At 33.3% G+C, this 115667-nt stretch overlaps 1 long non-coding RNA gene across 1 annotated transcript; it reads left to right on the forward strand.

Annotated features, from left to right (window-relative positions):
• The first annotated feature begins 2327 nt into the window (after positions 1-2327).
• Positions 2328-98469, forward strand: LOC143258050 (uncharacterized). Its single transcript, XR_013032116.1, has 3 exons — positions 2328-2406; positions 50512-50591; positions 98172-98469. It is a non-coding gene; the product is annotated as an uncharacterized LOC143258050 (long non-coding RNA).
• The last annotated feature ends 17198 nt before the right edge of the window (positions 98470-115667 follow it).

A 115667-nucleotide genomic window follows, 5' to 3' on the forward strand; every position in this document is an offset into this window, starting at 1 on the left:
CCAATAATCAGTGACTTCTCGTCTAGCGTGACTCAATGACTGATGACTGTCAGTTTAAAGTGACCCAGTCTTGCAGCTAATTCTTCCTTCACGTTAATCATCCTCCGAAATTGGTTGTACTTGTATAACTGAAATGTACACGCCATTCTACAACTTTGGTAGCTAGATTGGATTGGTAAATACTGAATCCGCTGCTCACGTGACCTTACTTTTAATAACCATATGCGTGCTGTCAGTAAATGCAAAATAACGGTCTTTCTTTTTCCTTTTTTTATTTGGGTCTTACCTCCAAGCTGCTTGCCTGTACAGCGACCTCGTACGAAATAAAAGCACGTTAAATGTATTTTACAAGTTTAACACTTTTATCACTTAATCTTTTAAAAAACGATAGCTAATTAAATCAAAACTATGAAACAAATGTATTTGTTTCTTGTTAAACACAAAGCTACACAGTTGACTATCTGTTCTGTGTCCACTAAGGCCACGGGGTCAGGACCGACGCAAGTGCAATAGAAGCGTTATTAAATCATGCATGAGATTTTCATAAATACAAACGTAAATGCTCCCTTTCATAATCACTTAGTCCAAATCACTAAAATATGTGTTTTTATGTTTGAGTCCACCCGAATTTTTTTCTATTATAAATTAATTGCGAAAACAATATGGTTTTTAATCCTATATTTTGAGTTTTGGAAAGAGAGTGAGTAATACCCACCGCCTCAATTGAGGCTTCTTTTAACTGAATTGGAGAACTTACGGTTACTTTTATAACGCGCCTACAGCTGAAAGTGGGTAGCATGTTATGTGCCACGACATTGTCTCGAACCCAAGACTCACGGATTCTCAATCTGATATGTAAACTTTTAAAGTAAATTTGGGACCATATAATGAACGTATTATTCGATTAACTGACTTGAAAGTTTTCATAACAGACAATTGTTTTGAATTTCGCTCAAAGCTACATGAGTGCTATCTGCACTAGCCGTCTCTAATTTAGCAGTATAATACTATAAGAGAGCACGTTTTTCACCACCAACCGCCAACTCTTGGGATACCTTTTTACCAACAAATAATGAAATTAACCGTAACATTATTACGCCTCCACGGCTGAAATGGCAAGTATGTTTGGTGTAACGGGGATTCGAACCCGCGACTCTCAGCTTGCGAGTCGAGCGCCCTTACCGCCTGGCTATGGCAGGACCTAACAAACAACCTATTAAAAATTAATATCTAAAGGTTCTCTTTTATGGGGGCATGCCCCCCGGCAGAACATCATCAATTTGATGGATTTTACAAAGCAATATCCAGGTTTCGATTCCATGCGATGGACACAGCAGACAGTCCATTGTGGCGTTGCTCTAAAAAACAAAAACAGCACTGGAACTCAAAATTCAAAACAACAACAACAACAACTATGCAACAAAATATCCTAAATTATTTGTGAATTTAACAAAAACAAAGAAACAAACAACTGAATCACTTCAAGCTTACCGCTTTCATGTTCCACCTTGTTACCCCTTTTATTAACCTTATTAAATGTTTACTTGCTCAATGTTCGTTATTTTATTATAAAGTAACAATTTTTCATCTTGTTTCAACATTCTTAAAACATCCTAAGAGATTGTATAAGGCTTATTGCATGTATAAGGCTTATTGCATGTATCAAGTTCTTCCACTATTTTAGCTTCAAGAGTATTTATTCCACTTCTGCTTTGAATACACTTTTAAACAGTAACGGTCTGACATGGTCTGATGTTAGGGCGTTAGACTCGCAACCTGCAGAACGTGGGTTCGAATCCTATTACCAAACAAGTTCGATCTCTCATTCGTGGGGTAGCGTTATAATATGACGGTCAATCCCACTATTGGTTGTTAAAGAGTAACCCAAGAGGTGGCGGTGGACGGCGTTAATTATTTGCCTTACCTCCAGTCTAGTTTATAATTTAGGGACAGTTATCGGAGATAGCTCTCGAGTAGCTTCATGCGAAATTCAACAAATGAAACTAAGTAGGCTTCAGGGCTCTGACACTTCGAAATCACGTTCTTCCGTCTAAAGTAACTATAAAACACTTCTCATATAGACTAACCGAACTAAATCAATCACCGGTAAATGACGCAATACTAAATACAACCAGAAACTAATGTTGTTGTTTTTGTAGCTGTTGCTACAACTTCGTGTCTAGTTTTGTGTTATTCGTAATTCGAGATTACTTTGAGCAGCAGCTGTTGGGAGAATTTGGCAATGCGCAATAAAGAAAAACTGTACATAAATACTGAGCAGCTAACTATTCTATTGGTAGTGTGCTCACTTCCTGTGTTCACATCTGGGTAACAGAAGGGCAACAACAATCAAGCACGGCTGAAAGAATACGCATGCGCAGTTAAAACAACCAATTCCACCATATCGTAAGTTATACAGGATATTCTCTATTTTACTAGGTCTTTACCTATAGACAATAAACCGAGGAAACTATTAAAAACCACGATTAATAAATCAAAACAACCTGTACTCCTAATGTGTTTGTTTGTTTAGAGACAGGTAATTTGTAAATAGCTGGTGTCCAGATAACTGTTCTTACCTAGATCACTTTGTCTTCTCGAAACAATGAGTTCTTGACGAAGGCAAGAGGCAGCGAGGGTAGGGCGATACTCCCCACACTAGAGGGAGCGTGACGAACAGCTTCGACAGGATGTTTGTAGATGGCTCTGTTGAAATAATGCTCTCATTGCCTGTCATCCATTACTTTCGTGAAGTCAGTCGCCTCGAGTTCAAACTTTGTAACTTTAGATCTAGTTCGCAGTCGCACCACCAGGGACATTATTATTCAGATTATATGACAACGGCTTTGTCCATATTGAGTGCATCAAATTCGATGATTTAAGCCAGATGCCAATATTTATATTTCACTACACGAAGAGACCAATTCATATGCATTTCGGGGCCAACAGTGTGCTATCTATTTTATCTCAGAAATCAGTTAATATGTATTTTGGGACCAACAATGTGCTGTCTGTTTCATCCCATAAACTAATACGAATGTGTTTTGGGACGAAAAATGTACTGTCCGTTTCATCCAAGGAACTAATACAAATGTATTTTGGGACCAACAATGTGCTGTATAATTCATTCAGATATACATCCGACTTATTGACCAACCCATCCCAATCTGATGAATTTTGCTCATTGATGTAGGTTATATAAACAAACTCTAGAATGTCAAACATATATTCTTTTTACTGTTACTCTTACTGTTAAATAGAAGCTTTACGCAAATTAAAGTAAAATATTTTCCTACAACTTTCTTATCAAGTGATAATGAGATAATGTCGAATGATACTTCATCTTTAGGCATACTGTGCTGTTACACATTAAAAGTAGACAAAAAAAGGTGATGTTTTCTGACAAGAAACGTCTTTTAGTTTTTTTTATTTTAGTAAATAGTGTTAAAATATTAATTAATAAAACTATTCCGTATAAAAATAGGACTAATAAATGTGTATCATTCTTACTTCTAGAGTTTATTAATGTAGCTATTAACTTTTACTCTTCTCCAGTCAAAAAGGTAAATTTCTGTGTAATAAGAATTATGGATACGGGAAAGTACAATTTACTTTAGGACTACTACTTACTTAGCCTTTGTATAAAATCATTCATTTTTTATGTGAAATATATATTATTTTGCTTTTTGAAGTTAATGATAAAGCTACACAATGGGCTGTCTGTGCTCTGCCCACCACGTGTATCTAAACCTGATTTCTAGCGTTGTAAATCCACGTGCATATCGTTGTGCAACTAGGGGACAGTAATATATATCATATATATATATCGGAAATCATTAAAGTAATTACTAGAATTGATTGCAATATTTTAGTATTTCTGTTTACATAATTACGTGGGTAAATTACATGCTGTTAGGGGTTCTGTGTCCAGCAACGTGTTGGACGTGAAAGCCATTAAATATTTTAGAAAAGTCTTCAGAAAGTAGATCTATCTGCAGTTATAATGTTAAGCTAGTTAGCTACATGACTCATAGTTCCATTAGAAGACAGTTTGAAATAGTGTATAGGTAAAATCAAGGAAGGAAACCAGTTACAACTTTAAGTAATTAAACTATTAAATAAGTTAACAAAGTGGTCAAAGCTTGAAACACTTGTTTTAATAAGTAACCACACTATATGAATAACAGAATGTCAAAAATAAAGCAATTGCTACACCTAACGTTTTCTTATTGATTGGTCACAATTTGTAGATGAAAAAGCTCTGAGTCTTCTTAAGTTCGGTCCAAATGTTTGTATAGTGACCACGAAAGTTTGAAAACGGATTTTTAATTTTCGTCAAAAGTCCAAAATTTTGAGAAATAATAAATTTGGTTTCTTTTCTGTATATCTATTGTCTTATATTCTCACTATACGTAAAATCTAGTTCCTTTGTTCTGAATTTAAGCGCAACGCTACGCGAGGGTTATCTGAAACAGCCCTCCCTAATTTAGCAGTATAGGACTAGAGGGAAGGTAGTTAGTCATCACCACCCACCGCCAATTCTTGGGCTGTTCTTTTACCAACGAATAGTGGGATTGACCGTAACATTATAACTCCCTCACGGCTGGAAGGGCGAACATGTTTGGTGTGAGAAGGATTCAAGTCTGCGACCCTCAGATTACGAGTTAAGCGCTCTATTTATCTGGCCATGCCGGCCATATAAAAATATAGTAATCTGTAGTTTGTATAAAGAATAGGTCCTTAGGAGTTTTGTTTTGTTTTTTCTTTGGAATTTCGCACAAAGCTACTCGAGGGCTATCTGTGCTAGCCGTCCCTAATTTAGCAGTGTAAGACTAGAGGAAAGGCAGCTAGTCATCACCACCCACCGCCAACTCTTGGGCTACTCTTTTACCAACGAAAAAAAAAGTGGGATTGACCGTCACATTATAACGCCCCCACGGCTGGGAGAGCGAGCATGTTTGGCGCGACTCGGGCGTGAACTCGCGACCCTCAGATTACGAAGCGCACGCCTTAACGCGCTAGGCCATGCCAGGCCCCAGGAGTTTTGGTTTTGGCTCTAAAATGTTCTGAATGATAAAGTACTTATAAGGTTGGTACTTTCTGTGGTTCAGGTATCGCTCGACCTACCAGTAAGTTAATATGAAGATATGTGCAATGTGTTTGTCGATATTGGGTGCACGAGTTTGTGTAGTGTTCGGCCAAGTATCAGTTCTTTACACATAACTAAACTTGACTTTAACGGTTGGCACCTGCATGTAACACCGTAATATTTACACGATAAACGTAATGAGACAAAATGTGAGGATAATAAACATGTCGTAATGAGCGTCACAATACTCTACAACTGTGACATCAAATTTTCATAATACATTCAGATATGCTTAACACTGCGACATCTCATGTTTGGTGTTTTACAAGACTGACCAGCAGTCATAAAAAATTTGATATATCGGTCCATCGACACTCACGGTGGTTCTGGACGCTGTGAAAATGACGTAGTTGTGACAACACTAACGACTAAGATTATAGAGAGAATTGAACATGAACATTTTTGGTATGAACATTTCACATCCATGTTTTGTGTTTGCTATACTTGTGTCGTCTGTGGGTTATAGGAACACTACTGTGGTTTCATATGTCTTTCTTCAACAGTATCTCCGTTAATAACACTCTGACAAGGTAAAAACAAAAGGTGTCTGTGATTGGTTCACAGTATTTGTCTATATAAGTAAACAATAGGAATAAAATATGTTTGTTGCTGTTGTAAGTGAACATTAGAAAGAGAAAGTGTTTGTCTGTTATAAGTAAACAATAGGAATATGTTTGTCGCTGTTCTAAGTGAACATTAGAAAAAGAAAGTGTTTGTCTGTTATAAGTAAACAACAGGAATAAAATATGTTTGTCGCTGTTGTAAGTGAGCATTAGAAAGAGAAAGTGTTTGTCTGTTATAAGTAAACAATAAGAATAAAATATGTTTGTCGCTGTTTTAAGTGAACATTACAAAGAGAAAGTGTTTGTCTCTGTCATAAGTAAATATTAGAAAGACATTCTTCGCTCTCTGTTTATCTCCATTAGTTTTATGAAAGTGTTTGAACAACATATTGTTAAAATTAAAGTTTCCACAATAATTACTGTAAGTACACTAGAAACCAGATAAATGGTTGTCTTGTTTAAAACTGGACAGCGTATTTCAAATTCGAATACTTTATCCAATTAGCAGTTTCAAAATCCGTCATCTTTAAAACATTTGTTTAACACATACTATATAATTTCAAAAACGTGAAAAATTCTAACAACTATTACTTTTCTTCCCCTTGAATCCAATTTTAGACGGAATTTCCTCCAACGAAGATACGATTCAGTAGTTGTTTAATACACATTTTGACAATTGACATGAATCTGGTCAAATTCATTTGAATTACGTCTGGTCGTAAATAAAATTACGCGTGATGCAGTATGGGTATCCAACAAAGGCAACAAAAAAACTGCATTTAATCCATCCGCTGAGCTCTTATCTTGGGGCTTGTTTATTTCAGTTATAACAAAGCCATATTGGGCTATCTTCTATCTACACCGCAGTGAAGAGAATCCCAGGTTTTAGAGTTGCTAGTCTGTAGACGCACCAAGGACAATAACACCTAGTCGTTTCTTTCAACAGAAACATAAGTTACGTTCTTCAAGAGGGGACAGTTTTTAACTATCTTTTTCTTCCCACTGCACGTGCGCCTCGTGGAAATGATAAAGAGCCCAGCTTTGGGTGTCCAATTTCATTTCAGTTCCTTCCCTACCCTTTAAAATATCTATAGTAGTAAAACAAAGAACATAATTGGGTTCTTCTGTTGGAAACTATGAATCTAGACGTACGAACTTTAGGGGCGAAGTGATGGCTTGCAAAGACATTTACACATAGTCGGCCATTTCTTACGAATTAAAAATGAAACAAGGACATATAAATGTTTAATATATCAGTTTGGGAGTTCAGGCATCACTATGTTTAAAAATTTAACAACGTGTCAACCGATTTTTTTTTAAAAGAAACAATTTGTTTGAATGTTTGATATTGATGCATTTAGATGTTACATTATGTTATGAATGTTTATATCTCAGAATAATGTGGGAGATAACCATTATTGTTGGACTGGTTTAGGCCTCTTTTTTTGAAAACACTCAATACAATTCTTATTATTCGTAATGACATTATAAATCTGTTCAAAATAAAAAGTCATCAGTTTGTTTGTTTTGTTATCGTGTACAAAGCTCCGCACATGTCTATCTAAACTCTCCCAATCAAAACCTGTTTCTATCAATAGAAGTCCGCAGACATACCACTGGGGGGTAAGGAGGGTAATAAGTCATATTCGTTAAAAACTGAAATGCATATGATAAACTCTTGCAATTACTTATGTAATAAAACTAAATATGTCTATGTTACCGTTGGTCCTCGCATGGTCAGTTGATTAGGGCGTACGACTCGCAGACTCAGAGTTGCGGGTTCGAATCCCCGCCCCATCAAACATGCTCGCTTTTTTAGCCGTGGACACATTATTATATGACGGTCAATCTCACTATTCGCTGGTAAAAGAATAGTCCAAGAGTTGGCGGTGGGTGGTGGTGATGACTAGCTGCCTTCCCTCTAGTCTTTCACTGCTAACTTAGGGACGGCTAGCGCAGGTAGCTCTCGTGTAGCTTTGCGCGAAATTCAAAACAAACAAATGCTGTTGTTTACTAAACTTTCGTGTCCCTGGTGTGACAGTGGTAGATCCTAGGAGTTGCAACGCTAAAGTCAAGGGTTTGATTCCCCTCGGTGGACACAGCAGATAGTCCAATGTGGCTTTGTTAAAAGAAAAAAAAACACACAGTAAACTTCGTAACTGATCCTGCCATTTCTAGAATATAAGTTGTACAGTTAATTTAATTTTGATGCTGTTGTTTCAAGAATATAAGTTGTATAGTTCATTTAGTTGTGATATTCCATTTCTAGAATATAAGTTGTATAGTTCGCTTAGTTGTGATACTCCATTTCTAGAATATAAGTTGTATAGTTCGCTTAGTTGTAATGCTGCCATTTCTAGAATATAAGTTGTATAGTTCATTTAGTTGTGATACTCCATTTCTAGAATATATGCTGTATAGTTCATTTAGTTGTGATACTCCATTTCTAGAATATAAGCTGTATAGTTCATTTAGTTGTGATACTCCATTTCTAGAATATAAGCTGTATAGTTCATTTAGTTGTGATACTCCATTTCTAGAATATAAGCTGTATAGTTCATTTAGTTGTGATACTCCATTTCTAGAATATAAGTTGTATAGTTCATTTAGTTGTGATATGCCATTTCTAGAATATAAGCTGTATAGTTCATTTAGTTGTGATACTCCATTTCTAGAATATAAGCTGTATAGTTCATTTAGTTGTGATACTCCATTTCTAGAATATAAGTTGTATAGTTCATTTAGTTGTGATACTCCATTTCTAGAATATAAGTTGTATAGTTCATTTAGTTGTGATACTCCATTTCTAGAATATAAGCTGTATAGTTCATTTAGTTGTGATACTCCATTTCTAGAATATAAGCTGTATAGTTCATTTAGTTGTGATACTCCATTTCTACAATATAAGTTGTATAGTTCATTTAGTTGTGATACTCCATTTCTAGAATATAAGTTGTATAGTTCATTTAGTTGTGATACTCCATTTCTAGAATATAAGTTGTATAGTTCGCTTAGTTGTGATACTCCATTTCTAGAATATAAGTTGTATAGTTCGCTTAGTTGTGATACTCCATTTCTAGAATATAAGTTGTATAGTTCGCTTAGTTGTGATGCTAGAATATATTTCCAATTGTATAATTTGAAACTATTCACATCATAGATCATATCACAATCAATAGACAGTTGATAAATTTGGCAGTAAAAATAATGGATCACTGTCACAGAAAAGCTATTCTAAATCTAAATGTAGAACAGGGACGAGTGATAAAAAGCTAAAAAAAGTCGTAACTTGGACACCAGTCTAAAGGTCATGTCAGCAAACGCATTTGTGTCCGGTTGTTTGCGAAAACTCTGAAATTTGTAAGACGCTTAAAATATACTCCATTTTCCACTTTTAAATCTTATCGTATATATTTAACACATGTTTTAAATATATACTTATTTCCGCCTCTTTCCACATATTTAAAATGCAAAAGTTATGAAAACTTATATTCTATTTGACCATATAAAAATAATACTTAATTGTTTGCTAAGTAACATCAAATACATCTCTGGTCTGGACAAAATTTGGTTTTACAAAGAACATTAAAGCGTTACTTGTAAACTTTCAATAAAATAAATACATTATTCAGATGTCGCTCAGCTAGATGTGACAACAGTAAGCACCTGAAACAAAAGGCAACCTTCAATAAGCGCGGCTGTAATTAGCTAGATTTAAAAGACATTGTGCCGCGGTTGAAAAAAACCAACTAAAAACCGTTATCAGCCAGTCTTTGTAACGTTTTTACTTAGATCTTTTAATTCTATCGAACTCACAAACTTTAACTGGATTTGATTACGAAACTCTAATTGTATTCTATTCTTCCCCTACTTTCAAGTGTTATTAATGAACTACGTTTTAACCGCCTCATGTGTTAATTATTACTTTACCCTAAGTTTGGTAAGTGCGATATAATTGTTTTTCACGAAGTTCAAACTAATCTACGAACTGGTTTTCAATACAAATAAAATCAATTTGTAAAATTATTTTCTCTTCTTTCTGAAACGTATCTTAATTCTAGTGATAGAAGGCTAAAAAAAAATATGAGAGGTTTGATTTCTTGTGGTGGACAGAGCGCAGATGTTCATTTAAGTTAAATAGCTTTGTGTTAAAACAACAAACGTAATTAGGTATAAAAAAGAAAAAAAAAACCTGCTTAGGTATAGTTTTATAATAACATTAAAAAGTGAAATACAAAATATATATTTAAATTATGTTTTATCCAGAACTTTGGTCGACTATGTGAGAGGTAAAGTTTGTGTTAATATGAAATACAAAGAAAATCTGGGCATTGAAACGTTTCATCATTTAGATAAACAGACTTTAGTTATTCAAAGTTCGTTAACACCTGAAGTAACAGCTGAAATCTAAAATGATATTTACTTACAAAGAGTAAAAAATATAGCTTTCACAAAACAAAGTTATGCGTATTTGAGGGTTTGTTCAAAATTTATTTTATTGAAAAAATTGTAGTATACAATAGTATGTTAATACCTGAGTTCGGTTATACAACGACACTGGTACACGTGTGTGCTTTTAATATTTTTCTTTCTATAAAGTTCTTTCTACCAAAACACAATACAACAATCTAATGTTCGTTGTAAATCACCCAGGATTAAAATCAATATAAAAACGACAAGACAAAAGACATCCTGGCGATTTTTCAGTTCAGAATCTGGGATTAGGCACCGACGCAACAAGAACTAAACAAAGCCATAAATTTGGAGATGATTAAACCTTCTGGTTTCCATGCATAAGGCAGCAGGCATTACAGTGATTAGAGATAACTGTAATAAACCATAAATTCTAACTAATGTTTTTTACATCGTTTTAAAGAGCGGTATTCCAAGACTTATTAAATACAACCTACGCACGTTTACACAGAAGGAAAAATATAGGATTATCGCTATTCTCTGGTAGCTTTTATGACCATATACTACCCATGTAGTGTATCTACATCGTGAGTGAGATACGGTTAGCAAACCGCTGCAGTGTCGAGACAAAAATATAAGAATGTTTGTTATCTTGAGTCCACGAAAACCTGAAGCAGGAAACTCGGTAAAGCAAAACAAGAACGGAATAAACAGAAAGACTGAATGTTTATAGATGAACACAAAGCTACACAATGGGCTATCTGTGCTGTATCTACTATGGGTATTGAAATCAGGTTTTAGCGTTATAAGCTCACAAACTTACCATCGATGGGGATGGACAGAAAGTAGAAGAAAAAATGAACGAGAGAGAGAATATAAAGAATAAATTATATTCTCTGGTAATAATTTATTAGGGGAAGGAGTTAGAATAAGCTGTATATTACGGCTTAGAAAACATGGCTTTGATTCCTAGTGGTGGGTAGAGGCACAGATAGCCAATTATGTAGCTTTGCACTTAAACAACAATCGTAATTAGGTATAATTTAATGTTGAAATTGAAAGGTGAACCGAAAAATGTATATTTAAATTGTGTTTTTTTTTTCTTATAGCAAAGCCACATCGGGCAATCTGCTGAGCCCACCGAGGGGAAACGAACCCCTAATTTTAGCGTTGTAAATCCGTAGATTTACCGCTGTACTAGCGGGGTGAAAATTATATTTTATCCAGAATTTTGGTTGGCTATGTGACAAATAATATTTGTTTTAATGTCTAGTGAATTCTTCATAGGTCCGATTAATTTAATAGAAAACAGGTCCTACGTGCCCGAGTGATTTGAGTGCTCGACTTGCAATCTAAGAGTTCCGGGTTCGAATCCACATCCTACCGAGCATGCTCGTCCTTCTAGCCATGAGGCGTTATAATATAAAGGCCAATCCCACAATTTATTTGTAAAATAGTAGCCAAAGAGCTGTCTTCCCGCTAGTCCTTCACTGCCAAATTAGGGACGATTAGCGCAGATAACATTCGTGTAGCTTTGCACGAAATTCAGTTCAGTTAACTGTACCAAATTCTTGTTTGTTCTGTTAGAGTTAAACAGGCATAGTTGGTTTTGACGCGGGAGAAAATAGCAGCTATATTCAAAACAATATCCAGTTTCAAAAAACAATTCAAAATGCAATGTCGATTCCTTTTATCTATATGTGTGTGTGTGTGTGTGGCATGTGGACAACACCAATTAAACAAATGTATTCAGGTTTGTAAAATAAATACGGATTCACCAAGCTAGTTACTGTCCTTACAGTTCACGACATGCTATCCACAACAAATGGCCTTCGAATTGTAATTATTTTATTTCACATTTGGATAAAAATTTTAAAAGAATTGAGCATCACGACTTTCTTTCACGAAACGGAGAAATTTCGTTGAAACGAAAATTCCAAAAGAAAAGTAATATTAAGCATAGCTTAATTCAGATTCAGCTCACGCTCCTACAGATCCTGATAGAAAGGAGTGGAGGAGGAACATTTTCCAAGTTTACACGTTCCGTTTAGAATAATTCCAGACAAAATTTTCATTTAATTTACTGGGAGATTGCGTGTTTTTTTTACAATGTCATGAAAACCCTTGGGGTAAGCTGATAAGCACATAAGGTTAGGTTCGAGAGTATACACGTGGCTTAGTCTTTCTTATCCACCATCTTGATATCGTCAAGGTAAAAATTAGCTCGAGTGGAAACAGACTCTTATGCTATAGGTATTGGTGGCCGATGGCAGCGCTGTCCATCTATAATGTAAAGTAATTGGGTAGGCGTGGGAGCTTTGTATAAATGCTAGTTTTTTTTAACAGAAAAGCCATTGTAATCGTGCACCAAACCAAGGCACCAATCAGCCTGCGTGTTAATCGCTATTAAGGTCGCAGATCTGACTCGAGATCAGCAGATTTCCAACAATTCGTGCTGTGCAATTTTGTGTTAATCAAAAAAACTCCCTGGAGAAGGCCTGGACATTAAGGGTTATAATATCATATCTCTTTATCATCACGAGTAGTCGCACTGAAGTTTGAAACGTAAAGTGGAACTCGAAGCAATAAGTCACACATTACAAGTGTTATCGTAAGGTAGAATAAAACCTGGGAGGAGAGGAGGGGAGACATTTATGGAAGAGTTTCGAGAGAGAAAGAAAGAAAAATCATGATATGTTCTTTATTAACATTATTGTTTTCAGCTATGAGAATGTCTCCCCAGTAGTTAATAATGAAAACTAACATTTATTTATTCTATGATATACATCTAGTAGCTACGTCACGGCCCTGCATGGCCAGGTGGTTAAGGCATTCGACTCGTAATCCGAAGGGTGCGAGTTCGAATCCCCGTCACACCAAACAAGCTCGCCCTTTCAGCCGTGGTGACGTTATAATGTGAATTCAATCCTACTATTCGTTGGTAAAAAAGTAGCCCAAGAGTTGGCGGTGGGTGGTGATGACTAGCTGCCTTCCCTCTAGTCTTACACTGCTAAATTAGGGACGGCTAGCGCAGATAGCCCTCGAGTAGCTTTGTGCAAAATTAAAAAAAAACAAAAACACAAAAACTTGACCTTGTATTTCAACTACTGTCTCAGTGCGTATTGTTTAGGTCCTTTGGCACGTCACAAAGTGCCACACCAAGGAGTTTTCTGCTGAAACATTATTCAGACAATAAAACCTATGGATTTAGCATTGTTTTAGATAGTGAAGGAATTCCCAGTTCTACTTCTTTACTTTTTAAATAGTAGTTTCTGTTGTTTCCTATGAATAATACTATAAAAATAATAATATTCATAACGACATTATTTTATAGTTGAAGTGAACAAACACAAAAACTGATTATTTTTAGTCGCATTCTTTGTATATGTTATTGATCCGGTATTTCCAGGTGGTTAGGACAATTAACCGTAAGCCGAGGGTTGCGGGTTCGAATCCTCGTCATACCAAATATGTTTGCCCTTTCAACCAGGGGGCATTATAATGTGACGGTCAATTGTTGATAAAAGAGTAGCCCATTAGTGTGACGGAGATTCGAACCTGCGCCCCTCAGACTGAGCGCCTTAACCAACTGCCTGGTCTGACCCTGAAAGCGTACTTATATGAACCTGTAGTCAATTTGTCAAATGAATAACACCCCGATGATCAAAATAACACCAAAAGTAAGTTGGTGATCTAATGGAACAGCTTCATCCAAAAAACAAAAGTAGCTTGACTTCAATAAACCGGAAATAACATGAAACATAGTTTGGTTATCTGAAAAAATAGATACACCAGAAAATAACATGAAAAGAACCAGAGTGATGTGAAAAGATAACCCTAAAATTATTTCGTAATTAACGATAGACCTTCATGAATTTTAACATGTTAATAATACGTTTATAATACATGAAAAGGTGATTAATTTGGTGTTAATTACCAATAAACTTTAGGCTTATATTTTGTCTTTAAACATTGTTAATAAGGTGATACACAATCATAAGACGTAAGCAGTTGGACTCAGATATTAGTTTAACATTAACACAGAAAAAAAGCGAATAAACTATACATCTATTTGCTTTAAACAGAATAGCACATCTTGCTTTGATGCTACCATAAGTTTATTGTTGTAGGGTTATGAAATATTGTACCAAATGTCTTCTGTAACTCCCAAAAATTCTACCTCGTTGTTTGGCTGCCGTTTGATCCTCTCAGATTTCATATAACTCGTAATAATAATCGTATCTGGTAAAACTATGGTTGCAGGTGTTTCATTGTTTACTTTCACTTCAGGTATCGATACTGCACATTTGTTGTATGGTTGAGATCATTAACTTGCTAATAGATGTGAATCTCTGTCCAAGAGCCTGCACCTTTCAACAGTCGGGGTACCATCCTTTTTGTGTTGATCTTCAACAGAGGTTAATATGTAGCCCATACGTGTACTAATCCCCCAACTGCATATTTTTATGTGTTGAATGTCCAACCATTCTTCCCTCTGCAACCGAACAAACTATAGTTGTTTAAAATTTTAAACAACTATAATTAATTTTAATTATTTTAATTTAATTTAAATTTATCTATAAATAATTCCACTCTTTCTCAGCTTTTTGTTTTAACTCGTTCATTTAATTCTGAGGCTCATTTCAGTTTTCTATTTGAAATTTCTACTGAGTATATATTAAAGCTTTTACAACAGCCACTCGTTTCATGACGCACTTTTGCACAAATTATTTTAACGAAACATGTATTGACAGTAAACTTCAAATTTTTATATCTACTCATCCCTGATTGACAGCCAACATTAAATATTTGTATCCACTAATAAAATTTTGACAGTCCACATTAAAAATATACATCCACTACTCCCAGTTTGACAGTCGATATTAAAAATTTGTATACACTAATTTATGTTTGATAGCCAACATTAAATATTTGTATCTGTTAGTTCCATTTTGACAGTCGCCATAAAAAATGTGTACCCATTAATCACAGTCAGACAGTTGACATAAATAAATTGTACCCATTAATCACAGTTTCAGAGTTGATATTAAAAATGTGTATCCACTAATCCCAGTTTGACAGTGAAAATTAAAACAATTGTGTTCACTAATCCTAGTTTGACAGTCGATGTTAAAAATATGTGTCCATTAATCACATTTTGACAGTTGATATTAAAATTTTTTATCCATTAATTACAGTTTTACAGTTGATATCAGAAACTTGTATCCTTTAATCACAGCTCGACAGTCGATATTAAAAATCTCTATCAACTAATTACAGTTTGACAGTCAAAATTAAAAATTTGTAACCACTAATGCTAGTTTGACAGTCAATATTGAAAATTTGTATCCATTAATCCTAGTTTGACAGTCGATATTAATATTTTGTATCCACTCATTACAGTTAGACAGTCAAATTAGGACTATTGATAATAAAAAATTGTATCCACTAATTACAGTTTGACAGTCAAAATTAAACAAATTGTGTTTATTAATCACAGTTTGAGAGCCGATATTAAACTTTTGTATTCATTAATCACAGCTTTACAATCGAAATTAAAAATTTCTATCCATTAATCAAAGCTTTACAGTCGATATTAAAATTTTGTGTCCATTAATCACAACTTGACATTCGATATTAGAAACTTGTATCTACTAATCCTAGTTTGACAGTCGATATTAAAAAATTGTATCCACTAATCCCAGTTTGACAGTTGATATTGAAAATTTGTATCTACTAATTTCAGTTTGACAGTCAAAATTAAAAATTTTTATCCACTAATCACAGTTTGACAGTCGATAATAAAATTTTGTATTCATTAATCACAACTTGACAGTCGATTTTAGAAACTTGTATCCACTAACCCTACTTTTACAGTCGATTTTAAAAATTTGTATCCATTAATCCCATTTTGACAATTGATATTAAAAATTTGTATCTAGTAATTACAGGTTGAGAGTCAAAATTAAAAACATTGTGTCCATTAATCACAGTTTGACAGTCGATATTAAAATTTCGTGTTCATTAATCACAGCTTGACAATCGATATTAATAATTTGTATCCATTAATTACTGCTTGACAGTCGATATTAAAAATTTGTATCCATTAATCACTGCTTGACAGTCGATATTAAAAATTTGTATTCATTAATCACAGTTTGACAGTGAAAATTAAAAATTTGTATTTACTAATCCTAGTTTGACAGTCGATATTAAATATTTGTATCCATTAATCACAGTTTGCAAATTATATTAGAAACTTGTATCCACTAATTACAGTTTGACAATCAAAATTTAAAAAAATGTGTCAATTAATCACAGTTTGAGAGTCAAAATTAAAAACATTGTGTCCATTAATCACAGTTTGACAGTCGATATTAAAATTTCGTGTTCATTAATCACAGCTTGACAATCGATATTAATAATTTGTATCCATTAATCACTGCTTGACAGTCGATATTAAAAATTTGTATCCATTAATCACTGCTTGACAGTCGATATTAAAAATTTGTATTCATTAATCACAGTTTGACAGTGAAAATTAAAAATTTGTATTCACTAATCCTAGTTTGACAGTCGATATTAAATATTTGTATCCATTAATCACAGTTTGCAAATAATATTAGAAACTTGTATTCACTAATTACAGTTTGACAATCAAAATAAAAAAAATGTGTCAATTAATCACAGTTTGACAGTCGACATAAAAAATGTCTATACATTAATCATAGCTTGATAGTAGATATTAAGAATCTGTACCCACTAATCCTAGTTTGAGAGTCGATATTAACATTTTGTACCTATTAATAACAGTTTGACAGTCAAAATTAAAAACATTGTGTTCATTAATCACAGTTTGAAAGTCGATACTATGAATTTGTACCCATTAATCATAACTTGAGAGTCGATATTAGAAACTTGTATCCACTAATACTAGTTTGACAGTCGATATTAAAAATTTGTATCCATTAATCCTAGTTTGACAGTCGATATTAATATTTTGTATCCATTAATTACAGTTTGACAGTCAAAATAGAAAAAACATTATGTCCATTAATCACAGTTTGACAGTCGATATTAAAAATTTGTATCCACTAATCACAGTTTGAAAGTTGATATTAGAAACTTGTATCCACTTATCCTAGTCTGAAAGTCGATATTAAAATTTGTATCCAGTAATCTTAGTCTTCCCTGATAATGTGGTCAGAATATCAACGATTTTTATTTAATGACTTAAAGACATTTGGGAGAGGCTATGATTTTACAAATAATTTTGTCTAGAAATAAGGTACCATACTCGATTTTCTCTAATATAGTAGATATAATAAAATGTGTTTTCATGAGGGATATTCAGAAAACCAGATGATAATTTTATAAGTAAATAACATTTACTACAAAAACTTTCAAGGAAAATGCCACAAAATATATTGTTTGATAAAAACACATGATATTAAACCATCAATTTATTGAGCATAAGAGTTGGAATTTTTTTGTAAAAACTGATATGACAAGTGTGAAAATATTACTTCAGGCTTAATGGATGAAAGTTGAACTGAAAGTTGTTTCATAACTGTTACGTTAAAATCAGTGATGTCGAGAAAACCCACTTGTAGAGAAATTTATACGCAAAAACGGCTCGTTTGGGTTGAGAAAATATTTTACATAGAAGAGTGAACAACGTTTCGACCTTCTTCGGTCATCGTCAGGTTCACAAAGAAAGAGGTAACTGACCGGAAGCTGGCCACATGTTTGAAAGGGGTTGTGTAACTGAGTGTCGGAATGTAGAGGGCGGTGTTAGATGTTTGAATATATAATTTTATTTATTTTATTATATTGATATAGGTATAAAGGCGTTCCTTTATATTGGTTTATTTTGGGTTTAAGTTGTTGTATAAGTAAGGCTTCTTTAATTTTGCGTTTGTTTATGTTTGTTTCTTTATTTAGTATTTGAGTGTTTTCTATGGTTATGTTGTGTTTATTTGACTTACAGTGTTCGAAAACGTGTGAAGGTGACTTTTATGTTCTTTGAATCTGGTTTCCATTTTTCTACTTGTTTCTCCAATATAGAAGTCGTGGCAGTTATCACATTGTATTTTATAAATAATGTTGATGTGGTGTTTGTCAGTGTAGTTTTTACATAGTATAGACCTCAGTTTTGTGCCTGGTTTTTGAATAAATTTGGTATTAACTGGAATGTCATATTTTGTTCTAGTTTTTGCCAAATGTTGGTTATTTTTCTGCTGATATCGGGAATATATGGTATGTAGCAGTATATGGTTTCGTGATTTTTTGATTCGTGAGATATATTTACTTTTGTTGGTTGATTTCGCTTTCTGTCTAGGTGTGTGCGTATAATGTTTTCTACGGTTTGTGGAGGAAACTTATTGATGTTGATGAAGTATTGTTTTATTTTGTCTAATTCATCGTTAATTTTATCTGGCGAACATAGTTTTATGGCTGTGTTTATTTAGTTTCTTAGTATGTTGCGTTTTTGTTTTGTTTCATGTGCTGAGCCCAAGGAATGTATAGTCCAGTATGGGTGATCTTTCGGTGGATTTCTGTTTTGAATTGTGTGTCGGTTCTTGTAATTTTGAGGATAAGAAATGATATTTGATTGTTTTCTTCCTGTTCACATGTGAAGTTAATGCTGGGATGCATAGAGTTAATGTGATTGAAAAAATTAAGTATGTGTTCTGTAGATTTAAATCCCGCAACCGTGTCATCTACACATCTGTACCAGTATAGTGGTGGATGTAATGCTGTGTTAATTGCTTGTGTTTCAACTTGTGTCATAAAAATATTGGCTGGAACTGGTGATACTGGGTTGCCCATGCTTAGGCCATTTGTTTGTAAATAGTTTTGGTTGTTGAACATGAAGTTTGTCTTTATCGTGGTGAATTCTATGAGGGTTGCTAATTGGTTACTGGGAATGTCTATAGTTGAGTTAGGGTCTCGGATATAGAGTTCTAAGGCTATCTTGCAGGCTTCAGTGGTTGGAACTTCTGTAAAGAGGGATATAACATCGAAACTGTCCATTAAGGCTTTATGATTAAGTTGATTTAGATTAGACTTGAAATTAAAAGAGTCTTTGATGAATGAGCTGGCTAATGTTACATATTTGGAGAATGCCCATGCTATGTATTTACTCTGAGTTAACTTACTCTGAGTTCAGTTTTCTTACTTCCAGTTGTTTAAGTTGTTTTGGAATTTCGCACAAAGCTACTCGAGGGCTATCTGTGCTAGCCGTCCCTAATTTTGCAGTGTAAGACTAGAGGGAAGGCAGCTAGTCATCACCACTCACCGCCAACTCTTGGGCTACTCTTTACCAACGAATAGTGGGATTGACCGTCACATTATACACCCCCACGGCTGGGAGGGCGAGCATGTTTAGCGCGACGCGGGCGCGAACCCGCGACGCTCGGATTACGAGTCGCACGCCGTACGCGCTTGGCCATGCCAGGCCCTTACTTCCAGAAAGAAGAGAATTTACCCAGCGCTCACAATCTTATTCATACAATTCTCAAATATTTCCAAAATAGTCTTAATTAATTATTTATTTATTATTTGAAACCAGATGCTTTAAACTTTTTCACCATATGAAGTGACTGTTCTCAGTAGAACCTCACAGTTAAAAACCTACACAAAAATATCGCAAAAACTCTTCGTGTTTCTTTATTTTGAAAATACAACATATCGTAGGTACTCATACGTCACCTAGCACTCTTTTACAAAGTAAACTTCGTTTATTTGTTGGAAACGTCTAGCTTTATCTGGGTTGTACTAGCCAGGCTTTCTGTCGTCACAATCTTTTGGTGAACGACTTGATTTCGACCTGTTAATAGTGTTAGTACTTGGTAGTCATAAAACATTTTGTTTGGTCTCCTTTGTCAATATCCTGATGGCTCAGCCGAGAGCTTGAAGAGTTGTAACCTTATATTTTGGGGTTCGATCCATACAGTAGACTCAGTACAGGTAGGTTAAACAACCATTAGTGAAGTTCAAGTGCGTATTTTGAGTGGGGAACTTTAAAGTACACATTAACAACATCAGATATACTCCAAGAAGTAACATGTTCCTATACAAACTGTGTATTAAGTACACCACTGTCTCTGTACTACAAGCAACATGTTTCTATACAAACTGTACATCAAGTACAACACTGTCTCTGTACTACAAGCAACATGTTTCTATACAAACTGTGTATTAAGTACACCACTGTCTCTGTACTACAAGCAACATGTTTCTATACAAACTGTGTATTAAGTACACCACTGTCTCTGTACTACAAGCAACATGTTTCTATACAAACTGTGTATTAAGTACACCACTGTCTCTGTACTACAAGCAACATGTTTCTATACAAACTGTGTATTAAGTACACCACTGTCTCTGTACTACAAGCAACATGTTTCTATACAAACTGTGTATTAAGTACACCACTGTCTCTGTACTACAAGCAACATGTTTCTATACAAACTGTGTATTAAGTACACCACTGTCTCTGTACTACAAGTAGCATGTTTCTATACAAACTGTGTATTAAGTACACCACTGTCTCTGTACTACAAGCAACATGTTCCTATACAAACTGTACATCAAGTACACCACTGTTTCTGTACTACAAGTAGCATGTTTCTATACAAACTGTGTATTAAGTACACCACTGTCTCTGTACTACAAGCAACATGTTCCGATACAAACTGTGTATTAAGTACACCACTGTCTCTGTACTACAAGTAGCATGTTCCTATACAAACTGTACATCAAGTACACCACTGTCTCTGTACTACAAGCAACATGTTTCTATACAAACTGTACATCAAGTACACCACTGTTTCTGTACTACAAGCAACATGTTCCTATACAAACTGTACATCAAGTACACCACTGTTTCTGTACTACAAGCAACATGTTCCTATACAAACTGTACATCAAGTACGCCACTGTCTCTGTACTACAAGTAACATGTTCCTATACAAACTGTACATCAAGTACACCACTGTCTCTGTACTACAAGTAACATGTTCCTATACAAACTGTACATCAAGTACACCACTGTCTCTGTACTACAAGTAACATGTTCCTATACAAACTGTACATCAAGTACACCACTGTTTCTGTACTACAAGCAACATGTTCCTATACAAACTGTACATCAAGTACACCACTGTTTCTGTACTACAAGCAACATGTTCCTATACAAACTGTACATCAAGTACGCCACTGTCTCTGTACTACAAGCAACATGTTCCTATACAAACTGTACATCAAGTACACCACTGTCTCTGTACTACAAGTAGCATGTTCCTATACAAACTGTACATCAAGTACAACACTGTCTCTGTACTACAAGTAGCATGTTCCTATACAAAGTGTACATCAAGTACAACACTGTCTCTGTACTACAAGTAGCATGTTCCTATACAAACTGTACATCAAGTAGACCACTGTCTCTATAACACAAGTAACAAGTGACTATACAAACTGTACATCAAGTACAACACTGTCTCTGTACTACAAGTAGCATGTTCCTATACAAACTGTACATCAAGTACAACACTGTCTCTATAACACAAGTAATAAGTGACTATACAAACTGTACATCAAGTACAACACTGTCTCTGTACTACAAGTAGCATGTTCCTATACAAACTGTGTATTAAGTACACCACTGTCTCTGTACTACAAGTAGCATGTTCCTATACAAACTGTGTATTAAGTACACCACTGTCTCTGTACTACAAGTAGCATGTTGCTATACAAAGTGTACATCAAGTACACCACTGTTTCTGTACTACAAGCAACATGTTTCTATACAAACTGTACATCAAGTACACCACTGTTTCTGTACTACAAGCAACATGTTTCTATACAAACTGTGTATTAAGTACACCACTGTCTCTGTACTACAAGTAGCATGTTGCTATACAAAGTGTACATCAAGTACACCACTGTTTCTGTACTACAAGCAACATGTTTCTATACAAACTGTACATCAAGTACACCACTGTCTCTGTACTACAAGTAGCATGTTGCTATACAAAGTGTACATCAAGTACACCACTGTTTCTGTACTACAAGCAACATGTTTCTATACAAACTGTACATCAAGTACACCACTGTTTCTGTACTACAAGCAACATGTTCCGATACAAACTGTGTATTAAGTACACCACTGTCTCTGTACTACAAGCAACATGTTCCTATACAAACTGTACATCAAGTACACCACTGTCTCTGTACTACAAGCAACATGTTCCTATACAAACTGTGTATTAAGTACACCACTGTTTCTGTACTACAAGCAACATGTTTCTATACAAACTGTGTATTAAGTACACCACTGTCTCTGTACTACAAGCAACATGTTTCTATACAAACTGTGTATTAAGTACACCACTGTCTCTGTACTACAAGTAGCATGTTCCTATACAAACTGTGTATTAAGTACACCACTGTCTCTGTACTACAAGTAGCATGTTGCTATACAAAGTGTACATCAAGTACACCACTGTTTCTGTACTACAAGCAACATGTTTCTATACAAACTGTGTATTAAGTACACCACTGTCTCTGTACTACAAGTAGCATGTTGCTATACAAAGTGTACATCAAGTACACCACTGTTTCTGTACTACAAGCAACATGTTTCTATACAAACTGTACATCAAGTACACCACTGTTTCTGTACTACAAGCAACATGTTTCTATACAAACTGTGTATTAAGTACACCACTGTCTCTGTACTACAAGTAGCATGTTGCTATACAAAGTGTACATCAAGTACACCACTGTTTCTGTACTACAAGCAACATGTTTCTATACAAACTGTACATCAAGTACACCACTGTCTCTGTACTACAAGTAGCATGTTGCTATACAAAGTGTACATCAAGTACACCACTGTTTCTGTACTACAAGCAACATGTTTCTATACAAACTGTACATCAAGTACACCACTGTTTCTGTACTACAAGCAACATGTTCCGATACAAACTGTGTATTAAGTACACCACTGTCTCTGTACTACAAGCAACATGTTCCTATACAAACTGTACATCAAGTACACCACTGTCTCTGTACTACAAGCAACATGTTTCTATACAAACTGTGTATTAAGTACACCACTGTTTCTGTACTACAAGCAACATGTTTCTATACAAACTGTACATCAAGTACACCACTGTCTCTGTACTACAAGCAACATGTTTCTATACAAACTGTGTATTAAGTACACCACTGTCTCTGTACTACAAGCAACATGTTTCTATACAAACTGTGTATTAAGTACACCACTGTCTCTGTACTACAAGCAACATGTTCCTATACAAACTGTACATCAAGTACACCACTGTCTCTGTACTACAAGCAACATGTTCCTATACAAACTGTGTATTAAGTACACCACTGTCTCTGTACTACAAGCAACATGTTCCTATACAAACTGTGTATTAAGTACACCACTGTCTCTGTACTACAAGCAACATGTTTCTATACAAACTGTGTATTAAGTACACCACTGTCTCTGTACTACAAGCAACATGTTTCTATACAAACTGTGTATTAAGTACACCACTGTCTCTGTACTACAAGCAACATGTTTCTATACAAACTGTGTATTAAGTACACCACTGTCTCTGTACTACAAGTAGCATGTTCCTATACAAACTGTGTATTAAATACACCACTGTCTCTGTACTACAAGTAGCATGTTCCTATACAAACTGTGTATTAAGTACACCACTGTCTCTGTACTACAAGCAACATGTTCCTATACAAACTGTGTATTAAGCACACCACTGTCTCTGTACTACAAGTAGCATGTTCCTATACAAACTGTGTATTAAGTACACCACTGTCTCTGTACTACAAGCAACATGTTCCTATACAAACTGTGTATTAAGTACACCACTGTCTCTGTACTACAAGTAGCATGTTGCTATACAAAGTGTACATCAAGTACACCACTGTCTCTGTACTACAAGCAACATGTTTCTATACAAACTGTGTATTAAGTACACCACTGTCTCTGTACTACAAGTAGCATGTTGCTATACAAAGTGTACATCAAGTACACCACTGTTTCTGTACTACAAGCAACATGTTTCTATACAAACTGTACATCAAGTACACCACTGTCTCTGTACTACAAGTAGCATGTTGCTATACAAAGTGTACATCAAGTACACCACTGTTTCTGTACTACAAGCAACATGTTTCTATACAAACTGTACATCAAGTACACCACTGTTTCTGTACTACAAGCAACATGTTCCGATACAAACTGTGTATTAAGTACACCACTGTCTCTGTACTACAAGCAACATGTTCTATATACAAACTGTACATCAAGTACACCACTGTCTCTGTACTACAAGCAACATGTTTCTATACAAACTGTGTATTATACACCACTGTTTCTGTACTACAAGCAACATGTTTCTATACAAACTGTACATCAAGTACACCACTGTCTCTGTACTACAAGCAACATGTTTCTATACAAACTGTGTATTAAGCACACCACTGTCTCTGTACTACAAGCAACATGTTTCTATACAAACTGTGTATTAAGTACACCACTGTCTCTGTACTACAAGCAACATGTTCCTATACAAACTGTACATCAAGTACACCACTGTCTCTGTACTACAAGCAACATGTTCCTATACAAACTGTGTATTAAGTACACCACTGTCTCTGTACTACAAGCAACATGTTCCTATACAAACTGTGTATTAAGTACACCACTGTCTCTGTACTACAAGCAACATGTTTCTATACAAACTGTATTAAGTACACCACTGTCTCTGTACTACAAGCAACATGTTTCTATACAAACTGTGTATTAAGTACACCACTGTCTCTGTACTACAAGCAACATGTTTCTATACAAACTGTGTATTAAGTACACCACTGTCTCTGTACTACAAGCAACATGTTCCTATACAAACTGTACATCAAGTACACCACTGTTTCTGTACTACAAGCAACATGTTCCTATACAAACTGTGTATTAAGTACACCACTGTCTCTGTACTACAAGCAACATGTTCCTATACAAACTGTGTATTAAGTACACCACTGTCTCTGTACTACAAGTAGCATGTTCCTATACAAACTGTGTATTAAGTACACCACTGTCTCTGTACTACAAGCAACATGTTCCTATACAAACTGTGTATTAAGTACACCACTGTCTCTGTACTACAAGTAGCATGTTCCGATACAAACTGTGTATTAAGTACACCACTGTCTCTGTACTACAAGCAACATGTTCCTATACAAACTGTGTATTAAGTACACCACTGTCTCTGTACTACAAGTAGCATGTTCCTATACAAACTGTGTATTAAGTACACCACTGTCTCTGTACTACAAGCAACATGTTCCTATACAAACTGTGTATTAAGTACACCACTGTCTCTGTACTACAAGTAGCATGTTCCTATACAAACTGTGTATTAAGTACACCACTGTCTCTGTACTACAAGTAGCATGTTCCTATACAAACTGTGTATTAAGTACACCACTGTCTCTGTACTACAAGTAGCATGTTCCTATACAAACTGTGTATTAAGTACACCACTGTCTCTGTACTACAAGTAGCATGTTCCTATACAAACTGTGTATTAAGTACACCACTGTTTCTGTACTACAAGTAGCATGTTCCTATACAAACTGTGTATTAATACACCACTGTTTCTGTACTACAAGCAACATGTTCCTATACAAACTGTGTATTATACACCACTGTCTCTGTACTACAAGTAGCATTTTCCTATACAAACTGTGTATTAAGTAACCACTGTTTCTGTAATTACAAGCAACATGTTCCTATACAAACTGTGTATTAAGTACACCACTGTCTCTGTACTACAAGTAGCATGTTCCTATACAAACTGTGTATTAAGTACACCACTGTTTCTGTACTACAAGTAGCATGTTCCTATACAAACTGTGTATTGGTACACCACTGTTTCTGTACTACAAGCAACATGTTCCTATACAAACTGTGTATTAAGTACACCACTGTCTCTGTACTACAAGCAACATGTTCCTATACAAACTGTACATCAAGTACACCACTGTCTCTGTACTACAAGCAACATGTTCCTATACAAACTGTACATCAAGTACAACACTGTCTCTGTACTACAAGTAGCATGTTCCTATACAAAGTGTACATCAAGTACAACACTGTCTCTGTACTACAAGTAGCATGTTCCTATACAAACTGTACATCAAGTAGACCACTGTCTCTATAACACAAGTAACAAGTGACTATACAAACTGTACATCAAGTACAACACTGTCTCTGTACTACAAGTAGCATGTTCCTATACAAACTGTACATCAAGTACAACACTGTCTCTATAACACAAGTAATAAGTGACTATACAAACTGTACATCAAGTACAACACTGTCTCTGTACTACAAGTAGCATGTTCCTATACAAACTGTGTATTAAGTACACCACTGTCTCTGTACTACAAGTAGCATGTTCCTATACAAACTGTGTATTAAGTACACCACTGTCTCTGTACTACAAGTAGCATGTTGTTATACAAAGTGTACATCAAGTACACCACTGTTTCTGTACTACAAGCAACATGTTTTATACAAACTGTACATCAAGTAATAACCACTGTTTCTGTACTACAAGCAACATGTTTCTATACAAACTGTGTATTAAGTACACCACTGTCTCTGTACTACAAGTAGCATGTTGTTATACAAAGTGTACATCAAGTACACCACTGTTTCTGTACTACAAGCAACATGTTTCTATACAAACTGTACATCAAGTACACCACTGTCTCTGTACTACAAGTAGCATGTTGTTATACAAAGTGTAACATCAAGTACACCACTGTTTCTGTACTACAAGCAACATGTTTCTATACAAACTGTACATCAAGTACACCACTGTTTCTGTACTACAAGCAACATGTTCCGATACAAACTGTGTATTAAGTACACCACTGTCTCTGTACTACAAGCAACATGTTCCTATACAAACTGTACATCAAGTACACCACTGTCTCTGTACTACAAGCAACATGTTCCTATACAAACTGTGTATTAAGTACACCACTGTTTCTGTACTACAAGCAACATGTTTCTATACAAACTGTGTATTAAGTACACCACTGTCTCTGTACTACAAGCAACATGTTTCTATACAAACTGTGTATTAAGTACACCACTGTCTCTGTACTACAAGTAGCATGTTCCTATACAAACTGTGTATTAAGTACACCACTGTCTCTGTACTACAAGTAGCATGTTATTATACAAAGTGTACATCAAGTACACCACTGTTTCTGTACTACAAGCAACATGTTTCTATACAAACTGTGTATTAAGTACACCACTGTCTCTGTACTACAAGTAGCATGTTGTTATACAAAGTGTACATCAAGTACATACCACTGTTTCTGTACTACAAGCAACATGTTTCTATACAAACTGTACATCAAGTAATAACCACTGTTTCTGTACTTACAAGCAACATGTTTCTATACAAACTGTGTATTAAGTACACCACTGTCTCTGTACTACAAGTAGCATGTTGCTATACAAAGTGTACATCAAGTACACCACTGTTTCTGTACTACAAGCAACATGTTTCTATACAAACTGTACATCAAGTACACCACTGTCTCTGTACTACAAGTAGCATGTTGCTATACAAAGTGTACATCAAGTACACCACTGTTTCTGTACTACAAGCAACATGTTTCTATACAAACTGTACATCAAGTACACCACTGTTTCTGTAATTACAAGCAACATGTTCCGATACAAACTGTGTATTAAGTACACCACTGTCTCTGTACTACAAGCAACATGTTCCTATACAAACTGTACATCAAGTACACCACTGTCTCTGTACTACAAGCAACATGTTTCTATACAAACTGTGTATTAAGTACACCACTGTTTCTGTACTACAAGCAACATGTTTCTATACAAACTGTACATCAAGTACACCACTGTCTCTGTACTACAAGCAACATGTTTCTATACAAACTGTGTATTAAGTACACCACTGTCTCTGTACTACAAGCAACATGTTTCTATACAAACTGTGTATTAAGTACACCACTGTCTCTGTACTACAAGCAACATGTTCCTATACAAACTGTACATCAAGTACACCACTGTCTCTGTACTACAAGCAACATGTTCCTATACAAACTGTGTATTAAGTACACCACTGTCTCTGTACTACAAGCAACATGTTCCTATACAAACTGTGTATTAAGTACACCACTGTCTCTGTACTACAAGCAACATGTTTCTATACAAACTGTGTATTAAGTACACCACTGTCTCTGTACTACAAGCAACATGTTTCTATACAAACTGTGTATTAAGTACACCACTGTCTCTGTACTCACAAGCAACATGTTTCTATACAAACTGTGTATTAAGTACACCACTGTCTCTGTACTACAAGTAGCATGTTCCTATACAAACTGTGTATTAAATACACCACTGTCTCTGTACTCACAAGTAGCATGTTCCTATACAAACTGTGTATTAAGTACACCACTGTCTCTGTACTACAAGCAACATGTTCCTATACAAACTGTGTATTAAGCTATCACCACTGTCTCTGTACTACAAGTAGCATGTTCCTATACAAACTGTGTATTAAGTACACCACTGTCTCTGTACTACAAGCAACATGTTCCTATACAAACTGTGTATTAAGTACACCACTGTCTCTGTACTACACAAGTAGCATGTTGTTATATACAAAGTGTACATCAAGTACACCACTGTCTCTGTACTACAAGCAACATGTTTCTATACAAACTGTGTATTAAGTACACCACTGTCTCTGTACTACAAGTAGCATGTTGCTATACAAAGTGTACATCAAGTACACCACTGTTTCTGTACTACAAGCAACATGTTTCTATACAAACTGTACATCAAGTACACCACTGTCTCTGTACTACAAGTAGCATGTTGCTATACAAAGTGTACATCAAGTAATAACCACTGTTTCTGTACTACAAGCAACATGTTTCTATACAAACTGTACATCAAGTACACCACTGTTTCTGTAATTACAAGCAACATGTTCCGATACAAACTGTGTATTAAGTACACCACTGTCTCTGTACTACAAGCAACATGTTCCTATACAAACTGTACATCAAGTACACCACTGTCTCTGTACTACAAGCAACATGTTTCTATACAAACTGTGTATTAAGTACACCACTGTTTCTGTACTACAAGCAACATGTTTCTATACAAACTGTACATCAAGTACACCACTGTCTCTGTACTACAAGCAACATGTTTCTATACAAACTGTGTATTAAGTACACCACTGTCTCTGTACTACAAGCAACATGTTTCTATACAAACTGTGTATTAAGTACACCACTGTCTCTGTACTACAAGCAACATGTTCCTATACAAACTGTACATCAAGTACACCACTGTCTCTGTACTACAAGCAACATGTTCCTATACAAACTGTGTATTAAGTAATACCACTGTCTCTGTACTACAAGCAACATGTTCCTATACAAACTGTGTATTATACACCACTGTCTCTGTACTACAAGCAACATGTTTCTATACAAACTGTGTATTATACACCACTGTCTCTGTACTACAAGCAACATGTTTCTATACAAACTGTGTATTAAGTATAACCACTGTCTCTGTACTACAAGCAACATGTTTCTATACAAACTGTGTATTAAGTACACCACTGTCTCTGTACTACAAGCAACATGTTCCTATACAAACTGTACATCAAGTACACCACTGTTTCTGTACTACAAGCAACATGTTCCTATACAAACTGTGTATTAAGTACACCACTGTCTCTGTACTACAAGCAACATGTTCCTATACAAACTGTGTATTAAGTACAACCACTGTCTCTGTACTACAAGTAGCATGTTCCTATACAAACTGTGTATTAAGTAACACCACTGTCTCTGTACTACAAGCAACATGTTCCTATACAAACTGTGTATTAAGTACACCACTGTCTCTGTACTACAAGTAGCATGTTCCGATACAAACTGTGTATTAAGTACACCACTGTCTCTGTACTACAAGCAACATGTTCCTATACAAACTGTGTATTAAGTACACCACTGTCTCTGTACTACAAGTAGCATGTTCCTATACAAACTGTGTATTAAGTACACCACTGTCTCTGTACTACAAGCAACATGTTCCTATACAAACTGTGTATTAAGTACACCACTGTCTCTGTACTACAAGTAGCATGTTCCTATACAAACTGTGTATTAAGTACACCACTGTCTCTGTACTACAAGTAGCATGTTCCTATACAAACTGTGTATTAAGTACACCACTGTCTCTGTACTACAAGTAGCATGTTCCTATACAAACTGTGTATTAAGTACACCACTGTCTCTGTACTACAAGTAGCATGTTCCTATACAAACTGTGTATTAAGTACACCACTGTTTCTGTACTACAAGTAGCATGTTCCTATACAAACTGTGTATTAAGTACACCACTGTTTCTGTACTACAAGCAACATGTTCCTATACAAACTGTGTATTAAGTACACCACTGTCTCTGTACTACAAGTAGCATTTTCCTATACAAACTGTGTATTAAGTACACCACTGTTTCTGTACTACAAGCAACATGTTCCTATACAAACTGTGTATTAAGTACACCACTGTCTCTGTACTACAAGTAGCATGTTCCTATACAAACTGTGTATTAAGTACACCACTGTTTCTGTACTACAAGTAGCATGTTCCTATACAAACTGTGTATTAAGTACACCACTGTTTCTGTACTACAAGCAACATGTTCCTATACAAACTGTGTATTAAGTACACCACTGTCTCTGTACTACAAGCAACATGTTCCTATACAAACTGTACATCAAGTACAACCACTGTCTCTGTACTACAAGCAACATGTTCCTATACAAACTGTACATCAAGTACAACACTGTCTCTGTACTACAAGTAGCATGTTCCTATACAAAGTGTACATCAAGTACAACACTGTCTCTGTACTACAAGTAGCATGTTCCTATACAAACTGTACATCAAGTAGACCACTGTCTCTATAACACAAGTAACAAGTGACTATACAAACTGTACATCAAGTACAACACTGTCTCTGTACTACAAGTAGCATGTTCCTATACAAACTGTACATCAAGTACAACACTGTCTCTATAACACAAGTAATAAGTGACTATACAAACTGTACATCAAGTAATAACACTGTCTCTGTACTACAAGTAGCATGTTCCTATACAAACTGTGTATTAAGTACACCACTGTCTCTGTACTACAAGTAGCATGTTCCTATACAAACTGTGTATTAAGTACACCACTGTCTCTGTACTACAAGTAGCATGTTGTTATACAAAGTGTACATCAAGTACACCACTGTTTCTGTACTACAAGCAACATGTTTCTATACAAACTGTACATCAAGTACACCACTGTTTCTGTACTACAAGCAACATGTTTCTATACAAACTGTGTATTAAGTACACCACTGTCTCTGTACTACAAGTAGCATGTTGTTATACAAAGTGTACATCAAGTACACCACTGTTTCTGTACTACAAGCAACATGTTTCTATACAAACTGTACATCAAGTACACCACTGTCTCTGTAATTACAAGTAGCATGTTTGTTATACAAAGTGTACATCAAGTACACCACTGTTTCTGTACTACAAGCAACATGTTTCTATACAAACTGTACATCAAGTACACCACTGTTTCTGTACTACAAGCAACATGTTCCGATACAAACTGTGTATTAAGTACACCACTGTCTCTGTACTACAAGCAACATGTTCCTATACAAACTGTACATCAAGTACACCACTGTCTCTGTACTACAAGCAACATGTTCCTATACAAACTGTGTATTAAGTACACCACTGTTTCTGTACTACAAGCAACATGTTTCTATACAAACTGTGTATTAAGTACACCACTGTCTCTGTACTACAAGCAACATGTTTCTATACAAACTGTGTATTAAGTACACCACTGTCTCTGTACTACAAGTAGCATGTTCCTATACAAACTGTGTATTAAGTACACCACTGTCTCTGTACTACAAGTAGCATGTTGCTATACAAAGTGTACATCAAGTACACCACTGTTTCTGTACTACAAGCAACATGTTTCTATACAAACTGTGTATTAAGTACACCACTGTCTCTGTACTACAAGTAGCATGTTGCTATACAAAGTGTACATCAAGTAACACCACTGTTTCTGTACTACAAGCAACATGTTTCTATACAAACTGTACATCAAGTACACCACTGTTTCTGTACTACAAGCAACATGTTTCTATACAAACTGTGTATTAAGTACACCACTGTCTCTGTACTCACAAGTAGCATGTTGTTATACAAAGTGTACATCAAGTACACCACTGTTTCTGTACTACAAGCAACATGTTTCTATACAAACTGTACATCAAGTACACCACTGTCTCTGTACTACAAGTAGCATGTTGTTATACAAAGTGTACATCAAGTACACCACTGTTTCTGTACTACAAGCAACATGTTTCTATACAAACTGTACATCAAGTACACCACTGTTTCTGTACTACAAGCAACATGTTCCGATACAAACTGTGTATTAAGTACACCACTGTCTCTGTACTACAAGCAACATGTTCCTATACAAACTGTACATCAAGTACACCACTGTCTCTGTACTACAAGCAACATGTTTCTATACAAACTGTGTATTAAGTACACCACTGTTTCTGTACTACAAGCAACATGTTTCTATACAAACTGTACATCAAGTACACCACTGTCTCTGTACTACAAGCAACATGTTTCTATACAAACTGTGTATTAAGTACACCACTGTCTCTGTACTACAAGCAACATGTTTCTATACAAACTGTGTATTAAGTACACCACTGTCTCTGTACTACAAGCAACATGTTCCTATACAAACTGTACATCAAGTACACCACTGTCTCTGTACTACAAGCAACATGTTCCTATACAAACTGTGTATTAAGTACACCACTGTCTCTGTACTACAAGCAACATGTTCCTATACAAACTGTGTATTAAGTACACCACTGTCTCTGTACTACAAGCAACATGTTTCTATACAAACTGTGTATTAAGTACACCACTGTCTCTGTACTACAAGCAACATGTTTCTATACAAACTGTGTATTAAGTACACCACTGTCTCTGTACTACAAGCAACATGTTTCTATACAAACTGTGTATTAAGTACACCACTGTCTCTGTACTACAAGTAGCATGTTCCTATACAAACTGTGTATTAAATACACCACTGTCTCTGTACTACAAGTAGCATGTTCCTATACAAACTGTGTATTAAGTACACCACTGTCTCTGTACTACAAGCAACATGTTCCTATACAAACTGTGTATTAAGCACACCACTGTCTCTGTACTACAAGTAGCATGTTCCTATACAAACTGTGTATTAAGTACACCACTGTCTCTGTACTACAAGCAACATGTTCCTATACAAACTGTGTATTAAGTACACCACTGTCTCTGTACTACAAGTAGCATGTTGCTATACAAAGTGTACATCAAGTACACCACTGTCTCTGTACTACAAGCAACATGTTTCTATACAAACTGTGTATTAAGTACACCACTGTCTCTGTACTTACAAGTAGCATGTTGTTATACAAAGTGTACATCAAGTACACCACTGTTTCTGTACTACAAGCAACATGTTTCTATACAAACTGTACATCAAGTACACCACTGTCTCTGTACTACAAGTAGCATGTTGCTATACAAAGTGTACATCAAGTACACCACTGTTTCTGTACTACAAGCAACATGTTTCTATACAAACTGTACATCAAGTACACCACTGTTTCTGTACTACAAGCAACATGTTCCGATACAAACTGTGTATTAAGTACACCACTGTCTCTGTACTACAAGCAACATGTTCCTATACAAACTGTACATCAAGTACACCACTGTCTCTGTACTACAAGCAACATGTTTCTATACAAACTGTGTATTAAGTACACCACTGTTTCTGTACTACAAGCAACATGTTTCTATACAAACTGTACATCAAGTACACCACTGTCTCTGTACTACAAGCAACATGTTTCTATACAAACTGTGTATTAAGTACACCACTGTCTCTGTACTACAAGCAACATGTTTCTATACAAACTGTGTATTAAGTACACCACTGTCTCTGTACTACAAGCAACATGTTCCTATACAAACTGTACATCAAGTACACCACTGTCTCTGTACTACAAGCAACATGTTCCTATACAAACTGTGTATTAAGTACACCACTGTCTCTGTACTACAAGCAACATGTTCCTATACAAACTGTGTATTAAGTACACCACTGTCTCTGTACTACAAGCAACATGTTTCTATACAAACTGTGTATTAAGTACACCACTGTCTCTGTACTACAAGCAACATGTTTCTATACAAACTGTGTATTAAGTACACCACTGTCTCTGTACTACAAGCAACATGTTTCTATACAAACTGTGTATTAAGTACACCACTGTCTCTGTACTACAAGCAACATGTTCCTATACAAACTGTACATCAAGTACACCACTGTTTCTGTACTACAAGCAACATGTTCCTATACAAACTGTGTATTAAGTACACCACTGTCTCTGTACTACAAGCAACATGTTCCTATACAAACTGTGTATTAAGTACACCACTGTCTCTGTACTACAAGTAGCATGTTCCTATACAAACTGTGTATTAAGTACACCACTGTCTCTGTACTACAAGCAACATGTTCCTATACAAACTGTGTATTAAGTACACCACTGTCTCTGTACTACAAGTAGCATGTTCCGATACAAACTGTGTATTATGTACACCACTGTCTCTGTACTACAAGCAACATGTTCCTATACAAACTGTGTATTAAGTACACCACTGTCTCTGTACTACAAGTAGCATGTTCCTATACAAACTGTGTATTAAGTACACCACTGTCTCTGTACTACAAGCAACATGTTCCTATACAAACTGTGTATTAAGTACACCACTGTCTCTGTACTACAAGTAGCATGTTCCTATACAAACTGTGTATTAAGTACACCACTGTCTCTGTACTACAAGTAGCATGTTCCTATACAAACTGTGTATTAAGTACACCACTGTCTCTGTACTACAAGTAGCATGTTCCTATACAAACTGTGTATTAAGTACACCACTGTCTCTGTACTACAAGTAGCATGTTCCTATACAAACTGTGTATTAAGTACACCACTGTTTCTGTACTACAAGTAGCATGTTCCTATACAAACTGTGTATTAAGTACACCACTGTTTCTGTAATTACAAGCAACATGTTCCTATACAAACTGTGTATTAAGTACACCACTGTCTCTGTACTACAAGTAGCATTTTCCTATACAAACTGTGTATTAAGTACACCACTGTTTCTGTACTACAAGCAACATGTTCCTATACAAACTGTGTATTAAGTACACCACTGTCTCTGTACTACAAGTAGCATGTTCCTATACAAACTGTGTATTAAGTACACCACTGTTTCTGTACTACAAGTAGCATGTTCCTATACAAACTGTGTATTAAGTACACCACTGTTTCTGTACTACAAGCAACATGTTCCTATACAAACTGTGTATTAAGTACACCACTGTCTCTGTACTACAAGCAACATGTTCCTATACAAACTGTACATCAAGTACACCACTGTCTCTGTACTACAAGCAACATGTTCCTATACAAACTGTACATCAAGTACAACACTGTCTCTGTACTACAAGTAGCATGTTCCTATACAAAGTGTACATCAAGTACAACACTGTCTCTGTACTACAAGTAGCATGTTCCTATACAAACTGTACATCAAGTAGACCACTGTCTCTATAACACAAGTAACAAGTGACTATACAAACTGTACATCAAGTACAACACTGTCTCTGTACTACAAGTAGCATGTTCCTATACAAACTGTACATCAAGTACAACACTGTCTCTATAACACAAGTAATAAGTGACTATACAAACTGTACATCAAGTACAACACTGTCTCTGTACTACAAGTAGCATGTTCCTATACAAACTGTGTATTAAGTACACCACTGTCTCTGTACTACAAGTAGCATGTTCCTATACAAACTGTGTATTAAGTACACCACTGTTTCTGTACTTACAAGTAGCATGTTCCTATACAAACTGTGTATTAAGTACACCACTGTTTCTGTACTACAAGCAACATGTTCCTATACAAACTGTGTATTAAGTACACCACTGTCTCTGTACTACAAGTAGCATTTTCCTATACAAACTGTGTATTAAGTACACCACTGTTTCTGTACTACAAGCAACATGTTCCTATACAAACTGTGTATTAAGTACACCACTGTCTCTGTACTACAAGTAGCATGTTCCTATACAAACTGTGTATTAAGTACACCACTGTTTCTGTACTACAAGTAGCATGTTCCTATACAAACTGTGTATTAAGTACACCACTGTTTCTGTACTACAAGCAACATGTTCCTATACAAACTGTGTATTAAGTACACCACTGTCTCTGTACTACAAGCAACATGTTCCTATACAAACTGTACATCAAGTACACCACTGTCTCTGTACTACAAGCAACATGTTCCTATACAAACTGTACATCAAGTACAACACTGTCTCTGTACTACAAGTAGCATGTTCCTATACAAAGTGTACATCAAGTACAACACTGTCTCTGTACTACAAGTAGCATGTTCCTATACAAACTGTACATCAAGTAGACCACTGTCTCTATAACACAAGTAACAAGTGACTATACAAACTGTACATCAAGTACAACACTGTCTCTGTACTACAAGTAGCATGTTCCTATACAAACTGTACATCAAGTACAACACTGTCTCTATAACACAAGTAATAAGTGACTATACAAACTGTACATCAAGTACAACACTGTCTCTGTACTACAAGTAGCATGTTCCTATACAAACTGTGTATTAAGTACACCACTGTCTCTGTACTACAAGTAGCATGTTGCTATACAAACTGTACATCAAGTACACCACTGTCTCTGTACTACAAGCAACATGTTCCTATACAAACTGTACATCAAGTACAACACTGTCTCTGTACTACAAGTAGCATGTTCCTATACAAAGTGTACATCAAGTACAACACTGTCTCTGTACTACAAGTAGCATGTTCCTATACAAACTGTACATCAAGTAGACCACTGTCTCTATAACACAAGTAACAAGTGACTATACAAACTGTACATCAAGTACAACACTGTCTCTGTACTACAAGTAGCATGTTCCTATACAAACTGTACATCAAGTACAACACTGTCTCTATAACACAAGTAATAAGTGACTATACAAACTGTACATCAAGTACAACACTGTCTCTGTACTACAAGTAGCATGTTCCTATACAAACTGTGTATTAAGTACACCACTGTCTCTGTACTACAAGCAACATGTTCCTATACAAACTGTGTATTAAGTACACCACTGTCTCTGTACTACAAGTAGCATGTTCCTATACAAACTGTGTATTAAGTACACCACTGTCTCTGTACTACAAGTAGCATGTTCCTATACAAACTGTGTATTAAGTACACCACTGTCTCTGTACTACAAGTAGCATGTTCCTATACAAACTGTGTATTAAGTACACCACTGTCTCTGTACTACAAGTAGCATGTTCCTATACAAACTGTGTATTAAGTACACCACTGTTTCTGTACTACAAGTAGCATGTTCCTATACAAACTGTGTATTAAGTACACCACTGTTTCTGTACTACAAGCAACATGTTCCTATACAAACTGTGTATTAAGTACACCACTGTCTCTGTACTACAAGTAGCATTTTCCTATACAAACTGTGTATTAAGTACACCACTGTTTCTGTACTACAAGCAACATGTTCCTATACAAACTGTGTATTAAGTACACCACTGTCTCTGTACTACAAGTAGCATGTTCCTATACAAACTGTGTATTAAGTACACCACTGTTTCTGTACTACAAGTAGCATGTTCCTATACAAACTGTGTATTAAGTACACCACTGTTTCTGTACTACAAGCAACATGTTCCTATACAAACTGTGTATTAAGTACACCACTGTCTCTGTACTACAAGCAACATGTTCCTATACAAACTGTACATCAAGTACACCACTGTCTCTGTACTACAAGCAACATGTTCCTATACAAACTGTACATCAAGTACAACACTGTCTCTGTACTACAAGTAGCATGTTCCTATACAAAGTGTACATCAAGTACAACACTGTCTCTGTACTACAAGTAGCATGTTCCTATACAAACTGTACATCAAGTAGACCACTGTCTCTATAACACAAGTAACAAGTGACTATACAAACTGTACATCAAGTACAACACTGTCTCTGTACTACAAGTAGCATGTTCCTATACAAACTGTACATCAAGTACAACACTGTCTCTATAACACAAGTAATAAGTGACTATACAAACTGTACATCAAGTACAACACTGTCTCTGTACTACAAGTAGCATGTTCCTATACAAACTGTGTATTAAGTACACCACTGTCTCTGTACTACAAGTAGCATGTTCCTATACAAACTGTGTATTAAGTACACCACTGTTTCTGTACTACAAGTAGCATGTTCCTATACAAACTGTGTATTAAGTACACCACTGTTTCTGTACTACAAGCAACATGTTCCTATACAAACTGTGTATTAAGTACACCACTGTCTCTGTACTACAAGTAGCATTTTCCTATACAAACTGTGTATTAAGTACACCACTGTTTCTGTACTACAAGCAACATGTTCCTATACAAACTGTGTATTAAGTACACCACTGTCTCTGTACTACAAGTAGCATGTTCCTATACAAACTGTGTATTAAGTACACCACTGTTTCTGTACTACAAGTAGCATGTTCCTATACAAACTGTGTATTAAGTACACCACTGTTTCTGTACTACAAGCAACATGTTCCTATACAAACTGTGTATTAAGTACACCACTGTCTCTGTACTACAAGCAACATGTTCCTATACAAACTGTACATCAAGTACACCACTGTCTCTGTACTACAAGCAACATGTTCCTATACAAACTGTACATCAAGTACAACACTGTCTCTGTACTACAAGTAGCATGTTCCTATACAAAGTGTACATCAAGTACAACACTGTCTCTGTACTACAAGTAGCATGTTCCTATACAAACTGTACATCAAGTAGACCACTGTCTCTATAACACAAGTAACAAGTGACTATACAAACTGTACATCAAGTACAACACTGTCTCTGTACTACAAGTAGCATGTTCCTATACAAACTGTACATCAAGTACAACACTGTCTCTATAACACAAGTAATAAGTGACTATACAAACTGTACATCAAGTACAACACTGTCTCTGTACTACAAGTAGCATGTTCCTATACAAACTGTGTATTAAGTACACCACTGTTTCTGTACTACAAGCAACATGTTCCTATACAAACTGTGTATTAAGTACACCACTGTCTCTGTACTACAAGTAGCATTTTCCTATACAAACTGTGTATTAAGTACACCACTGTTTCTGTACTACAAGCAACATGTTCCTATACAAACTGTGTATTAAGTACACCACTGTCTCTGTACTACAAGTAGCATGTTCCTATACAAACTGTGTATTAAGTACACCACTGTTTCTGTACTACAAGTAGCATGTTCCTATACAAACTGTGTATTAAGTACACCACTGTTTCTGTACTACAAGCAACATGTTCCTATACAAACTGTGTATTAAGTACACCACTGTCTCTGTACTACAAGCAACATGTTCCTATACAAACTGTACATCAAGTACACCACTGTCTCTGTACTACAAGCAACATGTTCCTATACAAACTGTACATCAAGTACACCACTGTCTCTGTACTACAAGCAACATGTTCCTATACAAACTGTACATCAAGTACACCACTGTCTCTGTACTACAAGCAACATGTTCCTATACAAACTGTGTATTAAGTACACCACTGTCTCTGTACTACAAGTAGCATGTTTCTATACAAACTGTGTATTAAGTACACCACTGTCTCTGTACTACAAGTAGCATGTTCCTATACAAACTGTGTATTAAGTACACCACTGTCTCTGTACTACAAGTAGCATGTTCCTATACAAACTGTGTATTAAGTACACCACTGTTTCTGTACTACAAGTAGCATGTTTCTATACAAACTGTGTATTAAGTACACCACTGTTTCTGTACTACAAGTAGCATGTTCATGTTAAAGTTGACTCAGTAGCATGCACATCTTTCAAATGGTAAATGATTAAAGAACTCACGTATTTTTCTCGTATTTTTAAATCGGGAACACTGCATTGTCATCACTTTAGTGCAACTCGTAAAATTATCTTCATTCTCAAGGGGCCGTACAAGTGGTCACAATTCATCAGTGGTGCTGGTATCGTGTGTAGGTAGATATATATATATATATCACCTTATAATGTACATTCCACCGCTGTAGATATTCTACAGACAGGGTTTGGTTTATAACCCATGTCGTTGATCGCCACCGAAACATACGGCGGTTACAGCTCGCAGTAATTCATATGATAGTTTCATATGACCGTTTTGATCGGCATGAAGCCAAAAATGTGAAACTCTATACAGAAGTCTGAAGTGCACTATTATTTTATTGCGTGTCGATAGTATGCAGGCCTCACACGCGATTCTTCCCATAGGAATAAAGTCTTGTCTGACTTGTAGATATCGACGTTCGTGTTTTTAGAAGAGTGTCTGGCAAAGTAAACGAATAAACTGTTTTACTTTGCTTAATTAAAATTCATGTTGCTATTAAAGAGAGTCTCCCTAAACTTAAGTTGTGGATGTAAATGTATTTTATTTTTATCGCATAGAAATAGAAATACTTTAACTTTAGTTTTGTTTTACGCTTAAAATTTATGTCATATGACAAACTGTACTCATACATATTGATAAAATAAGTTTATGTATATCGAACACGTGACAAGTACCTTTACTGACGTCATGGTGAGTTATGTTTAACTCTACTTACACTAAGTTGTTTTGTAAATTAAATCAGAAACTATACTATTTCACAACACAAACTGCTTTCCATAAACAGAAACTTCTATGAACTATTCAACACAAGTGATTGTTCTAACAACATAATTAGACAAATTTTTTCTGTACTTTAACAACACATGAATTGCAATTTTCAGTCCAAAATTCTGTTTACTTAAGTTTATTGTTCTGTTGTAAGATCACATTTTTATATAGAGTTCTGGTTGGAGCAGCCAAAACATGATGGAAACGTTCTTTATCTGATGACATTCTTTAAAATATTGTTTTAAGGCAACATTCGGCTTGAATCCATTTTACGAAATGCCTTTATTAATACTGTTATTACATGTATAGCAACTGTATACATTTCGGTCAACATGCACATAATATTAGAAAATTAAATCACCTTTGTTCTTTTTAACATGAACTTCAATTGCAGCCAAACATTTATAGACCAGATTCACGTCTTACAGAATGATATTGTATTATTGTATTGCATTATTTTTATTGTTGCTGATTTTTCTCTTTTCCTCTAACAAGAAGATTCTCTAACTGTTCATGTCCCACTCTCTACGATAAAAACCATCCACTCCTTTCCATGATTATTTCACTCGAACAAGAACATTATCTAACTGTTCATGTTCTACTCCCTACGATAAAAACCATCCACTCCTTCTCATGATTATTTCACTCGAACAAGAAGATTATCTAACTGTTCATGTCCCACTCCCTACGATAAAAACCATCCACTCCTTCCCATGAATATTTTACTCTAACGAGAAAATTATCTAACTGTTCATGTCCCACTCTCTATGATAAGAACCATCCACTTCTCCTTATGATGATTTTTACTCTAACAATAACAAATGAAAATACTTCATGGTTTTTATTTTCATGAAAGTTGGGGGAGAGGTTCTGTCGTTTTTCATTTTGTTTTTTATTATGTAACAAAATCAGTTACTTCTTCTTATGACTTGTTTGTGGTATGTTTACCGATTCGTTTGTTACTAGGCCCGGCATTGCCAAGTGGGTTAAGGCGTTCGACTCGTAATCCGAGGGTTGCGAGAATCACGGTCGCACCAAACATGCTGGCCCTTTTAGCCGTGGGGGCGTTATAATGTGACGGTCAATCACACTATTCGTGGCGGTGGGCGATGACGACCAGCTGTCTTCCCTCTAGTCTTACACTGCTAAATTAGGGACGTATAGCTTTACGCGAAATTCAAAACAAATAAACAATCGTTTGTTACTTTCTCGTACTTTGCTTTCTATACTAAAAATAATATTTTTTCTCCAAACTTGATATTTTATCGAGTGAGAGATATTTGTTGCTAGAAAAGGATTATTGGTTTTATTCTGATACGGAAAACCTTCTTCTACTTGAGCATCGTTTCTTAAGCCTTTTTATTTTTTCAATAAGAATGATAAGTAAATCCTTACATATCTTTTCTAGCTATAATGAGAATGGCTATGATTCCTTATGGCTACTTTTGTACTTTTGTTTTAAACAGAAAAAAACTATTTTTTGTGCTTCTTTTACAAGCTAGTGCTTCTTGTTTGCTCGAGCAAGAATTATGTAATCATTATTCCTTATGATTCTTCTTTACTTTAGTAAGAATTAACTAATTATTATTCCTTATGATTCTTCTTTACTCTAGTAAGAATTATGTATTCATTGTTCCTTATGATTCTTCTTTACTTTAGTAAGAATTAATTAATTATTATTCCTTATGATTCTTCTTTACTTTAGTAAGAATTAATTAATTATTATTCCTTATGATTCTTCTTTACTCTTGTAAGAATTAATTATTATTATTCCTTATGATTTTTCTTTACTTTAGTAAGCATTAATTATTATTATTCCTTATGATTCTTCTTTACTCTAGTAAGAATTAATTATTATTATTCCTTATGATTCTTTTTTGCTTTAGTAAGAATTAATTAATTATTATTCCTTATGATTCTTCTTTACTCTTGTAAGAATTAATTATTATTATTCCCTATGATCCTTCTTTACTCTAGTAAGAATTAATTATTATTCCTTATGATTCTTCTTTACTCTTGCAAGAATTAATTATTATTATTCCTTATGATTCTTCTTTACTTTAGTAAGAATTAATTCTTCTTCTTCTTTACTCTAGTAAGAATTAATAATAATTATTCCTTATGATTCTTCTTTACTTTAGTAAGAATTAATTAATCATTATTTCTTATGATTCTTCTTTACTTTAGTAAGAATTAATTAATTATTATTCCTTATGATTATTCTTTACTTCAGTAAGAATTAATTAATTATTATTCCTTATGATTCTTCTTTACTCTTGTAAGAATTAATTATTATTCCTTGTGATTCTTCTTTACTTTAGTAAGAATTAATTAATTATTATTCCTTATGATTCTTCTTTACTCTTGCAAGAATTAATTATTATTATTCCTTATGATTCTTCTTTACTTTAGTAAGAATTAATTATTATTCTTCTTTACTCTAGAAAGAATTAATTGTTATTATTCCTTATGATTCTTCTTTACTTTAGTAAGAATTAATTAATTATTATTCCTTATGATTATTCTTTACTTTAGTAAGAATTATATAATTATTATTCCTTATGATTCTTCTTTACTCTTGTAAGAATTAATTATTATTCCTTATGATTCTTCTTTACTTTAGTAAGAATTAATTAATTATTATTCCTTATGATTCTTCTTTACTTTAGTGAGAATTAATTAATTATTATTCCTTATGATTATTCTTTACTTTAGTAAGAATTAATTATTTATTATTCCTTATGATTCTTCTTTACTCTAACGAGAACAGCTCACTACTTCTTACGTTTATTTCTATTTTTGTGAGAAGTAGCTATCACTTGTACTTCTTATTCAATAAAAACGTTATTCTGATTCAGATTGGAGAAAAAAGGAATTGAGAGAGAACATACTGACCCGAAATCGAATTCTCTGATTAATGCATTAATACGTAATTTATCATTCGTGCATATATTGTGTAAATATAAAGCAACGTTTGGATTATATTTCAAGAAGAAATGGTGTATTTGTACGAACGGTTATCTAAAAATAACTTTTAAACGCTAACACTTATAGATGAAACGTGGTTTTCAACGTATTGTTTGTGATACTGCTTCCAGAAAGACATAAAAACAGTAGAAAAAAACTATTTTATTTACATTTCTAGTGAATGTATATGAAATTGGATATATCCCTTATAGAGATGCAGTCTACGTGGCTTGTAAATCTAGCCTTAAACGTTTTAAAACACTAAATTTTCAGATAAAAAAGCGAGAAAGGTGAGCTTTAACTTCGAGATTTCTTATCTTTCTCTTAGTCATATTTTTATCACCGCACTTAGAAAAAATATATCAGGCATCCTACATCTTAGATAACCCTAAATGCTAGCCATTACTGTACAAACTATTAATTTTATCTGTCTAGACAACAGACAAAATAGAATGGAAAAAAGTAAAGCACAAACCCGATCAATCCACGCGCTCAGGTCACCAATAAAGGGACTACTTAATCGGATCATATACTTTTCAAGTAATTCGACTGAACGTGCGAGTTGATTAGCTTTTAAAAAACAAAATTTTACATTGTAATTCGCACTGAAAAATGTAAGAAAATTAATACAGTTTTTGTAAAGTATGTCACAAGATCGTCACTGTTCTGGTGGTCCTAACAGATTATATATATGAGAAAGTTTGTTTTGAATTTCGCGCAAAGCTACACGAGGGCTCTCTGCGCTAGCTGTCCCTAATTTAGCAGTTTAAGACTAGAGGGAAGGCCACTAGCATATCATCACCCACCGTCAACTTTTGGACTACTCTTATACCGACGATTAGTGGGAATGACCGTCACATTATAACGCCCAACGGCTGAAAGGGCGAGCATGTTTCGTGTGAAGCAGATTAGAACCCACAATCATCGGATTATGAGTCAAGTGCTTTATTCACCTGGCCATGCCAGCCCTTTAATTGTAGGGTTGAGTATTTTCCTTATAGCAAAGCCACATCAGGCTATTTGCTGAGTCCAGCGAGAGGAATCGAACCCCTGATTTTAGGGTTATATGGGTACCCGCACGTATTAATGATTTCTAAATTGGCACGCTTCTATACGATTTTAATGCAAAATTCTACTTCTATTAAGGCTAAATGAATATTATAAGAAATTACAGATTACATTGTGAAAATAAACAACTTTTGTATTAGAAACAGTTTATATCAATATTTTAGTTGAAACAGTTTATATCAAAGTTTTCAGTACATACAGTTTATATCAGTAGTTTAGTAGATACAGTTTACATCAATGTTTCACTATCTACAGTTTATATCAATAGTTTAGTAGATACAGTTTACATCAGTGTTTCACTATCTACAGTTTTTATCAATAGTTTAGTAGATACAGTTGATATCAATGTTTCACTATCTACAGTTTTTATTAGTAGTTTAGCAGGTACAGTTTACATCAATGTTTCACTATCTACAGTATATATCAGTAGTTTAGTAGATACAGTTTACATCAATGTTTCACTATCTACAGTTTATATCAATAGTTTAGTAGATACAGTTTACATCAGTGTTTCACTATCTACATTTTTTATCAATAGTTTAGTAGATACAGTTGATATCAATGTTTCACTATCTACAGTTTTTATAAATATTTTAATATATACATTTTATATGAATGTTTGCTTTATATACAGTTTATATGAACGTTTTAGTATACACACTTTGGATCAAGGTTTTAGTAGATACGGCTTATATCAATGTTTTAGTAGATAGAGTTTATATTAATCTTTTACTAGCTATAATTTATATCGATATTTTGGAAAATACAGTTTATATTAATGTTTGCAGTACATAGAGATTATATGAACGTTTTAGTAAACACAGTTTATATCAGAGTTTTAGTAACTACAGGTTATATCAGTGTTTTAATATATAGAATTTAAATTAATGATTCCAGGATATACAGTTTATATGAACGTTTTACCTGCTACAGTTTATATCATTCTTTTAGTAGTTACAGTTTATGTCAACGTTTCCGTAAATACAATTTATATCAATGTTCTAGTAGCTTCAACTTATATCAATATTTTAATCTATACACTTTATATGAACGTATTCGTAGATATAGTATATATCAATACTTTAGTCGGTACGGTTTATATCAATGTCTTAATAGATACACCTTATATCAGTGTTTGTTTGTTTTTTGAATTTTGCACAAAGCTACTCGAGGGCTATCTGTGCTAGCCGTCCCTAATTTAGCAGTGTAAGCCTAGAGGGAAGGCAGCTAGTCATCACTACCCACCGCCAACGAATAGTGGGATTGACCGTCACTTTATAACGCCCCCACGGCTGAAAGGGCGAGCATGTTTGGCGCGACGGGGATGCGAACCCGCGACCCTCAGTTTACGAGTCGCACGCCTTAACACGCTTGGCCATGTCGGGCTTTATATCAGTGTTTCATTACATCAGTAGATAATGTTTATATCAATGATTCAGTGGCGCACAGTTTATATAAATATTTTAGTGGCTACAGATTATGTCAGTATTTTAGTAGATAGAGTTTATATCAATGTTTTCGTAGATACAATTTACATCAATATTTTACTAGATACACTTGATATAAATGTTTTGGTAGACAGAGTTTATATCAATATTTTAATATACACAGTTTATATCAAAGTTTTAGTAGCTACAGATTATATCAGTATTTTAGGACATACAGTTTTTATCAATATTTTAATTTATACAGTTAAAGTCAATGTTTCCAGTATATACAGTGTGTATGAACGTTTTAGTAGGTACAGCTTATATCAATACTTCAGTACAAACAGTTTATGTGAATGTCTCAGTAGATACAGTTTATATCATTGTTTCTGTTGCTACATTTTATATCAGTGTTTTAGCAGATAGAGTTCTTATCAATGTTTTAGTAAATACAGTTTATATCAATGTTTTAGTAGATACTTTTTATATCATTATTTTAGTAGATACATTTTATATCAGTGTTTCAGTAGGTATAGTTATTATTATTATTTCAATAGATGAAGTTCATATACAGATTATATTAATATTTCCAGTATATACAGTGTTGAATCAACGTTTTGGTAGATACACTTTATATCAGTGTTTTAGTAGATATGGTTTATATCAGTTTTTGCATTATACACAGTTTATATCAATTCCTTAGTGGATACAGGATACATAAATATTTCTGTAGGTAAAGTGTATATCAATGTTTTAGAAGATACAGTTTAAAACAAGGTTTCAGTAGATACAACTTATTTCAATGTTTCACTAGCTACAATTTTTATCAATATTTCAATATTTACAGTTTATATTAATGATTCCAGTACATATAGTTTATATGAGCACTTTGGAAGATTCTATTTGTCTCAATGGTTTAGTAGATACAGTTTATACCAACCTTTTAGGACATACAGTTGTTATCAATGTCTTAGAAGATAAAGCTTATATCAATGTTTGAGTGTATACAGTTTATATCAATATTTCAATATATACAGTTTATATTGATACTTTAGTAGCTGAGGTTTATATCAGTTATAGTAGATAAGTTTATATCAATGTTTAGTACATACAATTTTTGCAATATTTTAATAGCTAATATTTATATGAATATTTTACTACGTACGGTTTATATGAACGTTTTAGTAAATACAGCTTCTATCAATATTTTAGTATCTACACTTTATATAGATGTTTCAGAAGCCATAGCTTATATCAATATTTTAGTAGATACACTTTATATCAGTATTTTAATATATACAATTTAAAATATTGCTTTCACTATATACAGTTTATATGAAAGCTTTAGCAGCTACAGTTTATAACAGTGTCTAAGCACCTACAGTTTATATAAATGTTTTAGTAGACGCAGTTTATACCAATGTTTAAGTAGCTACATCTAATGTAAATATTTTAATATATACATTTTATATTAATGCTTCCAGTATATACAGGTTATATGAACGTTTTAGTAGGTACACTTTATATCAATGTTTCAGAAGGTACACGTTATACCCATATTTCTGTACATAGAGTTTATATCAGTGTTTTAGAATGTCCGTAGGTAAAGTTTATATCAATATTTTAGCAGACACAGCTTATATCAATATTTTAGTAGATAAAGTTTATATAAATATTTAAGATATGAAGTTTATATTACAGATTGCAGTATATACAGTTTATATCAATGTTTTTCTAGATACAGTTTATATCAAAGTTTTAAAAGATAAAGTTTATATTAGTGTTTTGGTAGCTACAGTTTATATCAAAATATTAGAAGCTACATTTTATATGAATGTTTCAGTAGAAACAGCTCATATCAATATTTTAGTAGATGGAGTTTATATCAATGTTTTAGTAGACACACTTTATTTCAATGTTTCATTAGCTACAATTTATATCAATATTTTAATATATAAAGCTTATAAGAACGTTTTAGTAGATACAGCTTATATCAACGTTTTAGCAGCTACACTTTACATTAGTGTTTTAGTAGCTACACTTTACATTAGTGTTTTAGTAGGTACAGTTTATATCAATCTCCTCGTAGCTACAGTTTATATCAATGTTTTAATAAATGCATCTTAAATTAATGGTTTAGGAGCTACAGTTTATATCAATATTTTACTAGTTACAATTTTTGTCAGTATTTTAATATCAACAGTTTATATTAATGATTCCCGTACATATAGATTTTTATGAGCGTGTTAGTAGATTCAGTTTATGTCAATGTTTTAGTAGATTCGGTTTATATCAATGTTTGAGTAGATAGAGTTTATATCAATATATTAATATATACACTTTAAATTAATGCTTTCACTATATAAAGTTTATTTGAATGTTTTAGTACCTATAGTTTATATAAATGTTTCAGCAAACACAGTTTATATCAATAGTTTACTATATACAGATTATATCAATGTTTGAAAGCGTACAGTTTATAACATTGTTTTGGTAAATACAGTTTATATCAGTGTTTTAGTAGCTACAATTTATATCAATATTTTCATATATAAAATTTATATGAACCTTTTAGTAGATACAGTTTATATCAATATTTTATTAGCTACAATTTATATCAAGTCTTTAGTAGATCCAATTTATATCAAAGTTTCTGTAGATACAGTTTATATTAGTGTTTCAGGATACACAGTTTATATCAATGTTTCAGTTGCTACAGTTTTTATATATATTTTAATATATAGAGTTTAAAGTAATGCTTGTAGCATATATAATTTATATGATTGTTTCTGCAGCTACAGTTTATATCAGTGTTTCTGTAGATACAGATTTTATCAATATTTTAGAAGATACAGTTTATATAAATATTTGCAGAAGATACAGTTTATATGAATGTTTTATTAGATACAGATTATATCAGTGTTTTAGTAGCTACAGTTTATATCAATGTTCTAGAAGATAGAGTTTATGTATGTGTTGTAGTAGATACAGTTTATGTCAAAATTTTAATAGCTACAGTTTATATATAAATATTTTAGTAGGTGCAGTTTATATTCATGTTTTAGTAGATACAGGTTATATCAATGGTTTAGTAGCTACAGTTTCTATCAGTGATTTAGTATCTACAGTTTACATTACTGTTTTAGTAGCTAGAGTTTATATTAATGTTTTAATATCTACAGTTTCTATCAATGTGTTAGTAGATACAGTTTATATCAGTGTTTTAGTAGCAATAGTTTATGTCAATGTTTCAGTACATACAGTTTATATCATTGTCTGGTAGACAGAGTTTGAATCAATGTTCTAGTAGCTACAGTTTATATTATTATTTTAATATATGAAATTTATATTAATGTTCTAGTAGATACTATTTATATCAATGTTTGGCTTTACATAGTTTATATCAATGCTTTAGAACACACAGTTTTTGTGAATATTTTAGTAGATACAGTTTATGTGAATATTTTGTAGTAACAGTTTATATCATTTATTCAGTAGGAAAGAGTTCATGTAATTGTTTTAGGAGATACAGTTTACATCAATGTATTAATAGCTACAGTTTATATAAATGCTTTAGTGGCTGCAGTTTGTATAAATGTTTTAGTATATATAGCTTATATCAATTTGTTAGTTGCTACAGTTTATATCCATGTTTTAGTAGATATACTTCATGTAAATGTTTTAGTAGTTCTAGTTTAAATCAATGTTTTAATAGATAAACTTTATGTCTGCATTTTAATGTATACAATTGAAATTATTGCTTTCAGTATCTACTATTGATATGAGATGAGAGTTTTAGCACATAAAGTTTGTATCAAAATTCAGTGGCTACAGATTAAATCAACGTGTAAGTAGATACAGTTTATATCAATGTTTTAGTTGATACACTTTATGTAGATATTTTGGAATATGCAGATTATATCAATGCTTTAGTAGATACAGTTTATATAAATATTTTATAGATACATTTTATATCAATGTTTTAGTTGATACACTTTATGTAGATATTTTCGAAGATGCAGATTATATCAATGCTTTAGTAGATACAGTTTATATAAATATTTTATAGATACAGTTTATATAAATATTTTGATAAACGCAGGTTAAATAAATATTTTAGAAGATACAGTTTATATTAATATTTTAGTAGATACAGGTTATATCAATGTTTTAGAAAATACACGTTATATCAATGCTTTAGTAGATACATGTTATATAAATATTTTAGTAGATACAGTTTATATCAATGTTCTAAAAGATAGGATTTATATATGTGTTATAGTAAATACAGATTATATGAAAATTTTAATAACTACACTTTATATAAATATTTTAATAGGTACAATTTATATCAAAATTTTAGTATATACAGATTATGCCAATGTTTTAGTAGATACAGTTTATGCCAATGTTTTAGTAGATACAGTTTATGCCAATGTTTTAGTAGATATAGTTTATATCAATATTTTAGTTGATACAGTTTATATAAATGTTTTAGTAGATACAGTTTAAATCAATGTTTTCATAGATGCAATTTACATTAATGTTTAGTAGATAAAATTTATATTAATGTTCTAGAAGATATAGTTCATATATATTTAGTAGTAGATACAGTTTGTATGAAAACATTAATCGCTACACTTTATAGAAATATTTTGGTAGATGCAGTTTTTTCAATGTTTTATTCTATACATGTTATATAAATTTCTTATTAGATGCAGTATAAATCAGTGTTTTAGTAGATACATGCTATACCAATGTTTTAGTAGATACATGTTATATCAATGTTTCAGTAGATACAGTTTATATAAATATTTTATTATATGCAATTTTATCAATGTTTTAATACATACAGTTTATAGGATGTTTTAATAAATACAGTTCATATCAATGTTTTAGTAGATACAGTTTATTGAAATATTTTAGTAGATGCAGTTTATATACATATTTTTGGTATATGCAGTATAGATCAATGTTTTAGAATTATATAGGTTATATAAATATTTTAGTAGATAGAGTTTATGTCAAAGTTTTAGTAGATACAGTTCATATAAATATTTTAGTATTTGCGGTTTATATCAATGTTTTAGCAGATACAAATTATATAAATATTTTGTTAGATACAGTTGATATCAATGTTTTAATAGGTACAGTTTATACAAATTGTTTAGTAGACGCAGTTTATGTTAGTGTTTTAGTAGATGCAGTTTATGTTAGTGTTTTAGTAGATGCAGTTTATATCAATGTTTTAGTAATAGGTACAAATTATATTAATGTTCTAGAATATATAGTTTATATATATTTTGTAGTAGATATTTTTCATATGAAAATTTTAATCGCTACAGTTTATATAAATATTTCAGGAGATGCAGTTTATATCAATGTTTTAGTAATAGGTACAAATTATATTAATGTTCTAAAATATATAGTTTATATATATTTTGTAGTAGATATTTTTCATATGAAAATTTTAATCGCTACAGTTTATATAAATATTTCAGGAGATGCAGTTTATATCAATGTTTTAGCAGATATAGTTTATGCAAATGTTTTAGTAGATACAGTTTGTATAAATATTTTAGTATATGCAGTTTATATCAATGTTTTAGCAGATATAGTTTATGCAAATGTTTTAGTAGATACACTTTATATCAATGTTTTAGTAGATACAATTTATGTCAATGTTTTAATAGATACAGTTTATATAAATATTTTAGTATATGCAGTTTATATCAATTGTTTAGTAGATCCAGGTAATATAAATATTTTAGTAGATGCAGTATATATCAATGTTTTATTAGATACAGTTTATATAAATATTTTAGTGTTTGCAGTTTATATCAATGTTTTAGTAGATATAGGTAATATAAATATTTTTGTAGATAAGTTTATATCAATGTTTTAGTAGATGAAGTTTATGCCAATGTTTAAGTAGATACAGTTTATATCAATGTTTTAGTAGATACAGTTTATGCTTGAAAAAAGCTGCAGTAAGATGTTAATATTATTAGGGAAGTATGCATATATAATATTAATAATATTATTAATATATAATATTAATAATAGTATTACATAAATATAAATGTTAATGTTAGTTTTGTATATATGTATGTATAAATGTTAATGCTACTAAGATACATATATACACATGTTTGTATTAGTATTACATATATATAAATGTTAATGTTAGTATAATATATATACATAAATGTATAAATGTTAATAATATATATATATATATATAAATGTTAATCGTAGTATTAGAGAAGTGCATCAGAATTATGAGTGGACGATAAGCACTTTGCAATCATAATTATACCACTTATATGTATATGGGACTGACCCAACCAGCACATCAACCTAAAAAGAGGAAACTTAAAATAATGCGACTTTGGTTATCAAAAGATGGAAACAAAAGTAGAGGTAATTGTTAGGTCATTTCTCTCTTGCATTTCAATAAATCATCAAGAAACTAACCTGTACCGATGCTATTATGTACAGATATGGAAGAACTGACAACTAGTTACTACTCAATTTGTATATTTAAGCCACAGAAGCAACCTGTGTGAATTTTGTCTGTGCATATATCATGTGGTTCCTTAAGTAATGTCCAATTTTAGGTTCAGAAAAAGAGAAAGGATTTCAAACACTTTTAATATTACTTAATCAATAATATATGTACCATTATTATTAATTACTTCCTGCCGACGATTCACAAACTTCTGAATGTCACTTCTATAAAATTCTTGGGGTTTGGAGGAAAATAATGTAGAGAAGGTAGTTTTGACATCTTCATGTGTTCCAAGCTCTTTTCCATCAAAATAGTTCTTCAAACTTTGGAATAGATGATAATCAGATGGGAAAAGGTCTGGAGAATAAAAAGGAAGTGGAAGTTTTTCCCAGTCCAGTTCTTCAATGTTCGCAGATGTGATCCATGCTGTATGAGGCTGTGAATTATCCTGGTGAAATAGAACACCTTTACGACTGATTAAAGCAGGCCTCTTTTCTTTCAGTGCAACATTCAAACGCTGTAACTGTTGACAATAGAAGTCTGATGTAATAGTTACGTTGAGGGTCAGCAACTCAAAGTTCATCACACCAACAATATCCCACCGAAAGCTTAACAAGACTTTCCTGTGGTGGTGGTCCATTTTGGACTGTGTTTTAGCCAGTTTACCTGCACTGAGCCATTGTCTGTGGCGCTTAAAATTTTTAAAAAATGTCCATTTTTCATCTACAGTCACTAACCTGTCCAGAAAAGGTGAATTACGTTCACGAGAGTGCAAAGAAGTACAAATGTCCACTCTTGCTCTAAGGTTGGCTTCTGTCAAATCATGGGGGACCCATTTTCTAAATTTTGACACCTTTCCAAGCTGTTACATATGTTACACTGTTGAATAAGTTGAATTAAGCTTCTGTGCTGTTACAGCACAATCTTCATTAAGTGCCGCCAGCAGGAAGTCATTATTAAACACAACATGACGACCTGAACGTGGAGCATCACTTAAGCTGTAGTCACCTGATCTGAACTTTTAAAACCACCTTTGACATTTTCTTTCATTGAGAGACTTCGCACCATAAACACCTTGAATGTTTCATGTAGTTTCTGCTGCACTTTTTAAACTCATAAAGCATTATATGCCTAATGTATTCCTCAGACACATCCATCTACACAAGGTTTTATTTGATTAATAATTTGAAAAAGTGGAGTTGGGTTAGTTTCTTTTATTTGTCTGACCATTTTTATACACATCCTACTAGATGTTTAAATCATTAAAACCTTCCACAAAGACAGAAATAATGATACACTTTCTGTATTAAATTTTCGGACATTACTTATGGGATGGCCTGATATATATATCGGAATATGTACTTGTTTACCAGGCAAAACATACAAATTACGTAAAAACAAAACCAAACCAGCCTGTATCAATGCTGTATACATAATGAGAAATTAATACTTATGAGGGAAAAATCAACAGCTGCTAACAGTCCGTACACACTGGTCCCCAAGACTTCACATTACCTGGTGTTAAAGGCATTACAGTAGCATTTGTCAGGTCGCGGGTTCAAATCCCGTCAGAAAACATGCTCGTTTTTTCAACCCTGGAAATGTTATAACGTAACGTAAGCCCACGAATTATTTGTAGCAAGTGTTGACCAGGAGATTGTTTCTCAAATGATCCGCGCCCTGACAATTGGGAAACACTGGACAAGATGTCTTCCCTTTAGTATGGGGTCGACAACTTCATTCTGTACAGGGGCCAGAGGCCATGTTTGTGAACGGATGGAAAGCCACACTAAGTTACAAACTTGAATTATGTTTTCGGACCATCACGGGTCGGGTGGATGTGATATTCGTCTGGGGACTGAGGGCTGGACGATTTCCGCTGTCGGGCCCCTAGGTTGCCGACCCCTGCTTTAGTATATCGCTTCTAAATCCATGGGTTCAGCGTGGCCAGGTGATCAAGGTACTCGACTCGTAATCTGAGCGTCGGGGGTTCAAATCTCGGTCACACCAAACATGCTCGCCCTTTCAGCCGTGAGGGCGTTATAATGTTACGGTCAATCCCACTATTCATTGATAAAAGACTAGTTCAAAAGTTAATGGTTAGTGGTGATGACTAGCTGCTTTCCCTCTAGTCTTACACTGTTAAATTAGGGACGGCTAGCACAGATAGCTCTCGTGTAGCTTTGTGCGAAATTCAAACAATACCAAACCAATCTAAATTCATGACAACCAACTCAGATAGTCTTCAAATAGCTTCACACGAATATCAGGTTACAAAAAGCAAGCCTTAGTAAGAATAAAAAAAACAAAACACTTTCCTCTGAAGATATTATAGAGTTAGTGTTGCATAGTTACGTATACTGTTAAGTCACTCGTGATGTAAATATTTTTGGGTTGCTATTCAAGCAACATCTTTCCCTCAGTTTCTCATGGCTGTAGGGAACGAACTCATAACAGATAAACTAATAACCCCATTGGTTCAAAATGTAGGCTTAGTAAAATCAATTCTGAAGTTCTACATAGTAGAACTTTCTTTGTGTTAGCTTCTCTCTCTTACGATTTTCAACCTGAACCAGAGACGGGAAACATTGAATTAGGAAAGGAATACAAGAGGTCCCTCTGTTCTACGTGATGCTTGAAAGGAGAACTCTCTTCAGAAGCGGTCCTATGTCGGACCTCTGTCCCACAATAGTGTTTTATCTGTCTCCCTCTCACTCCCTTACCCCAAAAAAGCATGCTGAATGAAGACATCACCACGTAGACAACACCTGCACATCACATGAATGGTAGAGAGTGTGGGATAAAGACTTATTTTCTCTGTTTAACTCCTAAACCAGTACCTGGATTACGAAACCATTCGAAATGAAAAAAGCATTCCTACTTTGTGAAACCCTATAGTTTCGATCCGGAGTACAGAAATTGTTGTTCTATAAATCTTTCTTATTACGAAGCCCGGCATGGCCAAGTGTGTTAAGGCGTTCGACTCATATTCCGAGGGTCGCGGGTTCAAATCCTGGTTCCACCAAACATGTTCGTCCTTTCAGCCGTGGGGCGTTATAATGTAACGGTGAATCCTACTATTCGTTGGTAAAAGAGTAGCCCAAGAGTTGGCGTGGGTGGTGATGACTAGCTGCCTTCCCTCTAGCCTTACACTGCTAAATTACGGACAGCTAGCACAGATAGCCCTCGAGTAGCTTTGTGCGAAATTCAAAATCCGTGACCCTTGGATTAAGAATCGAGTACCTTAACCACCTGGCCATCCCTGGCCTCATTTGTTTACCTGCCTGTTCGATATATCTCAATAGAGCAAATTTGTTTATAGTTTGTGTCTTTCTGGTTTTGTTCTGCATTTTTATACGTTAATAATGATAATTATACAATTCTCTCATATCTGCCACCCCTGGTTACTTCAAGTGTATTAATCAAAGCAACCAGGGGTGGCAGATATGAGAGAATTAGAAGGCTGGTCCTCCCGAAATGGGTGAAGAAAATAATTTATCTGTGACTGACTGCTAAACAGCCTCTCTAAATAAAATGTTCTTAGAGCGTATTATTTTCATAAACATTAATTTGTGGAATACATAAATACATACTATATATATATATATATCCATATGTCGCGAGTGTTTAATGTTGACCCAGTGAAAACACTGAACATTAATATATGGATTATGTACCATAGATGTGTTTATTTTAATACTACAAATAACACAATGGTTAATAGTAGTTCGGAGGTTAAGCATTTCCACTTTGTTAGGTGCAATAGGTGCAATAAATGAGTTTTAGTTGGGAATTCTAGACTACTATGCTTTTAAGGAAGCTGGTTGTGAGGATATTAAATTTATAGGTTGGACGAAAAACTGGAGTTTATTCTAAGTAGAAAATAGATAAGTGGACGTATAAGCTGTGTAAATGACAGCATCACTTTAACAGGAGATTAAGATTTTGCATGCAAGTGAGCCATCAGCTAAGATTAACAATGACATTCAGGATGTTAGAAAGGGTAGTATTGGGGTTAAAAGTAGTAGACGTAATCGTAAAGACTCTATTCTACTGAGCAATAGGACCCGGTATGGCCAGGTGGTTAAAGCACCCGACTCATAATCTGAGAGTCTCGGGTTCGTATCCTCGTCATACCAAACATGCTCCCCCTTTCAGGCATGGGGACGTCATAATGTGACAATCAATCCCATTATTAGTTGGTAAAAAGAGTAGCTCAAGAATTAACGGTGGGTAGTGATGATTAGCCGCCTTTCCTGTAGTCTTACACTGGTAAATTAGGGACGGCTAGCACAGATAGCTTTAGAGTAGCTTTGCGCGAATTCCTAAAACAAAACAAACAAACTGAATAATAGATATTAGCCCTTGGCTTATGCAGAAGAAAAGCTATTGGAGAGAACAAATAGAGAAGGATATGGATTATGAACTGAAAGAGGTTATAGTTGTAGGTGGTTTTTTAACATGGTATGCAGATACAATAGCATGTGGGGTAAATATGAAAAATAAAGTTAGATTATGCTACCTACCCTGGTGCACGGGTGGTAGACATAACTGACAGAGCAAGAAGTGTAATGAAGGGACTGGCAGTTCTGGTTGATGAAATTTTGAGAAGGTTACTAGAGCTAAATGCTTGGCTGAAATTAATATGTGAGGATGAACAGCTTAGCTGGTTGAACATGTGCGATCAGTTCAGCGGGAAGAGGGAACTTTTTGAAATAATGGTTTACACTGAAGAATCTGGCATGTTTGAAACGGCTATTTGTGAGGGAAGTTATGAATTACGACTAGACAGTGGTGAACGATAAAGTAAATGAAAGAAACTGAGATGCAGGGGAAAGATTAACACACAAAATCAGTATAGAAGTAATTGTAGAAATAGGCTTAATTATTACTTCTGTGATGCTAGAAGTATGAGAAATGAAATAGATAACTTTAGGGCACTGACAGGAATATAATATTTTGATATAATGAAAATAACTGACATGATTCAATGTAGATGTCTGTGAAATACAGTGTTATAAATTATTTAATAGGGACGTAGTAGTAATTATAGGGGGAGGAATGGCTGTGTATGGAAAGTGTGAGTTACATACATCTTGTTGAAGTTGAGAATATTAAGGATAATAGCAAGAAGACTGAATCCATTTATATTATCAGAGGGAAAAGTTATTAGCAGGAATTTGGCATAGACCACCAAATAATATTGATGAAATCAATGAGAAACTTTACAGTGGGATTAATGTTTCATCTGCTAATTAAGTCATAATTATGGAGGATTTTAATTTCAGACATATTGCTAGAGTCAAATCGTAAGAGAGAAAGGTTTTTGGAAACTGTTCAAAAAGGCTTTATTCACCAATTAGCCAAGAAACCTTCTAGAATGATGCTATTTTAGATTTACTGATAACTTATAATATAAAAGTGGTTGAAACGGTGAAAATGTGGAAACACCTAGATTCAAGTAATCACTGCTATATTAGGTTTGATGTTTTGTTGCATATGAAAATCAGAAACAATTATATTTTAAGTTCAAAAAAGCAAATTTTGAAGAGGTGCAACAAGAATCATCTGTTGTGAATTGGAGAGCTGAGTTATTTGGAGACACTGATCAGATGTGGAAAATGTTTAAAGGAAAAATTTTTCAATATTCATAATAGGTATGTTCCTTATAAAAAGGAAGTGGTGGCTGCAAGGAAAAAATAAAACAGTTTGGTTCACAAAAGATATAAGAGATAAAATTAAAGAAAAACATCACAATTTATTTTTAATTTAAATTGACTGGTGTTACAAAAGATCAAGAAAGTTGGTGAAACAGGAAATTACGTCATCAAAAAGGATGAAAACATTTGGCTGAAAATATAAAAAATAACAATAAGGATTTTTTTTTTAAATTCCATGAAAGGTAAACAATATGTTAAGATTGGAGTAGGGATGATAAAAGAAGTTTTATATCTGATGATTATTAACTGGCTAGGTTCTTAAATTCTGCTTTGCCTTCAGCTTTTTACTAATGAAAATTTAAGCAATGTTCATCATCTTTAGCAATTAATAGATGAAAACAAAGTTGAATAAGACAACTGCGAAAATTCTGAGCTTGTTAAAATAAAATTGGGAAGCTTGAAGAATAATAACTATCCTGGGCCAGATATTTCCCTGAGGATTTTAATGGAGGTCAAGGACTGAAGATGTGATCCACTTGTCACAATTTTTTGTAAGTCTTTGAAGAGTGGACAAGTACCAGCAGATTAAATATTAGCTAATGCCATTAATATATTCAAAAGAAGTAATAGAAGTTGTACCAGTAATTATAGGTTTATTAATCTTACATTAGTTGTGGGAAAAGTGTTGAAAAGTCTTATAAAATATAGTTAGCAAAGTCATTTAACAAAGTTTATAATTTTATTGTATAGTCACAATGGTTTCACTGAGAAACAATCTTGCCTTACAAATCTTTTGACATGTTTAAAAATGTTACTGTGTATATAGATGAATGTAAGCTATATAGATACAGTGTATGTGGGCCTTCAGGAAGGATATAATAAAGTACCACATAAAGACTTGTAAAGTAACTTATTTTTTATAGGTGTGAGGAATAACTTAACTAATTGGATAGTGGCTTGATGGAAGAAATCAAAAGGTTGTTACAAATGGAGCTTAGTCTAACTAGATTAGGCCCGGCACTGCCAGGTGGTTAAGGCAATCGACTCGTAATTCGAGAGTCGCGGGTTCGAATCCCCCTCATATTAAACATGTTCGCCCTTTCAGCCGTGGAGACGTTATAAAGTGACGGTCTATCCCACTATTCGTTGGTAAAAGAGTAGCCCAAGAGTTGGCGGTAGGTGGTGATGACTATCTGCCTTCCCTGTAGTCTTATACTGCTAAATTAGGGACGGCTAGCGCAGATAGCTCTCGTGTAGCTTTGCGCGAAATTCAAAACAAACGAAACCAGTCAAACTAAATTAACGTTGCAAGTGGTGTACCTCAGGGTTCAGTCTTAGAACCATTACTCTTTGGATTCGCATTAATAGCATAGATGTCCATTAAATTATTTAAATTTACGGATGCTGTTAACGTCTGGGGTGTTTCTGGCTGTGGTTTAGTTTGTTTGTTTTTTTAATTTCGCGCAAAGTTATACAAGGGCTGTCTACGCTAGCCATCCCTAATTTATCAGTGTAAGACTACAGGGAAGGCAGATAGTCATCACCACCCACCGTCAACTCTTGGGCTACTCTTTTACCAACGAATAGTGGGGATGACCGTAACATTACAACTTCTCCACGGCTGAAAGGGCAAGCTTGTTTATTGGGACGGGGATTCGAACCCGCGAACCTCCAATTGTGACGAGTCGAGTGCTTTAACCACCAGGCAATGCCAGGCCTTCTGGCTGTGAAGAGGATATAACTGATTTACAAAAGGATTTAGATAGTTTATGAGTTGGATAAATAAATGTAAGATAGGTTTTAATTATAATAAATGTAAGATAACGCATGTGGGTTACCATAATTTGAATTATAAATATAATTTGGATGGGAGTAACCTTAAGATATCATGAAAGAAAAGGATTTTGGTGTAATGGCTGGTCAGTCTACAAATCCATCTCAGCAATGTGCTGTTACTAATGGTAGGGCAAATAGGTATTTAAATCTACAGAAATATTGAATACAAGTCTAAAGAGGTTATTATTTCATTTTAGAGGTCACTAGTTAGGCCACATTTAGAGTATTGTGTTTAGTCTTGAGATCCTTACCGTAGGAAGGACATTGAATTGTTGGAAAGGGTTCAAAGGAGGGTTACTAAAATGGTACTTAGGATGGAGGAGTTGTTGTTTGAGGAGAGGTTAAGGTCCTGAAAATTCTTTTCTCCTGAAAAATGAAGAGTTAGAGGGAATGGGAGTGAAGTGTTTAATATTGTAAAATAAAGTGTTAGTGTTGATACATAAACATTTTTCGTACTTAACACAGAGAGAATTATAGAACTAGATGCACCAATATAGATTTAGGCAAGGTAGAAGTCGTCTTCAGCTGAGACAATTTTACTTTTGTAAACAGGATGGTTGGCCTGTGGAGTTGGTTACCTTCGGATGTTGTGGAGACAGTAAATTTGAGTGAGCTTAAACGAAAGCTTGATAGATACATGAATGATAAGGGTTGGCTTTAAATGTTTTTAAAATTATTTATTTAATAGTTTTAGTCCGACTTAGAGGACGGGACAGCCGAGGTAGAACAACGGCCCCCTTGTTGTTCCTAAACTTTTTGTTGTGTCATAGCTGCGTGTTACGAGTACTTAGCATTGACACAGTACAGACTTTGAGCATTAATATGCTGAATACATAACATTGACATATATATGTTACGAATAGTTAATGCTGACACGATTTGGACATTGAACAAAAGTATATTGGGTACGTACGTAAAAGGACATTATTTTTATGGATAATATTAGCTTGTCAGAAGGTAAATGTTTAAGTTAGCCAATCACGAAAAGACAAACGTCGTTACAATTTTTAGCTTTAAACTTCTAGGCTTACTGAGAATGGTTTCAACTCCAATATAGGTTTAGTTCAATTAAAAGGATTCATATTTTCATGCAATAAAAGGGTGAATTTTTCCTTAAGGTATTTATCTTTTAGTAATAAATTTATTAAATTCTATTGAGAAAACTGATTGACTAAATAAGAAATGAAACACATATTTGAAGACTCGAACTTATACAAAGGGATTCCCTAACTGGACTTTTTGACAATATGTTGTTGTCCCGGAGACGTTTTAACATTTTTCTTCCCATAGAGCCCGGCATGGTTAGGTGGTTAAGGTACTCGACTCGTAATCCGAGGGTTGCAGGTTCGAATCCCCTTCACACTAAACATGCTAGCTCTTTCAGCCGTATGGGTGTTATAATGTGACGGTTAATCCCACTATTCGTTGGTAAAAGAGTAAACCAAGAGTTGGCGGTGGGTAGTGATGACTATCTGCCTTCCATCTAGTCTTATACTGCTAAATTAGGGACGGCTAGCGAAGATAGCCCTAGTGTAACTTTGCGCGAAATTAAAAAAAACATACAATCCTTCTCTTTTGGGACTTGGCCACGATAAACCATTTACGTGAATTACGTCCAGCAATACCGATTTTAAACTAATTCGTATTTTATTTATGAAAAGGTAAATTGGTTCAATAACGAGTTATAGAAAAATCTTACTTTTCAAACTTTTGATACGTTAATTTTTAATGGCGTCTACGTTGTAGTGGAAAGTGCATTAAGCTTCGTGTAACCCAGAAGTTAGTACTTGTTGAGAGATAATATATGATTTACCTATAGCTCTGTTTTCAGTTCATGAAAACAGAACTGATTATTGGTAGAACAGTCATTTGTATTTCATTGTTTGTTTCGAAACGAATCGTAGTTGGAAATCAACAAGGTGTCGTTAGTATAAACGGTTGAGAACTTACGTGATTGGAAAACGCTAATGTCATATTATTTTTCTAATTTAAACCGTATCAGAAATAATCGGTTTTAATCCTTGATTACAAACTTCCGTCTCTACTAGAACATAAAGTGTTGCTGTTTTACTGTTTGTTTTTCATGCACGTATTTCGATTTAGAGTTTATTAACACGGATTTCGATCGCGAGAAAATAGGTATAACTTATTTTTCAGGATTGAAATGTTATCTATTTTCAGTTGAAGTGGTGAGACTATGTAGTGCAGAGGTTTTATAAGACACGTTAGCAGCTGTTGTTACATTTCACATTTTCACGGTAATTTCAATGAAATTGTAGCGTTCTGACTTCCTAATTTTGGGAGAGATTTCGTAGAAGAAATGATTGACCTCAAAGAATGAAGTTTATACCTCAAATTTGGCAGAACGCTATGCAATGTTTTATGAAAACGTAACAGAAGCAAAACGTACATTAAACTGAGTGAAGTCTCATGTCTAGGTGTTGTATACAAAATTCATACAAAATTTCAAAAATCAACAATGCAACCTCAAATAATAAAATGGTTATTGTTCTCAGTACGCAGTTGGGTAGATTCAATGTGCTCACAGTGATACATAAACCACGTGGCAAAGAAGAAAACAGTTAAATTAGTAGTAATGTTTGAAGAAACAAAATTAACACATGGGTTGTTTTTGTGTAATATGAGAGCTACTTTTCTGTAATTAAACAAGAAAAGTATAGTATTATTCTTATATCCAGACACTTGTAAAACACTTTTATTCGAGTAATGAATCCAATTCTTCACACAGTGATAACAGTAAGATTTAAATTGACTTCCACCATTTGAAAAGGATAACAAAATGAATGTTGACCGATCATCGGGAAGTATCAGCATGAGCGGCTATTTTGGTTTGGTTTGAATTTTGTGTGGAAGTACTTGAGGCCTATCTGAGCTATTCATCTTTAATTTAGTGTAGATAGATTACAGGAAAGACAGCTAAACAACGGCACCTACTGCCAACTCTGGAGCTACTATTTCATGTACACAAATGTTGGATTGACCGTCACATTATCACACCCCATAGCGGAAAGGGTAAATATGTTGGATGAAGGGGAATACAAACCTGCGAGCCACAAACTGTGAATCGAATGTTCTAAACACCAGGCCATAGCCATGCACAAGGAAGTATTATTATTTAGGGTTAGGAAATGTTTTCTATTTCATGGGCTTTTAATCCATCTTCTCGATAAACAAAATTTTTTTGTGTATGTTTTCATTTAGCAAAGCCACCATGGGCTTTGACCACTGAGGGAAATCGAACACCTGATTTTCGTAAAATAATCTGTAAAAAAAATGAAAATGTTTTCTATTTCATGGGCTTTTTATCGTTTTCATCGTTTGTTTGTTTTAAATTTCGCGCAAAGCTACTCAAGGGCTACCTGCGCTAGCCGTCCCTAATTTAGCAGTCTAAGACTAGAGGGACGGAAGCTAGTCATCACCACCCACCGCCATTTCTTGGGCTACTATTTTACCAACGAATAGATGGATTAACCGTCACATTATAACGCCCACACGGCTGAAAGAGCTAGCATGTTTAGTGTGAAGGGGATTCGAACCAGCAACCCTCGGATTACGAGTCGAATGCCTTAACCACCTGTCCATGCCGGGCCGGCAGAGTAAAACTAGATGGAAGGCAGATAGTCTTAATTAAATGTTATATTATTTTTATCTAGTTATGAAGTTCAACATTTGATTGTATTTATGCCAATAATTGGAGAACGTGACCATATCTATTTTAAGGAAAAGATGAAATTAAACACTTAATACAATAAAGCATGCATATTTACTTGAAAATGAACAAAACATCCACCTCCGATTTCTCGAATTTTTAAGTTGATTTTAGTGCAGTATTAGTATTTCAGATAAGCATTATGAACTATACATTTTGCACAGTCACAAGGAAGAGACTTAAAGCCCTGCGAAGCCTTGCATATTCTGAGTGAAGGTCAGATAAACAAAACCTGCTAAGCCTAAACCGTATTCTCCTGCCACAAGTTGTACAGGTTTTTTTTTAACAACATATATTCGACAGATATATCGTGCCTACATGTTTTCAGCTTTAATCTTTAACAAAATTAAACACGAGTTATGGGTGAAGAGGGGCCATTTATTAAATGTTATCATTGCCCACAATACCTTATTATATGATGAAAAAAACAAACAAAGCATATAGTAAGATACATTGTATAGATGGTTACACACTGTAAGCGAATCTTGTTTAAGTTCTAACCATTTACCTACACCTGATTCACAACATAACAATAGGCTGATTCTCACTATACCCTTTCTTCCACCAACCAACCCCATTCTGACCCTATCTCAAATATTTCTGGGTTTGCGGTCTTCCCACAACCTGATGACGTTAACCGGACAAATGCTTCCTACAACTGAAAATAAAAAGTTCAGAAGAAAAGGTTTCAAGGACTCAGCCCGTATTCAAACGAATATTCAGTCTTTTGAAAAAGATATAACTGATTGCGTCAATTTTCTATTCTCAACCCATTACACCAGATCATCACAAACTGGTTTGTTTGTTTTACTGATCACGTCCTTCATTGCCACATGCAGTAACAGAAAATAGGAAGAAACGATCACTGGTGAAACATTCTTGCGTTATATAAACAATTAAAATGTTCCCTTCGCTATAGCGTGAAGACGTACTTACAGATGATCACGACGTCGACCAGTAACGAGGTTAGCCGAAAGGTAAAATAAAGGACACAGTGATGTAATGTTCAAGCTGATTTTTAAATACAAAAGGTCATAACTTAAAACGTCAGTTACTTTTCCGACAAACATATCCCGTAGAGTCTTTTTTCACGTGGAAAATAATATCAAAAAATAAATGTCTGATCGAGAAACCAAACACAAAATATCAGTAATCCAACTATACTCGTCATACATGCTCGCCCTCCCAGCCGTGGGGGCGTATAATGTGACGGTCAATCCCACTTTCGTTGGTGAAAGAGTAGCCCAAGAGTTGGCGGTGGGTGGTGATGACTAGCTGACTTCCCTCTAGTCTTACACTGCTAAATTAGGGACGGCTTGCACAGATAGCGCTCGAGTAGCTTTGTGCGAAATTCAAAAACAAACAAATCGTCATACAAAGCACAAAAAACAACGTTTTGTTTATGTTACATTGTTGGTAATATATGCTTTAGATTTTTACTTACACACAGGAGGTGTACGGATTTGTTTTCTATAGAGTGCGACACCTGCGGGAAGTATGATGCCATTTTTGTAGAAATGTAAGTTTGTGGCAAATTTTGAATTATGTTCGGAAACTTTGAAAGTGTAAAAACTTTCTAGCGAACCCTTTTGTGATTTAATTAAACAGATTTTGCCAAATTTAAACAATTGTTTATCTGTTTGTTGTTATTTGTTATGCACAAAGTTAGACAGAGGGCGAGCTGTGCTGTGCCTACCACGGATATCGAAACCCGGTTTGGAAAAGCTAGTTTAAAGGTGTTTTTCATGTGGTACTACTGATGTTTTTTATTAAATTTGGAAGAGACAAAATATGCATTTTGTTTTATTTCGAATACACTAGAATTAGGAATTTCTAGATTGTGTTTCTTTTTAAGAAAACCCAGTTTGTAACACAGAACGCACCAGTCCTGCATTGCGCACTCCTCGTCAACTCTGTAAACCTGTTATTATTCAAGTATACAAGGCCTGCGTTCATATTTAACGTGCAACTCTCTCTTGAAGAGTATATTAAACATTGCATTTTCCGTTTATATCTCTTCATCTTCTCGTGACATCGGGAGTTCTATAGCTGTTATAATGGACCTACAGCTATAAATAATCGAACAAATGTTTCATCAAAACAGTGAGCTAGCTACCATTTAAGTAGCCAACGCAATACTTAATGATGCCGTTCACGATGATACGTTTAATTTATGATTCAATAAATAGCACAATACTATACATTAGGAGTATTTATAATGTGGTAGACACCTGACCAGAATTATGAGCACTATAACTATCTAAACTCATAAGCAATACTTAACTAAAACTTGAGGAATTCTTAGACCAAAGAACACACTTAGAGTTGTACTACAATATGTAGAATGTAGGATGTGACAGCATCTTCATGAACAGAGTTGTAATCCATCACAATCAACTGATCTTCATACACAGAGGTGTAATCCATCACAACCAACTGAATCTTCATAAACAGAGTTGTAATCCATCACAATCAACTGAATCTTCATACACAGAGGTGTAATCCATCACAATCAACTGAATCTTCATAAACAGAGTTGTAATCCATCACAATCAACTGAATCTTCATACACAGAGGTGTAATCCATCACAATCAACTGATCTTCATACACAGAGGTGTAATCCATCACAACCAACTGAATCTTCATAAACAGAGTTGTAATCCATCACAATCAACTGAATCTTCATACACAGAGGTGTAATCCATCACAATCAACTGAATCTTCATACACAGAGGTGTAATCCATCACAATCAACTGAATCTTCATACACAGAGTTGTAATCCATCACAATTAACTGAATCTTCATACACAGAGGTGTAATCCATCACAATCAACTGATCTTCATACAGAGAGGTGTAATCTATCACAACCAACTGAATCTTCATAAACAGAGTTGTAATCCATCACAATCAACTGAATCTTCATACACAGAGGTGTAATCCATCACAATCAACTGAATCTTCATAAACAGAGTTGTAATCCATCACAATCAACTGAATCTTCATACACAGAGGTGTAATCCATCACAATCAACTGATCTTCATACACAGAGGTGTAATCCATCACAACCAACTGAATCTTCATAAACAGAGTTGTAATCCATCACAATCAACTGAATCTTCATACACAGAGGTGTAATCCATCACAATCAACTGAATCTTCATAAACAGAGTTGTAATCCATCACAATCAACTGAATCTTCATACACAGAGGTGTAATCCATCACAATCAACTGATCTTCATACACAGAGGTGTAATCCATCACAACCAACTGAATCTTCATAAACAGAGTTGTAATCCATCACAATCAGCTTCATCTTTATAAGCAGAGCTGTAGTGCATCACAGTCAACCAAATTTTTATATTAAACACTAATTTTGCTTGTCAACATTCTTCATGAGCCGACAAGCATCTGTTAGAATATAAACATTTTCTCAATGTTCCGGACAAATGTGTAACAAAAAATTGAGGTAACTATATCTCCCTTCTTCTACTATACTCCATTTCTTTTTTTTACAGTATTTACTGGGAGTTTTCACCCCCACAAGAGGCTGTTATAGACTCAGTTAAAAATATAGATCCTGACACATCAGTTAAACATTAAATGTTGTTGAGACTGAATAAAACAAAATGGCTGCAAATATTGACTATTGTCTAAGGCAGAACTTCTTCTCTGTGCAGAATAAATAACTGATAATTATTATTAAATATCCTTTGTTTGTTTATTTCTTTTCTTACAATTATCGTTCCCGAAGGTTACAACGCACCTCTTAGATTTGAAACCCATCCTGCTAATGTCACATAATTATCTTTGTACTGAAAAGCAATAAAACTGATTTTGACCAGAGGCAAGAAGATTTTGACGGTGGATTGTAAACTTCTTTAGTGATTGAGGTCGTGGAATAAAAACATAATCATTGTTGTTCTTGGTTTTTCCTTCCCTTTTTAGCTTTTACATCTGTCGGCTTACGAGCGTACACAAGAGGAGGTGTTTTACTGTGGCACAAGCCAGCCGACCACTGTGAGACTACCCTTAGATCACCATTAGCGACTGTTCAATTACCTTGTCGCAGAGCTATGTTAGGCCTTTGGTATGTTTATCTTCCCAAGAAACAAGATAAGCTCGTTTTAGCAGTCATGAACATTCCGAAATTGTATCATTGTTTTTGTGGCGTCAGTGTAATACACCCACCTCTATAAATTGCTTGACCAAAGTTTAAAATCCCACCGCTGTTTCTCCGCCATTTCGTAAGTGTTCGATCCTAACACGGTGGGCTGACCAAGCTAATCATTGCCACAGAAGAAAACGAGAAAATGAGTAAAAGAACCCGCTTTTCTGATTGATAGAACGGCTACATCACGATGTGACCATAAACTCTTGAGTTAATTTTAGTGTCATTGCAACTCCAGGAACGAAAAGTGGCAATAATCGAGGCTTGTTGGCCGGTTTTTCGTGACCAGCGTAACCGAGACTGTGGAAAAAACGAACTTCGCATGGAGCTCCATATGGGAAAATGTCGTAGTCACGCTTGAAAGGAGTTCACACACACACACACATGCACACAGAATCGCAAGACTATAAAATGAAACCGACAGAAAAAATACATTTCATGAGTTAGCAAGATGGTAAGAAGTTAAAGAAATCAGCTTTTCCGCTGCTACATTTAACAGTAACTACCTGTGTACGTGTTCCACAAGCAGGCACCACTAAATTCGTTATATATTGAAGTTTTGTTTTAAACTAACGTGTTTTTTAACCTACTAACAACTATTCGATTAAAAAGTCAACCACTCTGATGTGTCTGTTTTTAATTATCACCTAAGTAAAAAAAACAACAAAGAACATTGATTTTCCGTCCATTTTTAACCCAATGTACCAGAACATAAGGCACGATAGATATTTTTACCCAATGTATCAGACCATAAGGCATGGGAGATATTTTTAATACAATGTACCAGACCATAAGGCACGGTAGATATTTTTAATCCAATGTACCAGACCATAAGGCACGGGAGATATTTTTAATACAATGTACCAGACCATAAGGCACGGGAGATATTTTTAATACAATGTACCAGACCATAAGGCACGGTAGATATTTTTAATACAATGTACCAGACCATAAGGCGCCGGAGATATTTTTAATCCAATGTACCAGACCATAAGGCACGGGAGATATTTTTAATATAATTTACGAGACCATAAGGCACGGTAGATATTTTTAATACAATGTACCAGACCATAAGGCACGGGAGATATTTTTAACCCAATGTAACAAACCATAAGGCACGGTAGGTATTCATGATAATATAATTACCAAAAATAAAACCTCACGTTTCTGTTTTATTTGGTATTTTCGGACAAACCTATGAATGAAGGTCATTGGTCAAAATGTCAGGTAGTTGATGTAATATTTGAAAATAGAAATAACTTGCTAATATTGTGTGAAAATATGATCGCAGGTTTATAGATTCTGTGTAACAAAAGAGACCAAATGCAAGTCAAACAAGGCTAGAAGACTTCTCTCTGAACACGATTAAAAAGAAACCTCTGTGGGTCGTATTTAAAAAACAACGTCTTTATTTCGTAATTATGAGCCAATTCAGTGTTATTGTTTTACTTTGTTTTCATACTGAGTCTTCCATATATATGTCTGAAGACTTAAAACGCTAGAAATCGGAATCGAGTTTCGATTCCCGTGATAGGCAGACCATATATAGCCCATTGTGTAGCTTCGTGCTTAAATACAAAGAAACAAACATATATATATATATATACACACACATTACTTTAGAGCCTCATATCTTAAAAGTGTAGTATCCAGCGATGGATGATACGAGGAATTTAACAACAACAACAATGGTTATGTGTTCACGAATATGAAACACCTTATTATCAAGAAGAAGATAACAGTCACGACTTGAATGAGGATTGTAGAATATAACATTTGGTTAATATTGTTGCTGTGAGGTCTGGACAATTAAATGTGGATTCTAGAGAGAATGTTGCAAGTGAAGAAGATTTAAACACTGACAGGTATTAGAAAGATGAAAGGTAATTAGTTATATGGATTAAGGAAAGCAACATGTCGACTTATAGGGGTTAAGGATGGCAACTTGTCAACTTATGTGGGTGAAGGAAGGAAACGTGTCAACTTATATAGGTTAAGGAAGGAAAAATGTTTTGTACATTTAATGAGAAAAGATAGCTTGGTGAATTTGTGCATTTCTGGAAAGACTGAATGTTCGAGATTAAAAGAAAAGACAAATATTAAGTTTCTGGATATCACCACGAACTGGTTTAGCTAACAAGACTGTTTGTTTGTTTTCGAACTTCACGCAAAGCTACACGAGGGCTATCTGCGCCAGTCGTCTCTAATTTAGCAGCTTAAGACTAAAGGGAAGGCAGCTAGTCATCACTACACACCGCCAACTTTTGGGCTACTCTTTTACCAACGAATAGGGGATCTGATAATCACGTTATAACGCCCCCACGACTGAATGGGAGAACATGTTTGGTGTGACAGGAATTCGAACCCGCTACCCTTAGATTACGAGTTGAATGCCTTAACTACCTAGCCATAACGGGCTCCAAGAAAAAGTAAACAAAAAGACAAAAGGTGAGTATATGAATAATATCTTAAGATGGTTAAGCTCGCAAAGACAGATTCCACTATTTGTTGGTAAAAGAGTCGCTCAAGAGTTGACGGTGGATGGTGACGACTAGCTGCCTTCCCTCTAGTCTTACACTGCTAAATTAGGGACGACTGGCGCAGATAGCCCTCGTGTAGTTTTGCGCAAAATTCCAAAAACAAACAAACAAACAGGTCGAAAGGAAGACAAATAATTAAGTACATGCCTTACAGCATGAAGTGTTGACTCTCGAAAACAGATTGAAAAACAACATTGTTATGGGGTTTAGTTTACAAGGACAAATTAAAAGGAAGCCAAAAAGTTACAATTTGGTCCATACTTTGAACTGGTTTGGCTTGAAAGATCAGATCAAACGAAAGACAAAGAAGTTACTATTTGGTCCATACCATGAGATGGTTTGGCTTTAAAGATTAGATCAAACGGAAGACAAAGAAGTGACTATTTGGTCCATACCATGAGATGGTTTGGCTTGTCAGAACAGTTCGAAAGGAAGATAAAGAAATTAGGATCTCGAAAACATCTTCAGGTTATTTGGTTCACAAGGTCAGATGAAGTGACTGATGCACGTTATAGGAAACGAGGTTTAGGAAAAACAGAAATACAATACTGTTGGTTCGGATTAAGTACGACAGTTGGTAACAATATATGAAGTCCACATCATTTGGAACTCATATGGTGGCGATTTATAAACATATTCTGTAACGTTTGTTTTATTTGCTGAGACAGTTATATAAAGCTCACCCATAGATATGTTCTCTATTGGATTCAAAAACCTAATCGTTTCAGAGAATAATAATCATATACCGTGTATGGGTTAAAAACGGTTATATTACAGCCATGCAATACGCTGTACACATGGGCTTCTGTATTCATTTTCTAAAAATATGTATAATTATAAACCAGTAATAATGCACGTTTTATTGTCGTTATTTGTTTGTTTTTTATCTAACAGGAAACGAGGTCGTTAACCGTTAATAAACCTTGATCTAAACAGTAAGTTAAGCCTTATAACATTCATATATCGCTTTGTTTCTGTAGTTTTCAGGTGCGTGACATGATATGCACCACTAATAAAATAGTCTACTCTGTATATTCTCTAAAGCAGATCACTATAATCTCGCCCACGCCGAGTCATTTCACAAGAGATCGAGGGGATGAAATCGAAAAGCTATTTTTAATACCCCACTCTTCATTCATTATTATTATATAGCTCAGATTAAACAGAAACGATAAATGTATCTCATCGAACATATTTGGTAGTATCTAGGGCAATGGGGAACTTTTAGCAAAAAAACAAGTTTTGAAATACGTTCAAAAAGAGAAATCGACGTAAGTTGTCTCTTTCTAACACCTTAAACACAAAAGTTCATTTTATTTATTTACTACAAAAAGAAACCTGGCCCGACATAGCCAGGTGGTTAAGGCACTCGACTGGTAATTCGAGGGTCGCAGGTTCGAATCCCTGTCACAGCAAACATGCTCGCCCTTTCAGCCGTGGGGACGTTATAATGTGACGGGCAATCACAATATTCATTGGTAAAAGAGTAGCCCAACAGTTGGCAGTGGATGATGAGAACTAGCTTGCCGCTAGTGTTACTAAATTCGGGATAGCTAGCGCAGATATCCGTCGTGCAGCTTTGCGCGAAATTCAAACCAAACCACTACTACAAACAACCTTAAGCAGCTTGTTTCTTATGTTTACGTTCAGCATTCAACTTTGATATTAATAATTGTTTTATGTGGATTACAAGACTACTAATTCATTACAGAATCAGTTACTGTATTCTACAGATATGATCTTCAGTTAAAGCAAGGAAAGTGTTTAATATAAACGCGATGCGTGAAGTCTGTTACCCTGTTGTTAAAACATTTAAATCTATACAGAAGCAATCAATATACCTTTGTTGTTTAACAACTTAAATCTATACAGAAACCACCAATATACCTTTGTTGTTTAACAACTTAAATCTATACAATTTAAGAATAGTCCCATATTGTTCAACAACTTTAATCTATATTGAGCTCAATAATATCCCTCCATTGAACATATAGAATCTGAAAATATTATTATAATATTCAGTCACATAAAAGTTAAACAGAGCCCTAAAATATTCCCTTATTTAGCAATCACTGACTGTAGACAACACATTAATGTCTTCTTGTTATTTAACCACTGTAGATAAAAGCCAAAGAATATATCCTTGTTAAACCATATAAATCTATACAGAACTCAGCAATATTCCCTACTATTCAACAATTTAATATACACAATAAAAAAAGCTATTTGCTTGTTGCTACTCAATAAACTAATACGAGTAATGAAAAAAAAATATATTGTTGTTTTTCAATCACGTAATGTAAATAATGCATCAAAGGACTGACTACCTTCTCGTTGTTCAGTTCAACCAGGTAATGCAGACAGTGCAAGACAAGAAATCATTTTTACTGCCATTCACCCAATTATTGTAAACAATAAGAAAAAATAGGAGATAGCATGCGGAACAGTACACGAAAAGACCTCAAAGTTGTTGGTATTATTTTAAACCTATTATAGAAAGGCGTTTGGTAGATTTATTTGACGTTTTCAGTACGTTCTTACGACATTTACTTTTTCACGTTCCAGGGCAGAATGTAAGTATAGCACTGTAAAAATTACAGTGAACTATTATACACAGTAACAATACAGCTTCGTAGAAATACGAAAGACTTTTGAAATCATTGGCTTTTACGCAGTTAAAGCATCGTTTATAAAACTATTTGATATACTAAAATGCCCAGCTAGGCCAAGGTTATTTCAAAAATGGTATAACTTCACTAATTACTGTTCACTGAGCTATTGTTTTTGAGATATTTTATGTTTTATTTTTATTTTAACGTAATTATTTATTTTTCAGTGTGAAACAAACGCGATTATGTCGTCTAACTGTTACAGTTTCGAATTATTTATTTCACAACTAATCATTAGAAACTGGATGCTATTTATATCAATAAATCAAGAGAACAAGCCACCAACAGCAAAACGTGAAGTGTTAAATACTGTCATTGTTAATAGCTAATGCAACATATAATGGTATAATCGCTATACGCATCTAAGTTCTTATATTTGAATCCATTTATAAAACCAATACACCTTTATTTCTGTAGTTCATGTGTTTTCGCCGAGTGACGAGGTTATTAACTACTTTGTATAACTGAAAGGAGAAACATATTATTACAATATTCATATCAACTATCCTTCTTGCGAGCTTATGAGATTTTAAAACCAATAATCATGTAAAGAAAATGATTATCGGCTAATGTTTTAAGTATCGGTTTAACTCATAAGTTTACAAAAAATTTGAGAGGGTGACTTTACTCAAATAAAACTTTATTATACGTGACTTTTGGTCTGAAAATAAAGTTTATTTTATTGTACTTACATTGGAAAGCAACTAAAATTATACTTACAAATTATTATGCAATATGTTTCACAATGTATTCAAAATTGTCATGGGTTTGTATAACTTAACACCCAGTCTTTCAGTCAGGGAAATATGTTTGGATGTTCACCAGTACTATCGTTTTTTTTTCAGTTTCGAACAGATATTTAAGTTCTTTCTGATATCTGAAACCTAAATTTCTCACCGGCGTGTCCTAATTCGCACTAGTTTCCACGGTTGAATTTAAGTCCATGTTTTAATCCAAACTCCCACACAAATCACGGTAACGGCTGTACATGTTGTGCAATACAAGTCTGGGATTCTCAGTCGTATGGAGCCCCTTTCCAGGCGGTTTTGGCAGGTTCTGTCAACAGAGGTGACTGAAAAAGTTCAAAGAATCTCACATGTCACCATAAGGTAAGCGTGGAACGCAATCCGGCCAACCCCTTAAACACTGCATTTTCGTGGCTGACAATATGGAAAGGTGCGTTCTTTAAGTATTAAGTTGTGACCGTTTACCTATTGAAAGAGCAATATCCTTAGTGTATTATATACTTTTGGTTCTAATTTGAACATCAGAGACCATGACACACACATCCTTCCGTAGCTTACCCCCTTCCTCCCACGGAATTCAGTCTCATTCAGTTACAGACTGTATGATAACTCGATTATCCTCAGTTTCAAAGATTCAGTTCCGTAGTAAAGGACCCCAGCATGCTTAAGTGGTTAAGACAATCTACGTGTAATCTGAGGATCGCGAGTTCGAATCTCCATCACACCAAACGTGCTCGCCCTTTCAGCCGTAGGAACGTTATAATGCGACTGTCAATTCCACTCTTCGTTGGTAAACGAGTAGCCCAAGAGTTGGCGGTGGCTGATGATGACTAGCTACCTTCCTCCTAGTCCTATACTACTAGTCCGTCAAATTAGGGACGGCTAGCGCAGGTAGCCCTCGTGTAGCTTTGCGCGAAATTTAAAACAAAGAAACAAACCGTGGTAAAAGGAAATATTAAAGACGTAATTTGAAGTATCCCTAAAAACAAGTGCGTATGATTATTTATTTCATTAACTAACAGTTAGTTATAAAGGACTAGGAAGAGTTCTTTAACTTTCTTATTAAAAGTCACAATAATTTTAACAGGAAATAAAGACAAACTTACACGTTCGATATCGCGATGAATGTAAAACTGGAAATCATATTAATTATCAAATTATTAACTTGTAAGTTGATGGCGATAAACACGAACGATCAATCAGTTGCCAGGTTAACGTGTAACATTAAAGTAATAGCATCGAGCATGATCGTAGGTGGTTTCCTATAATACTTCTCCTAATTATCTCATTGTGGAATTTGAAACAAAGTGCCTAAGAATAGCATGTCTCTAATTAAGCACACAGCTACACAATGGAATGGACTAGCTGTTATCTGCCCACCACGGTTATCGAAACCCAGTTTCTAGCATTGCAAGTGCACAGAAATATCGCTCTGCAACTGGGAAGAAGAGATTGCCAGGTCTGCCATAAAGACACCAAAGCAATGAATACAAAATATTTTAAAATGTTTAGGTTATATTATCACGTGCAATATACATCCCCTGACTACAGTATGGGGCTATGTAGTCATGAGGACCAGTCTGGGTTCTCAGACTCTGTGCTGCTTTTTGTAAAACCTCTACCAACTGATGACGATCTGAATTTTAACAATTTAATCTGAAAGAGGCTTTATGGGATCGCACGTGGTCTATGACTTTTGGTTTTGGTTTGTTTCAAATTTCGCGAAAAGTTATGTGAGGGCTATCTTTGCTAGCCTTCCCCTAATTTTGAATTGATAAACTAGAGGGAAGATAGTCATCATCACCCACCGACAACTCTTGAGCTACTCTTTTACCAATGAATAGTGGGATTGATAGCCAATTTTAACGCCCCTACGGCTGAAAGGGTGAGCATGTTGGGGGGGGACGGGAATTTGAATCTGCGACTTTCAGATTGCGAATCGAGCGCCCTAACCACCTGTCAGTGCTGGACCTGGTCTCATATAGAAAATATTATCTTCAAGAAAGAAAAGATTCTCTTGTTGAAACCAACACATAAGATACATTGTCACACATTTCCGTTAAAGCTGGATAGATAATTCACAGTTAGCGCCCATTGCAAAGGTGCAGAGCGCAGCCCACATCATAATACCCCACCAGAACTTTTGTGATAAGAAACTGACACCGAATCGTTCACCTATCACAGGCCCAAATATACACATATGGTTATGATAACGAAACTGTGCGAAGTAGGTATCACATCTCATCGAAATTCTTGACAAATAGCCGACAGACAAAAGTAGACACCATCAACTTAACTTAGCTCACACACTAACGGTTTTTTGTTCACGCAGTTTAATAATATAGATAGCATTTCGACTATTACTGGATCTATTGTATTCTAGCTGGATCGATGTATCGTAGTATTAGACGAATGACCTCTTTGGCACGGGATACAACAAATTAATCTATTTTACTTTACTTTCACTCATATGTTTTATGTAAATATGTAATAATTGTGATCTATGGTACTCATTCAGAGTCCTAACAGATGTTTGTTTTTTGGAATTTAGCGCAAAGCTACTCGAGGGCTATATGCGCTAGCCGTTCCTAATTTAGCAGTGTAAGACTAGAGGGAAGGCAGCTAGTCATCACCACCCACTGCCAACTTTTGGGCTACAATTTTACTGACGAATAGTGGGATTGACCCTCACATTATAACGCCCCCACGGCTGAAAAGACGAGCATGTATGATGTGACGGGGATTCGAACTCGCGACCCTCAGATTACGATTCGAACATACGTAAGATATTAGCTACCGAAACACTTAAATAAAATTATGAGGACTACATCACGTGGCATCGAGAACTGTGAGCAACGATAACTGTTTTTTTCACAGTTCTGTGAGTCTAGCCTGGTCATGGCCAGGTGGTAAGGGTGTTCGAATCGTAATATGAAGGCCGCAGGTTCGGATCCCCGTCACACCAAACATGCTCGCCCTTCCAGCCGTGAACGCGTTAAAATGTACGGTACATACAGTCAATCCCACTGTTCGTCAGTAAAATAGTAGCCCAAAAGTTGGCAGTGGCTGGTGATGACTAGCTGCCTTCCCTCTAGTTTTACACTACTAAATTAGGGAGAGCTAGAGTAGATGGCTCTCGCGTAGCTTTGAGGCAGAAATTCAAAATAAACAACCTATGAACCTGTAATATGTTCCCTCGCATAATCACATTATTTTCCGCAACTTGACAGGTTCTGCAAATTTTTTGTGTGACAAAGCAAGGTAGTTTATCAAATGTATACAATTTTGCTATTCGATAAAATATCAAATTTTGTATGTTAATACATATATTTGATTGTACTTATCTACCGACTTTCGAACTTTTCTAGCGGTAAAATTGCGTGTTTTCTAAAACATGTTTAATATTGAACCGACGTTGACCAAAATTCAAAACGGCAACTCGGTGTTGTAATGTGACAACACTCTCTCATTATAATAACTGTAAAATGTAATCTGTTTATTGATATATATGGTGACGTTACCTTCAGTTCTTACGTACAGTTAAAGAAATAGGTTTCCTGTGTTTCTATTAAAAATAGAATACAGAGAAGAATCAATGGAATATTGTTTTTGTTTCGTTATCCTCATAATATTTTATTCACTGGGAAAGACTTAAGCTACCTATCTATTAAGTGTTGTAAATTGTTATCACTCAACACATTATATTAAGTGTTGTAAATTGTTATCACTCAACACATTATATTAAGTGTTGTAAATTGTTATCACTCAAGACATTAGATTAAGTGTTGTAAATTGTTATCACTCAACACATTATATTAAGTGTTGTAAATTGTTATCACTCAACACATTATATTAAGTGTTGTAAATTGTTATCACTCAACACATTATATTAAGTGTTGTAAATTGTTATAACTCAACACATTATATTTTTCGTTCAGTAACCAAAGCTGCATATTTACTAAAGACAGTAAGCTGCTAGACACGTCGTCCGTTGTTCACGGGAGATGGTTGTAAGATGTTCCACATCTTGTGTATTGTGTTCTGGTAATGGTTGTATGGTGTTCGATACACTCTATACACTGTATTGGTGATGGTTGTAAGGTGTTCTGGTAATGGTTGTACTGTATTGGTGATGGTTGTAAGGTGTTCTGGTATTGGTTGTACTGTATTGGTGATGGTTATAAGGTATTGTGGTAATGGTTGTGAGTTGTTCGATACACTCTATATACTGTTCTGGTGATGTTTGTAAGGTGTTTTTTCTGGTAATGGTTGTAATGTGTTTGATACACTCTATACACTGTATTGGTGATGGTTGTAAGGTGTTGTGGTAATAGTTGTAAGTTGTTCGATACATTCTGTATACTATACTGGTAATAACAGAAAGTGGTAATACACCTTACATTGTATAAAGTTTAGTGGTAATACACCTTACATTGTGTAACGTTGAGTGGTAATACACCTTACATTGTATAAAGTTTAGTGGTAATACACCTTACATTGTATAAAGTTTAGTGGTAATACACATTACATTGTGTAACGTTGAGTGGTAACTCACCTTTATTACATTACACCACAGAAACCAACTTTATTATCTTTTTTTAAGAAATCAAAAAAGATAAAGAACCTTGAGGTGACGTTGGAAGCCATATGTACAAATGATTTCTGAAGTGAGTTGACCAAACAACGTAGAAAACTACACAAGATGGAACAACAAAACACGTGTTTCATTACATTAAAAACTTCAGAAGGTGACGGGAACGTGACAAATTACCGCACGTGATTTCAAAAAAATTAAAATGGTAAGGAAACCAGAACGAGACTGAATCGTAGTATACTGTCTGTCATGCAGCTAGTCTCGGGTTCACTGCTTGATATATCAAGAAGCTGTTAAAACGTCAAAAGAGAAGTCTACAGTCAATTAAAGTGCAGTAAGGCGCGACAGTCTAATGTAAGCTGTTGGTGTCACGCCAAATTTCGCGCATCTGAAATCCTATTGTTGACGCGTAATGAGGCAGGTAGCCGAGTCAGAGGTGGTACCCAGACAGCAAGCCGACACACCCAACACTGGTCTGTATGTAACCAAGCAACTCTCACGTGGAGAAAATACGGTATGGCCATTCGCATGCCATTCTACTTTATTTTTATATGAATTTAATAAAGGAAAAGTACCTCAGGAAAATAACTGCTACAATCAAAATGGAAAAAAATGACCTACTGAGGTAATAAGTCAACTGTAGTCTATATCACAGCTATCAAAAATGATTACAATTCACTGCAGTCTATACCAAATCTATTAATGTCGACAAGTTCACTGTAGTCCAACTCACTCTATAAAACAATGTAGACAGTCACTGTAGTCCAAATCATCTCTATAAAACAATGTAGACAGTTCACTGTAGTCTATACCAGTTCTATCAAGAAATGTAGTGAGTATACTATAGTCTATAACAAATCTATAAAGCAAAATAGACAGTTCACAGTAGTCTATACTAACTCTATCAAACAATATAGTGAATATACTGTAGTTCACACCAACTATATTACACCATGTTGTGAGTAGACTGTAATTTATACCAACTCTCTCGAGCAATTCAGACAGTTCACTCTTGTCTATCCCGGTTCTATCAAACATTGTAGACAGTTCACTGTAGCTTAAACCAACTCTATCAAACAATAAGATGAGCACACTCTAGTCTATACCAGTTCTATTAAAAATGTGGACAGTTTACTATAATCCATAGCAACTCTATCAAACAATATAGTAAGAACGCTGTGGTCTATACCAACTTTATCAAACAATATAGGGAGAACATTGTAGCACATAACAGTTTTATGAAATTATATAGTGACTACACTTGTTCTGTATACCAAATTTAACAAACAATGTAGATATTTGACTGCAGTCTATACCAATATAATCAAACGATAAAGTGACTACACTACACTCTATACCAACTCTATCAAGCACTTTAGTTCACTATAGTCTATCCCGATTCTATCAAACATTGTAGACAGTCACTGTAATTTATAAAAGATTCTGTAAAACAATATAGAAAACATACTGCAGTTTACACCAACTCAATCAAACATTATACAGCACACTGTTGCCTATACCAAATCTAACAAACAAAGTAGACATTTTACTGTTGTCTATAGCAATTTTGTTAAATAATATAATGTGTGCACTTTAGTCTGAACGAACTCTATCAAACAATATAATGTGACACTGCAGTCTATACTAACATTAACAATGTTCACAGTTCACATTGATCCATACCAACTATATCGAAAATATATCGAGCACACTGTAGTCTATACCAAATCTATAAAACAATATAGTGAATAAACTGTAGACTATAACAATTCTACCAAGATATTTACACATGACACTGTAGTGTAAAACAACTTTATCAAACAATGCAGACAGATTACAGGAGTCAGTACAAACTAGTCTATACCAATTCCATCAAAAAATATAGTAAGTACACTGTAGTCTATACCAATTCCATCAAAAAATATAGTAAGTACACTGTAGTCTATACCAACTCTATCAAACAGTATAGTGATTACACTGTAGCCTATCCAACTCTATCAAACAGTATAGTGTGTAAACTGTAGTTCATACCAACCCTATCAAACAGTATAGTGTGTACACTGTAGCCTATCCAACCCTATCAAACAGTATAGTGAGTACACTGTAGTCTATACGAACTCTATGAACAAATGTTGTCAGTTCGCTGTAGATTATCCAGATTCTTCCTTCATGTACCTACTGCTGTGTCTCCTCATGTTGTGATTGTTCATTGGCTGTTGTGATTATTCTATTTTTAAGGTTTCTGTAATGTATTTTTTCGTAGATTCTAAAGTTTATATTATATAGAATAGAACATACTTGAGAGGTGCACTGATGAACTCTGGATATCACGTTGTACCGTTTGTATTCTATACGAATGAAAACTTTATGACTGTACGACAAAAAAAAAAAGAGAAAAAATAACACAGTAGATGTTTTGCAAAGTACGGAATTAATTTTAGAATATATTCACAGTACAGGAACTATCATGTGAATGGTGCAGTAACCCAAAAAATGAACAGGAAGTTACGTACTAAATACAACAATTATGTAAAGTGTTTAAAAGAAATGTTGTTTTAGTCATCGTCTTCCTTTTAGTGTTTTCTCTCGTGCTTCTCACAAACACTCCTTCCCAACTAATACTTAGCCTGTCTCACTGTAAATCCAAGAATTCAATGTTCGTGTCCCGTTATCTCAAAAACACACTCCGGTTTTATAATTGTTGCATTAAGAGTAATAATCAAATCCAGGTATTCGATCAGAGAAGAACAGTCAGTCTCGTTATAAATCTAAGAGTTCAAGGTTCGTGTCCCCTTACCTCAAAAACGCACTTTGGTTTCATGATTGTTGCTTTAAAAGTGATTATCAAATCCAAGTATTCGATCGAAAAAGAACAGCCCAAAAGTTGGTGGTAGTAGTTTTCATCGAGATTCCTTCCCTTTAGTCTATTATTTCAAAATTAGAAACGCGTACGCTAAAATAGTCGTTTTTTTTTAGCTTCTATGCACGAAATTTCGAAAACAACTGATCTTAAACTTCGTGTTTCAAAATCTTCTGTGATCCGTTTTATATTATCTGTCAATACCTTCCCTCAAAATAGACCACTACTTCTTTCCTTCTGAATTTTGTGTATCCAAGTAAACAATCGACCATCTCGAATGGCTTTTTGAAAACGCAAAGTCACCGGGTATATGTACTTCAGAAGATGTTTTCGTATTGTGGTGTGATCTATATAACACATGCACGAGGACGAGTTGATACACTTACATCACATGTTAATTTAACTGGAAAATGGAATTTTATCTTTGTGAGACAGGAGGGATACGTATACTGAAAACCATGGAATCCGTTTTATATGCACCGTAATGGTGTCAATCGGATAGTGGCCGCTAATAATGGTTCTGATAACAACGACAGTCGTAAAAGCGGAAGGAATAATAGTTAAAAGTGGAAGGAGAAAACGAGCAGATAAAAACTACAAATAAATAACTGCACTCTATCAAAACACGCATATTATGTTTTCGAATAAAAATTTTGTTTGTTTTTTTAATTTCGCGCAAAGCTACACGAGGGCTAATTGCACTATCCGTCACTAATTTAGCAGTGAAAGACGAGAAGAATGGCCACTCACCGCCAACTCTTGGGCTATTCTTTTACCAACGAATAGTGGGATCGACAGTCACATTATAACGCCTACAAACCCTCGAGCCTCGTGAGCAATAAAATAATAAAAAAATTATCCTTTCCAACCGTTTCGTGTTTATAGCAAAAATTTAATGACATTATTTACGATATGAAACCAACATACAGCTCACATTTCTATATAGGCCCCACATTGCCAGGTGGTTAAGGCTCTCGACTTGTAATCTGAGGGTCGTGGGTTCAAATCCCTGTCACACCAGTTATGCTCGCCCTTTTAGCCGTGGGCGCGTTATAATGTGGCGATCAATCTTAATATACGATGCTGAAAGAATAGCCCAAAAGTTGGCGGTAGGTGTTGATGACTAATTGCCTTACCTCTAGTCTTTCACTGCTAAATTAGGGTCGGCTAGCCCAGATAGTACCCGCGTATTTTATTGTTTTTTTTTTTAATTTCGCAAAAAGCTACACGGGTAATATCTGAGCTATTAAGAAATAGTTAAAATAGTAATTTCAAATTATACCTTTTATCTATGTATATTTTGTTAACTTGGTTCATGTAGCGTCGAAAAAAATTATGTTTTGAACTATAGTTTTTGTACTATTTTTGAGTGGTTCGTATTGAATGTATGTACAATTCTGGTTTCTATAGTTTCACTTTCTTTGAATTCTTCTGTCCGTCTGATAATACAGAAAGTTTTTATTGCTTCGACTGTAAGGTGGTTTAGCTACTACTCAAGTTCACAATAAATGCTAACACAGCAATTTCACTTCATTACTAATTTTCTCTGATATGTACGGTACGTTCTCGTATCTCAAGAACACTATTAAAAATTATAAAATCAATATTCATGAACGAGAAGCAGCTGGCAAGCCGATTAAGAGAGCCCTTAATTCAAAAGCCATAGCAACAACTGTAACAAGTTCACAAAACTTGAGTATGTCAGTACAGTACTGATGGAAGGTCTTATTTAATGGGTGTTTGTTTGCTATCAGTAGACCAATAAAATTAGTATATAGGACGAGTTATGTTAATTTATGATAATAATTATGCAAGTTCTATAATGTTGAACACTTCTGGACAGATTTAATTTTTTTTTATTCTTTACACCATTTTTACGTCACTAACTTTCCCGGGAAACTCACTTGTTGATGGAACAATTCCCGCTCTTTCGTATTCGGTTTAAGGTTCTTTTCCCTCGACCATTCTATTGATTATTTTATCCAAATGGATCAAGAAGACATTACTAGATAGTCTAGAAATAATATATTCCATTGGTTGTTCAAATGTGGCCCGGAATGGCCAAGCGTGTTAAGGCGTGCGACTCGTAATCTGAGGGTCGCGGGTTCGCATCCCGGTCGCGCCAAACAGTGAGTATATATCATTCTTGTAACCTTATTCACCTTTTATTGATTCACACTTAGGTATGTTTTATCTCAATCTTCTTCACAGATACAGAACGTGTTGCCCAAAGAACAATTAATAGTTCTATTACTTCTTGTTCTTTCATAATTTCTGTTTCCTTGATAGATGCAAACTCTTTTAAAATACGGACACTTTGGACAATTTACGTATTGGAGCTGTAACTCTAATATCAGTCTTGTGAGATATCTTATATGTTCAACCGAACACATGAGGTCTACTGGAAAAGGCATCTTTGTAACCTATGAGCATGTCTTGTATTCTGCGGTGTTAATTGGTTGTAATAATTTCACAGCTACATTTATGCAGCTCCCCTAACGTGAATATTTAGCACCAGACATTGTACATCTTGTTTCTAAGGTGATGTGGAATTAATACATGCATAGCTTTACATTTTGCAACACACCTTCCAGATTTATCTCAGATTCCATGCTTTCGTAACTCTAACGAGGGCATTGGGCTTAAGACCAACGAGAATTATTTTAATAACAATCCATCATAACAATTTGAAGGTTTTGTTAAATCGTTTTCTAGTCGCTAAATATAACCTTAATTTTAACCAGTCCTGGTTTGAGTATTTCATTTATGTGTGGTAGAGTTAGTGCTAAGCCCTTTTTGGCATTAATGATTCCACCTCCTATGTTGTAAATGTCATGTAGTGCACAGGAATGTAATGGTCATCAACTATCAAACTGTTTGAATCAAAACTCACTTCACATCCACATGTTCGCATGAAGTCTGTTCCCAACAAGCATTTATCCTCAATATCTACTAACCACAGAAGCATGTTGCTCAGTGGAACTTCTTTCACTTATCATTCGCATGAAACCTTCTTTTTTCTTTGAATGGGCAATTTTCCAGCTTTCCTTACTAAGTGAAGTCGAACATTGCTAGTCGCAGAAGTAAACATATTGCAAGGTTTCCCATCAATAAATATACTGACACATGAACTAATCCTTTACGTTATGAACTCCTTATCTCAAATCTTTAACTGGTATTTTCAGTTGTATTTATTCTATTAAGTTCAGCTACTTCCTTTTGACTGATGTTTTACTAGGTCTCTGATGTTCCTCTTACATGCCCAGACTCCAATGGTCATTCTCAAGATAGTATCTCTCTGGTTTATTATTATACTTTAAATAGTCACACGCTTGGATATAATGTTCATGTTTTCCACTCTAACAGCAATTCAGTTTTTGTCCATCATCCTTTGGGAACTGTTTTTACTTCTTATTGACTTTTGTTTGTGGTTCCTGGCAACAAGTCCCACGCTGCTACAGCGGTATGTCTAAGGATTTACAACGCTAAAATCAGGGGTTCGATTCCCCTCGGTGAACTCAGCAGATAGCCCAATATGGCTTTGTTATGAGAAAATACATGTACATACCCTGGAAACATCTTTCAAATTGCAGTCAAGACACCTTTAGTTCAGTTTTTCCATTTTAATTAAACACTCGTCTAACTAATCATTTGAATACTTCTAGACTTTCATCAGAGAAAAATGATATTTCTACGCTATTGGATTCGATGATCTCGTAATAATTCCTGGATGGTGATTTAATTTATTTATTCATGGCTTTTATTGATTCAAATTCCCTAGTTAAGTGTACTGTTTCCCTTAAATATGTACATTCACTCTTCTATAATACTATTGACGTATACTTATCCGCTATGGCATTTATTAATTAGTCGTGTGCCAATTAATACATTATTTCACATTAAAATAAGATAATTGGGCAAATATCTCTACATCTTCTACATCGAAAATTAGTCTTTTCTCCTTTCCCTACTACTAAACTTTGCTTTAGAAACCTTCTCATGTGACACTCCAAATATGTTTGACAAAGTGTCCACCAATGCCTGGTATTTGCTATAGTTCTCTAAGGTAAAATGGCTAAATATTGTTAAAGCTGTTCCTTTTAAATTTCCAGAAAGCTCTTTGGCTTGTACTTTACTTACTCCAACCATTCAGCCATCCTCTGGTACAGCGGTAAGTTTATGGATTTACAAGGCCAAAATCAGGGCTTCGATTCCCCTTGGTGGGTCCAGCAGATAGCTCAATGTGGCTTTGCTATAAGAAAAACATACACAACCATCCATTCATGTGGAAAATATTTCGTATTATACCTTGTATTCCTTCTCTGATACCTTTCATCGTAATCTATTGTTTACTCATTTTTCAAGGTTGTTGAACTTATTTGTCAACGTCTAATAGGACTAATTTCTTCTATTTCGTATGGAATTATGTTTGAGAATGGCTTTCTTAATCAGACACAGAAAGAGAAGTAGGTGATTTTGTCCCTGCTTTTGTCCCTTCAGATTGCAAATGTTTTATCCTGACTTCGACATCCTTTTGTAGTCGTTGATGTCCTTTTGTGCACATTAATCCTGTTGTTATAATCCTTCTGTACTTTACTGATGTCCTTTTGTACACATTAATCCTGTTGTTATAATCCTTCTGTACTTCACTGATGTCCTTTTGTACACATTAATCCTGTTGTTATAATCCTTCTGTACTTCACTGATGTCCTTTTGTGCACATTAATCCTGTTGTTATAATCCTTCTGTACTTCACTGATGTTCTTTTGTGCACATTAATCCTGTTATAATCTTTCTATACTTCACTGATGTTTTTGTACTCATTGTTCCTATCGTTTTAATCCTTCTATACTTCACTGATGTTGTTGTACTCATTGTTCCTATCGTTTTAATCCTTCTATACTTTACTGATGTTGTTGTACTCATTATTCCTATCGTTATAATCCTTCTATACTTCACTGATGTTTTTGTACTCATTGTTCATATCGTTATAATCTTTCTGTACTTCACTGTTTTTTTGTACTACTTCACTGATGTTTTTGTACTCATTGTTCCTATCGTTTTAATCCTTCTATACTTCACTGATGTTGTTGTACTCATTGTTCCTATCGTTTTAATCCTTCTATACTTCACTGATGTTGTTGTACTCATTATTCCTATCGTTATAATCCTTCTATACTTCACTGATGTTTTTGTACTCATTATTCCTATCGTTATAATCTTTCTGTACTTCACTGATGTTTTTGTACTCATTGTTCATATCGTTATAATCTTTCTGTACTTCACTGATGTTTTTGTACTCATTGTTCCTATCGTTATAATCCTTCTATACTTCACTGATGTTTTTGTACTCATTATTCCTATCGTTATAATCCTTCTCTACTTCACTGATGTTTTTGTACTCATTGTTCATATCGTTATAATCTTTCTGTACTTCACTGATGTTTTTGTACTCACTATTCCTATCGTTATAATCCTTCTCTACTTCACTGATGTTTTGTACTCATTGTTCATATCGTTATAATCTTTCTGTACTTCACTGATGTTTTTGTACTCATTGTTCCTATCGTTATAATCCTTCTATACTTCACTGATGTTGTTGTACTCATTGTTCCTATCGTTATAATCCTTCTATACTTCACTGATGTTTTTGTACTCATTATTCCTATCGTTATAATCCTTCTCTACTTCACTGATGTTTTTGTACTCATTGTTCATATCGTTATAATCTTTCTGTACTTCACTGATGTTTTTGTACTCATTGTTCCTATTGTTTGTTATAATCCTTCTATACTTCACTGATGTTTTTGTACTCATTGTTCCTATTGTTTGTTATAATCCTTCTATACTTCACTGATGTTTTTGTACTCATTGTTCCTATTGTTTGTTATAATCCTTCTATACTTCACTGATGTTTTTATACTCATTGATCCTATTGTTCTAATCCTTCTATACTTCACTAATGTTTTTGTACTCATTGATCCTATTGTTATAATCCTTCTATACTTCACTAATGTCCTTTTGTACTTCATGTTGTTTTATATCTTCAATATTATATCTTTTTTTCTTCTGTGGTTCGTCTTGCATTTTGTTGTTACAATGCTATTGTACATTTAATACGGTTCCTTCGATACTCAATCAAATGTGTTTGAACTTACAATGTCGATCTTGTATTTTCTCTCTTACATTTTTTTATTTTGTTTTTCTCTTCATTGTTGTTTTTCTATATTTTATCATGATTATCTTTTTTCCCTTCTTTAATTTGCATTAAAATCTCAATTTCGCTTCGATCACCTATAGTCATCTGGAGACCCAGCCTAAGTGTTTATTTTTATCAAAATAATAACACTTCTGTTACGATAATGTTGTAACAGTTTCTATCTTAGATTACTTGGTATAAAGAATAATGTCTAGACTACCTGGTGATGATGAAAACGTTGTGTTTCTTTCAGTAGAAGTTCCACATGTGTACTGTCAAACTAAGTTTCACAGAGCGATAGGTCTACATTCACGTATAACACTAAACTCACTAATTTCTCTCATACAAACGAAACTTTCTCGTATTTGTAGTAAATCATTAAAGAATATCAATATTCACAAAACTGAGGTAACAAACTAACAAACACGCTCAAAAATCAAATAAATAAACTCCACAAGCTGGCAAAATCAATCACTGTATACTCCAGCAAAGCTCGTAGTTTTGTATCTTTCAAATACAGAAAAAAACAACATAAGAGTTAAACCTTTTCATTTAGTCTACTTTGGTTATTTTTATGGCCTGAATACATTCCAACAAAATCCAATATTGTTTGTTTTTAATTTCATGCGGAGTTACGCGAGAGCTATCTCCGCTAGCCGTCCCTAATTTAGCAGTGTAAGACTAGAAGGAAGGCAGCTAATCATCACCACCTACCACCAGCTCTTGGGCTACTCTTTTTACCAACGAATAGAGGGCTTGACCATCATGCCAAAATGTCCCCACGTCTTAAAGGGCGAAGAAGTTTGGTGTGACGGGGATTCGAATCAGCTACCCTCAAATTACGAGTCGAGCGTCCTGGCCACCTGGCCATGGCCGACCCCGTATTCTAATAATTAATCTTTAGTTAGTATGATTAATTGAGAGAAGAATCTATTGAGTGACGTCAAAACAAGAAACACCAAAAAATTAGTATCACAAACAACGTACAATTTGAACAAAACCTCTCTTTTAAAGCTAAGTATTTCACTTTGTTTAAAGGCCCGGTACGGCCTGGTGGTTAAGGCACTCCACTCGTAATCTGAGGGTCGCAGGCTCGAGTCCCCATCACGCCAAACATGCTCGCCCTTTCAGCCTTGGGGGCGTTATAATCTGACGATCAATCCCACTATTCGTTGGTAAAGATAGTCCAAGAGTTGGCGGTGGGTGGTGATGACTTCCCTCTAGTCCTACACTGCTAAATTAGGGATGGCTAGCGCAGATAGCCTTCGTTTAGTTTTGCGTGAAATTCAAAAACAAAACAAATAAACAAACAAAGAACCACTTGGTACGATTAACAATATACAAAAATAAATTAACGTCACCAATGGTACTTATACTACAAATACCTATATAAATATAAATTAATTGTGATCTGTAAAGACTTGGCCCCAAAATAGATATGCATTAAATGTGATTGCAAAATCTAATAACATTGATATCGACTAACAACATAACCCAAGGGGTCTTTAGTGAAACCAATTTCGTTTTTTTTTGTTTTTTTTTTCAATTAGTCTCTCACTTGGTGGTGCGTCCACAACGAGAAGTCGACAATATTCTGCATATACTATATATATAGACCAATACAGGTTTCACTCTTTTAAATTAATCAGATATGTCTTGTTTTAGGTTACTGCCAACACATATTCTGTAATCATAAAGACTGTCGCTTTGGGCATAAGGCACGTTCCTTTTTGTTTTTTGTTTTTTTTTAATATATACAAGTAAGAAATTAAGGTTATAAATTCATATTACTAAGTGACATGCGGTAGATATAAATGTCTTTGTTACCATTTTTAGTTTCAATTAAAAAACTTATTAGAGCTTAAGAAGCAAATTACATTAATATAAACAAATATCACGTTTGTGTTACAAACAACCAACTATTAATTAATTGTGATACTGTAGCCATCTTTACGAGATGTTTCATGTCTAGTAGTTCTTGCTGTCTTGACAGAGTGAAATACATTATTATACAAGGACTCTCGCTTGCTCGCTAACGTATCTTAGAAATAATTACAAGTATGTGTGGCATGAAATTTCAACACATATTATAACTTTGGAAACACAAAAGTGATTTTCTCTCTAACCGGAACTGGTATACAGGCTAAGGAAACCATTAAAGCACATCAAATTAGAGCCTTTGAAACAATCGATACCAAAGGAACGAAAAATCCATTCTATAAAGTCCATACACACACACACACAGACACATAGAAAAAGATTCCCTTTATAAGGAACAGAACTGTAAGCGAAAGAAAACTATCTTATATTCGAATGCTAATGACCGTGGGTAATGACGCCGTAGACGTACACTTAATTACATCTGTGAGTTGAACTATCTTAATTACGGCTCGCAGTTTCTTGGATACAGTTCTTGGAGAAAACCTTAGTGTTCTATGTAAATCAGTTATCGAGCTGAGTTTGAAAGATCGCCGATAGCTGCTTATATAGATCATTCAAGTTGCCAATGGCTTTCCTACTCAATGTGGGGGTGATTTAGGTCGAATATCAGCTCATTTAACGACAAGCGATGAGAATTGGATTCCCTGTGTCAATTATAACATTCCTTCTTTATTTATGGCCAAGATAATGCAAAACGTCTTCATTCTTCACTGTAATGAGGTAGGTAGTCGCGATGCGCATGCACACCTTGTGTCTTACTTTTATATCAGTTACGTTTTGGGTTTTATATTCCTATTTTTCTTCTACAGCTAAAAACACTTGCTTAAAAATTTATTATGCGCGTATTTTTTAAACATTTTTCGATATTGACCAGAGAGCAAAGACTTGAAACCCACGCCTTTAATATATAGCTTGTTCTAATAACAGTTAGATATTTTTACTTAATACAAAATAAACCTAATTATCTCGAATGCGTTCGTTCTAATTTCTGCCCATGTGCACTTTCTAACACTATACAAACATTGTCACTCTAGAGGCACTTCCGGAATTTTACCTCAATTACTATCGTAAGTCATCGGTAACTCTCTTTTCGTTAGTTCACAAGCTTGAGAAAGAAAAGAAATGTAGGTTAAAGTTAGATCACCAGAGTAAAACAGCACACGTATTCTGGTATTGAATGAAAATTAACCAAAGACACACACGTATCCTGGTTACATATTGCAGCAGCTAGATTATCAGAAGTCGTTTTCCTTGGCCCGGCATGGCCAAGCGTGTTAAGGCGTTCGACTCATAATCCGAGGGTCGGGAGTTCAAATCCTCGTCGCGCCAAACATGCTTGCCCTTTCAGCCGTGGGGGCGTTATAATGTGCGGTCAATCCCACTATTTGTTGGTAAAAGAGTAGCCCAAGAGTTGGCAGTGGGTGGTGATGACTAGCTGCATTCCCTTTAGTCTTACACTGCTAAATTAGGGACGGCTAGCGCAGATAGTCCTCGAATAGCTTTGCGCGAAATTCAGAACGAACGAACAATCGTTCTCCTTTGCATTAATTAAACAGTTCTTGACTCACATCCACAGCAGATGAGACGAGAATATAGGAATTAACTCCTGGAACAAGCCCACGATGTAGAGGAATGCTGATCTGATTTATCACTGAAATAATAGCGCTGACTTTCTGATATAATCAGACAGTTTAATTCAGAAAGTAAGGGGTGGACGAATGTTTGTAAAAGCTCATTAGAATCTCGGACAGTTCAATGTACTGACTTATAATAACAAAAGTAATCATAGTGAAATCAAGTGATAACTAACCAGAACCTTCCTTGATGTACTGACTTATGATGACAAAAGTAATCATAGTGACGTCAAGTGATAAATAACCAGAACCTTCTTTGATGTACTGACTTATGATGACAAAAGTAATCATAGTGACGTCAAGTGATAAATAACCAGAACCTTCCTTGATGTACTGACTTATAATAACAAAAGTAATCACAGTGACGTCAAGTGATAACTAACCAAAACCTTCCTTGATGTACTGACTTATGATGACAAAAGTAATCATAGTGACATCAAGTGATAAATAACCAGAACCTTCCTTGATGTGCTGACTTATAATAACAAAAGTAATCATAGTGACATCAAGTGATAACTAACCAGAACCTTCCTTGATGTACTGACTTATGATGACAAAAGTAATCATAGTGGCATCAAGTGAGAACTAACCAAAACCTTCCTTGATGTACTGACTTATGATGACAAAAGTATTCATAGTGACGTCAAGTGATAAATAACCAGAACCTTCCTTGATGTACTGACTTATAATAACAAAAGTAATCATAGTGACGTCAAGTGATAACTAACCAAAACCTTCCTTGATGTACTGACTTATGATGACAAAAGTAATCATAGTGACATCAACTGATAACTAACCAGAACCTTCCTTGATGTACTGACTTATTATGACAAAAGTATTCATAGTGACGTCAAGTGATAACTAACCAAAACCTTCTTTGATGTACTGACTTATGATGACAAAAGTAATCATAGTGGCATCAAGTGATAACTAACCAGAACCTTCCTTGATGTACTGACTTATAATAACAAAAGTAATCATAGTGACGTCAAGTGATAACTAACCAAAACCTTCCTTGATGTACTGACTTATGATGACAAAAGTAATCATAGTGAAATCAAGTGATAACTAACCAGAACCTTCCTTGATGTACTGACTTATGATGACAAAAGTATTCATAGTGACGTCAAGTGATAACTAACCAGAACCTTCCTTGATGTACTGACTTATAATAACAAAAGTAATCATAGTGACATCAAGTGATAACTAACCAGATGCAAAGCTGACGGTCCCCAAGTGGCTCAGCGGTATGTCTGCGGACTTATAACGCTAAAATCCGGGTTTCGATACCCGTGGTGGGCAGAGCACAGATAGCCCATTGTGTAGCTTTGTTCTTAATTCAAAACAACAACAATTCTCACCTGATGTACTGACATATAAAAACAGAAGTAATCATACTGACGTCAAGTGATAACTGACCAGAAAGTTCTTTCTTTATTAAAAAAGGCTGTTGTTTTATTGTAAATATTCTATATTATTTTGTAACTGTAGTACGTTAACAACAATAATAATTGTTTCAAATTTCGATAAAACAAAACCAAAATAACATTTTCTTTACGTGGACAAAGTTAAAACGTTGAAAAATACTCATTGACGTAAGAAACTGTGTAACTTGACAAAGAAACCCTCAAATAAAGGTGTAAAAAGATTCATATTTTATAGTCAAATAATAAGAATTATAATAATCAAGGAATAGATAACGAGAAGTTGAGAGTAAACTACGTGTATGATGAATTAATATTGTATTCGCTAGTACAAAATACAATATTGGTTATCCAGGAATACGGCTGCTCTTTCTAAAGGATTTTTGTTTTAATTTTGTACGAAGCTACACGACAGCCATATGTTAGCGGTCTGTAATTTAGCAGTTTTAAATTAGAGGAAAGGCACCTAATGATCAACACTCACCGCCAACACTTGGGCTACTCTTTTGCCAAGGAATAGTGGGTTTAAGCGTCATTTTTAACGCCCCCACAGCTGAAAGGGCGAGCACGTTTGGTGAGACGGGGATTCGTACCCGCTATGCTCAGATTGCGAATAGAACGCACTTATTGAATCAATAGTGAAATAAAACATCTTCCTTTTCTTTCTATTTTCATCAAAATCCAATAACGTTTTTTTTTTTTTTTTTTTACTGTAGATCCTAGCGGCTAAAAGACAGATATAAAAGCTTATAGCCATAAATGTCAGATGGACACAGTGTGTAAAACTCATTGTGTAGTTCTGTGCGCTTAACAACAACCAAACATAAATTTTATAGGTTGGTTTGTTAGATATTAACTGTTAACTGCACGTGGCGCCTTGTAAAACGACCGGTGTTGAATGACTGTTGGTGCAAAATTACAACTTACGTGTTCTAGTTCGATTAAGAAAAATACAACCGATGTATCGGTTTCATAAACCCCAACTTTCTGATAAACAGAGTGTATACTAAACAGCTGTTGAATGCTGTGCGTCCAGTTTCATTTGTTCATGCACATTTAATGTCTTTGCTCTTGAGTTATTCGGTTTCTTCAAAGAGGTATAAAAATCTGTGAAAATATTATGTACAATAAAAACAAAACAATCAGTGAAATACTAACTCAACGTTATAACACAACATGATTCCTTCAGTTTCTTTTTTTTTGTTCCCCTCGTTTTATCAAGTTGGCCAGTTCCACGGATGATAAATCGAGTTAATGCAATTACGGTGTGTCTGTGAGAAAGTTAAGGTACTACATAACGTTTGATTAGTTTGAGTACCCGGCTTGTTAATTTGAAGCTTCGTCCTGCATGGAAACTACAACACGAGCAACTGAGTGAGATATAAATATATCACATTACAAACAAACAATGGCCTAGAAATAAATGACCTTCGGACTAGTAAACGTTGGCGAATTCAAAGTATAGTGATTTATCTTGTTCTCTGTGTGTGTAGGCGAATGGCCATTCACCATAATCAAAGTCCAAGTACGTTAGATGGTCTGGTATGGCCATTAAAGCCTCATCAAATTGGCCATTGTAGGAAAGGCTATATACGTTGTCGTAGAAGTGAATGGAATTACACGGAATGCTGCAGTCACCGCACAGTCCCAGAGGAAATACTGACCTTCCTCTCGTTGCCAACAAAAAGAAAATTATCTCACAACTGACCGATAATCACTAACAATAATGCGAAGATAGAGCCTGTTCGAATTTCATTGTTGTCTGAAGTCACGATATTGGCCTCTGGTATTAGCACTGAAAGTATTTCAGGAAGGAACATGATCGCATTTTATATCAACAATTAGCGTACAATAACTACTTCAAATAACTGCAACAAATTTTCTTCCGCCATATAATGACGTCAAAAATATTTCAAATAATTACCACAAGATGGTGTATTATAATAATAATACAATGTCAAAACTCCCTTAGATTATTAGCAGAAGATAATATAATGTTAGTTTTTTAACAGTCTTTAACAACTTCAAACACAAATCGTTACAAGATTATATAGTGTTATTGTTCTGCGATCCTATATAAACTTTACAACAGCCACAAATAATTACAACAAAGTAAACAATGGTTCTTGTGTATAATAATATAAAACAGTCAAAACTACATTAAATAATTACAACAATATCATTCCACTACGTAACAATATAACAACGCCAAAACTACTTCGATACTTGCAGGAAAAATGTATTATGTTAGTTTCTTATAACATTTAATAACTTCAAACTACCCCCAAATTATTTCAAGATTGTATAGTGCTAGTTTTCATGTAATATATGAAGTCAAATCTACTTCAAATAATCATAACGTCATACAGTTCTGGTTTTCTCTTAAACTTTGTATCAACTGAACATTACACTGCATTGGTTTTGGTGATTGAGGTAGACTTCTGAAATATAATTATTTAATATAATGTACAATAAAATGATAAGTCATCAAGAGGCAGTTTATTCCTGTAGTCTACTTCACTGCAGAACACTATTTAAAACCATACATGAGTTACGTAGCTTTACCTCAACGATTATTAAAAAACACTAACTACAAATGAGTATTATAAGAATTTATGAATTATCTATTTATTATCCTTGTTAATCATCAGATTCTAGTAGTTATATTTTAGTGGTTCCCAAACTGTATCTGCACACTAAATATGGTTCTGAAGATGATCTCAGATGGCCGCAGAACACGTAGAAATATTCTGGTTAAAACTTCCCTCACACCAAGAGATTAATATTTTAAGTGAGATTTTTATTTACCGCCATAAATCAAATAAAATACTATTTTTTTTTAGCCACAGTAGAGTAGAAGAGAGAGAAAAAACCCTGCAGTATAGTCTTTTCTTTTTAAGCAGTTTGCTATTTATGCAAAAATTATGCAAGCTTATTATTATTCTTCAGAAGTAAAAATGTCAAATATTTTTGATTTATCGTGAACATTAAGCAGTATGTCTTCAACATTTCCTTCACCAGTTTTGCCTACTTTTGATTCTGTATACCGGTTAAGTTTTCCAGAAAATAACCAAAAGTTTAGTGTTTCCCATTGATGTATAGTAATAATTTAAATTTTCTAGCAGTTTTCCTTTTCTTAGTGATACAAATAGAAAGCTCAATGTGTACTCTTTGGAAACGTTTGATTGTCAAAAATGTAAAATTTGCTTTAAAATGACTTTCAAAATAATCCACATTTCGTCATTATTAGCCACTGAGAAAAGTAACTCTAAAACTTAAACTCGCCAAATGCAGTGATAAATGCTTGACTAAGTGCTTGCAACGCTAACGCTTAGCGACTACAATCAGCAGATCATTTTAATATATACCATTCCTAGGGGTGACGAAAGGAACTGAACCCATGTCTACATATCTGAGACAGTTGGTTACTTGCATTTAGTTATAAGTAAAAGTTTATTATTATAAGCTTGTCATATCATTGTTGAATGTGAAAGGATCGAATAGTAACAACAGAAAATACCCTCCTCCCCTTTATCCTGTCACTGTCGTTTCCAGAATTCATTTCACGAAGATAAGAAAATGTCATCTACTGTAACTGCTTTTTCAGGCTATTTCTCAAACATTTAAGGGTCACAAATATACTTTTTCATATAATCCGGCCGGTAATGAATGTAATATAATGATCTGCATGTTACTTTCCTACATCAGTTGTTCCTCTTTAAAGATCTGGTTAAACAACGATTATTATGATAAAATAAAATATAATAAATTAGGAGTTATTGTTTGTATCTTCTGAATTTCGCGCAAAGATACACGAGGGCTTCTGCGCTGGCCGTTCATAACTTAGCAATGAAAGACTAGAGGGAAAACATCTAGTCATCGCCACCCACCACCAATTCTTATGCTACTCTTTTATCAACGAATAGTGAGATTGACCGTCTAATTATAACGCTCCCACGCTTTAAAGATCGAGCATGTTTGGTGTGACGGGGATTCAAACCCGCAAAGAGTAGGAGTTAAAATGATGCAGAGTAATAAGTTCCTTTATTTTACTACCATTCTGGGATGTAACCCATTTTTGAGATAAAATTGGATTTTGGCTTTTGTTTTTCGCCCAAGCGTGTCTGGATCGATATGACTATATAATGTTATTTATGTTTAAGATTTATTTTTTAAAAGACAAATTACAGTAAAAGTTAGGTACATCTTATTGAATACAACTTGAAATTTCTTTTAAATAATACCGGGGTGTCAATAGCCCACAAAGTGAAAAAAAAATGGGAACCATTGCTATATCTGTGTTCTAATCTGTCTTTTCTTATAACTTTTCTGATATATGTTATAACTGGTAACAAAACTTTACGTGGCTTCTAATATACAAAGTCGTATCGAGACAGAATTGTTTATTTTTGAATTTCAAGCAAAAGTACATGAGGGCTATCTGCGCTAGCCGTTCCTAATTTAGCAGTATAAAAGAGCAAGTAACCAGTCATCAAGACCCACCGCCAACTCTTGGGCTATTCTTTTACCAACGAATAGTGGGATTGACCGTCACATTGTAACGTCCCCACCGTTGAAAGGGCGAAGAAGTTTGGAGTGATGGGGTTTCGAACCCGCAACCCTCGGATTACGAGTCGAGTGCCCTAACCACCGGGCAATGCTAAGCCTCGAGATAGAATAACATAACAATTAACATCTTAGTGTTCTCACCAAAACCATCTACTTTGTACAGTTGAAGAAACTTACCAAAAAGAACCAAAAACATAAAATTAATGTAAAGTAGTTAATGGCGAATAGTAAACTGTGGCTCAAGACATCGCCCTTGATGGTTACTTAAAACACATGATTCATATGTGTAAACTTTGTAGAAAATTTCACATCAGTATTAAAAATAATCCGTTTTCATCCAGGCTGCTATTCCACTACTTCACTAAAGATTTGAGAGAAGAAGTAAGTCAAAGGAGACATCAAAATCCAAGGTGCAGAAGACTGAAGACGTGATCAAGAATTCAGTCAAATGATGACCTATAAATAGGTCAATATTGTCTTACGCTATGTCCAAACTCTCAAAACGCAATAGATGTTCATTGTTATAATAATGTGAAAGATTTATCATGTGAAAGACATCTGTCTATAAGCGTATATATTTCATCCAATTAATCAACTTTTCTAATAGATTATCAGCTTTGTTTCAGTTTTCCCCATAATTATTTTCAACAATACATTGTAATAGGTAGTAGAATATCAAATTTTTCAGTTATTGCCCATAATTATTTTCAACAATACATTGTAAGAGGTAGTAAATTATCAAATTTGTTTCAGTTATTTCCCATATTTATTTTCAACAATAAATAAAAATCGGAAAAAAATATCAATTTTTTCTGTTATATTCCACAATTATTTTCAACAATACATTATAATAGGTGATAGAATATCAACTTCTTCAGTTATTCCCCACAATTATTTTCAACAATACGTTATATTAGGTAAGAGAATATCAACATTTTCTGTTATTCCTGATAATTATTTAAAATAATACATTATAATAGGTAATAGAATATCAACTTTGTGTCAGTTATTTCCCATAATTATTTTCAACAATACATTATAAGAGATAATAGAATACCAACTTTAGTTCAGTTATTTCCTACACTTAATTTAGAAAATACATTATAATAGGTAATAAAATATCATATTTTTCAGTTATCCTCCATAATTATTTTCAAATATTTATTATAATACGTAATAGAATATGAACTTTGTTCTAGTTATTCCCGATAATTATTTTTAACAATACATTATAAAAGGTAATAGAATATCAATTTTGTTTTAATTATTCCCCACAATTATTTTCAAAAATACACTATAACAGGAAAGAGAATTTCAACTTTTTTACAGTTATTCAACATAATTAATTTCAAAAATACATTATATGAGGTAATAGAATATCAACATTATTTCAGTTATTCACCATAAGTATTCTCAACAATAAATTATAATCGGCAAAGAAATATCAATTTTATTTCAGTTCTCCCCATAATTATTTTCAACAATACCTTGTAATAGGTAGTAGATTATCAAATTTGTTTTAGATATTTCCCATAATTATTTTCAACAATACATTATAATAGGTAATAAAATATCAACACTATTTCAGTTTTCCCCATAAAATTTCAACAATACATTATTTTAAGTAATAGAATATCAACTTTGTGTGAGTTATTTTCAATAATTACTTAAAACAATACGTTATAATAGGTAAAAAATATCAACTTTGTTTCAGTTATTCCCCATAATTATTTTCAGCAATAAATAATAATCGGCAAAAATATCATTTTTTTCAGATTTCCCCATAATTATTTTCAACAATTCATTATAATAGGCATGGAATATAAACATTGTTTTAGTTATTTCCCATAATTTGTTTCGACAATACATTATAATAGATAATAAAATATCAACTTTGTTTCAGTCATTCCCCATAATTATTTTCAACAATACATTATAATAGTTCATGGAATATCAACTTTGTTACATTTATTCCCCACAATATTTTCAACAATACATTGTAATAGGTACTAGATTAAGAAATGTATTTCAGTTATTTCCCATAATTATTTTCAGCAACACGTTATAATGGGAAATAGAATATCAACGTTTTCAGTTATTTCCCATAATTATATTCTATAATACTTTATAATAGGAAACGGAATATCACCTTTATTCCAGTCATTCCGCATAATTCTTTTAACAGACATTGTAATAGGTAGTAGATTATAAAATTTGTTTTAATTATTCCTCATAATTATTTTCAATAATACATTTTCATAGATAATGGAATATCATCTTTGTTCCAGTTATTCTCCATAATTATTTTGAACAATACATTGTATCAGGTACTAGATTAACAAATTTGTTTCAGTTATTTCCCATAATTATTTCCAGCAATAAATTATAATGGAAAAGAGAATATCAACTTTTTCAGTTATTGCTCATAGTTATTTTGAACAATACAAAATAATGGGAAAGAGAATATCAACTTTTTCACTTATTATCCATATATATTTTGAACAATACAATACAAGAGGTAACAGAATATCAGCTTTGTTTCAGTTTTCCCCACAATTATTTACAATAATACATTGTAATATGTAGTAGATTAACAAATTTTTTCAGTTGTTCCCATAATTATTTTCAACAATGCATGATATTAAGCAATGGAATATTAGCTTTTTCAGTTATTCCCCTTAATTGTATTCAATAACACATTATAACCGGTAAGAGAATATCAACTTTTTAGTTATTTCCCATAATTATTTTCAAAAATACGGTATAATAAGCAATAGAATATCAACTTTGTTTCAGTGATTTCTTGCAATTAATTTCGAAAATACATTACAATAGGCAATAAAATATCAATTTTTTCAGTCATTCCCTACAATTGTTTTCAACAATACATTATAATAGGTAATAAAATATCAAAATTGTTTCAGTTATTTCCCATAATTATTTTGAACAATACATTATAATGGGTAATAGAATATCAACTTTCTTTCAGTTATTCTCCATAATTACTTTAAACAGTACATTATAAGAGGGAATAGAATATCAACTTACTTTCAGTTATTTACCATAATTATTTCCAGTATTGCATTATAATGGGTAACAAAATATCAACTTTTTCAGTTATTGCACATAATTATTTTGAACAATACTTTATAATGGGAAAGAGAATATCAACTTTTTCAGTTACTGCCCAAAGTAATTTTGAAAAATACAATATAAGAGATAACATAATATCAGCTTTGTTTCAGTTTTTTCCATAATTATTTACAACAATCTATTGTAATGTCTAGTAGAATAACATTTTTTTCAGTTGTTTCTTAGAATTATTTTCAACAATACGGTATAATAGGTAATAGAATATCAACTTTATTTCAATTATTCCCCATAGTAATTTTCAACAATACATTATAATGCGTAACAGAATATTAACTTTGTTTCTGATATTCCCCATAACTATTTTCAACAATACAATAAAAATGTAATACAATATCAACTTTATTTCAGTTATTTCCCATAGTTATTTTCAACAATACGTTATGATAGGTAATAGAATATTAACTTTGTTTCAGCTATTCCCAATAATTATTTTCAACAATATATTATAATAGGTGATGTAATATCAACTTTCTTTCAGTTATTCCCCAAAATTATTTTCAACAATACATTATAATGGTTAATAGAATATCAGCTATATATCAGTTTTCATCATAATTATTTTCAACAAAACACCGTAATAAATAGTATTTTATCAAATTTGTTTCAGTTATTCTCCATAATTACTTTCAACAGTACATTATGAGGGAATATAATATCAACTTTCTTTCAGTTATTTTTCATAATTATTTCCAGTATTGCATTATAATGGGAAACAGAATATCAATATAGAATAACAATACATTGTAATATCTAGTAGATTAACAAATTTTTTCAGTTGTTCCCATAATTATTTTCAACAATACGTTATAAAAGGTAATGTAATATCAACTTTGTTTCAATTATTCCCCATAATTATTTTCAACAATACATTATAATAGATAGTAGATTATCAAATTTGTTTCATTTATTTAATATCATTATTTTCAACAACACATTATAATAGGCAATATAATATCAACTTTATTCCACTTATTCCCCATAATTATTTTTAACAAAACTTTGTCGTAGGTATTAGCTTATCAAATTTTTTTCTGTTATTTCCCATAATTATTTCCAGCATTCCATTATAATGGAAAACACAATATCAACTTTTTCAGTTATTGCCCACAATTATTTTGAACAATACAATTTAATTGGTAGTAGTTTAAAAAATTTGTTTCAGTTCTTCTCCATACTTTTTTTCAACAATACATTATACTAGGTAATAGAATATCAACTTTGTTTCAGTAATCCCCATAATTATTTTCGATAATAAATGATAATCATCAAAGATATATCAACTTTCTTCTCGGTATTTCCCATCATAATTTCCAACAATACATTATAATAGGTAATAGAATAACAATTTTTTTTCTGTTATTTCTATAATTTTTTTCGAAAATACATTATAATAGGTAATAGGATATCAACTTTTTCAGTTATTTCTTATAATTATTTTCAACAATACATTGTAATCGGTAGTAGATTATCAAATTTGTTTCAGTTATTTCCCATAATTATTTTCAACAATACTTTATAATAGGCAATGGAATATCAACTTTATTCCAGTTATTCCCAATACTTATTTTGAACAAAACGTTGTAGTATGTATTAGATTATCAAATTTTTTCTACTTATTATTTTTTATTATTTATTATAATTATTTTCTACTATACATTATAATACGTACTAGAATATAAGTTTTTTCAGTTATTCCCCATAATTATTTTCATCAATACATTATAATAGGTAATAGAATATCAACTTTTTTTCAGTTATTCTTTATAATTATTTTCAACAATACTTTATAATAGTCAATGGAATATCAACTTTGTTTCAGTTATTCCCCATAATTATTTTCAACAATATATTATAATAGGTAATGTAATATCAACTTTGTTTCAGTTATTCCCCAAAATTATTTTCAACAATACATTATAATGGGTAATAGAATATCAGCTATATATTAGTTTTTATCATAATTATTTTCAACAAGACACTGTAATAAACAGTATTTTATCAAAGTTGTTTCAGATATTCTCCATAATTACTTTCAACAGTACATTATAAGAGGGAATAGAATATCAACTTACTTTCAGTTATTTACCATAATTATTTCCAGTATTGCATTATAATGGGTAACAGAATATCAACTTTTTCAGTTATTGCACATAATTATTTTGAACAATACATTATAATAGGTAATAGAATATCAACTTTTTTTCAGTTATTCTTTATAATTATTTTCAACAATACTTTATAATAGTCAATGGAATATCAACTTTGTTTCAGTTATTCCCCATAATTATTTTCAACAATATATTATAATAGGTAATGTAATATCAACTTTGTTTCAGTTATTCCCCAAAATTATTTTCAACAATACATTATAATGGGTAATAGAATATCAGCTATATATTAGTTTTTATCACAATTATTTTCAACAAGACACTGGAATAAACAGTATTTTATCAAAGTTGTTTCAGATATTCTCCATAATTACTTTCAACAGTACATTATAAGAGGGAATAGTATATCAACTTTCTCTCAGTTATTTCCCATAATTATTTCCAGTATTGCATTATAATGGGAAACAGAATATCAAATTTTTCAGTTATTGCCCATAATTAGTTTTAGCAATACATTATAATGGGAAAGAGAATATCAACTTCTTCAGTTATTGCCCATAGTTATTTTGAACAATACAATATAAGAAATAAAAGAATAACAGCTATGTTTCAGTTTTCATCATAATTATTTACAACAATACAATGTAATATATTAAAATATAATAAAAAATTAACAAATTTTTTCTGTTATTCCCCATAATTATTTTCAACAATACATTACAAAAGTTAATGTAATATAAATTTTGTTTCAGTTGACACCCATAGTTTTTTTAACAATACATTATAATGGTAACAGAATATCAACTTTTTCAGTTATTGTTCATAATTATTTTGAAAAATACATTATAATGGGAAAGAGAATATCAACCTTTTCACTTATGCCTATAATTATTTTCAAAAATACGTTATAATACGTAATGTAATATCAACTTTGTTTCATTTATTCCCCATAATTATTTTCAACAATATATAATAATAAGTAATAGAATATAATCTTTGTTTTAGTTACTATTCATACTTATTTTGAACAATACATTATAATGAGTAACAGAATATCAACTTTTTCAGTTCTTGCCCATAATTATTTTGAACAATACATTATAATAGGTAATAGAATATCAACTTTTTTTCAGTTATTCTTTATAATTATTTTCAACAATACTTTATAATAGTCAATGGAATATCAACTTTGTTTCAGTTATTCCCCATAATTATTTTCAACAATATATTATAATAGGTAATGTAATATCAACTTTGTTTCAGTTATTCCCCAAAATTATTTTCAACAATACATTATAATGGGTAATAGAATATCAGCTATATATTAGTTTTTATCACAATTATTTTCAACAAGACACTGGAATAAACAGTATTTTATCAAAGTTGTTTCAGATATTCTCCATAATTACTTTCAACAGTACATTATAAGAGGGAATAGTATATCAACTTTCTCTCAGTTATTTCCCATAATTATTTCCAGTATTGCATTATAATGGGAAACAGAATATCAAATTTTTCAGTTATTGCCCATAATTAGTTTTAGCAATACATTATAATGGGAAAGAGAATATCAACTTCTTCAGTTATTGCCCATAGTTATTTTGAACAATACAATATAAGAAATAAAAGAATAACAGCTATGTTTCAGTTTTCATCATAATTATTTACAACAATACAATGTAATATATTAAAATATAATAAAAAATTAACAAATTTTTTCTGTTATTCCCCATAATTATTTTCAACAATACATTACAAAAGTTAATGTAATATAAATTTTGTTTCAGTTGACACCCATAGTTTTTTTAACAATACATTATAATGGTAACAGAATATCAACTTTTTCAGTTATTGTTCATAATTATTTTGAAAAATACATTATAATGGGAAAGAGAATATCAACCTTTTCACTTATGCCTATAATTATTTTCAAAAATACGTTATAATACGTAATGTAATATCAACTTTGTTTCATTTATTCCCCATAATTATTTTCAACAATATATAATAATAAGTAATAGAATATAATCTTTGTTTTAGTTACTATTCATACTTATTTTGAACAATACATTATAATGAGTAACAGAATATCAACTTTTTCAGTTCTTGCCCATAATTATTTTGAACAATACATTATAATGGGAAAGAGAATATCAACTTTTTCAGTTATTGCATATACCTATTTTGAACAATACAAAATAAGAAGTAATAGAATATCTGCTTTGTTTCAGTTTTCCCCATAATTATTTACAAAAATACATTGTAATATCAAGTAGATTAACAAATATTTTTAGTTGTTTGCCATTATTATTTTCAACAATGCATTATAATAAGCAATGGAATATCAACTTCTTCAGTTATTCCCCATAATTATATTTAACAATACGGTATAATACGTAATAGAATATCATCTTTGTTTCAGTTAATACCCATAGTTATTTTCAACAATGCATTAGTATGTGTAACAATATATCAAATTTGTTTCATTTATTCCCCATAACTATATTCAACAATACGTTGTTATCGGTAGAAGATTATCAAATTTGTTTCAGTTATTTCCCATAATTATTTTCAACAATACTTTATAATAGGCAATGGAATGTCAACTTTTTCAGTTATTCTGCATAATTATTTTCTGCAATAAATTGTAATCGGCAAAGGAATATCAACTCGTTTCTCTGTATTTCCCATAATTAATTTCAACAATACATTGTATTAGGTAATAGAATATCATTTTTTCAGTTATTTCCATAATTTTTTTCGAAAATACATTATAATAGGTAATAAGATATCAACCTTTTTAGTTAATTCTTATAATTATTTCAACAATACATTGTAACAGGCGATGGAATATCAACTTTTTAGTTATTCCCTGTAATTATTTTCAACAATACGTTATAATAGGTAATGTAATATCAACTTTGTTTCAGTTATTCCCCATTATTATTTTCATCAATACATTAGAAGAGGTAATAGAATATCAATTTTGTTTTAGTTATTCCCCAAAATTATTATCAACATTACATTGTAATATATAGTAGATTATAAATTTTTCACTTGTTTCCTCTTAATTATTTTCAACAATACATTATAATAGCTAATAAAATATCAGCTTTATATCAGTTTTCCCAATAATTTTTTCAACAAGACATTGTAATAGGTTGTATTCTTTAAAATTTGTTTCAGTTATTCTCCATAATTATTTTCAACAATACATTATAAGAGGTAATAGAATATCAACTTACTTTCAGTTATTTCCCATAATTATTTCCAGCGTTCCATTATAATGGAAAACACAATATCAACTTTTTCAGAAATTGCCCACAATTATATTGAACAATACAATTTAATTGGTACTAGTTTAACAAATTTGTTTCAGTTATTCTCCATACTTTTTTTCAACAATACATTATACTAGGTAATAGAATATCAACTTTGTTTCAGTAATCCCCATAATTATTTTCAATAATAAATTATAATCATCAAAGATATATCAACTTTCTTCTCGGTATTTCGCGTCATAATTTCCAACAATACATTATAATAGGTAATAGAATAACAATTTTTTTTCTGTTATTTCTATAATTTTTTTCGAAAATACATTATAATAGGTAATAAAATATCAACACTATTTCAGTTTTCCCCATAAAATTTCAACAATACAATATTTTAAGTAATAGAATATCAACTTTGTGTGAGTTATTTTCAATAATTACTTAAAACAATACGTTATATTAGGTAATGTAATATTAAGTCTGTTTCAGTTATTTCCCATAATTATGTTCAACAATACATTATATCAGATAATAGAATATCAACTTCTTCAGTTATTGCCCATAGTTATTTTGAACAATACAATATAAGAAATAAAAGAATAACAGCTATGTTTCAGTTTTCATCATAATTATTTACAACAATACATTGTAATATATTAAAATATAATAAAAAATTAACAATTTTTTTCTGTTATTCCCCATAATTATTTTCAACAATACATTACAAAAGTTAATGTAATATAAACTTTGTTTCAGTTGACACCCTAGTTTTTTCTATAATTTTTTTCGAAAATACATTATAATAGGTAATAGGATATCAACTTTTTCAATTACTTATTATAATTATTTTCAACAATACATTGTGATCGGTAGTTGATTATCAAATTTGTTTCAGTTATTTCCCATAATTATTTTCAACAATAGATTGTATCAGATAGTAGATTATGAAATTTGTTCATGTTATTTCCCATAATTATTTTTAATAATACATTATGATAGGTGATAGAATATCAATTTTTTTAGTTATTTCCCATGATTATTTTCAATAATACATTATAAAAGGTAATAGAATATCAACTTTATTTTAGTTATTTTCCATAATTATTTTCAGGAATAAATTACAATCGGCAAAAAATATCAATTTTTCAGTTATTCCCCATAATTATTTCCAACAATTCATTATAATAGGTAATAGAATATCAACTTTGTTCTAGTTATTCTTCACATTTATTTTCAACAATACATTATAATAGGTAATAGAATCTCAACTTAGTAACAGTTATTTCCCAAAATTACTTTCAACAATAGATTGTAAAAGGTAATAGAATAGAATATCAATTGTATTTCAAATATTTTTCATAATTATTTTCAAGAATAAATTATAATCGGCGAAACAATATCAATTTTTTCAGTTATTCCCCATAATTATTTTCAACAATATATTATAATAGGTAATAAAATATCAAATTTGTTTCAGTTGATCCCAATAATTATTTTTCAAAATATGTTATAATTGGTAATGGAATATCAATTTTTTAATTAATTTCCCATAATTTTTTCATCAATTTATAATTATAGGTAATAGAATATAATCTTTGTTCTAGGTATTCCACACAATTATTTTCAACAATACATTATAATAAGTAATAGAAAATACACTTTGTTTCAGTTATTCCCCATAATTATTTTCAAAAATACATTATTATAAGTGAGAGAATATCATCTTTGTGTGAGTTATTTCCATTAATTATTTTCAACAATACCTTATAATAGGTAATGTAATGTTAACTTAATTTAGGTTATTTCCCATAATTATTTTCAACAATACATTATAACAGATAATAGAATATAAACTTTTTAGTTATTTCCATCATTATTTTCAACAATATTGTATAATAAGTAATAGAATATCAACTTTATTTCAGTTTTCCCCATAATTATTTTCAACAAAACGTTATAATAGGTAATAGAATATCAACTTTTTCAGTTATTCCTCATATTTATTTTCAACAATACATTATTATAGGTAATAGAACATAACCTTTGTTGGAGTTATTTCCTATAATTATTTTGAACAATACATTATAATAGGTAATAGAATATCAAATTTGTTTCAATTATTTCCCATAATTATTTTCAACAATACATTATAATAGGTAATAGAATATGAGCTTTATATCAGTTTTCCCCATAATTATTTCCAACAAAACATTGTAATAGGTAGTATTTTATCAAATTTGTTTCAGTTATTCTCATTATTATTTTCAACAATACATTATAATAGGTAATGTAATATCAACTTTGTTTCAGTTATTCCCCATAATAATTTTAAACAATACATTATAATAGGTAATAGAATATCAAATTTGTTTCAATTATTTCCCATAATTATTTTCAACAATACATTATAATAGGTAATAGAATATGAGTTTTATATCAGTTTTCCCCATAATTATTTCCAACAAAACATTGTAATAGGTAGTATTTTATCAAATTTGTTTCAGTTATTCTCATTATTATTTTCAACAATACATAATAATAGGTAATAGGATATCAACTTTGTTTCAGTTATTCTCCATAATTACTTTCAACAATACATTATAATAGGTAATAGGATATCAACTTTGTTTCAGTTTGCTCCATAAGACATGGTAGTAGGTAGTCGATTATTAAATTTGTTTCAGTTATTCCCCGTAATTATTTTCAATAGTACATTATAATAGGTAATAGAATATCAACTTTGTGTCAGTTATTCCCCATAATTATTTTCAACAATACATTATAATAGGCAATGGAATATCAACTTTGTTTAAGTTATTCCCCATAATTATTTTCGATAATATGTTTTAATAGGTAATGTAATATCAACTTTGTTTCAGTTATACCCCATAATTACTTTCAATAATACGTTATAATAGGTAACAGAATATCAACTTTGTTTCAGTTATTCCCCATAATTATTTTCAAAAATACATTATTATAAGTGATAGAATATCATCTTTGTGTGAGTTATTCCTCATATTTATTTTCAACAATACATTATTATAGGTAATAGAACATAACCTTTGTTGGAGTTATTTCCTATAATTATTTTGAACAATACATTATAATAGGTAATAGAATATCAAATTTGTTTCAATTATTTCCCATAATTATTTTCAACAATACATTATAATAGGTAATAGAATATGAGCTTTATATCAGTTTTCCCCATAATTATTTCCAACAAAACATTGTAATAGGTAGTATTTTATCAAATTTGTTTCAGTTATTCTCATTATTATTTTCAACAATACATTATAATAGGTAATGTAATATCAACTTTGTTTCAGTTATTCCCCATAATAATTTTAAACAATACATTATAATAGGTAATAGAATATCAAATTTGTTTCAATTATTTCCCATAATTATTTTCAACAATACATTATAATAGGTAATAGAATATGAGTTTTATATCAGTTTTCCCCATAATTATTTCCAACAAAACATTGTAATAGGTAGTATTTTATCAAATTTGTTTCAGTTATTCTCATTATTATTTTCAACAATACATTATAATAGGTAATAGGATATCAACTTTGTTTCAGTTATTCTCCATAATTACTTTCAACAATACATTATAATAGGTAATAGGATATCAACTTTGTTTCAGTTTGCTCCATAAGACATGGTAGTAGGTAGTCGATTATTAAATTTGTTTCAGTTATTCCCCGTAATTATTTTCAATAGTACATTATAATAGGTAATAGAATATCAACTTTGTGTCAGTTATTCCCCATAATTATTTTCAACAATACATTATAATAGGCAATGGAATATCAACTTTGTTTAAGTTATTCCCCATAATTATTTTCGATAATATGTTTTAATAGGTAATGTAATATCAACTTTGTTTCAGTTATACCCCATAATTACTTTCAATAATACGTTATAATAGGTAACAGAATATCAACTTTGTTTCAGTTATTCCCCAAAATTATTTTGAACAATTCGTTGCAATAGGTAGTAGATTACGAAATTTGTTTCAGTTATTTCCCTTAATTATTTTCAACAATACGTTATAATAGGTACCAAAATATCAATCTTTTGGAAATTAGGATATTTAAGGAAATATTAGTTTATTTTATTATTACTCATAATTGCTTTTAACAGTGCACTTTTACAACCATCACCCATATCTGTTCCTAATTATGCATTCTAGCATTTAATAGAATTAATAATGAGTGATAATTATCTCTCATAATTACTTCCAAAAATATACGTGAGCTAGGTAACTTACAAACTTGCATCAGTTATATTACCTCGCTGTTTTAACATCAGATCGATAGTTATCCTACTTAAAACTAAAACTTAACACTCACTAAGTCGTGATAGCCGCTTCGAGTAAAACTGGTAAGGTTGATGTTAATTAGTAGAGTTACAAGATAACCATAATCTATAAAAAAACAATATTCATCAAATTTTATAAAGGTGAAAATACTGATTAGTGTAAAGTTCATATTATGACACATTGAAAGCAAACTGTCTGAGAAACGTCACTGTGAGCGAAATAGCCAATAACAGAAAAGAAACCATAAGATTAGTACCGTGGGCTTTCCGCTAACACTTAAATCAACCCGCTAACTGATCACAACAACACATGCTATCGTCAAGCTTCATGATCGTGGTTAAATAATCCTTATGAGTAAGGGTAGAGCATGAAGTATTGGTATAGCACCGACTCTATTAGCTAAAGGTCTCTGTCTAATTTCACATGTATGACGCTGGGAGAGAAAGGATTCTTTACTCAGCACGAGTAACTTATTGTTATGGTTATGTGAATAATATACTGGACGTTTATTCCCTTAACTTTTTAAAAAACTTGCTGTATCAGATCGCCCGGCATGGCCAAGCGTGTTAAGGCGTTCGACCTCTAATCTGAAGATCGCGGGTTCGAATCCCGGTCGCACGAAACAAGCTCGCCCTCCTAGCCGTAGGGTGTTATAATGTGATGGTCAATCTTACTATTCGTTGGTAAAAGAGTAGCCCAAGAGTTGGCGGTGGATGGTGATCACTGGCTGCCTTCCCTCTAATCGTACACTGCTAAATGAGGGACAACTAGCGCAGATTGTCCTTAGGTAGTTTTGCGCAATTTTAAAACAAACAAACTGTATCAGATAAAGTTGTTCTTTTTTCTCATTCAAAGCGAGTTTCAAATATTGTCGAGAGAGAAAACAGTCATTATATTCTTATTTCATTGATCCACGAATGAATTGGGCCTCTCATTTTTGTTGCTGTTGTTTTCCCTAAAAAAATGACAGTTTTGGTCTTTAGAGAGAAAAACAATCGATGTATATCAGCGAGTATTGTTCCTGTTAGGCCTACAGAGTAAATTAATCCCTCATATATATAGACACACACATATCCACTAATGCGGTATCTTTAACACCAAACAACGGTGCTTGATGATTGGCCAGTTTAAAGCACGTGATAACAATTTTTTTATTGCGAAATATTCTGGTGAACGACAAAAAAAGAGAACACTGTTTCGTACGGGCATATAAAATTACGAGGATAAACTAACCGCTGATTCGCATACAATCTACAGATTGAAACAGTTAGAGCCCTCTTTCATCCTTACGCGCATTAGCTTAAAGGTCTCATTTATCATATTCACCACACCGGCCGTTCTTAATGCCGCTGGTAGAAGCTAATTTACGACATCCTGTGTCCACATTTATATAGCTGAAGCATTTTTTGATTCATGTGGTTAATAAAACAACGCCTAGAGAACATCAAATGTGCCTAACCCGGGAAACTGTTTGTTTTTTTTGTCTTTTTGAATTCGCCTTTCTTGCTAAAGAATGTAAAAGCGTTTCAACTGTTTTAATGTGTAACTTTTTTTTAACTGTTACAGTCCTTATATTTCAGAATTTAATCAACAGTAAACAACAAAAACAGAAAGTAACGAGAGGGCACTCGGTAGAGCTCGGAGACATCGATCATATTTGGCCTTTAAAAAATACGAACATGTGTCCATATGTCCGTTGTTATAAACGAACTCGGACCACTTTTGGCTGGACAATGATGAATAATATTCTACACGTATCCACCAAGTTTCGCCAAAATATGCTAATTTTTTTTTATTAAGTTATAGATAAAAAAAAGTGTGAAAATCAGTTTTCATATTAACACAACGGATTTTTTTTTTTGGATTGTGGAAACCCTCCAAAAACTAATCATTTGTAAATTCTGTCATATCAACTTTCGTCCAAACCCATTCTGCCGTTTTTGAGAAATAATGCTGACAAACACACACACTGGGAAGAAAACCTCCGTCACCTTCGAGTGCGAGGGTAAACATTTATTTTTTCTAGGAATGTCACACGTTTCGAGTTAACGTTTTTGATTGCCATCTTTTTCATGCTAGGGGTCTAATAATGGCGTTGGTGAAGTACCACATGGGCTGTAAACATAAATGGGTTAAAACTAGCTCTAGTTCAAGACAAGCTCGTGCTACTGGAGACAATTAAAAGATAATTGGAAGCTATGATAGCAAGGCCACTTTTATTAACTAATGTCAATCACCCCTCAGTTTATAGCTATAACAATCGAGCGTTTGCTCGACCATCAAGAGCTCTGAAATAGAAATGCTTGGTCATTCACCCTGTGCTCACAAATAAACATTTGGTTTTACACGTCTTTCATAAATTGTGTTCTGGCCTTTGTGCTAGAGTACATAACGCAGTGGATTTTATTTCTAGTTTTGTTAAATAGTAAATAATATAATAACTCTACTGTCGTTGCCTTTGCGATGATGTAAATACACAATAACCATTATAGTATTTCTAACACAGTCAGTATTACAATAACATGTTTTATGGGTGTTCCCATATAAAGAATATTACTGTAATTTCTTTTGAACCTTCTAATGTAGACATTAATACAATAAATTATCTTGTGGATATCTTGAGGCAAAAAATAAGGAGCAGACATTACAACATTAAATTATCATGTGGAAATCTTAAAGCAAAGGATAAGAAAATTTTCTGTGGAATGGGCTTTCTGAAATAAACAACGAGAATAGTGTAGGACTTCTGAGGTAAAGGGCAAAAATGGTTCTTAATGTATGGGCCTTCTATATACAGAACAAGAAAGGTTGTTTATAGTGTAGCAATTCTAAAGTAAACGATAAGAACGATTATTATAGTGTAGAACTTCTAATATAAAGGATAAAAACGGTTCTTATAGCGTAGGACTTCTGAAGTAAAGGATAAGAACAGTTCTTATGGTGTACGACTTCTAAAGTAAAGGAAAAGAACGGTTCTTATATTGTAGAACATCTAAAGTAAAGGTTGAGAACGGTTATTATAGTGTAGAACTTCTAATATAAAGGATAAAAACGGTTCTTATAGTGTAGGACTTCTAAAATAAACGATAAGAACAATTCTTATAGTGTAGAACAAATAAAGTAAAGGATAAAAACGGTTCATATAGAGTAAAACATCTAAAATAAAGGATAAGAACGGTTCTTATAGTGTAGGACTTCTGAAGTAAAGGATAAGAACGGTTCCTATAGTGTACGACTTCTAAAGTAAAGGAAAAGAACGGTTCTTATAGTGTAGGACTTCTGAAGTGGATAAGAACGGTTCTTATAGTGTACGACTTCTAAAGTAAAGGATAGGAACGGTTCTTATAGCGTAGAACTTTTAAATAAAAGATAAGAACGGTTCTTATAGTGTAGGACTTCTGAAGTAAAGGATAAGAACGGTTCTTATAGAGCACGACTTCTAAAGTAAAGGAAAAGAACGGTTCTTATAGTGTAGGACTTCTAAAGTAAAGGATAAAAACGGTTCATATAGTGTAGGACTGCTAAAATAAAAAATAAAACGGTTCTTATAGTGCAGGACTTCTGAAGTAAAGGATAAGAACGTTTTTATAGTGTACGACTTCTAAAAGAAAGGATAGGAAAAGTTCTTATAGTGTACGACTTCTAAAGTAAAGGAAAAGAACGGTTCTTATATTGTAGAACATCTAAAGTAAAGGATGAGAACGGTTATAATAGTGTAGAACTTCTAATATAAAGGATAAAAACGGTTCTTATAGTGTAGGACATCTAAAAATATAAAGGATAAGAACGGTTTTATAGTGTAGAACAAATAAAGTAAAGGATAAGAACGGTTCTTATAGTGTAGGACTTCTAAAATAAAGGATAAGAACGGTTCTTATAGTGTAGGACTTCTAAAGTAAAGGAAAAGAACGGTTCTTATAGTGTAGGACTTCTAAAGTAAAGGATAAGAACGGTTCATATAGTGCAGGACTGCTAAAATAAAGGATAAGAACGGTTCTTATAGTGTAGAACTTCTAAAGTAAAGGAAAAGACGGTTCTTATAGTGTAGGACTTCTAAAGTAAAGGATAAGAACGGTTCATATAGTGCAGGACTGCTAAAATAAAGGATAAAAACGGTTCTTATAGAGTAGAACATCTAAAGTGATAGATAAGAACGGTTCTTATAGTGCACGACTTCTAAAGTAAAGGAAAAGAACGGTTCTTATAGTGTAAATCTTCTAAAGTAAAGGATAAGAACGGTTCATATAGTGTAGGACTGCTAAAATAAAAAAATAAAACGGTTCTTATAGTGTAGGACTTCTAAAATAAAGAATAAGAACGGTTCTTATAGTGTAGGACTTCTGAAGTAAAGGATAAGAACGGTTCTTATAGTGTACAACTTCTAAAGTAAAGGAAAAGAGCGGTTCTTATAGTGTAGGACTTCTGAAGTGGATAAGAACGGTTCTTATAGTGTACGATTTCTAAAGTAAAAGATGGGAACGGTTCTTATAGTGTACGACTTCTAAAGTAAAAGATGGGAACGGTTCTTATAGCGTAGAACTTCTAAAGTAAAGGAAAAAAGAACGGTTCTTATAGTGTGGGACTTCTAAAGTAAAGGATAAGAACGGTTCATATAGTGCAGGACTGCTAAAATAAAGGATAAAACAGTTCTTATAGTGCAAAACTTCTGAAGTAAAGGATAAAACAGTTCTTATAGTGTACGACTTCTAAAGTAAAGGATAGGAACGGTTCTTATAGTGTACGGCTTCTAAAGTAAAGGACAAGGACGATCCTTATATTGTAGAACATCTAAAGTAAAGGATGAGAACGGTTCTTATAGTGTAGAACTTCTAATATAAAGGATAAAAAACAGTTCTTATAGTGTAGGACTTCTGAAGTAAAGGATAAGAACGGTTCCTATAGTGTACGACTTCTAAAGTAAAGGATAAGAACGGTCTTATAGTGTAGGACTTCTAAAATAAAGGATAA

Source organism: Tachypleus tridentatus, chromosome 7 (assembly GCF_004210375.1).
Source record: "Tachypleus tridentatus isolate NWPU-2018 chromosome 7, ASM421037v1, whole genome shotgun sequence".
Classification (NCBI taxonomy): domain Eukaryota; kingdom Metazoa; phylum Arthropoda; class Merostomata; order Xiphosura; family Limulidae; genus Tachypleus; species Tachypleus tridentatus.